At 37.7% G+C, this 106,086-nt stretch overlaps 2 protein-coding genes across 33 annotated transcripts in view; both read left to right on the top strand.

Annotated features, from left to right (window-relative positions):
• Window positions 1–12,836: 12,836 nt before the first annotated feature.
• LOC139134743 (prestin-like) lies at window positions 12,837–73,863 on the top strand. The gene is made up of 16 exons (XM_070701763.1): window positions 12,837–13,214; window positions 49,450–49,899; window positions 53,453–53,563; window positions 54,273–54,472; window positions 58,332–58,496; window positions 59,277–59,432; window positions 60,646–60,725; window positions 60,972–61,119; window positions 61,923–62,036; window positions 62,274–62,351; window positions 65,330–65,425; window positions 66,333–66,509; window positions 67,103–67,321; window positions 67,920–68,091; window positions 68,836–68,963; window positions 70,336–73,863. The coding sequence occupies exons 1-16, from the start codon at window positions 13,157–13,159 to the stop codon at window positions 70,459–70,461; spliced, it is 2,478 nt and encodes an 825-aa protein (XP_070557864.1). The 5' UTR covers window positions 12,837–13,156; the 3' UTR covers window positions 70,462–73,863.
• A 7,410-nt stretch (window positions 73,864–81,273) lies between these two features.
• The window catches only part of LOC139134737 (cadherin EGF LAG seven-pass G-type receptor 2-like), a 102,555-nt gene continuing 77,742 nt past the window's right edge, over window positions 81,274–106,086 (top strand). For all 32 annotated transcript variants that reach the window (XM_070701757.1, XM_070701754.1, XM_070701753.1 and 29 more), the window contains exons 1-2: window positions 81,274–85,079; window positions 86,979–87,740. In XM_070701757.1, coding sequence (XP_070557858.1) covers window positions 82,199–85,079; window positions 86,979–87,740 — 3,643 coding nt within the window. In that variant the 5' untranslated portion in view covers window positions 81,274–82,198. The remainder of the gene's footprint in view (window positions 85,080–86,978; window positions 87,741–106,086) is intronic.

Raw genomic sequence — 106,086 nt, 5'->3', positions numbered from 1 at the left:
CTAATATTGTGAATAAAACGTTACAATGTAAACTGAAAAGCTCACTGCAAGCTATTCGTAGTGAACTAGAATTCATTAAAACTATTGCACCTGGTCAGAAAAACTCAATTTCGAGACACGGCTTTTCAATGTTTCAGCCCTTTCTTTCTCTCATGTCATTAGTTTATCGCAATTAATATGCTGAGTAAAGGGAGAGAAGGCCACTGACAGAAACCACATGAACCATTCACTCATAAAGAGATCATCAAAACATGAATCCATGCAAACTCGGCGTGGCGGGAGTAGTAGACCTCAGGCCACCATTGCATACAGATGTGTGGACCATTCTATTCAGAGCAAACAGGTAGGATGTCTGTAACACCAGGAAATTGAAGTTTCACAGTAGTACAGTGACAGAGGCACCATGCATATATTGATTCCTTTGAATTCTAGTCCCTTAATGAATAATGAAGTCATATATTTCCTTTCATACCTGCGTGTTGATTTGTCAACACAAAAAAGTATTTTCGATGAGCTGTATAGCAGAAAATATTGGCTCTATGGGTATAATAAATGAAGAAAGAAAGAAACACCACCCCATCATGTCACTGTGTTTATGCATGGACCTCCATGGTTTGCAGGTACAGACCATCCGGGTCTTTGAAACACCTCTGGTTTCTTGACAAGGCTTCTCATGGATAAACAGTAATTAACACCTTTTAATAGTTGAATTTGTGCGTGGTTTTGACACATCGTTTTCACCGATAAAGTTACTGCATTGTCATGATTTTCACGTATTCCATGCTGTTGGAATAAACCATTGCAAAACTGAGGCCGTGTTTCTTTGAACAGATTTCAAACTTTGAATTTCTTTCACGTTTTGTGTAAGCTAGCTTATATTGCATTTACATGTAAAAATATAAGGAGTGAAATAAATCACTGCATCGTAACACCATAGAGGTAGAACAAAGTAGTAACACGGAGGGGGCTGTGATAGTAATCCCCCTACAAAGGCTGTGAAATCAAACAGGAAACGAGAATATTCAAAGATTTCTCCGTTTTGAAGGTAATATTTTACCGTGAACACTAAAGAAGTCTTCAGAACTCTAGCCACATCATACTGGTGTACTAGTGTGCACAGGACAAGCTTTGGGCTCTTTCAAACGATGAATTCCTTGCAAAAAATAGATCTCGTGAGCACAATAAAGTATATTTTCTGAAAGCCTAGATGTTGACAAATGCTCTGATCATGTTACAGTCAAGGGGAATAACCTTTGAAAAATCGTTTTTTTTCCATTCCCCAGTACAAACCTTGCAGTGTTTCCGGATGAATTTGCAAGATTAAAACCTGTTGTGCTAATCTTGCACAGTGTGTCTGCATTTTTTGTTTGGAGCTCTAGATAGTTTACTATTGCTGCGAAAATGTTCCAGCGGCGATCACTATTCTTTAAAAACCAAACTTGGCTGTATGAAAGAAATCCGAGACGCTATTCAACTTTTTTTGTCAATCGGTGGTGCTAATTTCGACCGGAAACACCCCAGGTTCTAGACTGAAAGATCCGTCAGTCGAGGACGTTCTCTATGCTCCCCTCAGAGGGAGAGCGTAGAGGGCGCCCTCGAGCGACGGATCTTTCAGTCTACCCAGGTTGGTACAGAGGAGGAAAAAGCCGAACTTCGATAGGTTATCAAATTTATGTCACACGATTCTTACGTAAAAAATCATTACAAAATACAAATCACAGCATTCGCAACACAAGGGACTGTGGTCAATATATGGGCATTCAAAAAATGTGCACTTGGCTATGGATTAATGGGGATCACCCTGTTTTTGACTTTGGTGATTGGGGTCACCATGTTTTCGAAATGTTCAGTATGGGGAGGGCTCATACTTGCCTAAAACATTATTCGGTTGAATGTTTCGGCGCGCCCTTCGGGCACATACCTTTAATATATCAGACATATAGTTTTTTTTGGTTTTTTTGCACGCCCTGCGGGAGCATACCTTTAATATATCAGAGATATCTGGATGTTTGCATATTGGAAGTTTGTTTTATAAGGCATCATACCATCCACAAATTGTACCATTCTGTCACAGTATTCGAAGCGCCCTTCGGGCGCAAATAAAAGAATAAATCAGAGATATCTGGATGTTTACAAATTGAAGGTCTGTTTTGCAAAGTGTACAAGTCATTATGAAATCAATGAAAAGCGTAACAAATTCCTGGTTCTATTCTGTTTTCTCTATGAGAATTCAGTAGAAGAAATCAACAAGCACTAATATTTCATAATACATGTGATACGGTGACATATTTTACAAAATGACAAGATATTTTCGTTGTCACTGATGCAGCTATGAGTTTTTCATGACTAAAATGATAATTAACAAAAGGCGGTTTTTGTCATGATTAGCTGTGCTTTTATGGCTTCAATGTTAAAAGAAAAAGGTCCTCTCAGACACTGTGCACATCAGATTTGGCTACACCTTATAAAATATCTACCTACGGCTTCTCAGGAGATGTAATTAGATAGCTGGTAGCTCTAAACATCCATCAAAGTTTTTGAGATACTGGGTGTTCTTTCTTTGATATTAATGATTGACATCAATTTATGTGAAACAGTTCTGGGCATCTGGTTATATTATGCATAGAAAGCATATAATGCATTCACAGCTCATTCACTGAAAATACTGTATTCAACTTTTAAATTTCTTACAACTGACATGCCAACAATTTCATTAAAACACAAATTAACTGAATGTTTAAACATAGCAAGTGTGTGTGTGTGTACACACACACACACACACACACACACACACACACACACACACACACACATACCCACACACACACACACACACACACACACACACACACACACACACACACACACACACACACACACACACAGCTCGATACAATCAAATCTACCTATCTGACGATCGCGTGTATGGGTGAAACTCGAGTAATAGGTACCAAACATACTTGATATGTTCTCATATTTATTGTATATATATATATATATATATATATATATATATATATATATATATATATAATATATATATATATATATATATATATATATATATATGAGGTAGGAGAAGGCATATAAAAATGTCCTCAAAAAGTGGTGTCACCAAGCTAGTATTGGTGATAAAAGAGCAACATGATATCTTTTTCTGCAAAATGGAGAACCCTTGGAAAGACGTACTCTACCTTCTAAAAATTGTATTTGCGTAAAAACAGAGGAACGTTTGGACAATCTTCTCGATTGTGTCCTTTTTGGTATATTTCCCGAAAACATAAACAAATTACTCAGCTATTTATTAATAATTGCAAAATGCCATTTGCATTCTATCTGCTTCATAAATGAGAAATCGTCTCTTAGTGTTTTATCGATGCTATTATTTCAGGAAAAAAGATTGCCAACAAGAATGGAAAAATCGATCATTTCTATAAAAATGGAAAGAAATTCTGCCTTTGTAAGCCTTTCTTAGTTTGTTTTATGCCCTTTCCCTTTTTGCTTTGTTGTGTTTTTGTTTCTGTTGTTTGGGGTTTTTTAGGCAGAAAGAATACAGACTTAGCATTTCATAATGAACATTCATTGCTTGGTTAGCAAAGCACTTGTTTCATCTGTAATTAGCGTTTTACAAAACTTTCCCGAAAGGAAGTGGTAATGTTTCAGTTCCATACATGTCTGATGGATTAGATTTATAATGCAGTAATGTGATCTGCATATAAAGTTAAAATATAGGCTAAAAATGTTTACTTCAAGGTGTATTTTCCTACATTTTCTTTCATAAGTTGTGCATACTGGGAAGGCGGTACTAAAATCAGGATAGGCTTAATTATAAAGCTATGTGTGCATCACAAGTCAAAGTTCTGTTAATGAACTGTGTTTGAAATATAACCATTTTTCAAAGACTAATGAAATAGGGTCAAATGATATTTACCGGCTTTTTCCGCGAGTTGTCTGACAAAAATGTATAATATTACACCCAATAGGAAAAAAGGTTGAATTGGGAAAGCAGATAACAATGCATTGACCTGTGGTGGCGCTGTCTGAACTTGATGCACCGAAAGAAAGAATAATTATATGCGTTTCGAAGATTAGCATATAATTACTATCTATTCGTTACATAAGAGAATTCCTTTGATTGACGCTTGTGTCACCAGGTGTTGAATGCGTATATATTGGTGTAAAGGTCTTTTGTCTTCAGTCTCGGTCGAAACTCCACGATGTCCACACAACAGTCAACACTGCAGAGATACTAAGGAGCTAACTTCAACGCCACCTGGCGTAGCATCATTACTTGCAATTATTGCCTCATCTCGACAGTTGAAGCTACCTCGCACAATTCAAGAGGACGACCATTAGAACAATTCAGAAACCATTATTACTCTGCCAAGAAGGGTGTACTGACAGTTACGAAGTTCCTTAAACCATGCAACAGACAGCAGTTTGAGCACGAGGGAGAGTATTTGATCACCTGGAAGTCTCTTTGTATGCAGTCTCCAAAGGGGCACACAAAAAAGCAAAGAAGTCCCTGAAGTAAGGTATTTGTCTCGTTACTTATCGCATGAAATTATCTAAATTAGCAGACGAGCGAATTCGGCTTGGGGACCGTCTACGAATAGATTTCTGGCGAATTAGCGTATGAAACCGATGTCGAGAAATGAATGCAACGCTCCGGAGGAGAGGAGAACAGAAAATTAAGAAGATGAAACTAAGTCCCATTCCAATAGGTTTTTCTCATGAGCAGCTTGTTTCAAAAACGTCAGATTCTGTGACTGTCAAAAAGTTTCTGGCAACCTTTACCGGGCAACCTGCGACCATATTTCGTTTAGTACTTCAGCTTCCACCTTCGGATCGACTCACGGTTTTCGTTGCGGACGGTGGTATTTGCAGAACAGATAGACTTTTCCAATCTCTTCTGAGCAGGCAACGACCAGTGCATCAAACTTTCTGCCCAATCAACTCGCTACTCATCCATCTAATCCTGTGTAGTATCAAAACTTTTGTCTTTGACTCTCGTCATTGTCCTAGTAGACCTGAGTGAAGCAGTTTTAAGGCATGTCTGTAGTGGGCACTTTGCGTTGGTCATTGAAATTTTAAAAAGCCAAAATTGTCTGCCATATGTTAAAGGTATTTGTCATTTGGCTTCAGCTTGCCTTTCATTCATTCTCCCATGCCATCTCCATTCTCCTCCACCTATTTCTTGAAGTAATTGCTTTTCATGCAGGAAGCATATGTTTTGTGAACAGGGGTATTTTGCAATATTGCTTGAAAACCGTTGCATACCCCGGCATTCGTCTCCTCCTTTCTGTATGGGCTCTATTGCAGAGGGGAAGAAAAAAGGTAAGATTGGTTTAGCGGACCTCGGGGCATATCAATAAATATTCAGAAAAGAAAGATTTCCGTTGTGAAGATCACAGGACTAACTCAAATGTTGAGCGATAACTCTTCTTTGTTACATGTGATTGGGAGTTCCATTATAACCACGTTGACGTTTTTACAAGCACTGTAACTTTATGAGATTTTTACTGTAAATATTTGAGGGAATTTCTTGGGATTTGCATTGTAAAATTGTGGGATTTGCTCGGGATTTGTTGTGTATGAATTTGTAGGATTTGCTTGGGTTTTTGATGAATAAGCTTAGTACAATTACTTTATATTTAATTTATTCAGTTTGCTTTACTGTCAGCACAGCTTGTTATTGTTTCTCCGAAGTTGTAAGCATTTGTCAAACATTACGTTTGCGTCCACTGTCATGTTGTATGCTTAAATCGTCTGTTGAGACAGTCTCCACAATCTGTGTCTTAGATGATGGTTTTTCTGACCATGAATCCTTGGTTTCCGCTAACGTTGGCGTCTGATTCAACGGAATGATTTACTCCAAGCAGGTTGGTTGGTGAATGTTTATTAAGTTTCATTATGTTACGCCAAGCATGGTATTTTCTATTCCTCAAAGGAAAATCGGCGTCATCAATTTCGTTTTCGCAGATCTTTTAACACTTGGTAGATGTTCGGTACGTGAACTTGCGAACAAATGTTGATTTTCTTTTTCATTGCCAGTTGCTCTGGGTAGAGTCACCAGTTTTGTTTTGTTTTGCTTTGCTTTTTCTCTGTATTTTTTTTGCGTGTTCTCAGTTTTATGGGGTGTCAAGCAAAGTTCGACTTTTCGTAAATTATAAGCGCTGCCTTTTTTTAGGCTCCCTGCTCTCATTTCTGCATCACATTCTAGTACGTTGGTTTTCTGATAATTCTAAAGTTACATTGCTTCTCTAGAGCGTCGCTGTTAATATTTTCGTTATTTACTGTCGTACTTTATTTTTCGCTTGGTTTCGGCGTGTGGGAATCCTGGCGCAGAAGCCGTAGATGCTTAATGTCAAAATTGCACGAACGAAAACAACTTGTCATGTCCTCCGTTCAAGCCTGTATTGTCAGCTATCCATCATCTTAATTATCTCCGATAAGGCCATGTTGTTTGTTCTGGAATGTCCGTTTGCAATTTTAAGCGGTTTGCAGATTTTGTGAAAGGTCTCTTTGCTACCCTAAGTGTCTTGTACATCACACAAAGAAGCACACAGCCAGTGCCCGGCGATTTTTACGAACCATCACCTTCCATTTTAGATTGTCTTACTTTCAATATGCTGGTGACAGTGTCAACCTTTCGGTCGCTCCATGGTTAGAGGCTAGTTTTCTACAATGGTAATTTGGCTTTATAGTTGTTGTAGAGTTGTAATTATCTTCCAGGCGACATCCTTCTAGTCTGTTTTTTGATTGCTGACTTTCATGTTTTGATGTTTGCCATTCGTGCAGTGCTGTTGGAATATAATTTGATATTGCATTTACATTAACGTTATCTAGACTCTTTCGAGAGTGAATGACTTTTCTGTCATGCCCATTTTCATGGCCTGTTGTTTATGGTTTTCGCCAATTATGTCTTTCATTGAGACTATTCTGGAGTGAATGACTTTTCGTCGGTCATACCCATTTCCTGGGCCTGTCAATGATTGCTTTCGCCGATTATGTCATCCATTGAGGCTATTCGAGAGTGAATGACTTTTCTGTCATGCCCATTTTCAGGGCTTGTTATTGGCTTTCGCCAATTATGTCTTTCATTGAGACTATTATGGAGTGAATGACTTTTCGTCGGTCATACCCATTTCCTGGGCCTGTCAATAATTGCTTTCGCCGATTATTTCAGATTTCAGATTTTATTTATTTCAATACAAGGCCTCGGCCCATCGTACATTTCAATTGAAAGTAATATGAGAAAGAGACTGTCAATATTACTTTCGCCGATTATGTCATCCATTGAGGCTATTCGTGAGTGAATGAATTTTCGGTCATGTTCTTTTTTCAGGGCTTGTTAATATCATATGTTATTATGGCTTTCGCCAGCGATCTCCTCCATTGAGGCAATTCATGACTTAATGATGCGAGGCAGCATACCTTGGTGACTGAGATTTCGGGATATTAGCTTGCAAACCTGGTGTGGTTTATTTGCAAAAATAGTTTTGTTCTTGCATGTAGTCTATTGGCATCACATTCGTGACTTTTGTTGATGGATCTTCTAGTTTGCCGTTTTTTGCGTTATTATTTTTTTTTCCAGATGGAGCAATGAAGAACAGAGTTCGATGGCCCAGCCTTATGTAATCTACATAAACCCTTCCAGATGTGATGTCAATATGGAAAGCAGGTTCACAGTATCAAAGTACAGAAATGGAGGGCTCCACTGGATAAATTGGTATTCAACGAGCATGACTAAGGATGCTGTATTCCCTGCCGAACCGATCTCCACATTGCAGTCCATCGCCAAGACTGGCAGTATCATTGAAAATGGTGGTCTATAACGACATCAGAGGGTTCCATACTTTATCCGGAACAGTCTATTGTATGGTACATCGTTTGGTTCATCCTCTTCAATCACATTTGAGGGCTGCAGACGCATCTTGGCCAAGCCGACGTTTCTAAAAGACGCTTTCCAGGGCAAGGTGCAGCTGATAACAGTGTGAGAGACAGGTGCTTAGCCATACACGGCGGATGGATATCCACTAGCTCCAAGGACAGTTGCATGATATCGTCGACTTGCTCAACATGGAATTAATGAGAGTAAATGTCAGAATACAATAATTAATTTTTCTGCAGTTTATAGAAATGTCGAAAATTGTCTAGGAAGGAGTCCGTAGTCCGTTGTCAGCCAATGGCTGCAAGATTAACAGATTTTCGGCGGTTCACATTTGTTTATAAATATTAATTTGTAGTTTTGCCATAAGTCCAGCAGTGCCACTAACTCTGTGCAATTCTGTTTATTTGAACCAGTTGTTTTTCACTTCGTTTCTGTATTTATTTTCAATCAGTTCTTGTTTGTTTCGATAATAAGAAATCCCGACCCATTGGCACATCTAGCATGCAATCGGGTTCAGGTTTCCAGAGGTTTTTTCCTATTTTCCATGTAGGTTTTTTATCTCTGGTTTTTCCTGAGCGGCTATGTGCATTTAGGCTTTTTCATACTTCCTGTTTTGAGTATGTTGCTTTGTATTTCACTCTCAGTATTTTTTTCAACCTGTTTACAAGTCTTTAGCTGTTGCAGTCTCCTCGTCTTCGGCCTCTATTTATTGCGGCATATTTTTTATTCATTGAGTCCAGATAGACGATTAGTAGTTCATCGATGGAGATATTTCGTACCCGTGCAATGCAGCATAACTACTAGCCTAGCTTTTTCACTCTCGTGGGGTGTGACGACCACCGCATACCGCATATTATCGCTTTTGTGTATCATTTAATTATCTATTCTCGAAGTTCAGTATAGATTGAATAATTATATGCGTTTCGAAGATTAGCATATAATTACTATCTATTCGTTACATAAGAGAATTCCTTTGATTGACGCTTGTGTCACCAGGTGTTGAATGCGTATATATTGGTGTAAAGGTCTTTTGTCTTCAGTCTCGGTCGAAACTCCACGATGTCCACACAAGTATTTTTTATGTGTATATTCTCTAAATCTTGTAAATGCAGTTTTACAGATCCTGTTTAGTCTGTTGCCTTTAGACAATGCGTTGTAAGGGGGAAATTGTGTAAATAAAAGTGGTGAGTCTTTAGAGGGTACACAGTACGCTCGTGGGGTGTGACGACCACCGCATACCGCATATTATCGCTTTTGTGTATCATTTAATTATCTATTCTCGAAGTTCAGTATAGAAAGAAGGCCAATCTAGTTTCAATGACAGAACTATTGCGCCACATCGGGACCATTTTTTTCATAAATGAAAATAACTATTTATTTATTAGGAGATGTTTTCGGTGTTTTCAATTTTCGCGGAAAGCGACTTTCTGAATGTACGGTTGTAAATGTACATGGTAAAGTACGCCAGCTACTACGAATCTCTTTTAACTGTACGTATAGAATTTTGAGTGTAAAATATTTCCGGTGCCTACTGTACAAATAATCTTTGTAATTTTAGGAAACAACCAAACTATGCATTCTCCTTTTTAATTAGAACAATTTTCAAAATTCAACTGGCATAAATCTACAAAGGTCTCGCTTATGTATCACAGGCATTGCCCTAGATTGAACACTATTCATGGCGTGACACAATTCTCATTATAATACTGATTGTATAGATACTATATTTTTTGACAGATATATGACTTTTATGAAAGTACTGTAAAACATTTTCCACGAATACTTTATTTCTGTGGAGATGTGGAGATTGCATATTTAAAAATTTACTCATCCACTCATCATTTACAGGCGATCATCGTCCGTCATACATGACATGGATGCTACTAACAATAGACTGAATGATAATTATTATACCATATTGCTATTGCTATGTGCGTTTTCGGAATAAACATCCTGGATATCGATGGACCATACCATATCGCTAACATGTTGCCTATGCAAGTCCTTGATCTTGGAAGAAGTAGGATGGAAATTCGACTACGACAGACAGCACAATTGTCATATAAGATTATGACGCAAGAGGGCGCTGTAGGATTAGTTTCCGTCTCAGGCAGGTAACGAGCAGACGGCAACTGAATGACACCCATGGTCCGTCATGCCACGTAATAGCTGTGGGAACAACACAGGTATAAAAGAAGCTTTCATATCGCACAAGCAATTATCCGACTGCTGAAGCACACAGTGGTCACTTCAGGAGCTAAGCTTTTTGTGTCACCATAAATCCCCAGAATGTACAACATTAAAAAAATATGCGCCTTTCACGTACGTACAAATCGGGGTAGTATTGAAATAAGCCTTCTCGCACTTCCCTCTTTATGGGACACCTTTGTCTTAATGTGTCAATAAAAGCATGTACTTTAAAGTGTAAGTCTCACATCAGATCACATCAGGGACCGAACAAAGCTAATGTTCCTTAGAAGATCATCAGAGATTACGTTTGGCCTTTTGTGTCAACTGGTATTGTGTGCTGTCTGTGCATTTATCATTTAACTAAATTTTATGTTCAAAATTCTTTAGTTAGTCAGTTTTTTGCTATATCAAATTTTTCTATAAATAATTCGAATTCGAATATGTTTTCGTATATAACCCATTTACTGTTTCATGATATACAAATAAAGTAAAATACAAATTTATATATAAAGAAATGAAATAATGCAAAGATTATATTTATTCAAAATCAGGCCCTTAGTATTATACGTAAACAATTGAAGCACTCTTGCACATCAGTCGCATAACTTAATAAATGAGACCTTGTTTGCAAATAATTAACAAACAAAGTGTTTTGTTAATACGGTGTGTCATCGTCGATTATTTACGTTCATGGTTTATTTTAATATCGTATGTTAACAATTCAGATGTCCGAACATATTGTACATAAGTGACATACATACTCATCTCCCTTTCTGTAAACGCAGGTCTGGACAAATTGTAAATGAATCTAAGGTGATTTTCATCACCTAAATCCAAGTGGCCATTTTTGCTCTCCCTGTCTCGTTCTCTGTGCAGGAAAAAACCAAAACCCTGAATTGGACTGACATGTTTCTTGAAACATGTTCCAGGCAAAATGGATAGGTGAGGAAGGAACACATTTTAAAGTTTGTAGTTTTATTTTACTTTCCTCGCTGCAGATTTTCATATTGCTTCAAAAATGTTTAGTGCCAGTAGGCAATATATAGGGTGATTTGTTTTTCTGGTTCCAAATTTTGCAGGATGAACCTATGCGCCTCGGGGGGTGGGGAGATATTCGGATACTCAGATTTTCCAGTGCTTTTCTGGTCTACCGCTTGTTGGGGCTCATTTTAAAGCTCTTGGATCATAAAGTTTTAACCATCTTACTTTTTTGAAAATCGAAAATCTTATTTTCCTTCATTGAAATAACAATGAGATGGCGGCCATTTTGAACTTTCAAATATCTGTAAATCTTTGGTAATTTGTTTCTGTAGTCCCAAAATTTGCAAAGTGATCCCCGATTTTTCATTTTTGACTTTGAAAGAAAATGGATGAAAGTTTTCTCACGGGAAGTTTGAGGAGAATACTACCTTAATATCAAAAAACGAATGGGTTGAAGTTCCCTTACAGTACTATAAGCAGTATTGATTTTCTTACAAGGAGACATAAGTTAAGGACGACATTTCGTCAACTGTTTGCATTGTCGTAGACTTGCTCCAAGTCTGTGGGCATATTTATATCAAAACAGAATAAATTTAAGGAATGAACCTCAGCAGACTGAAACTCTAGGTGGTATGCTGGTGCTTAGGTCGTGGAGTGAACGCCTTACCCCACAGACTTGTGAACCGTGCAGGGTTTGGGTTGCCATAAATAATTCATAATGACGTCAGTCATAAATATGCATGAGGGGCTTGCAGAGTTTCCCCTGGAGTTTGTGTTGGAATCGTGTTGCAACCACAGAATTACGTGCCATGATTCTTTATTTCACTGATTATGAAAGTTTTATTTCGAGAATGTTTCAAGTGGTAACTTTTTGACTCTTGTTTTTCAAACCGGGTAAATTATCAACTTGACTGAGTCGGACTGACAACCGTGCATGTACGGAACATGGAGGCCCATTTACCACAGCAAGTGCTATGTCGGTGTAAAGCCTAATTTCCTGATCATTTTCTGCATGCCCATGCTCATCTCTAATCGTATACCACGACAAGAAAACATCCCTCATCAAGTTTTGATAACTGTTGGATACAAATCAATAATAATAATACTTTATTGCTTGCTTGTAAATATAGGATTTACATCAAATTAGTGGTTATAAAAGTGTGATACAAAAAGAAGTTCATACTTTTCTCCGATAAAGATAAAGTAATTTAGTATAATATTAGTAGCTAATAATAAATTTAATTAGGTTTTTCTTTGTTTATATAAAGAAAAATATAATCTGCAATTAAGTTGTTCATTAAAAGATAACTCTTGTTTTGTTAGTAGAAAAATAAGCTGGTTTTCAGTTGTATCATTTTTGAAATTGATTTTACTGAAAAAGTTCTTCCTTTTGACTTTGTATTTCTGACAGACTAATAAAAAGTGTGTTTCATCTTCGATACTGTCGGTGTTACATTGATTGCAGTATCTTTCAGTAATTGGGGTTTTTGGAACAGTGTGTCTCCCTTTTTCAATTGCTAGATCATTAATCCAGCTATAACTTTTTGGTGTTTAAGTGATGGAGCTTTATCATGGAGAAATTTCATTCCATTTTCTTTAATTAAAGCACTTAAACAGTTAAACTGGTATTTATTGTCAGTGTTGTTTACTGTATTAAGATTACTTTTGGTGGTAAACAGAAGTCCGAAGTTCTTATTTACGTAATAGGCGTATGCCATCAAACGGCCAGACCGCTTGTAACACTAGAGGGCGTTTGCTTGGCCGGACAGTAACTACCTTGAAGACAAGCCAAACGACTGCGGCCAGTCTAGCATTGTCGCTATTGAAATGCCCAGAGAGAAACGGCCGTTGTATAATTGAAGCCACCGAAAACGAAATTCCTGTCCCAACTAATATGCACCTTGTACCTAGCTGTGGTTTCTTTATCAAGACATATTCGTCTTGGGTTTGTAAACAGTGGTAGACGTCTTGCAGGTCTTATCATCTTTGTACTATGGACCGAAGTATGATCGACACTATTTTAATGTAGTTTGCAGGCTTTGCCTCCAAAAAACAAAGAACGCTCCGTTTGTTCCTACCGACCTAAGAAAAATGGAAGACAAAATCGTCGACCACATCGACTCCGATAGCTTCACAATGCACCAATGCGGTAAGTATCACAATTTATATAACACGTTTTACACATAAAGAAACTTTCCATTGGCTACAATCAACATCTGCGTTCGGCGGGTCAAAACAGTGAAACGCCTATTGATATTTCTTCCACATTGAGGCCAACTATATAGTCCATACATTCCCAACGTCATGAATAATTGCCTGGAACTCATACACTTACGGATTACACTCGATACAATTTCACTTTTTCACCTTCGAGAAAATGCTCTGTACAAAATACATTCGAAAAACTTTTATTAAGTCGCCTACAAAATCTTGAGACTGTACTGGTGTGCTAAAGATTACCTCTAACAGTCGGAATAGTGGTGCTCTGTAGGCAGCATAAGCTTACATGTCAAAACATATTCATCAGCGATATGACAAGTCAAACATCGAACTGACATATTGTCGGACTGTTTGGTTAACCTGTCAACACAAGTACTTAGGGTTAACACTCCCTGTCTGTAAGAGGCGAGCGATGACATTTGCTTCACGAGGTCGGGACTAAACTGTGAAAATTTTACAGAAGTAAATTATGTAAATACAAAGCTTGAGGTGTTACCAACCTATTGCGATATGGCCTGGTAATTTGGTGATGTGGATTCGTCGAAGAAAGTCTGTAGCAGAGCGTCCAAATAGTCTGTGCTGGCTCACATGACACTTGATGCAAATATTCAAAGCTCTGATAAATGTCCCCAGCGGGTTTTATTTATAGACGCCCTTCACGGATTCGGTGTTGCAAAGACTGTCAGGAGGGGCCATACTACCGTTAAAATGTGACTAATTAACATAACAACAGCAAGCTTTTCAATTTCTTGATAATTTCTCGGTGGCATACATGCTGATTTGTCGTACAATTTACCACAACTTATAACCAAATACCAGTTCGCTCTCAATAATACATTACGAACCATTGAGAAAAACTCATTTTTATTTCAACAGTTACTATTACTCTTAATAACATTACGCATATAAATTATACGTGTGATAATGCTAATTTTGTTCTGTAAGTAAAGTTTATTCAAATCTGCCAAATTTCCCAATAAGAGCTTGAAGTTACAGCATCGATATGAAATACTGATTGCAGGACATATAAATTATCAGAAAAAGTCAAAATTTCAGCGGTAGCACATTCACTTCTCTCGTTTCTAGTGAAAGAAAGAGATCAAAGACCACTCATTATCTTCGACTTAGACTAACTGTAAGAATTTTTCCTGAAATTCTTGGGCGATATCATTCGGGGTTTTTTCAATACCATATAATACTGCCATTTAACACGTTGCAGTACAAAACAATACATTACAGTATCAAAATGAAAAAGCTTCATATTACCTTCGATGCTTAAGGCAACTCCTGTTAATCATTGCATTATATGTTCTCCTCAAATAGCGCTTACAAAATCTTCAATTTTCATGTTATTCTTTATAGCTTTGATACAAGTTAATTCTTCAATTAACAATCTCCATATATTACTTTCGTTTATGATTCTTGCTAGCTTTGTAAACACAAAATGTTGCCACAATTACTATTAAATTAAGTAGTTCAAGTCTGTCTCATTCTAGCATGTATCCCCATAAAACATGCTTCCACATCAACTTTATATTGGTATTATACATTCTGTTAATCAAGTCATTCAACTTTCTCCAAACTGTCTTATAACAGGACAATAAAACAGAAAGTGTGAACAGTCCTCAATACATTTGCATGTTTTACATTCTGGATACTCCACTTTCCTCCATTTCCAGAGATTTAATCCATGTGGAATTCTGTCATATAACAGGAAATAATTGAATCGGGCAATTTTTTTAACTAGCATGTTTGTCATTTTTAATGTCATTATTAAAGACCAGTTTAAGCCATCGATCTCACACCTATTTGCCCAAATCGTCGACACATGCGATTTTACTGCTACTTTGCGAACAAAATTCCAGTAAAAAATCTTTACATGAAAACATATTTATGTCTTTATATTTTCTCATATAGTCTTTCATCATTGTTGGCCTCTTACCCCGATATACACAGAGACAGTTTTTTGCCAACATCATACACTTCTTCCTTTCATATGGTATTAATTTTTTCAATGTTACGTAATGCATTATCCACTTTCTTTTGTTTTTTAATTTTTCAAGTAGATAATTTTGTTTGATAAAATTACCATTTTGAAACAAATCTGAGACATACAGAATATCGCTATCAATCCATTCAGGATAAAAAGACTCTGTTATTACATGTTATGTGGCGATTTCCCCAAATTATTTGCTCGCCAATGCTATATGGAGACACTTTGAATTTGTCATTGGGAGTAATTTCGTACCAGCTGCACGGTAAGTACATCTCTCTAGAATTTTGGTATGTTTTTTCGTTATGTACGTCAGGTTTCTTTTGTCGAGATTATAAGAAAAAATGTTTGAAATGCCCCCAAATTCGTTGACGGCTTTCCAAGAATCACAGCTGCTATTCCTGAGCCGTTCCACCCATCTACATTTAAGTGCTTTTACCATTGCTTTAACATCAACCATTTGAATTCCTCCATTTTCAAATTTGTTAATAACAATATCCTTCTTAATCTTTCCCTTTTTCCCTCCCCATAAAAAAATTTGAAACATACAACTTAATTTTTATCACAACTGGAAGTTGTGATATAGGGTTAGTTTCAACCGGTGTCAGACGTCGTCCATTTTCCGTAAACGACAAAAAGTCAAAAACCGCTGGACAGACTGCATTGATATTTGGTACCGATATTCAAACTGGTTCAAAGGTTCTGATTCCGAAAAATGGAGCCAAACGGAGCAGCGGTTAGATAGTTTTGGGAAATTTCTAACCCCCCCCCCCCACCTGTTAACTAATTGATTTTAGGGGTCTTTCATATATGTAGTTTTGGAATGTACACCAATCCTGCATTGTGGACTATTTAATGAGTTGTGGAACAGATATGAGGTTTAGATGAATGTTAGAAATATGCAGGATGGCTGATTCAAAGTATCAGAGATTTTCATGCGCTCTTGATAATAAAATTGATAAAAAACAACATATTTAATGTTTTAGATTTCTCACATTTGTTATGACCCTTAACATTACAGACTTGATGACATAACTAGCTGCTGGACCTGTTTACTGGCGCATTGATTTAAAGACAAAGATCGTTTTATTTTGTGATAAGGACGTGTGATTTCGTAAAACCACAGTCCCTCCACAACTGTGGTAAAACATAGTCTATTAGCCTGGAAATGTGATTTTGCGAATATTGTTTACCCCACTGACAACAGTGTGGTTTGAAAATGGCTGGAATTCGCTACTTCGGGACTTTGTTTTGTGTGTGCATTTGGATAAAAAACGTGTATGGTGTGATCAATCCGTTCAATGAGAGAACAAAGGACTCTTACAGCAGCACATAAATGAACTGCAGACCAACTTTGATAAGCCCTCCAATCTTCCAATATCCCTTGGAAAACTCCAAGGTACTTTGGTCAGAAACATACACTGTGCCTGCTGTGCTATCTCCATTCGATCTCCCTATGCAAGCTTCTGAATGGATCAAACCATTTTGCGCCAGTTTACAGCTACCTGGCTGTTTGATATCAGTGTATTCAACGAAGCTCATGGCAGCAAGCTTCTGAATGGATCAAACCATTTTGCGCCAGTTTACAGCTACCTGGCTGTTTGATATCAGTGTATTCAACGAAGCTCATTGCACACTTGTTATATATTACAAAACAATAGGACACTGGAGGTCCCGAGACAGTATGTATGTGTGTATGTATGTACTGGTATGTACGTATGTACAGTATGTCCGTCAACATCAAATACACGCAAACCGCTGCACGTTTCAGCTTGGTATTTGGTGTGTGGATGCATCCTGGGCTATAGATGGGATTTTGTTCAAATGAAGTTTGCATTGCCAAATTATGCAAATGAGCTTAAAAATGTGAAAATGGTCAAGAATTAATAACTCTAGAACCGCTGTTTTGATTGCTTTGAAAATTTGTGTGCAAGTACCTTAGGTGAACTTTATACAGTTTTATGAATATTGTGATGATATCTTTAATTTTTTTGGTGATTTTTCTCATTTTCAGTAAAAATTCTTCTCTGAAACTGCCAGCCCAATCGCTTTCAAATTTAGGTTGGATCTTTGCGCAGGTGTTACTCTTGTAATTTGTTGAAATTATGACGAAATTTGGAAAATTACTATTTTGGAGCAATTTTGTCATTTTTGGTCAAAAAATCTTAAACTGTATTTTCTTTTTAAAATCCCTGGACAGGCAGCTTTTATATTTGGTACACAGATGTACAGAGATGACAATAGTTAGATATGTAGAAATTGTCCTGAAATATACAAATTTGTATTTTTAAGACAATATTGTCATTTTTGGTCAAGAAAACTTGTTCTCAAAATAACTTGTTTGATAGCTTTGTAATTTGGGATGTTATTAGATAAATTTTCTGCTCAAAGTGATGGGAACCCCCCATATTTGTATAGTTTAGGTAATTTTCTCAGTTTGTGACCTTAAATGACCTACACCAACCCAGGATATATTATGAGACAGTTTTGAAGGCTGTGAACATAATTTTGTCATATTTGGTATCAATTTGTAGGAAAATTTGATTGAGAAAACAAAGCTGAGGTAAATTTTTCATTGCGGACCAATTTTTGCAACTTTTCTATGTAAGACATACAAGAACTGAGGAGAAATTTGGATCCAGGATAATTCCAGATGTTGTAATCATCGGCCACAGTGGAAGGCATTTCTATGGAACGCCGTAGCTGTCATAAATGCATTTTAAGCATATTATCTTTTCCAATTTCAGAACATGATTCGCATTTTCATAATATGCTAGACATTACTCCCACGTCACTATGCATTGAGATGAACATTTTGACATTTACAATAACGTTATTGGCATTCAATAAATCATGTTAGGCATTTGCAATACATTTGTACGCATCCAGTTAATCATATGCTAGGCATTACTCTTACGGCATTAAGCATTGAGATGGTCATGTAAGGCATTTGCAATGGCATTATTCGCATTCAGTTAATCATGTTAAGCATTTGCAAAAGCATCATTCGCATTTAGTTGATTATGTTTGGCATTTTAAGCAACATCATTTGCATTTAGTTAATCATGATAGGCATTCACAATAGCTTTGTAGGCATTCAGTTATTTATATTGGCATTTTCATAAATGTTACAGAAAATTTAGTTTACTGTTAAATGCATTCAGTTTGTTATTTTAGGCATTTCAAACACTGATATAACCATTTTTTTTAATTGTAAGCATTTTTATTACTGTTATATCCTTGTGACTGATTTTTAGGCATTTATTTGGTCATTTTACGAACATTTAACAATTTGATAGGCTTTTAATTAATTATTTTACCACTTTACAAACGTTGGAGTCATGTAAGTAATGATTTTAAGAATCAGCGAGATTTTTAAGGCGTTTCATCTATTATGACAGGTATTTGTAATAATGTAAAAGTTACTATAGACACTTCGCCATTTATCTTAGGCATTAGCAATACAGGCCTTGGCAATAGCTTTGCACACAAGTATGACATCATGGTTGGTATTTTTAACATTCCGTTGAAGTATCTTTTTTTCAAGGAGGGATGACCTCTAACCTCAAATGATTCTATTTTCCGAGTGACCTCTGAACCCAAATGAGTCATTCGCGAAAAATGATCAGATCAACTAACAAAACGTATGAAATATCTTCTTTTAGGCTTTCACATGGTTGACACTTTATTTTGTGACTCTCAGACAGGAATCACCACATGTAAGTCACATGAAAAGAATATAAATGATTTTCCAACAATGCATTGCTTTCACAGCAAGTGTAAGCTCACTGTACTGACCTAGAACTGAACTGATACTAATATCTATTCAAAATGAAGACGATGGCGGAGATTCTTGCCTCTCATAACCTTGGGACGTAATTGATACTTTTGAGGGACATCTTGTGGTATCTCGATCTCGATCTTGTGGTATACAAAGGTCAACGACATAACAGTGAGAAAATACTGGACATAAGAACACACACGAAAACCACAGATAAGCTTACGTTTCAATTCCTACATAGAACATCATGCCATCCAAACTCTACCTTTAAAGGCCTGATCGAAGGCGAAACACTAAGGTACATCAGAACTTGCAACAATGAGAATGACTTTAGTGCTAAAGTCAATTCATTCAATGCAAGATTAGTTGAACGTGGCTACAAACAGGATGAAATCTCTAGAATTTACATCACAAACAAAGTTCGCCACCAGAATTACGCAATTACAACACCAGCGAACAAAAAACAGAACGAAAAACACACTTGTGTTCACAACAAGATATAGCCCATACATAAAGACAAGTGTGAAAACTGGGATCACATAGAAAAGGACGAAACATTAAGGAATTTATTTCCTAAACAACCGATCATCGCTCACAAAGAAATACGAACATAAGCGACACACTGATTAAGGCTAAAAAACCATTGCATTAGAAACAAGTCAATGAACGAACGAACACATTACGATCCAAACATAAGCATTCTGGCTTCACTGCTAGAAGCACAGGAGATCAACAATATCGACATGACATAAAACAAAAAAGATATGCACATATCTTAGGCGACTGAGGAAGAGACCACTCTGGTTTCGAAACGTGGGGATAAAAAAGAGTCACCGCTGTCAAGAACACATCTGACTGCGCCCACGTCTCGCCATGGCTTATTTTAAAATTAACGACTCGTTTGTTAATTTCCACACTAACAGCCAAAACACAACTCAGACACTAAACACACCAAAGCACATACAAGACGAGGTGGCTGATGTGTGAAGCCACTTTCCCTTTATTACACGGCGGCGTCGATCACCTTCACTTTCCTGTGTTTCTGCTTGAATATACGCCTGGCATAACTGTTTAAGACGTATCTGGAGACCCATTGTGCAAACTCCCAGTCGCATGAGTTGGCCCTCACTCATATCAATCAATCAATCTTTATTTACTCGACACATACTAACAGAGAGTATGGTATGGTACATCAAGATGTGTTACAAATGTAAGTGAACAATACTCATAGATGGAACAAGCGTTGGATCGATTCGCTCAGCTTCAAAATTCGAAGCCAAAGTACTGAGAGACATTTGTTCGAGGATTCGTTTCATGGCCATGGCGAAAAGTTCGAGCTCAATGCGTACAATATCATGCGAATGCCCGTTGGAGACGATAGCAGTAAAAGTGGGTTAAAAGTGCGCGGAATTCGCGGGAGCGCTCTGTTGTTTCGGACCTATTGCGCAGACTCGGAGTTGAGAACAGCGCCCTCACAAATGGGCTCTACAATGATGAAAATGCCTAAGACGATGAGCTGAATGACTTTGACTGTATTGTGCAAGCCTACCATTGACATGGTAATGGGTTGGTCAATCTAAAATAACAGAACAGCGCCCGCACAGTACTATAACAGTATTGCAAATGCCGAAAGTGAACAATCGAGTGCCTTCAACAATCACCTTAATTGTCTATAACACTGTTTGAAATGCCTAACATGATCGTTTAAATGTCAGTAATGTTATTGCGAATGCCTAAAATGATAATTTCAATGCCTATAACATTGTTTGAAATGCCTTACACGATCAGTTGAATGTCAGTAATGTTATTGCAAATGCCTAAAATGATAATTTCAATGCCTATAACATTGTTTGAAATGCCTTACACGATCAGTTGAATGTCAGTTATGTTATTGCGAATGCCTAAAATGATAATTTCAATGCCTATAACATTGTTTGAAATGCCTTACACGATCAGTTGAATGTCAGTAATGTTATTGCAAATGCCAAAAATGATAATTTCGATGCCTATAACATTGTTTGAAATGCCTTACACGATCAGTTGAATGTCAGTAATGTTATTGCGAATCCAAATGATAATTTCAATGCCTATAACATTGTTTGAAATGCCTTACACGATCAGTTGAATGTCAGTAATGTTATTGCGAATCCCTAAAATGATAATTTCAATGCCTATAACATTGTTTGAAATGCCTTACACGATCAGTTGAATGTCAGTAATGTTATTGCGAATGCCTAAAATGATAATTTCAATGCCTATAACATTGTTTGAAATGCCTTACACGATCAGTTGAATGTCAGTAATGTTATTGCAAATGCCTAAAATGATAATCTCAATGCAGAGTGACGTAAGAGTAATGCCTAATATGTTCTAAAAATGCATACAAGTTCTGAAAATGGGAAAGAGAATATGTTTAAAATGCATTTATGATAGCTACGGCGTTCCATACATTTCACTATCTGTAACTAACTTAAGTGCTGTTTACATTAGAATGATAACGCTCATCCATTGTAATTAAAAACTACCCAAGGTTGTAAATATATTTCCTGTCATCTGGCGTTATGTAATACCAAGGGATGGAACATTTGATATTCAGGAGGGAGTAGGGTCTAGAAGATTGATGAGTTAGCATTACATTTTTACCAGATCCCTTGTACATTTTTTTACACCCACCTTTTCTTTTTATTGAGCCTTCTCTGTCTATTTTTTGTTGTTGACATTTGCTTATGCGTTTAGGATCTGCTTGTCCCATTGCTATAGAAGTCGATATGCATGTTTCCAAAGATGACCTCCAGTACCTACCTTTCAGACCTTATTTGCTTTTGTCATTCTTGTTTTTCCTGGTTTAAATATTTCTCGAATAGACCAATTCAAACTGAATGTGAGCACACTGTCCTTGACGGTATTTTTTACAAAATACTACCTGCTTGATTTTTTAATACTGTTCAGTGTTTATATATTGAATAAATTTTGTTTACCCATTCTTGTCCCATGTCACTTTTTCCCCAGCTGTCAGCTACAAATGCAAGGTGGCTATTCTTTAACATTTGAAGTGCAGGTACAATCAACAACTTCTCCTCTATGTCAGTATGTAGAGATAACCCATTCAAACTCCTATATGGCCAAGAGTATATGTGCCAGTGAAAACTCTTCTTATAGGTTTGAGATTGTCTGTCTGTAAGTTGGTCTGTATGTATATGATGTGTGGGTGTGTGTACTGACAAACTCCAAACCCACAGCACCTACCCATTCAGTATTTCATGTACAGATGTACCCAGAGATAGAGTAGTTTCACAATGTGCCAGTTGTGATCAAGTGCCATTGGCGCTATTTCTTTATTACATCATTTGGTGTGTCAATCATAGATGACAAGTATGTTATTTTCGACATGGCTAGACATTTGATAACTGTGGTCTTCCCAAAAATTGACAAAAATCTTTTTTTCCATGAGTTCAAAAGAATTTCGATATTTTTAATTTTTTGTCCCAATTTCGTTTTAGTATTTTTTCTTTACGTATGCTCGAAGTATACTCCCAGTGCTTTGATTGGTTTTGTCGGCCACGGAATCAGACCAAGATCATTTCTTGTTTTCTATCTTCCCAATGTCATAGCTTCTGTTTTATCTCTAGTTAATTTCAAGCCAGAGTGCTTCCCATACTCATCAATCAGGTTCAGTAATCACATGAGAGACCTTTCTTTGCTTATGTAAACCTACATATCCACAGCCAATTGCGTAATTTTTATTGTTCTATCTTTTACTTTGAAACCTATTTCACCATCATTCCTAATCGATTGCGCAAGAATTTCTGCCACTATTAAAAATAGTAGTACTGAAAGAGGACATCCCTGTCTGATGCCTCTTTGGAGCTTAAAAGTTGGTGATATCCAGCCATTATTTATGATGGAGCTGTTGGAGTGAAAATAAATTGTCTTAATCCAATGAATGAAGGATCGTCCCAATCCGAATTTTTCTAATGCTAGAAACATGAAATTGTGTTCCACAGTGTTGAATGCTTTGCAGAAGTCTAGAAACAATATAGTTCCTCCCTTTTTTTGCTTGTCAGAGAAGTCAATGACGTCTTGAATAAGCCTGACGTTTTGACCACTAAAACGTCCTTTAATATAACCAACTTGGTCAGGATTAATCAACTTAGGTAACACCTTTTTAAATCTATTAGCTAAAGCGCATGACAAAATTTTGTAATCGTGGTTAAGTAAAGAAATGGGCCTCCAATTTGTTAGGTTAAGCCTAGAATCTTTTTTGTGTATTAATGTTATAATACCATTACCCTGAGAACTGGCTAGCATACCCTTATTACAACCTTCATTGAATGCATCTACAACTGTCGCACTTAGAATATTCCAAAAGACCCTATAGAATTCTATTGAAATTCCATCCAGTCCTGGTGTTTTATTGTTTTTCATATTATACATGGCTGTTAGGCATTCCCCTTCTGTTATTCTTCCTTCACACAATAATGCTTCACTTTATATCATTAAAGTAATGTCTTACTGTGTTATTATCAACACCTTGTGACTTATAGAGTTCCTCAAAAAGTGACTTTTCTGCAGCCAATATTTCGTCAATCTTGGTAATAACTTTGTCATTTATCATCAATTTACTTATATGTTTTTCCCTAGATCTTTTCTTTTCCAAACTCAAAAAGTAGCGACTGTTTCTTTCACCTTCCTCATACCACTTCACTCTAGATCTAATTTGAATCCCTCGCAGTTGATTTACATATACCTGAGTTAATTCCGTCTTTTTGTCTTCATATGTTTTTAATAATTCATCCCTTGGACTGTTATCTCTGAGTAAGTTCTTGTATTATTGTTTGCCTCTTTTTTCTATTTTTTTCTCTTTCCCTTCCATATCTAATACTTGCTTCTCTAACTTTAACCTTTATTAGGTCTAATAGATTCCTCTTGTCACATATTTTTTTATCATTTATTATCGCTTGTGTTATAATCTGACTTATTATTTTTTTGTAATTTTCTTCTTTGAGAAAACTCGTATTGAGTTTCCAATACCCTGGACCATTAATACTTTTAACTGATTTTTAACGAAATGGCATTATGGTCTGTTCTAATGGCTGGACGAATATCCACTGAATTAACATTGGAAATTAATTCTTGACGAAGTAACCAATAATCAAGTCGACTGGCAAGACCGTATTTCACTTGTCTCCATGTAAACTGAGATTTTTCTGGATTTAACTCTCGCCAGACATCACATAAATTGAATGATTTCAACACTTTACAGAGTTTATTTGATTTAACTGAGTGACATTTGGTGCCAACTGTATCAGACTGAGGTTCTAACACATATTAAAGTCGCCTCGACAACATAATCATCGCTGTTTTCATGTTTTTGGATCCAACTAATTAATGGAGTGAAAAAGCACTCCCTCTCTTTAGATTGATTTGGTGCGTAAATATTTACTATGGTAAATACTTCACCATTAATTTCAAGAGATACAAGCACCTTTCTACCATATTGATCTCTTTTTGTACACTTTATCTCATAATCTAACTTATCGTCCATAATTATCGACACCCCTTTACTGTGATTTGTACCAAATGAGTGAAACATTTTTCCTTTCCATTCTTTTTCAATTTGATCCTGAATCTGCTCGTCCCAGTAAGTTTCTTGTGAAGGTAACACTTGTGGTTTTTGGTCTCTACACCATCGAAATATTTTATGCCTTTTCTCTGGTCCCCTTAGACCCCTGCAGTTCAACGACAAGAAGTGTATGCTATTTAAGCCCATAATAGGAGAAGAAAAAGAACTTCATTTAATTTACTACTTATCGCCTACGTTTAGTTTTCTTCCGCTTCCTTGTTTCTTTACGTGTTCTTTGAGAGCCACCACGACTGTCTTTAGCGCGAATTGTTGATGCTGAACTTTCATTGTCCGAATCTAACACATCTTCATCCGACACCTGGGTAGAAGTCGATAGTTCTGTCGATGTACTGATGTGTTTGCCTTTGGAGTCACTTGCAATGTCTGTGATTGGTGTCTTGCTCGTCGCCTGTGGCCCGCCGACAAAAGCTGTAATTTTCGGCTGTATGGACGGCTCTTTCTTTGCCTTATTTTCCTTATCTATACTCCTGTCATCTGCACCGTGTACCCTTGTAGCCTCTCCTTCTCTGGCTTCCGTTCCAGTTGTTTCCTCAGTCGAGTATCTACCCGCTTGCTGCATGACGGGTGACTGGGTTGGACATTGCGCTCTTATATGCCCATTTTCTTTACATAGTCTGCACACAATGGAGCTACGACATTCTGATTTTCGATGCCCGCTTTTCAAGTAGTTGTATCAGTAAGGTTCTGCCGTTGTGTCCGTTTCACCCAGGGGCTTACAACAGATTTACCAGAAAGGAACCCATTCTGATTTGCCAGTCTGATGGTATAGCCTGTTTGAGCTTCTCGACAAACACAAAGCGCTCTCCATTATCAATGCTTGTAAGCCTCCCATCTATTCTCCATTTAGCTCTTACTATCGCTTTAACTTTCATTCCAAGTTCATCAATATTTCGGTTGAATGACGGATAATGTTATTAACAGTACTAGAGTTTACAGATTCAGAAAAATTATAAGCTACATTGACGAAAATTGAGTATTATTCCTTGAATATAGCATACATTGTAAAGTGATGGCCGAGTATAGTTCCACGGTTTATGACTATAAGGTACGGACCGTTATACCTCGTTTTTAATGGTCGGAATTAAATAGGGACGTGTCAACTTTTTTTATCAGTTCAAGCCACTCTAATACATGATCTCACTTTTTTTATCAAATTTGCCGCAAGGAACGTCTTTGTTACCTTGACCTTCCATTTCCTATATCCAATGGTGCGTTCTACCTTTGCACTCATATCAGTATTATACTGGCACGCCAAATCCACCACGGCTAACTTGATGAGTACGTAATAGCGCCCTCTATGTCAGGGACACTGACAAATCAGCACATTGTAAGCTCTGTTAAAATCCTATCTGCTTGCAGTAAGTAGCAAAATGAAGCGAATTCGGATAATGTTTATTTTGAAGGCCCATGATCTGCAACTCTGCGATTTGTCTAACTTCAAGGTACCTCCAATTTACTCAGATATCCATTGCTATCTACAAATTGAACGATATGGTCATTAACTATGCCTCAACAACATTTGCTTGTGGCAGAATAGGTAAGAAATTTAAAGACTTTTGTTCAGTTTAAATTTCCCGCCATTTTCAACATTTTGCCATATTATGTGAAAAACGGAGAATTTTTTGTCAAAGTGGGATGAATCCCTTTACCGTCCTTTCAGTGGGTTGCACCATGTTGTATTTGTAAAGATTCAAATGTGTACATGCACCATTTACGCTGTATGGAGGCGGCCATATTTGGGTGCGGCACCCTTTTATTGTCTTACTGAAACCACCCCATGCAGTCCCACTCAGTGGATAATTATACTTTGGTAAAGATCTCTGAGTAAGAACATTTCTATGAACTAATTTTAATCTAAATATAAAATCATGAAAATAATGTCAAAAGTTACAGCTCATGTGCCTTTGATGTGTATAGTTGAAAAAATGATATGTGTACATATAATCATACAGGTATTATTTATTTATTTATTTATTTATTTATTTATTTATTTATTTATTTAGCACAAATAGCAACAATATAAAAGAAATAACATACCTATAAAGTACACTGACACCTACAAGGAAATATTTGTGCATGGATAACACAGAAAAGTTCGTGGACTTATTTCCACTGTGGTCCAATTAACTATTAAAGACTAGACAACCTAAAAAATAACATAGACGTCACAAAATAAAGTTAATGAAAACCATACAAAAATGAGAAATCTGAACGAAATCCCTGCTACACGGTCAAACGAATCTCACATTTAATTGCTGTAAGGTAAGAGACATCAGCGTCATCGTTACGGCATCCAAGGGTATTTTGGCTCATCGCCTATGACCAATCGGACACACTTTATGACAGTGTCTTCTTTTTACTTTACCTGCAGCAAAGGATGCGATATTACAATGAATCTTGAAATATTTAACGAAATATTTTGACACTTTTCAGCAAGATAATCAAAACCGGGAAAGGATTAAAGTGCGCATCTCTCGTACCCTGATGCTTGTGTTGATCACATACGTAATCATTGAAGCCGAGACGGATAAAGAATTTTTACAAGGTTATCTTACCAACCATGGTAATTGTGACACAATATAGTGTTTTCATCACTGATTCCTTTTGTTTATATGTAACTGAACCACGGCGTCATTTGGAATCACACTAATTTCACGGGAAGTGCCACAGCCGAGAGCACGTCTGCCTATTCATCTTAGTCTGTCTGAAACTTTCGTCTCCTCGACAATCCCCCGTCACTGCTAGATTTCTACATCAATATGAACAGTACAAATCCATAATTCAAACGTACCCTACAATCAAGCGTTGATCGGTCGACATATGAGTTGTATATCCGAAGCAGGTCAAGAAGATACGGAAGTATAGGTGGGACGAAAAAGATTACATGCATGGTGCACCAGTATTGCAAACGGCATCTGATTAAAATATGAAAAGTGAAAAGTGTATTAAAAAAACCATCTCCTTAGTGTCGGTTGTCCATAATGCTAACCTGTTGTCTCTCAAATACTATACTATGGAGCATGGGGGAAACAGGGAGTCAAGTTTGAATTAAACTGTTGAAATGGAAGTAATTTACGATCTTTCCAACAAAATGTATTTGCTGCCAAATTCCCTCCACCACTGAGGGCTTTTATCAGTCAATTGCAACCCTGAGTCACCGGACCACAAACTTTCATGATCTGCATGTAAATATTGCCTAAAAGATTGCCCACTGTGTTGATATTTTCTAGGGATTGTACCGAGATACTAACATGACAGTGAAACCCGTAGGCCACTATCTTTCCTGGCGTGTTTCTATTGATGTTACCTTCTATCGGGGAGTGCTGGCGAATCGATCATGAACAGATTAAAGGTATTATACTGTCACCTGTTCCAATTTTGCCACAGTTACCATGGAAAGAGAAAATCTAACCAATCACAGCTTTTAAGCGGGTGGCCACTTTTTAAAAACAGCGCCCTGACATGGGCATTTTGAATACCAAGGAACGCCCTTTGACCATATATGGGCATATTTCGAGTACAGGTGACTGTATACCTTTAAAGGGACATAAGCTGTAACTTGTGGCAAGGTTTCCGATTTTTGCTTCCGTACATCAACCACAATGTCTGATCGTAATCCGTTTGTCATACTGAAGTTTCGAGTATTCTTTTTGTCAACACAGCTTGTATGTGTGTAGTGATCATTCTTTATTGTTTACAAGTGAATTCTAGTCCGGACTTGAAAACAATTTTCAACAATAACCATGTGGATTATACTCGTATAGGTTGTGTTGATATGCTAAATACTTGGCATTAAATTACAGTTTAGGGATTCAATGCAGAATGTGTAGGGAAACAGCTGTATCTTTTGGCTATTTTTTCAAAAAATTTGTTTTGTGGTTTCCCTACACATATATAACCCCGTGTAATACATGACAATTTGATTTGTCTTATGATACAATCCAATATAGCCGCCGGGAGGCAATTTTGTTGCAATTTTCTTTTGTCTAGAGCTTTAACGAAGACGGCCCTGGGCTCAAGGAAACTTCACATCATTTATATGCACAACTATTTGTATTGCAATACGATCAAGTATGGCTGCCAGATATCGATGGACGGTCTCATTTCAGTTTTTCATCTCCGAAGCATGTACTCATATATTCCGAGGCCGAATTCTTTCAAAGTTTGTGAAAGGGAATAACCATCATCATACATATAGGTTGTTTGAATTTTGGTCTTAGGCTGCGTTCAGAAAAAAAAACTATTGGGGGCTGGAGGAATTCAGAAGGATTCGAAAACTATAATTTGGGGAGTAGTAGAGGGGGGACTTGAAAGTTTTGCTCTGCCTATAGGGGGACCTTAAAATTTTGGGTTTCCTATTACTTTTTACGATTCCATGGTTTGGTTGGTAATTTAATGAAAATTGAAAAACAATTTAATTTTACCAAATTGTTCTAGTGTAAGTTATAATGAAACACGACCATTTTGTCACATTTTGTCACATTTCATTACTTTTATCTCGAACAAATCTAAAAAGGTATGAATTTTTGAAAAAAAACCCCAACAAATGAGCCTAGTAACGGGGCAGAAGCTGCAACTGTTGATAATATTTTCAATATTTCAATGCAATATATCAAATATAGTTTCTTGCTGTCTCCCTACAGCATGCTCAAAGATACATTTAGTTTGACGACAACGCCAGGCCCTGTAGCGTATTTATGAATATTGGGTGATAATCGAATTAGAGTCCAGGCTGAAATTCATTTGTCAATTATACAAAATACATGGTACACATATGCTGTATTTGCAATCTGAATACTAGGGCAGTTCAGCATGCTATTGGGAGTAGAACAAGAACGCAGTTCTATAAACTGAACAAATCCATTGTCAAAATTATCAAAGTTACTGCCCTGCTACTGCCTATGGGCAGTGTCACTGTCACTGCATAGCTCTGACAATGAAGTAGCTGAAGAAGAGTTCGGGTCATGCATCATGTGACGCGCATGACAGTGAAACATACTTGTACACAAGATCAGGCCAACCAGCAATACATGGAAGAGCAGAAAACTTCAAAGCTATAAGGGATTTTTGAAAATTCTGGCATATGAAATAATTAAATATTATAGAGAAAAAGGAAGGGATCACCATTATTGATTTTCTAAATTTTCACATTCTCATCTTAAAATAACACAAAGTTAAAGCTTTGAACAGTAAAGACTTCAATTTAAATGAAAAAATGTGTGAATAAATGGAACTATATTAAATTTAACAAATTTTTCATCATTACTCCAGGTCCGAAAATTTCAGGTATTAAAACGTTTATTTGACGTAATATTTTAATATTCTAGTATTGTCAATTTTGTAAAACTTTAAGCGTCTAAGTTATATACGTCTTGTACTTTTGAAAATATGTGCAGTTTTTCGCAATTTGGCAAAATCTAGCCAGGAATTCACAATTTGCATACTCTCTCATGATTGTCATTTTGTGTGCTCTTCAGCAGGTGCCATTGACCTGGTCAGAGTTGAAATAACTCAAGTCGGCTTTGAACGATTAATCTAAATAGTCCATTGATGACTTGCCTTATAGGAATATGGCCCTACAAACTGCTAATATAACAGGTGGTGTCGGACATCTGCAAGTAGAGCTGCCCAAGATATGTTTATTTTTTCTTTGCATGCATCCCTAATAAATTTTATGCGGCTATATGATAATGGGGGGGGGGGGCTTGAAAATGTAGACGGGCCCGGGGACTTGAAAAGTTTTAAGGGTACTGAGGGGATCTGAAAAACTAAAAGATTTCAATCGCGATTCCTCAAGCCCCCATAACCGTTATTTGTGATATCAGCCATTTTGTTGTGCTTTTTCGAGCAATGTGCAGTGCCTCGGAAGGGTATATCTAATTGGTGGATTGTCAGCATTTACTGCGACTAAATGAGTCTGAAACGTGGGCTATTTAGTAACTGATTGGCTGTTTTTGAATAATTCCAGAAACAATGAGTTACAGCCGATAGCAACCTTAGGCCCTCAAGGACAGGGACTGTCATTGACAATGACTTTTTGTCATGATTTATGTGTGATGAGTAAGTGTTTTCGTTGGCAACCAGGGCAGCCGGCGGAATCGAACAGTTGTAACAGCATTTTCGCCGACTGTGATTTACGAGAAATATTATTGAATAGTTTAGAAATTGATAACAACTTCGATCAATATATCAAGGAGTAAGCATACACGGCGCGCGTGTTGGCTCAACAAACGCGGGAAGCTTCTGTTGTCGATAATGGCATTACGTGTGAGTTCAGTGAACCGTTCTAACCGTATCACATATTCTGTTATCAATACAGTCCTTTCTAAGCACCAATATCGCCGATGTATTTTGCGTGACCGAATTACATGTTCACGTTTGTGACTTTGGGAAAGTAAAAAATATTTTCCTGAAAGATTGCATATGTTGTAGGAGACAGGGAATAGACAAGAAATATGACGAGAAAAGCAATATTCCCGCACCATTCGTGCATATTATTTTATGACGAATTTCAGCCATTAAACATATAGGCGATTCATTAAGACCGAATCGTCGCTACTTCTATCATCGCACAGTTGTAAAGTCTTCCTTTATAAAAGACTTTTATGTGTCCATGCCAAGAAGGTACACCATGATACCGATAACATGGTGACACCACTTTTTGGACATATTTTTCTTTAAATGATGTCTCAGTCCGATGATACAGGGCCATCCCTGGGTCAAAGGTCACAACATCGAGATCCCGAACTTTTGAAAGATGGCGAATGGTCAACGACCACCTTATGAAGTTCGGATGCGCCAAGTACCGTCGTTAAATGGAAGTACATAAAATTTTCTTCTCTTTCATCGGATTTTGAGAAAGTAATACGTATATTTTTCCATTTTGAATGACTATATATGTTCAGCAGTGTCTGAGCGAAGCACCTACCAGCTATAGGTATTTAAATCAGCACATTGAAATGATATTTTTTGCATGAGGTTTTGCTGTTCGTATAATCAATCGTCATAATATTTGACTGAATGTTGTTTTTAAATTTTACTGGTGAAAATTAGTGCTGTTTTATTGCTTTTCAATCTCTTGTTTAACAATTACCAAAAACATCGGTTTCTTTAAACATATTAGACGGACAACTCTACTGTCTCTCTGTAAGTGTTTTAAAGGTTGATGACATTATACGCACAAATTCGACCCTCTCCTCCCTCCCCCGACCGCGGCCCTCGCCATCTTTATACCGTTGAGGCCTTAACCCCCGTATACTTGGCAGCTCTAGTAAGTTACTAGAAAATCAGGCCTGAAAGATACATTTTTCATCTGAACAAAATGTAGGGAAAATGCTGCTGGCTCATAGGGAGATGCAAGTAACGGTCCGCGAGCGTTGGCAGGGTTTTATTAAAATAATGTTAACCTGAAATAACACCCTGGCTGAGATCGATACGTAGAATCATTAATTTAAAATATTAATGTTCTTTGCATGTAACATAGACTGATTTATCAAAGGGGCGCCTGTAAATCAAGGATCATAACTGATATATAGCAGGTGCGTGTGTTTAAATCAATTTGTTAAAGATAACATAAGGCTAGAGATTTCAAATCGTCTAGGACTTTCACCAATAAGGGCGGGTGTACTTTGAGGTAGAGTGCAGAGAGAGATATTTTGACTCGAGCAGGAAAAAAATTAACCGTCTAATATTTTCTATCTGAAAAAAATGTAGCGAAAATACTGCGCTATGTCGGGTTTGTCAGAAACTGGCTTCGTGACTGAGACCACTAGACTTAATTCTTGCGAACAACGAACTCGTAGGACATCCTTGGTTATGCATGCTGGCCGTTATCAGCACGAGGAGGTTAGGAGGAATTGATTTCCGTTTCACATTGGCGAAAATTACGCTTGTCATAGTCATCGATAGATTTAGGCTATTAGGTTGGATATATCTTATTTATTGAAGAGGACAATTTGAGAGAGACAGACAGACAGACAGACAGACAGACAGACAGAGATAAGTTATCAGACACAGATACAGAGATAGTATATCTTACGTACGTATTTTGGCAAACATAATAGCCCGAGACGAGCTGGGGACGACCAGACCCCTAATAGTCAACATGTGCAAGTCATTTTTTGAGCACACTCACGGTACAAAACATCTGGATAAAAATCAAATTACAAGTTTCAAGTCTCACCTCCATTTTATGTCCTTGGATATTATATTCACCGGTAATTTTTCATAAAATATGGATAGGGTAATGTGAAAGTGGTAAGTCACAACGGTTTGCAAAATATCACTCACGGAATTGTTCCAGCGGGGTGCTGTACATATTAGCCCAGCATTTTTATACCTCTGTTGTTCGCATTCTAATAAACACGCACAACACTCCAGGAAACAGCTTTCTGTGCCCTAGAACTTGTCAGTGTGTAGTGCGCTGCGAATATTTTGCAAAATCCGGAGATTTTTTTGAAAAAGTGTCTAAACTTGGTCCACAAATGCTCCATTTTATTTTGTGTTTGATTATGATCATTTTTACAAATCACAATTTTTGTTTTAGCTGTAAAGTTAGTATTTTTACGATATTATTTATATTCACGGGCATGTAAAAAAAATACTGTATTTGTGGGCAGTCACGTGGTTTAGCTCGACCAATCAAAATGCGACGAGCAGGGCATGGTAATATAATATTACCATGCACTGTCCATCGCATTTTAATTGATCGAGCTGCACCACGTGACTGCCCACAAATACACAGTAATGGTAGTAATGGTTTGGTTACATCCTCGTGAATATGAATAATATCGTAAACATGGTAACTTGACAGCTTAAACGAAAATTGTGATTTGTACAAAGATCATAATCAATCACAAAATAAATGGAACACTTGTGGGCCAAGTTTCAACTTAGACACTTTTTTCTAAAAAATATCCACATTTGCAAAATTTTACAGCGCGCACTACTCATTGACATGTTCTGGGGCCCCGTTGTCGTTCGCATGGGAAATTTTCGTAAATTTTGACGGTTTTTTAGGGGTTCGTTGATAATATAATGGAAATAACAGACTCCGCGCTGACCATCGTTTACTAGTATTTATGGGCCCAGGCGAGAGGAAAGCCAAAATTAACGGGCTCGGGAAGCCTCGCCCGTTAATGCTTTCATCTTAACTTTGCCCATAAATAAATCTTAATGGTCAGCGCGTCGTCCCTTATTTCTATATTAGTGTTGCGTGTTATATGAAACGCGCTCTTTGCAATGTCAGATTCAGTTATGAGTCTTTCGATAACTCTATTTCATCGCAATAACTCTGTCACATCGCGTTCACAAAATAGTTTTATCGACTAACTTATACACAAGTCTACTGGTTAGTCACCACATTTTCGCACACTTTCAATCGTTTTATGAAACTTATGATGTTTCCTCCCTTGTATGACATTTGGATTTTTACGTTTACTGGCACGCTTAGCAAATATCGGTGTTCAACATAACATCATGAAGATGTGATGGTGTGCAGTGAGAATGATTTTTTTTTCAGAGACTAATTAAAAATAAATCAGGATATTCGTTGATACTTTACACGATAGAAACCAATGACTTTCATGGCAGAGAGAGACATGATCTGTCGCCTGCACACAATAACCACCTTGTGCTCGAAAGGTAATGATAAGTCTCTCTTACCGGATCATTTCGACATGAAATATTTTAACCAGATATCTTTCCGTCCAGGTCGTGAAAAGGATTTCCGACAAATATTTACACGCGCAGTCAAAAGCAACACCCCACATCCCGCTAACTCTCCAGAACGCATACTTTGCAAGCGTTGTTTGTGCTGATCTGGTTGTGTTGTTTTGACTGTCTGACCTTCCAGATTGTGTTTCAACTTTCACCGAGTCTATTTCTTTGTGATCGACTGACACCTGACAGGGTTTGCAACTCTTCAATCTAGATACTACGTCACATTCCCGTGTTGCCATAGGTTCAACGCAAACCACCGTATTTCCGCAATATAGTGTCCACCGTAACAGGGAATTTTATCTTAAAGGTCATATCTTTTCACATCGTGATCGGCGTAGTTTCATCTCGGGTGATGTTGATATATTTATGAGGCTCAAAGACAAGCCCAACATCAATACGTTAAAAGCCTGAATTCGAATTAACCACCGTACAAACAAATCCACGTGCGCTGTAACCTCCATAAATGTAATAATCTCCACAAATGTAATATCAACCATAATTGTTATAAAATCAACCACAAATGTAATAAAACAGTCAACCATCAATGTAACAACCCGCAACCACAAATGTAATAAACAAATTAACCATAAATGTAATAAAACTCAACCATAAATGTAATAAACTTGAACTTGCATATGTGATCATTTGTTTATCAATGCCCTGAGTAAATAATAACCTTAATAAGACTAGTGTAATGTTATTGCATTCCTGAAACTAGGTTTCCTTTCCGAAACACAGAATAGAATACTTTGAGAACACTATCAGAAAACGGCGAGGTACTGATCAAACCGTTAGATAATGGAAGTTGAACAGCAGTTCTAGACACTGATAATTACATAATAACGAAGCGTCAAAATAACTCGTCAACCAGTGATACCACACAAAATTTATGACAGATGACTCAGACCAAATAACAGAGAAATATAAAACCTTATAACAAAAACTTACGACACAAAACATGTTGACGAGAACATATATCTATATTTCAATCTAGTAAAAACAATACGAACACTACCTTGAACACAGTAGAACAAAATTAGACATCCTAGCATCCCCAGTGAAGGAACAAACTTCAAGTGGGACAACATAGGAATACAGACAATCTATCGATTATTTCACACAATTTATCCACTAGAGACGAATTTGAGGCGACTGACTAAGAAAGTACGGCAATCTTAAAAAAACGGCGTTAAAGGATCGTAGTGTTATAAAGTCTCCTCCACTCTGGGGTAGAGACTGCACTGACGTTCAGATTACAGCTGTGTCTCGCCATGGCCAATCAGTTCTGTACACAAAACAGGGAAACGTAAAATACACTTTCAAATATACAAAACACACTAAACGCAAACAATTAAGATATGAATAATGTGTGGAGTTGCTTTCCTTATTACATAGATCAATATTTAAGGGCTAATTCCTCAATTGCAACGACAAAATAGATTTATTACATTTATGGTTGACAGGTATTACATTTATGGGTGATTTTTTTATTACATTTATACTTTGAGAACACTATCAGAAAACGGCGAGGTACCAGTTAAAGCGATGAATTCGTTTCTTCGCTTCGATAAAGTTTGTATGTGCGATGTGTGATAGTAAGCATGCGTGTGTGAGTGCTTCACGAACTCTACAAAGGGTGGAGCGGTCTCAGTCAGAAAATGTAACAACTTAGCCGGCTATTGAACCACTCTTTTCTTGGGAGTGGAGATTTAGCCGAGCGGTTCTCTCTGTGGTCTCTCCGCTAGGCGACTGATGCCGTATGTGGTGGGTTCGAACCCGATTGAAAACTAGCCGTATTTCTGGTTACCATTTATTACAATTGTGGTTTGTGTTTTTATTACATTTATGGGTGATTTTTTTTACATTTATGGGTGATATTACATTTCTGGTTGATTTTTGTTACAATTATGGTTGATATTACATTTATGGAGATTATTACATTTATGGAGGTTACAGGCGCAAATGAGCATAGAAATACAAGTACTTCCACGCGCACTTTTACACGGGTTTGTACCGTCATCATGTGATATCTTGGGCGTACTGAGTCTGTAGAACACATCGCGTCCTTTTTCCTTTTCATTCCGGAGTAGAACCATTGCTTAGATAATTATTTGTAAGTAATTTTTAAAAGAATTCCGACAACGTATACAACTTTCCCGCGTGGTTGACAACGAAATGATCGACACAACTCTTTCGATAATGATTATTATATTATATTGAGTCGGCAGATCATTACACAATGAACTGCACCTTCTTGTGAACTTGAGATCAATGGGAGCAATTAAGATTGAAACGAAGAGAGGGATGACATCGGTCGCAAATACACATTTTATTAGGACCATCTGTGACGAAAAGCGAAGAAAAAATGAACATCATTTCCAAGGTTACTCTTCTCCTTTTCCCCATGGTGGAAAGACTCTCTCTCTCTCTCTCTCTCTCTCTCTCTCTCTCTCTCTCTCTCTCTCTCTCTCTCTCTCTCTCTCTCTCTCTCTCTCTCTCTCTCTCTCTCTCTCTCTCTCTCTCTCTCATGCGCGCAAGCCTAATGTTTTGACGCAAGAGGGCGCTGTAGCAGTGGCCGGCCTATATATATGAGCTGACGACAAGCAGATGGCATGCATTGCTCCTCACTCGATCATTGTACGACGTTGGAATCAGGGTGTGATGGTTACTTGGCAAAAGAGCCGCCGTGACTACAAAGGAAGGGTTGCAATGTAAGTTATTTGAATTACCCGATGAAGTTATGGCTTGAAATTTTATAATTAGGCCAAAAATGATGCGCTTTTGTTTCCCATCCCCATGCGAGTCGATCTACAAAAGCCGCTCAGCGTTTCAATATTTTTTTCCCCATTTGCTTCAAAAGATGAAATGCATAATAATGAAAAAACGCTACGCTGGTAGAAAATGTTAACACGAGTAGGGTTAAATATATACACAATCGACAGTTCTGAATAGTAATCGTAACTTATCCGATCGTGTCTTAACATCAGATATGAATTAATGCTGCCCATAAACATTCATGCTCTTTGTTGTGTTCACATCAGCAGTTAAATCTTGTAAGCTAAAAACATCATGAATAAATAAATGCGGGAGTAAAAAATAAAATACCGCAACACAGCATCATATTTCAAGAGATGTAGAATGAGAAATATATCTAGAATTGTATAATTCCTAGTGTCGAGATTTTTTTAATGTTATAGTCAAAGGGAACGGGTTGTGAAGACGCCTTTCCATGGGATAAATCGTTATTTGGTTTCTTGGTTCAAGAAATAGATCATGTCGTGATACGCGCAACGTATATCATTTGTGGATTTAATTAACAAAGTCAAAAACTAAGAAAACTAGTAAATGAGTAAAAAGGATCAATGAATACGCCTAAATTATAATTGCAGGAGAGAAATCTGGTTTTAAAATACAGCGAAAAGAACACAAAGTTATTCTATGTCGTGATAGCATTTCCCTGTGAGCATGTCCATGGATGGCGGGAAAGGTGGATAGGTGCACGCTATTAGCTCGCCTCAGCTTATAAAGCTTTCTGGCTTTGAAGAAATCTGCTAGATTTAAGTGATTCCATATTCGCTTTATTCTCGGACGCGTTATCAATGCCAAAAGATAAAGTGAACATTGTTATCAGATTCCCGAATCATATGAAATTTTCGACACCGTAAACATTGACGGAAAGTTATCGCTCAAAATTACGTACAGTCGACATGACCTTATAGTGACCATGAATATACCAGTCACGTGATTAATTAACTTGAACCAATGCGGAGGTACAATTTGAGAAGTGAACATGAAGAATTCCGAGAGAAAACGCAAATCCAAAATCCCTGAAGCTGACTACAACGACAAAATCTCGAAAAAATATGTTGAAATTATTAAAGCTGTAAAACATAGCTGTAAAAATCTTCATTTTAATAAACTGATGTCGAGAAAAGTAGAAAAACACGACCGAAAGTAAACTGACGAAAATTCATCATTCAGACAAAAAGAAGGCTTCAGAGCAATGAACGGGTGTCTGTATTTACTTGGAGGTGGCAAAATTTATACAGAAAATATCACGAAACAAGCAACGAAATGGCAAAATTAACAGCCCTACGAATTGAAAATATCACTATTTTAACCGAAGATTTCTCGAAAATATCGAGTGTTCGAGAATACAACGTTGTTACGCTAGTATACCCGTTGTGATGACCTGACCAAAACATATAGTCAAAAAGTGCAAAAAATTGACAAAATTGCGAATTTTTCAAACATGATTTTCGATGCCGTAAAATTTTACTTTTACAATGCATATGTTTTACATTTGAAAGCAAATATACACACTGGCAATATCTGGCTATATGAAGTCAATAAAATAAAACATATTCAAAGTCGAAGTCCCAAATAACTCTAACTACTTACACACTAATTTTCTTTGTTTTCCTTTGAAAATGTTATCAAGAGAATCAATCTTCCTTGAGATAAAGCTAAAAAAGCTCATTTCCCGTAAGACTCCGTCCAACTTTGATAATTTCGACTCCTAAATTTCTTTGTTTTCCGCCGTGATATATATCAGATACGACTAAGCTTGTCGGCAGTTTCGTCACCTCTGCAGGGGAGACCGAATCAAATTATTTGGACACACCCTCGCTTTGATAGTCGATGATGTGCATAGAATCACCGAGAAAGTATCGATATCGGGTGTTTCATCACATCTACGAGGCTATGCAAACCCGATTTTAAAACTTACGCCAACTTCGATATCAACTACATTAGGGACTGGACATAAATTACAGGGGGGGGTGGGCCGGTGTTTTTCGAAAAACCGCTGCGTAAAAAATAGTGACCCTTCAAAAGTTCATGCACAAAAATTAGTGACCCTCCCCCTTATCCGTGCATGAAAATAAGTGACCCTCCCCTGTTACTCAATACCCCCTAAAAAAACCCGCAATGTGTTAAAGACCCCTTCTGACTTGCTATACTTTTTTAAGTCGCCCTCCCGAAAGGAAGGCAAAATGTGGCCGATATAACGCGTTGTCCAAAAAATATCAAATCATATGTGTGTTATTCATGTAAATGTACTTTGCTTGAAGTGGCAGGTAAAAAGTGCATGCCTGTACAAAAAATGTAATTTTTAGATTTTATCGATAATGTTGATTCACTATACATGTAGTCGACTATAAGAAAACTACGAACGTGTATTTTCCAGTATAAAACTAGCTATATCTGTTCATATACAGATGTTTAATAACTGATATAGATATACTTGATTAGCATGGGTTGTTTACAAGTGCACATGTGAACAAGATATTTGATTTTGGAATTTCTGTCAAAATGTTGATCCACTATACATGGGAGTCTATGACAAAACTATACATGGGAGTCTATGACAAAACTGTCAAAAATTTTCAGAATTAAAAATTTTCACTATTTGTGCATATATGGACCCTAAATAATTGACATAATTGTGCTTGATTAGAAGAGGGTGGTAAAATGTGCATCTGTGTACAATAACTTTGTTTTTGGAATTTCGCATAAAATGTTGATCCACTATACATGGAGTCTATGACAAAACTGTAAAAAAAATTTTCAGAATTAAAAATATGCACTATTTGTGTATATATGACCCTGAATAATTGACATAATTGTGCTTGATTAGAAGAGGGTGGTAACACGTGCATCTGTGTACAATAACTTTGTTTTTGGAATTTTGCATGAAATGTGGATCCATTATACATTGTAGTCTATGAAGAAACTATGAATAATTTTTTTTAAATACAAAACTTGGCAAATCTGTGTATTTATGTATGCTTGATTATTGATATTTATTTTCTTGATTAGACTAGAGTGGTTACAAGTCCATGTGTGTGCAAGAAATTTGATTTTGGAATTTCACCGAAATGTTGATTCACTATACATGGCAGTCTATGGTGAAACCCTATGAATAATTTTTTTCCAATACAAAAATAGGTAAATCTGTGCATTTATGTACACTCAATTATTGGTACTAATGTTCATGATTAGACTAGAGTGGTTTCAAGTCAATGGTTGTGTAAGAAATTTGATTTTGGCATATCACTTAAATGTCGATTTACTATACATGGCAGTCTATGATGAAACTATGAATAATTTTTTTCCAATACAAAAATAGGAAAATCTGTGCATTTATGTACACTTGATTATTGGTATTAATGTTCATGATTAGACTAGAGTAGTTTCAAGTCAATGGGTGCGCAAGAAATTTGATTTTGGAATTTCACTGAAATGTCCATTCACTATACATGGCAGTCTATGATGAAACTATGAATAATTTTTTTCCAATACAAAACTTGGTAAACCTGTGCATTTATGTATACCTAATTATTAGTATTAATATTCATGATTAGACTAGAGTGGTTTCAAGTCAATGGTTGTGCAAGAAATTTGATTTTGGAATTTCACCAAAATGTTGATTCACTATACATTGTAAGCTATGAGGAAACTACAATTATATTATATCATGCTACCATGCGCCATTCTGATTGGACGAGAGCGATGCTAAAATATTGTTTTAGCACTGATAGCAGTGGTAAAACGGGCCCCTGAACCAGCATTTTTGAAAATTGCCCGGTCGGTGCATTTGAACGATGTGGCTCTGAACTTAATCCGAAACAGTCCGCTTTGTTTCAAAGACCGAGTTCGAATTTCGATACAGAGATAAAGTATGGGTCTGTAACTCACCTCTTGGTCTATGATGAAAGAAATCTCTGAAGCAACACATATATTTTGGTATAATAATGTACAAAATTGTATAGGGTAACAGCGCACTGTGTAGTTTGCTTGATCGATTCAGCAGGAGTCGAGACGCGACATACCGCTCTTTAAAACGAAGCTACTATTCGTTCATACACAAAAAAATTGAAACTTCCTCACAGTAACAGTACGTCAGATATTCCTTCCTAAAGTTTGGGCTGTAACAGACCAGGGTGTTCGTACGATGTAGTTGTAGCCCAAGAACTTGAAGAAGTTCAAAATAACAATGCGATCATTCCTGGAAACTGCGACGAAAATCGCTGTGTCAGCGTCCAGCTCTCGCTGAATCGGGCAACACACTCTGCTCGCATATTACAACTGTTCATACAGTCGCCGTAATCCATGTCTGGATTATTTCAAAACTGCACGTTTTCTGGCACAAATTATCCATCCAAAATATCCATCAAAAATAGAACCTGTAACCCCACACTGCACCACCTCCTCTGTCTGAATGTTACGACGGTTGGAGCACACCGGACTGACAGTGAATGAGACAAATCTATTTTTAGTGTACTACGCCAAAAAAAGTCAGCGCTATTGTTTTTATGTAAATTTACGAAAAAATTGTTACTTTTTCTTTTGCTTTGAACTCTTGACCCATTTCTGTGTCTGAAGCAGTTCGTGTTGCATGTAAATATTAATGAAATTTTGATGAACGTAATGCGTATGTTATCGTAGGATATTGCGTTCGTGTGTTGTCAACGTAATCCAAACTTATAAAAATGCTCGGTCTCGGGCGATGATTTTCCGACGTTCGATCTCTCAGACGTCCGTTTTCTGCATTTTGGGCTGAAACTGACGAAAATGCCGGACCAAGACGACAAAGACACACAAGTTGATATAATATAATAGCAATAACCCCCTTCGCAGTCGGGTATACACTCGATTTTGGTACAATTCGCTCCATATAGCACTCGCCTATCGGCTCGTGCTATATGTCGCGCATTGTACCAAAATCTCGTGTATACCCTCCTGCGGCGGGGGTTATTGCTTAAATAACTCATAGGTTATCTGATCCTAAATTGTTATTCAAAAGTTGTTCGACCTGAAGCTTCCAGTTGTTATTGATGACACTATGCACTATTCTGAACAGTTTGTATTCTGTCAATGTCCTCAAAAATTAAAAATGTACATACAGCGACATGAACGTTTGACACGACCTATACCCAATGTATTGTCAATGATGTCAAATAAGTGATCTCCCAAGTTGTTATTGAAAGGTAATTATAGGGGACAGTTATGCACAATAGTGTTGAATAAGTAGAAATCATGACAACTTAAATCAATGTGGCTGCTTGGATCATCAATACATTGTTTATTATACCTGAAATTTGCGCCCGAAGGGCGCGCCGAAAATGGTAATGGCAGAAAATGAAAGTGCCAGGAGGTATTTTTCTTTTTTCAGTATTCCATAACGTGCACATGCAATTTCAGCTTTGATGCATGAAAAAAGGTGACCCTCCCCCATAGGCTTGCACAAAAATTTTATGACCCTTCAAAAATGCTTGCGCGAAAAATGGCGACCCACCCCCAGAAAACACCGGTCCACCCCCCCTGTAATTTGTGTCCAGTCCTTAGAGTCTGAAAATCGCATTTGCATACATACCACACATATCTGCGATGGAGATCATCTGCATAATGTGCGATGACTCGAACTACGATGAAGACTTTGACAGATCCGTCTTTGACAGCATCACCAAAACGTACATGTGTTATAGACGACATTATAGTCTATAGAGGCTGGGGTAGCGAAAAGCGATGTGACGGCGATGACGCCTATTATGCAAACTCATATGAAGAGGTAACAGTAAGGGGCAAGCTCCCGAAAACGCGGCTTGATTGCCTTATTCTTTCGACCACAATGTCGAACTGCAGCACGCCGGTTGCTGCTACAAATATGGTTAAGATTGAAAGACATCTTTATGTTCTGAAATTAGCATAGCTTTAACCTAAGACGACAACCAAGCAAGTTTGCGATTGATGATGATTTTTCAGCGGTTTCTACATTGTAGAAGTCTTTTCATAAATTGTGTATTTCGAAAGGACACATCCAAAAGCGATGATAATGTATAAATCTCATAAGGAATTGGAACTTCATAACAATCGTATTAACATCACTGGACCTGAATGACCTCAAAAATCGACTAGAAGGACAGATGATGCAAATGATTATCGGAGCTTGTTATTGTAACTGTTGAAAAGACAGTTTCGGATTTTTCCTGTGTTGACACCGATGTAAAACATGATATGTCTTATATGTTTGGTAGAACGCGCCTTGGGGACAGATGGTCGGACTCTCCAATTACTACAATTCTTTTCTGATGTACCACTTATATGGGGGCTCATTTTAAACCTCTTGGAGAAAGAAAAAGTTTCACCGACTTAGTTTTTCGAAAATTCAAAATTTTATTTTTCTCTCATAGAGTTACACAGGGATGGCGGCCATTTTAAATTTCAAATATCGCAAAATGTTGGGTAATTTGTTTCGCTAGTTCCAAACTTTGCACGGTGGTCCCCGATTTTAATTGTTGATTTGGTAAGAGAAAGTTTCATTCAGGAGAGTTTGTGCAAAAGTTTAAGTCTTTCACTTTCGAGGCGCATACTACCTTAAATTAATCAATTGAAAAGCACGTTACCTGAAAAGTTTAAAACAAGACAGGACCAAGTACATCCTTCGCACAGAAAAATTCTCGAAGGGGAGTTGTAAAGTCGTGTTAATTTAGAGAGATTATAGAGAATTTTTGACAAACTGAGAAAGTTATGAGATACCCGAGAAATACTAGTATATGTCAGCTAAACTATGATAAAACAGTTCTCAATGCAGCCATTCAAATTTGCCCTAACATTTTAAGTTTGAAATAAGAATCGGATTTAGACAAATCGATATTGTTGGGACGGAATTTGGACGAAGTCCTTCATCAAACCTGTTTTCACGTGATGGCTGAACAGGTTTGATAAAGGACTTCGTCCCAATTCCGTCCCAACGATATCGTGTGGAATTTTGTTTTCTCAATTATAGATTTGTCTGAATCTGAGTTTTATTCGTACGGTAACATGATGACGGTGTTGCACGGTCTGTATGACGGTGGGTGTCGAGGAGTCCAGGAACGCTGTTTAGTCCTAAACAGCGATCCAAGGCTATTTGCACTGAACACATTCACAGGCTTGGTCAGGATAGCTTTCGCCGTGTTCTTCGTCCGATCTACAGGGTCTATTCATTGTAGTAATCTCAAATCGAGTAGTCTATCACAGTCTCCAGAGTCTCAAAACACCCTGGCTAGGTTGAGACTTAGAAATCAACGAGCGTCAAAACAAACTGAAACGCACAGCTGATCTAATTCTCAGACGGCAATTCTCGATTTGGTCACAGAAAGGACACTTAAACCAAGCGAACTGTTAGCGTTTACTGAATTATTATCAGTTCTTGCTTCAATCACTGACGTCACTGCGAGGCTACCTTTATTCTGCGATCGTATGCAATAGAGATGTCTGGATAGCCTAGTGTTAAACAGAAAGATCGTTGACATGCGCCCTGCTTGTAATACATTTTTGGTTGTCTATCATTTAAACGACCGCGTTCCTTCCCTTTGTGTATCAGTGAACTCTGAGAGCATGCAGAGAGGGCCTTGCCAAGTGGATGCAAGTATGCTTGGAACTCCGATAACCTTTATTTGCAGATCACGAAATGTGTCAAATCGAAGTTCTGTGGCAACATGGATGAGAACGTGACCGTTCCGGAAACTAAATTGTTCAGGGCTTGACATATCTCAATAGAATCTACAAATTGAAAAAGACAGGCAAATGAACGCCTCGCGCCTGTGATCCAGTTATATGCCCCACAAACCTAGTTAACTGAAGACAACACTCTCCAGTCTGCCCCAGTGGTGCGGTGCTGAGGGAATTTCTTGTTATTTGTTTGACATTAAAAACGTGAAAACTCAAGGGTCAAAGTGTGGAATTCGACAAAAAAGTTTAACATCCACGCCCTTTCAATTGTGTTGACACTGTCATCCCTTGGAATCTAATGAAATTATACTTTGCCAATCTTGTTTGTTCAACATTGTGTTGTCTTTTCCAGGCTGTACGGACCCATTTTATCCGAGATTGCATCTGATGTTCATTATTGTTCTCTTTCAAAATAAGATATCAGTTATATAATGTTACTTTTATGTAAGCTATGGACCTTCCTGTTATTAGAAGTGATCAAAAAGTTGTGCACACTTTTCCTGGCGTCATTACAATGCATTCCCTTACATGTAATTCTGACGTGTGAGATTTACACTTCCATTTGTAGTTCCTATAACTGCAAGAAATGTCACCCTTGCTGTCAGGTCAGTTTGTGCTGAAAATGGAACAGTCATCCACCAGTCTACAGCTCAAGATAATCGACTAACATACCATTTACTCTGGAAATGTACAGACGCATCAGAAAAATGCAAATGGTTATACACCTTGTGCAATTTACATGTAAATGACAGTAATCTCCGCAGACTGTTCTCACCTATGTCTGGCTATGACCAATTCAGTATTGGCTTACCTTGATGAATACGGCGCAAAACAAACTTTCATGAGAGGCCTCCATTTAGGCCCTCATTTAGACCCATTTGGGCTCATTTTGCAACACTAATAAGTGTCCATCACTCTCTACTTCAGATCAGAGACCCCCCGCCCCCGATTTGGCACCAACAATTTGTCTGAATCTCTGCTAGGACAGTAGATGGGGAACTATACTGCCTATGGTGTAAGCAAGTGAGCCCTTCATATATAAAATGCCTTACGCTAAGGACATTTATTACATGCATCGATGTGATTGCAAATCACTGCGTTGATTTGTATAGGAACATCCGGGATGATAGCAGGCAGGTGAACGATGTACTGGCCGGTTTCCATGGTTACCCGGTCCAGTGAAGCCCTTCGACGTTGTCGACGTCATAGTAGACGCTCAACGCTAGATGTAAAATATCCATGTGCGCACTGCTGTTTTGACTTTCGTTAAAATCTGTTTGATGCTGGTCGACAATGGTAAATTGTTTGAAAATGCCCTGCATGTAACTAAATATCATATAGCATTAACTGTGAAGAGGCATGTAATAAAAATTCATTGTCTTAATACATGGGTTTATGTGCAGGAGAAAATTTGCCCTCCTGCCGTCGGGCAAATTGTCACCTGCTCTCGGGCACATATACCGACGTATTCAGGCAATAATATATAATCTTGTAAAAAGTGTATCGCTTTGCATTCATGGTCGGCGCTATTGCTCAGTGACTCAAGTAGAACATGTAATGCTGACGTACAGTTGAACATTGCCAGCTTTCGCTGGGTTGATTGGTCACACCACTTTGACAATGGCCTCTCTGATATCTCTTACAAGAACAGAAAATGATGTCAGTGAATTGTTTTTGTGTGAGAGTGGTTTTTATTTACCTGGTAGCACAACGACAATGTAGTTACTGATCATGCGTTAGTTCCTTAAAACCAATCATCAAACTCAAATGGAAGTTGACATATAATATGATCGATGCCTATGCAACCTGGCGCTGTATTTTTACACACAGTTCTTTTCAGCATAGATATCCGCTGATCAACATATTATGTTTTGAGTAGATATCAGAAATTCTTTTATCTCTTCTATCTTTCAAAGCGGTGCTGGAGGTGTATCTAATCGATTGTTCTTCCAGTATTTTTCGAGATACTGAAAAATGTGACAATGCTATCAGATAGAACAACAAATGGCAAAACTGGTCCAGGGACACCAGCACCTTTGTACCATAATTTAGCTGTCTCCCCTTTGGAGTTGAACAAAGGAAATTGTAGATATAACAAATTTCCACTGTGCATGAAAGTAACCATATGCTGATTGGTTCGCTTGCATGTCCTACTTGTACTCAGGCGGTCGACTAACCAATGCTGTCTTTTGTATAGCAATAAAACAATTCAGTATTTATGGTCTTCAAAGTGATAAGCATGCAGCCACTACTGTGATTGGTTGACAAACATGTTGCTGCTATATACATGTATGCTCTAGGGGAAAATGTATGAACATCTTGCGGTTCATCTAGTGGTCAAAGTTGAAGTGGATTGACGGAATCTTTGTACCCGCGTACCTGGCCTGATTTAGAACACTGATGTTACATCAGAACAGATGGAACATTTTCAGGACAGGAAAGTTTAACAAATTTCTTTTTTAACCTCTGGTTGTACGGCGTGTGGACCTTCATACTGTGAAGTATTCGTGCAGTTATAACCCGTTTGTTGTTTTTCAAATCTTGCTTTATGACATATAACTTTTTTAATAAGGCATCTTTTGTTTGAATTTTTTTCTCTCGGGTTACTCGTTGATTTTTTTTCCAAAGAGAGCTGCTACTTTCACTTTATTCTGCAAATACCGCTCAAATATTTGATAGCAAGTATAAAGAAAAACCATCCTTCTTCAATCCAGGGTTTTCATAGTCTAACCAATGTCAGGGCACACACATCACACGATTTCTATATCGGATATGTGCAATCTCTTGGCAAGTTTCCCTAATTGCACTGAGCACCCGGTACCATGAACAGTATTTTAGGCACAGTATCCTCAAAATTTGTTTCATGGCATCGCTCCATCCCACACAGCGGTAAAGGGTGGCCTGTTTTCCTCTTGGCAATGCCATGGCCAACACTTACTTACAGATGCGTAAACAGCGGCCTCATCGGCTGATACGAAGGTTCAGAATGTGAGTGAAAGTATATTCTGTATTCATTCTCATCCGTTTTTATAATATTAACCAAGTCATTTTCCTATTTTTGCCGTTTGAACATCACATTGTAAATATCACATTTCTTCAAACCAACCTTCTGTTGATTCCATGGAGTACATACGTTACCAGCCATTATTTCACTTGCATGGTGAAACTTGCGTGTGGCTGTAAACTTATTTAGCATATGATGATCTCAATGATATGATGTCAGTCATATCTTTCCTTCTAGAGGACGGGAAGGGGCATTATGTCAGTTAAGAGGGGCTGGTCTTGGATGTCGGGTGTCGGTACTTTTGCAGCAGGGGCAATGAGACAGTGAGTACTTGGAAGTAAGCACTCAGGGACGAGGTTCTTGAACTTCACACTGTTCATTTATTTTCGGCTGAAGGCTGACTTAACACAACGCTTAATAAAACCAAGAGATTTGAAGGCTCTTGATGTGGAAGGCATAATTAAAATTGAAAGAAAGGAAAATGCCCAAATCCTTGACAACAGAGACCGTTGAAGAGGAGTACCATTGATGGAATAATCAAGAGAGGAAATGATTCTTTTCTTAAGTGTAAAACTGATAAATTTGCATTTACTGATATTAGGTGACAGCTTCCAGTTGTTACACCATTGAGCAAATTTGTCCAGATATTGTTGTAATATGTCACAGTCAGGGCTCTCATCAGGATATCCAAGAAGCCATATTACAGCAGCAGTTTTATTATTCATGGAGACGAAAATCCCGAGGTCGCTATACAGTTAAGCTTGAAAGATACAGTATCGTAGAATTAAATGAAATTCCATCATGTATTGACGTAAAAATTAAAAAATGTCTTACATTCTAAAAGTATCGACTGAATGAAATTACATCACTTGATGATGTATCTCTCTCTATTGTTAAGAAACCACATTGCATTTGCTGTTGATTGCAACTCAAGCTGCTAAAGTACTATACAGCACACAATGTGACCATTCTGATTCCGCAAAGAAAAAGTTACATCGAAGAGGAAATCCTGTATGGTGCAAAATGATGCCGGGAGTATTCTGGTTATCGTTTTCCAAGGTGGCACTTTTACTGAAAGTGAAAATTTTATTCACGCAGACATAGACATATAGATAGCAAAATTCTTGTGTATTGAATGACCAATACACAAAGAAAGCAATGGCGGGATCTGTGATTTGCCATCCAAAATCCATTTAAGTCAAGGAATTCGGGTATGTGTCTTAACTAGAAAGAGTCTCGGATGTAAGCAAAACATAGGTGTTTTTTGTATACAATTAAGTGACCTCACTCCATGACATGTGTATGCGGTCAAGTTCGGTCATACCATACTTTTGTTTTATGATATTTCAGTCAATATGTGTTCAATTTTTCATTTGACTCACTTGCTAGCAAAGTCAGATGTCTGGGAAAAATAGTCCTCGACCGAGTCAGACCACTGGTTTTGCTAACCAAAGATTGTTGTATTCACGTTTTCGTTACCAATGCATGATGCCTAATTCAGCTCTACATCTGGTCGACGATACAGGTAAGATGAACAGTGCCTTTGAAGATATATCCGTCTATGGTAGTTTAGATCCTCTCCAAGAACATAAAGGAAGTCAGACAGGCACCATGTTAAAGTCGGGAGAAGAAAAGGATGCACTGGTCGCATCCAAGGAGATAAGGGACGCCAACCCACTTTCTGGCGACAGCAGTCAAGATGGAGCCCCACTGAAGAGTTTCAGGATAGAGAGACCCATCTATACTCAGCAGTCTTTCCAGTCGGTTTATAAGGAATCTCCCAGTGAACACATTTCATACATTCAGAGATTCGTGAGGAAGTTCAAAAAGTGTCAGTGCAGTGGACAGTGCTGTACCGGTTGCGTGACATCGACTCTTCCAATCATAAAGTGGCTGCCAAACTATGGTGTAAGGAAGCAGCTGCCGGGTGATATCATCTCAGGCATAACTGTATGTGCCATGAATATACCACAGGGTGAGTCATGACAATATCTTCTCGTATAAGGTAGTTTTCCACCTTTATCGGGGTATTTTTTGTCGAAAACACGAACATTTGTTTTTTCCTGAAATGCATTGCTGTAATATTGATCTTCATTGCATATCAAACATATCATTATAGGTCCTATGAACACACCGCCATGCAGAGTTACTAGCTCTCCTCCACAACAATATACTTGTAGCGTTGTTCACTATCAATAAATATTCATCGTCTCTTGATTTGCAAAATTTGCGTATGTGAATTAATTAGCATAATGCTTCGTATCAAGCATGCACTAGATCTACAGGGCTACTTGAAGGCCCTAGATTGTATGGACTTCTGCTTGTCGTACAAGATGTGTCAAGTTCAATTAACTGCCAGTCTAATGAGCTGTTGTTTCGGACGTTTTAAACGACGGCAACACACTAAACTAACACATTACAATCTATAGTGTTCTGTTGCATGTAGACACAGTCACTCCACAAAAGGAGTGACCGTGATGTACAGAATGATCACAGAGCACCTTCAGCTTTCTGTACATGAAGTTTTTTTCACGATATTATTGAAAAAAGTTGGAAATCCATCAAGAAAACAAACGGAATGATAGCTACCCTTGTGGACCATCAAACGGCTAGCCTTTTCTCCAAAATTTCCATACATAACAGTCCATGGTCAGTGTTTCTTTCCCATTTCTTTGGCGGGGACTTGAACGTGGAAAATGGTCAGGATCAGCTTGTTTGAAATGAAGACAGGTCATAAGATTCTAGATATTACATGTAAAGGACTGTCCAACAGCAATAACTTCTGATGATTTTTTGTTATTTTTGTCATGCATGTCAATTGCCAATTCGTGCTCTTCCCCCAAAAGCATGTTGAAATACCAATTACTAATTCGGTCAACACAGTGTCTGTACATTTCATAATGCAATTTTGGAATTCTAGTCCGGACTAGAATTCACTTGTCAACAATGACAATGAAATCTACACACGTATACAGGCTGAGTTTACAAGCGCAATACTGTGTCTACACATGCTTTGGGGAGTTAAAGTGGAAATTCTTAAAAGCTACAGCCACTAGTACTGGTCGTACAACAATTTAATGACAGAAAAAGCATAAAATGTGTTGGAAATGTTATAACTCGGGATCATAAAACTTGTACTTGCTACTACAGGGCTCGAAATTAGCGGTAGTCCCGCGTCCACAGACTACCAACTTTTCCCTGGGGCTACCAAAACCCATAAAATGGTAGCCCACACGGACTACCAAAGCCAGGGACATGAAATTAGTGAGCGGCATGATGTTGATCGCTTTGAGATGACCGACACTCATACAGCCAACCAGCTGGACACAAAAAGACCAGACTATGACTTTGTTGTGCAAATTAAAAGGCGACAGTGCAGTCGAATTTGTTGCGACAAACTTTCAATAAAATATCATTATCTGAACTGACGTACTTAGATGACAGGCTTAGGAAATGATGGCCAACGAAAATTCATTTTCATACTTTTTTAATCACAATGTATCAATCACAATTAAACATAAAATTATTCAAACCGCGAAGAAAAAGCTGTCGGGCCATCCACAAATTACGCTTTCCGAAGTGTACGAGATCATCCCATGATGGCGTACTATGCCACGAAAGTATTAGGAGCACGACTGTACCAAGTTGTCATCCTGAAATTCATAGGCAACCTATTTTAGCCATGTTATGTTTACACGTGCTGAGTGAAAAGTTGTCGTGGTGAACAGCAAAATTTGCATATCAGCTCTGCGTATGTGTGAATAGGGCGTCAAACTTTGAGGCGTCACCGTTGTCCACTACATATGCTATACCGTTCTCCTAAGGCTATGATCTGCAGGAATTGATGTCAAATGAGTAGACAATTCACATCATAGATAGAATCATGAAAAATATATATTTTATTTTCTAGACAACAAAAAATATCCTTAAATTTTACAAAAACCTCTTCATTCATGCATGGGCTACCAGATCTTGTCACTGGGCTACCAACTTCAGAAAATTGTAGCCCAATCGGACTACCAGGGAAAAAAGTTAATTTCGAGCCCTGTACTTAATTTGCTACTAGAGGTTCGTCTTCTTCACTGAACCCTGTATACGTAACGGTAACCCTTCTATATTTGGCTACACACTTTTGTTATCAGTTAACATAAAGTACGATCACCCAACGCATATACTAGTATTTATATATCAGTTTGTAAACTACGCTAGATATTCTTTTTCACTGCGATACCATCTCGTACAATGTCGATAGATCAAAGGAGTTCTTTGATAAGATTTGAAATCTTAATCAGTGACGAATTGCTTTCAATCATTTGTATCACAATGATCTTTCAACTTTCAAACTCCCAAAAAGGGCGAGGCGACAGTTTTGATGTTATGGGTTAGCTTCGCGAGTACAAGTTTAATAACGTGCGAGCTCTTAAATCGTTCAATACAAATAGAAGTTATCAAGTGAATCAACCAATATCATCTGTTTCCTGTGTCGTAATAGCGTGAGAAACTTTGTAATTTTTGCTTCGTCAGGGCACGATGATCTACTTCCTTAGTATCTGCATGACATAGAATGCATTGATAAAGAATTCGTCTATATGTCATCTGTAATTTAGGCAGCGTCAGACACCTGGGGTCAGACAATCGACTTCGTACCTAGCTTGAGGCAGCACAAATGACGCAAATACTGATACGATACGAGAAACTGATATTGCGTAATAACTATTAATCATACACCCATGACAAGAATGGTACCAATAATCAGAAATGCCAGAAATTTTAGGACTTTCTCATAAAGATGGTAATATTTATGTAAACAGGCTTCGTTCATAAACTGTACGTCGTTGCTACCTCTACGTCTCACAGACACCACAAGTAAAAGCAACGTTCAACGACGTTCAACGTGCGTATCTCGACATTTACGATGAGATATCGCGGATGATTTTTTTACCGTGAAGGGCAGGATGGAGCGATACGGGCATGAGTGTATATAGAGTGACAGTCCAAAATGTTGATGCAGTGAGTCAAAACTTCGTTAAATGATGTAACATTTCACAAAATTTGTATCCTACAGTTACAATTTTGATCAAGAATCAAGAACAATAAATCACGATTTACAATTTGCGAAGATGGGCGTTTTCGGAGCTGAAGTCAAGTGACGTGAAACTGTCACGCATATTTGACTTCTTCAAGTGACTTTTATAAACTTGAACTCTGAGCGTGCATGTACATTAATATGAAGTTGCTGTACAATTACACAGTTACAGTATACCTAGATAACAATAAGAACAAAATGACAACCTGATAATACAAGATACTGATTGACGACATAATATCTTCAGGGAACCAACATTAATATCATTACCGAATATTTGTATCAGTTACTTTGCGATTAGCAAACACCTTAATGAAAGATCAGTCGGTCGAGGGGAGCGTAGAGAGCGCCCTCGAGCGACGGATCTTTCAGTATACAAACACCTGTGTTCAGCTATTAACGTTCAATAATAAAATACTATTTTTTCTTCCTTGTTCTTCAGGCATGGCATATGCATTACTGGCATCTGTGCCTCCAGTCTATGGTCTATACCTATCCTTCTTTGCACCTATCGTCTATGCATTGACAGGCTCCGCAAGAGAAATTGCCGTAGGTGAGTATACGGTAAAGGAATGTATGACTTTCTATCCCTTCTGTCCGGCAATTTGTCATAAACTGCATCTTCCGAGAAAATGTGACTTTGTCAAAGTTTAATCCGCTCAACAATATCAATTTCTCAAAAATGTACTATGTCATAAAATGGATCTCTCAGGTAAAGAGGAGTTTGTGAAAAATTTCATTCAGGCAATTCTTTGAAGTAATTTTTTACAGGTGTTCTCATTATGAAGGCTCTCTTTTAGCTATTGAAAAGGGTGGTTTTGCAGGAAACGTGGACAGAATCTCTCAATGTCGGATTAAAGCCCATGAACACATCGTCAGTTTTACTGGTTTTAAGCCAGACAGATCACTCATCAAAAAGCTGTCACGTAGACTTAAGTTGTATATATTGCCCTGAATCCACCACTCAAGCAACTCCCTACCAATATTTTACAGTTTAAAGCACTGAGCTGAACCACCATTTGCAATGCGGTAATGCTGTATACAAAATAAATTTCCCTGAAATGTAACATGACGGCAGAAGCTACATAAAAATGAATTCATAGATTAACGACTTCTACTGTATTATCATCCTACTGAGATTAATGTCTACATACACTTTTTTAAAACGATATCTATATTTCCGTTACTGCTTAAATCTTTTCATACTTCATATTCACTCAGAAATTCATGATGATGACTGTCTCACATGTTTCTCATGTTAGGAACATTTGCTGTAATAAGCATGATGGTGAGTTCAGCGATAGAGAGAGCTGTACCACAACAAGCATCCAGTGATTTGAATCCGTCTGACATCATGAATGGAACGTCGGGGAACACCACCGCCATTCCCGGAACTTCGGGCAGAGAGGGAGAGTTGGTACTGGCAGCAGTGTCGTTGGCATTTCTGGTTGGATTAATCCAGGTATGTGCCAGCTTTAATTACATGTAATCATCCCTATTAGGCTTTAATTATACATCCCTATTTACAGGTTCGACTTTGCCACAGATCGGGCAACATCATGAAGGTCAAGGGGTTGAAGGCCTGTATACCAGTCCTTTGCCTTGCATTCAAGGCTGCCTTTTGTCACATGTAAATGCCGCATTTTCTTATGTTGAGACATATTCTTTTACCAAAGCTTTTTTAAGGTCATACGAGAGTGAACTTTGAGTGAACTTTGACTTCGTTAAACCACGAGCTTTTTCGCCGTTCCCGATTTCATAAAATTCCCATAAATAGGTAAGGATTTCTTGCCGGAAAATTTTGATCGAACAATTACGAGATTTAAGATATTTGTGTTGTTATATGGTCCAATACCAGAAATTCAGCGACATAAACGTATAAACAAAATATCCAAACATGAGATAATAATAGTAATAATGCTACTGATAATTATCTGAAAATGTAGAGAATATGAGTTCTTTAAGAGAGGCGTATTGGATAAGATACTGCGCTTTCATCGGTAGTAACCTTTGCATACCTGATAACGTAAGCGAGATCGCTATCATTTATATATATATATATATATATATATATTATGTCATGGTATGTGTGCATTTAATAGTCTACGATTATATCAGTAAATACCATTTGACTGTTGTTTATATACAACACATACACTCCGAATAGCGCGCATTGCATGCAGTGGATAAAGTCGAAGAGGGCACAGTGTGACTTGAGATAAAACGGCTTAATTAAACTGGATAAAAAAAATATGCCAGTTTTATGCATGAAAACATACTTTTATCATTTACCAGCCCAAATCTGGTATCTATGTATCTGACGTGTCAGGCAGAACCACGTGTCCCTTTTAAAGTCACTGAGCTAATTTCGGAATTGGCCAATGTTGAAAATTAAAAAGTGGAAGAAAACTGAGTCCTCATAACAATTTCAAGAGCATAAATGATTCTAATGAGTCATTGACAAGACCTTTCGATATGAACTGTAAGTCTTTTCAATTTTCAGTTGAACTCTCACTGCACCCACATTTTACTCTAGGTGCGACATGTCCAATCCTGCCTATTTGGGAATCGTTGCAGTCCCAACCTCAACTTTAACCCCTTCGACTGAGTTAATATTTTATGCAAAGTTTGAAAAGTTACAGTGTGTGTCTGTGATCAAACTGATGTATTTTCAAATCCTTAATTAGCTCAGTGTTTAAACCTTTTAATGCATGTTATGAAATTAAGTTGAAGTACTCAACCCTTTTTGCTGAAATAATTTGAAAGCATTCCAAAAAGCAAGCTTATCTCTAGCTCTCTTTTTACTGTCTATTTGTATTATATTGGATAAACACAGGCATTATGTTACAGAGAAAACCAGTTGAGAATGGACGATGAAATTGATGTTAATGCTATCACACGTGTGTAATTGGTTTATTAATAAGAACTTGTTCCTGAAGTTGTCAAAGTAGTGACACTGACCAATCATAAATCAGACACCGGGGAGTATACTTTATTATTACACCTCACTCATTCAGCGTGCACTGCCATTGGTTAAACACGACTCACGTGACATGTAAAAGAACGTGATGATGCCCTCTGCGAACTTGATGATGCCCTCTGCATTTGATATTACATGGATGACGTCATTTTACTTACTGCACATCCTTTCTGCGCATAACAAATTGTCGTTCGCTTGTACTTGCTACTATCGCTGCGAAACGTCATGCAGAGCTGTCACCGGCACAGTTAGACGATATTTTGATGCAAGTAAACAGCAAACGAACGAAAATGGCAACAAGGAATGCAATTTCTGTGTTCAGCGACTATGTAAGCAACAAATTTGGATACGCCACCGAGGAGATCGGCAAACTTTCAGCGGCAACCCTAGACTCGGCACTGACAACATTTTACGCTGAGGTCCGGACTCAAGACGAACTGTACTCGAAGAAGTCTTTGTGTTTTTGTATCTTTGCATGTTTGCTTGTTCGGTGTAATAAAAATAATAACACATGAGAGCGAGGGCAATATCACGATTTATTGCCTGCCCTCGGGCTGGTGGTCATGATCGAAATATTGATGATGCCCTCGCCTACGGCTCGGGCATCATCAATATTTCGATCATGACCACCATCCCTTGGGCAGGCAATAAATCGTGATATTGCCCTCGCTCTCATGTGTTATTATTTTACTCATCTACTCCATTCTCAACTGGGTTTCACTGTAAAGTTAAACTTTGTCATCGATCGACCATGTGACACAGATATTTTCAATTTTGGATTGTTTATCGGAATGGCAGAAACTCCGAATTTCCTTCCCAGAATTGGGCTGATCCACAGTTCGTCCGAAGACGTAAAACCATTAGTTCAAGATGTACATGTAGTTCCAGAACTTACGCACACATTAAGCAAATTTACAGGTTGGTCTACGTATGAAACATAAAAATGTGGACCAGTCATAGGTAACCTTGTGGGAGAAATGCTGGTAGAACCGAAATTCACTCCATGCATTTGTAAATTGTTATTGTTGCTGAAAATTCGGGCTTGTGAAAAGGATACATGTGGTATGAAACTGTCAAACGTGATCTGATTTTGTTGCCCTCTGTTGAACAGGTCACGCCAGGTCAACCGAGGGTTTGGTCTTTTCCAAGACACGGTTCGACCTATTGCAAAACAAGCGATGTTTACAATACCCGCACAGCTACGGTCAGATATGCCTTCAGTCATACTTTTCTTAACATTTCAGCGTCATTGGAATATAATAGCAGCTGTGATATTGTTGTTCATCATAAAAGTTAACAGATTACATGAGAAATTATTCCTAATTCATAATGCAAAGTAAAAATTGTCCGTATCTTTTGAAAACATTTGACATTATCCATGAAAGAATATTTGCAATGGCCCTTTTTGCTTCCAAGAAAGTGTCCATTTTATGCAGATTCCAAGAAAGCACTATGTATTCAATCAAAAAACACCATTAGCAACATAGCGTTCAGCCGCCTTTGCTCACTTACCGTATTACACTCCTCAAATTTCTTTTGAGTAATTTATTCAGATCTATTCACTATGCTTGTAGTTGTGTTCGTTTACATCTGAAAAGAAACTGCAATAAAAGAATAACATGAGATCCTTGAAAGTTGGTTCACTTTTAACTGAAATGTACCGAGATCAATAAGAAGTCTTGGCATGGCCGATGAGATTTTAGTGATATGATATTTCAGTGTAGATCCGTTGTAGATGACAACTAAGATCAATCTGCTAAGACTGAGGCCACATTTTGAGACATAGGTAATGGCCCGGGTATATGGGATCCTGAGTTGTGAAGGTCCAAGTAATGTACACATGGGGAAGTTTCACTCGCCATTGTGGTGGTGCATCGAATCTCTGTTCTTTGTCAACACTATCACCAGATACACAATAGTGGTCACACATACTCACCTACTGAGTGTTTGCATGTGGGGCTTTGGCATGAAAGGTCATTGCGTGTTAAAATTATTTGAGTCGATGATAAATGCCAAGTAGAAACACTTCATAACAGTCTTAAATACATGGTATAACCTTATTGAAAGATTCACGTTAAAAATCTATAGTTGTAATGCCAACTTAAAAATTATATCGTGTTTGGTGTTGGCATTAGCTATTCTCTCTCTCTCTCTCTCTCTCTCTCTCTCTCTCTCTCTCTCTCTCTCTCTCTCTCTCTCAGTAGCATTTAATTTGCCTACAAGTATAATTCCCATTAATATAATTTGGATTGACAGTTGCATAATGCAGGAAATATGACTTGAGCATGAAGTCTTCAAAACAAGTCAGGGGTTATAATAGCGTGTTTTTTCATGGTTTCAGCTGTCGATGTATATTCTGCGTCTGGGATGGGTTACCATCTACCTGTCAGATCCCTTCATCAGGGGCTACACCACTGGTGCCGCCATTCACGTCTTCACAAGTCAGGTCGATGACTTGCTGGGCATAGATATCCCAAGATACAGTGGGGTATTCAAATTGATCTACGTAAGTGTCAGTCTGCTTTGATTTATCGTCCTGAATTGGAGATTAAAGAAACTACTGAATCAGCTTCTTATGCTTTGAATTTGGATATTTTCCTTGGATTTGAATTTAATGGTCACCTTTCTATTAGACTGAACGACAAGAGAGATGATTTCAACTTTACTAGCATCGGTTTCCCTCACCTATAGACAGCAACGTTCCACTCTCACCAGCCGTTGGAGTGTACATATCTCAGATTATCTGTGATGCAAGAGCATGTAGTTCATGTGGTGATTTTGAAAGACATGACCACCTCTCTTGCAAACGTATAAACACAGGTTACACAAGACAAGGGCTTGTCTCTACATTCAAATGTATTTTGTTAGGTGACATAGATTTGTTGACGGGTAGAATGTGTCTGTCAGACATCAGTCTGTTGACTGTGACTACCGAGTTGCTATTTTGACGTCCAGATTGGTATACAGGTGCCACGTGTTGGGCAGAATGCGCTTACCCTTTCGAAACACCTGACATCACTTCTTGGTTGCTGTACTGGAGGTCAATTTATCTTTCTATTACGACTTTGAATGTGTTGTGTGTACCAGTACTTTACTCATTGTCATGCTGTGCTGCACTATGTTTGTCACAGATACCAAAACTGTGTAATACAACTATTGACATATGATTTGTGGATAACGGAAGGGTATGGTTATTATCAATTTGTCACTGAACAATACACTATTTACATTGACATACAGCAACATCATTGTTTCTTATACTAACATTCGGTCTTTTCTATTGCAGGTGTATCGTGACATTGTATTGAATCTCAAGTATTCAAACTATGTCACGATTTTACTGTCCATAAGTTGCATCACAGTTTTGATCATCATAAAACTGATCGAGGGTAAATTTTCAAAACAGCTACGAGGATATCCACTCGGAGCAGAGCTAATAGTGGTAAGGATTTAGTAAATGATATGGTGTATATGTAAGCATTGTGTCTTGCAGTTTTCCCTCTAACACCTGACATTTATGTCACCCTTTGGCTAATTAGGGAGTCTCTGGAATATTTGTTATTCTGACACCAGTACGTGCAAAATATCCTTGGTCAAAGCGAACATTCTTAAGTCAGTGGTTTATTAATTAAGCTTTATACAAAATACCGCTTCCAATGTTTCTATGAAGTAAAAAAATGCTTTTCCTACTATATTGCCTTGATTGTTTTTGTAGTTTTGCGAGAGGTCCATACGCCTTTCTTCGATGAATTTAACTTTGTATCGTATGTTCTGTGTGAAATGTTTACCGTTGTGTTATTGTAGTTGTCTGCCTGACTGTGGAAATCTGATTTTTTGAACTATGTATTTTTGATGTGTATGAACGCAATTCCATGTTAACTCTTTAGAACTTTACATTTCTATTCTTAATAGATTTCATGTATGACAATGAGTGAAGCACTGTCGTATGTGCTTTCTTTGTTGCAAGCCAAGCATTTGATACGTTTGGTCTAACATGAATTATTTTGCAAGTGGTGTTAAAATTTCAGAACACAGTTTCTATAACCGTAACTTGAATTATACAACAACAAATACAGAATCCGAAAACAGTCAATAATTTCCATTTTCCTAATCAGACATTTATGGCACAACAATGACAATGAGCATGACAATATATTTTAATTATCTTTTTGAAGACCAATAGTTTTCGTATAGAAACTTACCAATGAAGCTTACTGTTCATAATGATATTTATCTCGCTTGGGTAGTGTAGTGAATGTTATGGAATTAGTCATTAGATTTATATCTGATGTATAGATAGCATCGGCTTCCGTATCATAATGGGGGCCGGGATGCATATGCCGTCTCTACATCTTTTTAACAAACTTGGGAAAGTATGATATCTTTGTGAGGCTGGTGTCTTCTAAGTGCACTTGTGCATAATTATGATGACTGTAAGATCCGCGGACTGAGGGCACCCCAACAGCGGCACTGTGTAAGCGTATAGTGTATGGGTATGTCTAGGAAGTATTTCGATGGTATAAGCGTTGTACGAAATGACACAAAATATGAGAGTATGAGCTGATTTTAGAAATGAGGCACAATTTCCTTGATAAGATGATCGTTTTGGTGAGATGTTGGTAAGAAATTATGCATACTTTACTGAATTTTTCCAGGTGATATTAGGGGCACTAGCTTCCCACCTCATTGGCCTGGAAGATTATGGTGTGGATATTATCGGTGACATTCCGACAGGGTAGGTAAAAACATTTTTCAATTAAATACAAGTCACATATCAATCTTATACAAATCAAATATTTACATTCCTGCAATTCGAAAGGTTTACGAGTAAAACTAAATCAACCTTCATCCAGTTTGATTGTTGAATAATGAATTTTTCCATGAGTATGTTTTCATATTATAGAACGGTATGAATCAGAATTACAAATGTGGTCGGATTGTTTCCAAAATGCATAGTACATGTACTCTTGTTTACTGGCAGGCTACCAGCTCCTAAGCTGCCCTCAACGACCTACATGGGTTCCCTCGTCACCGATGCTATAGCCATTGCAATCGTAGTGTTTGCCATATCCGTGTCAATGGCAGCACTGTTCGGACAGAAAAACAATTATAAAGTGGATGCTAACCAGGTCAGTGAAAACATACTCATTATCTTACCGACTCTATTCCTTTGAAATGTCTATGTTGAGGCCAGGTAATATCGACAAGTTATTTTTCACTTTTCTGCCTGAGCTACACCCATCTGTTTTCATGTTTTCTGCTATTTAACACACTATCTATCGTTAACTTCCGCCGAATGAGAAAATGTACTCCGGTGATCGGTCTTGCATTTGGTCAGTTCACAGTAAGTCACATTCACCAGATCTACAATACCCTACAAATAAGCTACATGTATTTTCAACAATAATCATAGAGTCTCTCGTTCATTGCTACTGATATTCAATAAGCTAACATAGTTGACTCATATCTTTTACCACCGTGATGAATATATGCGAGTTACACTTACTATGGAACTTCTAATACACCCATTTCGACAAACGTCTCTATAAGGCAAGTGAAAAATTTCATCTCGTTTGAAACATACACTGTACAAAAGAATCTTCTTTTTTCACAACCAGTAAGTTGCATGTTTACCTACTGTCGTTTTTGGCAACTGGACTGCCGTGTGTTGATTGTTCATGTTCGCCATTAGATGGCGCTGTAATGGACAAATTCAGAAAAGTGGACTTAAAAAAGCGGACTAATACTTCTCTTTTCTGATACTTTGAATCGTGAATGCTTAAGCAGAATATCAGCAGTGTGTAGGGTCACATAGGAGCCATGAAAATATACCTGATTTTGTGTGTATGATATTGCAACATGCTTAACAATTCAACAAGAATTTCCATATTTCGACCGTGCACTGGTTTTTTTCTTGTGTTGTTTTTTCCAGGAACTGGTTGCCTATGGATGTACAAATACAATCACATCTTTCTTTTCATGCTATCCTTCCAGCTGCTCTCTGTCCCGTAGTCTGGTACAAGAAAACAGTGGTGGAAGCTCGCAGGTAGGTTGACATGGAGATGATAATGTAGTTGTGATATGATGTCATTCCAGCGTAATGTATTTATATGTCCCAATATCTGGAGCAACTGTGCAGACAAAATGACAGTTATCAGTCAATAGATCAAATCCGTTTGTGTATTCTCGAATTGGGTTAAGGCAACAGTTACTACATGTATTGACGTGTTTCAATGTATCTATCTGTTTAAGAACTCATACATACATAACTATTTGTCCACAGATAGCAGGGCTTGTGAACAGTGTATTGATGTTGGTGATTTTACTGTTTTTGGCGCCACTCTTTGAACCATTGCCAAAGGTAAGATTACATTTTGCTGCATATATATGGGCACTTTGCTTCAAAATACGCATATGATTTTCTAAAGATTCGATATTTGAAATATGGACACCAACTCATTTAACCCTTTGAGCACTGTATTTTTCCCCGCTAAAATATCAGGGCAAGATTTTACCAATTTTTATGAATTTTTATGTTATTTTTTATAGTTTTGCACCAAATGGACATAACTTTTCATCAGTTTCAGTTTTTGACCAAAATTGTCTAGATTTGAAAAAAATTGTTGGTGATATATTCTATAAAGGTAACAAAAATCGACTTTGGCACTCTAAGGGTCAATCGTGAAAACTTACAAAAATTAGAAACTTGCAGCTTACATCAACAAACTGTAAAAAGGTCTGAACTGTAAATGATCACGTGTTTCACTGTATATTGCAGTTATGTGTAAATTTGAACCTTTGCCACATGTTTGCAACTTCATTGAAAGTATTATGATCAACATAATGAACAATATTCACCACAGATTAACTCTATCGGTCATTAAGTATTCAAATATGTAATTAGCTGAAATAAAAATAATTAATTTCTTTGACTGCTATTATTGTATCACCACTTTATATAGCAAGTGTAATTGCCTTTGGTCAAGTCCTTCAAACTATATATTCCAAACTTTGAAAGCTCATTAGATATGCAAACTATAAATTAGCTGACATGAAAACTTAAGTGCGAAATGACTTCCAATATTGGTATAACCTGGTATAATCATAAATGTACATAGCATGTTATGCCAACTTTGATCAAATAAATCCAAGTATATATCCCTAATTAGGAAAGTTCATTAAATACACAAATTAGGAATTGGCTGAAGCAAAAATGCTTAATGCCTTTCAATGTTAGCCTACATAATACCCAGTATCTTTAATGTACACAGCAAGTTTCATCTATTTTGGTCATGTAATTTCAAATATATACCCCAAATCTCAAAAATTCATTATATATGCAAATTAGGAGCTGGATGAAGTAAAATGGTTAATGACTTTCAATAATGTCGTATCATAGTATCTTTAATGTACATAGCAAGTTTCGTCAACTTTGGTCTAGTCAATACAGATAAATATCCCTAATTAGGAAAGTTCATAAAATATGCAAATTAGGAATTGGCTGAAGTAAAAATGCTTAATGACTTTCAATAATGTTCTATCATAGTATCTTTAATGTACATAGCAAGTTTCGTCAACTTTGGTCCAGTCAATACAGATAAATATCCCTGATTATGAAAGTTCATTAAATATGCAAATAAGGAATTGGCTAAAGTTCAAATGCTTAATGACTCTCAATAATGTTTTATCATAGTATCTTTAATGTACATAGCCAGTTTCATCAACTTTGGTCTCGTCAATTCAAATAAATACCCCTAATTAGGAAAGTTCATAAAATATGCAAATTAGGAATTGGCTGATGTAAAAATGCTTAATGACATTTAATAATGTTCTATCATAGTATCTTTAATGTACATAGCAAGTTTCATCAATTTTGGTCATGTAACTTCAAATATATATCCTTAATTTCAAAAGGTCATTAGATATGCAAATTAGGATTTGGATGAAGTAAAAATGCTTAATGACTTTCAATAATGTTAAATCATAGTATCTTCAATATGTGTACCAAGTTTCGTCAATTTTGATCGAGTAAATTCAGATATATACTCCTAATTAGGAAATTTCATTAAACATGCAAATTAGTTATTATCTTTCACGTCACCCCTTAATATCTTTCAAAGCTGATATATCTTGGTGTGATCAACATTTATAGCGAATCTCATCAAATTGTGTGCAGTCGTTGTCAATATATATCAGTTTTTTCTAAAATCATTAATTATGCAAATGAGCTGAAAGTAAGCAAGCCACACTCACCAAAAACTAATCAGTTCTTGCCATATGCAAACTGAAATCTATGTACCAGATTTGATTCTGATCTGATGAGCCGTTTTTGAGATATTGAGTACACAGACACACAGACAGACAGACAGACACACAGACACACAGACACACAGACATTGCTGCGACATATGCTCACGTGTGTCAACACGTGAGCAAAAAAAGGGGTGTTTGAACACTAAACATTACACACTCACATACACATACACACACACACACATACACACACAATGGGATATTACACACTTAAATTTGGAGGGGAAGTAAAGCCTACACGCAACTGCCTTCCCGATAATGCGTAAAAAGTTTCTCTCTCTTCAATTTCTTAATGTTATGTTATATTATGTTAGTTTGTCATAACACAATGATTTGTTCAAATGATTCAAGTTACACTTCATATAGAAGAGAGAGAGCAATCCTCAATGACAATGGTGCCTTATCTTCTTAATGTGCTCTATCTTCTTTGTGGGATGTAATTTTAGTAGTACTGCTACGTTTGATCATGGGTCCCATTTTATTTACATATAACCATATACGTTAACATCAACGACCTCCCTCTATTGGAACGCAATGACGAGCTTTATAAAATGTTGATGACCGCACAAGATCAATTACCTCAAGTAACATGTTATTGATCATTGCCCACAAATACGTTTCTCTTGTTTTTGTTTTTGTTTTGTTTTTATAGAATGTTTGTACTTTTCAACTTATTGTCTGCAAAACGAGGCAGCTGTTGACAAGAATGAAATAAAACTAATCACTCCTTGTTTTGCAGCAAGCCTAAAACCCGTTAATTTTGTTGTAATCGTAGACTTTCTTATACTTGATTTAAAGTTTCTTCATTGTTGCATCTTTTGCTTTAAATTGTCTACATTTCATGTCACTTTTTCTTCTTACTCAATTTCTATATTCTAAACCCTAGAGAAGCCTTGCTTTGTGATGTGATTTGTGCCTGTTTCAGTCCCCAATCCCCTGTAGATTCTGTATCATTTATTTTGGATAAATCTGAATAAATAAGTAATCATACATAAATAAAACGGGTTTTCACTATTTCTATTGCAGGCTGTCTTAGCTTCCGTTATCGTGGTTGCTTTGAAAGGGATGTTTAAGCAGTTTATGGATCTTAAAAAGCTGTGGAAGTATGATAAAATAGATTTTGTGAGTATCAAATCCTCTCCCCACCCCCACCCCGCCTAAAATACATTAAATACATGTCTTCGTTAGACGGTATTACCCCCTTAGAGAATAACATATTGTAAAACCACTGCAAGTATTTGTTTGTTGTTCCAAAAACGAAGCACCACCTATGAAAACCAATCATATTTTTTGTATAAGAAGGAAGACCAATCAAAACAATAGGTCAGTCATGACCAAGTTTCAAGTTGATCATTCGTAATATTTGTTAGGGACTGTTTGTACTTAAGATATTCTTATTGAACAGAGGTATTTCACAGTAATGTACATAACTTTGACTGTGATGTCTTCGCTAGGTGACTGGGTGCCGTACCTTGTGAGTTCGGATCCGAACGGAAAATCTACTGAATTTGCTGACAATGTGGAGCATATTATAGGCTACTAGCCGATCACACTAAACTAAGGGTTGCCTGTAGTCAAGTATTTAGCCAGGCGGTTTCGGCTCTGAAAAGCGAAAGTTGCCGTCTGACACCGTGGACTTGATTTTGACATTTGACTAGAAATGACAAATTTGCACGAGGAAGAACTGACAGTAATATCATTGTCACACAAAGTGTCAAAAGCATCCAAGAGATTTGGTGGTCAATCAACTTATGTAGAGATATTGATTATGATCATTAAAAAGTAAAACAGATAGATTTACAACGAATCTCAACACTGTTACGACCTGTATTTGATGTCGTGTTATTAAACCCAGTCCTTGATGTTTCGTGATGGCGTCATGTTCAGACTTCTTTCACATGGAAATTTACCATTTCATATAAGATTTTGACAGTTGATGTACTTTTTAAATTTGAAGAACGTTCAATACCCTTTCAGATTCTGGCGTTGGTTTTCTTACAAATACATCGATTATTTTGTTGATTTTCAGAATGTTTGGTGGGTAACTTGTCTTGGAGTGTTCCTCTTTGATGTTGACCTTGGTCTGATGATTGGTGTTGGCTTTTCCATCTTCGTAATGATATGGAGGACCCAAGAACCATACTGCTGCCTGCTAGGTCGTATACCAGGAACTGATATCTACAAAGATATTACCCATGTTCCTTCAGTAAGTTAAATTACTCATATTTCACGGGAACTCAACTTCGTATCCTAATTAATGGCCGTTTCAAAATTTCTGAATGAATAGAAAACAAATATTTTCTCCAGTTATTCACTTGATCATTCTGCTTTTACAGGCTGTGTAGCTCAAGGCAGCTAATGTCAGGTATATTGTTCTGTAGGGGTCTCTGCGCATGTTCCGTATGTTAACTTATATTCATTATGTCACCTTCATGAGTGTGCCAAAATTCCTTGCATATCATCTTGCTTGTTACAGTATTGCAAATTCCTTTGTCGATATTTGAGAGCGACAATTACTTTGCAACATCACGTCTTAAACGGGTGACAGTTACCGTTCATGGGATGACTTCGTTGTCATCCATCTTTTATGCCTTACTAGTTAACTTTTTGATGTGTGAATTTTCTCACAAACAATAGCTTCAATTGCTTAGATATTAGTGTAGATATTCGTAGATTAACTTAAATAGGATTCGTCTAATAGAAGATTGAGCGACAGAATAAATGTTTCATGAATTTTCATGTCTACCATGGACATGTTTACACTTAACATTTTCAATTTTTTGGTCTTTTTTCCTCAAGGCTAAAGAAATCCCTGGCATCAAGATATTCCGCATGATGTCTTCCCTGTACTATGCAAACGTAGATCATTTCAAAAAATCCCTCCACAAACTGACCAAAATCAATCCAAGAAAAATACTGCAGGCTAGAGCCCAGAGGGCGTTTTTGAAAGAAATGGAAGAGAAAAAGAGGCAGAAAGAGGATAAAGTTAATGGAAATATATGTCAGAAATCCGAACAGGTAAGACGAAAAAAGGATAGGGTGTTATAACATGAGAGTGTACATTATGACGCCATGAAATGATTGAAAATCTTTGGACAAAGGAATTATACAGGCCAGATATGTGCAGATTGATAGTTTGGGAGGAAAATTCACGACAGGGTTAAGAAAGCAATTGCAATGCAAAAGCAATTGATGGAAATATTGACGAAGGCAAAATGTACCATGGGAAATGACTTTTGGACCTGTAAAGTTTACAGTCTTCTTTCACTCTGAAAATATGAATAATGTTGTTTAATTCTACACGGACAACATAAAAGAGCGGCAGTCATTTTTAGTTCATAATATCGGCCAATACAAGTGCTTTTCCCATCCAAAAATTGCACACTAACCCCTTATTTGTATCCTCAGTCAGGTAGAATTATAAACATTTTCTTGGAGCAACGTCGCAAAGATGTAAAACCTTGATATCATAGCCAAACATTTTGTAGTTTGACAGTGCCTTTGCTACATATTGACAAATAAACACCTCAAACTATTCCTGTATAAAAAGTAATTACTGCAAGTTGCAACCAGTATAGCATATTCGCGAACACCACTGTTTTTATTTGTGTCCCAGGACAGTGATATTGACCGAAAAATTGAAGAAGAGGAATTGGGCGGTATCCATGCCATCATCCTGGACTGTAGTAGTTTAAATTTTGTCGATTCGAGCGGTTTGACAAGATTGATTCAGATAATTAATGCCTACAAGAAGATTGGTGTGAAGATACTTATGGCCCAGGTAAAAAGTAAGTATATTGATTTCATGGACTGTTTATATTGTTTGTAGTGAAATATTACTATAGTCGGTAGCGGACATTCAGGTAACTTACTTTTGCTATGTCGTCCTTTCTCTTTTTAACACCTTTCCAAATACTATAACAAGTTCCGTTTGCCAATATTACATTACTTACAATTTTCCTGTAAAAGTATTATCTTAGTATATTTATTGCACCTTTTAGAACTGGTGCAATTTCATTTATCATCGATATCTGTCATCATAATTTTACCGAAGATACCAGAATGCACCCAACGGTGTTTATTAATTCTGTCAAACTATCTAACGTTTACATTCATATCGAATAAATAGTATCATTTCATACTGGAATGTTTTATTCATTTATTTCCATTGGGGAATATACTGAAGATGGTAGTGTTTGTCATGTTTTGTGTAAGGGCATTAAGTCATTTAGCCTTTGAATAAAGACCCATCGTTTTGTCAGGTTTATGTAAAGGGAAACATATCTAGTAATAAAAAAATGTAAAGGAGGACAAAAGGTTAAAGGTATGTTCATGGAAAATCAATAAATCCACTAATAAGAGAACCAGGCATTGAGAAGTGTGCCTGAACTATAATTCGGGATTTGATCTCTCTCTCTCTCTCTCTCTCTCTCTCTCTCTCTCTCTCTCTCTCTCTCTCTCTCTCCTCTCTCTCTCTCTCTCTCTCTCTTCTCTCCTCCTCTCTCTCTCTCTCTCTCTCTCTCTCTCCGTAGAGCGTGTTCGAGACACTATTTCAAAGTCAGAATTTTACTCTCAAGTTAACCTGGATGGACAAAGTCTTTTGTTTGTCACTATCCATGATGCTGTTCTCTATGTAGTCAAGGAAAGTGATCTGAATGAGGTAAAAGATGCATTAAGTGCTAAACATTCGCACAATGATTAGAGTCTACCTTCAATATGGCATCAAAACAGGCCCAATAATCATTATCATTCTAGGTAAATAATTTACCAGATCAAAGAAACATACTGAAAATGACAATAACGATGGGGTCATAATGAAATGGTGCCCACTGGTGGAACCAGGTGTCAAGTATACACCAGTTAGGTGATATTCTCCGCGAATCTGTAGACAAATCTTTTGAACTACGTATAGACTCGGTGATGTCATACATGGCAATAATGACAGTCTGCCAAATATCGTTCATTAACCTTTTTTCCATGGCTTTCATCATTTAATGATTTACACTTTAGAGTAAGATAAGATTGCCTATGCTTTATGGTGGTGTCGGTTCTCCATAGCGTATTATATATTATTGCCTGGATACATGGGTTTATGTGCCCGAGAGCAGGTGACAATTTGCCCGACGCCAGGAGGGCAAATTGTCTCCTGCTGCGAGGGCACATAAACCCATGTATTTAGGCAATAAGCTTAATATTTGTATTACATGCCTCTTCAAAGCTAACACTATAAGACATTTAGTTACATGCAGGGCATTTTCAAACAATTTTACCATAATCAACCAGTGTATACAGAATTTAACGCATGGATATTTTACATCTAGCGTTAAGCGCCTACTTTGACATCGAAAACGTCGAAGGGCTTCACTGGACCGGGTAACCAAGGGAACCGGTCAGTACATCGTTAACTGGCCCGCTAACCCCCCGGATGTTCCTATTCAAATCAATGCACAATTTTGTACTCACATCGAGGCACGTAATAAACGTTAATTTTGTAAGTTGTAGCTGCTAATCAAATGTATATAGCAAGTACACATATACAAGTACACTCCTTATCACCTCCAACTTCATTTAAAGTAGAACGCGCCTCGGGGACAGATAGTCAGACTCTCAAATTTCTACAATTCTTTTCTGGTCTACCACTTGTGGGGGCTCATTTAAAGCTCTTGGAGAAAGGAAAACTTTCACCTATTAGTTTTTCGAAAACTCAACATTGAATTTCCACAACAGAGTTAACACAGGGATGGCACTGAGCCATTTTGAATTTCAAATACCGCAAAATGTTGGGTAATTCGTTTCGCTAGTTCCAAACTTTGCACGGTGACCCCGATTTTTATTGTTGATTTGGTAAGAGAATGGTTGAAAGTTTAATTTAGGGAAGTTTGAGCTAAAGTCTAAGTCTTTCACTTTCGAGGCGCATACTACCTTAACAAAACTGATATCCCTGAACAAAGGGTTTCTTACGGTACCACCACCAACTTCTAAAACCACACATCAATGTTAATCATGAAATCATATTTTTGAAAATCCAACAGTTGCTTGTGGATGACACTGATGGCAGAGCTCGAACGCACATCCATACTGTTATCGAGGGACAAAGAGTGCCTCCAGACGTGAATGCGATACGAGTTAACGAAACTGAACAAGACACTGCATTCTAGAAACTGAATCTTTCCTTGTGATAATGAAAATACACACAGACTTTGTGTCTTTGTCAGTGTAATTATTGGTTTCCTCGGCGTTGAAGTGACTTCCTCTCTGACGAAAATATCAAGTTTTAAAGAACGTTTTTGAAAAATATACATACTATGTCTAAACTGGTGTAAAAATTCCCATAAATGTTCTATAGGATTTAAAACTCGAAAGGTAAGATACCAACCCCACTAGCAAAAAAGCCGGAGTTTCAGTCCTCTTGAAGGCATGAATCGCCTCCTCTAAAAAGATTAGTTAATATCAAGATGTGTGACATGTCTAAAGTTTAGAGTTCAGCTGGAGTTCATTCATACACATTGAAAGAATGACATTACAAATCACAGATCTGACACAGGGTTGTGTTGGCCAGTACTATCTAGCACACTTGTCTACAAAACTTGGCGTTTTACGTGTTGAGGGTGAGATAATTCTGCAAACTGAACAAATGATAGTAAACTATTTCTCGTGAAATTTTGCCTGACTTCGTGCATTTCTTGTATTCCAAAATTCACTGGACCCCTGTATTAAATCCCATGTGTAAAACAGTTTTTAATTGGTGACATACATTTTACAGTTTTAATAACTGCAGGAATTCGAATCCAGAGTTTTTCATCACTGTTCGTCTTGCATTGACTGTATGTATTTTGATGAATAGATTTCGCAATCTCTTGAACCATGGCGGATATATAGCAACGCTTAATATTTAATGCGTGATGTGGAATCCTTTCAAGAAAATGTCCATGTATACCATTACAGACAAATAGCATCACTTGATATGTTTTTTTTGTGTATTATCAAGAACTGCCACCCCATTAAACAATGGCAGTATTTGTCCAAGTCTTTTCGTTCGTAAGGGTGTGTACTATTCGTCCATAAGTGAGATATTCATGTTTCATCTATGTCATGGAAGCATTCCTTCATACTTCTTGAGCATATTATGTATTTGGATAAATGAAACATTCGTAAAGTAATTACAAATTATAAGGATTCAGGGAAAATCAGCTCAGCCTGTATAATATGCCGACCTTTGAACTAATTATTTTCTTCATTTTCAGTGTACATTTCTTCTGTAAGTTTGTTTATAGGGTCACCCCGAAACCGTTCGCCCATGACACAAATGTGTCTATAGAAAAACAAGAAGGGTCTTGTATAGATACAACCCCATTACCATATATACATATATATATATATATACCTTGGTATGGTTTTTTTTCAAAAAGTATCAAATATCACCCAACGCACTTCATAAGCATTCGATTTACTGGTTGAAATTTCATTGTTCGCAGCATCACAGAGTAACATTGACAGAGTCGCAACACTTGCATGCCTTTTGTTCCATGGTCGTCTCGGTAGACTATTGGCTTTTCATATTAAAATGAGCTCCAAAGGTGTTAAACTTTTTGGAGGCTTTGTTTGTGGTTGATGATTACACGAGATTATGCGAAAAATACGACGAGATGGCATCGTACTGCCAGTCGCGTAGCAACCATAGTTACTTTGTGAGCTCTCAGGCCAGAAACACTGCTTCACGCCAATCAAAACATAACACGGCAGCAGTTTCATAAATATGTCCTTCCTTGACGCACGTGTAAAAGAGGGTACGACTGACCGTAAACCATTGAGTAAAACCAGACAGTATCGATAAAAGACTTTCAAATTCGGTTCAAACACACTCATTATATATTCATAAAAATATGAGAGGAATTTTTAAAACGGTAAAACTCATTTTCCTGAAGCTCAAAACACTCCCGTTTTCGCCAGCACGTCAATTCTGCTCAGCACCACACGAAAACAACAACACAAACTTTGCCGAACATACTTTCGCTTAACAATTGGCGAAAATCCGAAAATTACCGAAGGATTCATGGTCGGCACTCTTCGGAAAAGAGAGGCGAGAGCAAACTGAGGCGAGGCGAACATGGATGGGTTACATAACCGCTTCACCCCTTAAACAATACCGTTGCCACTCTGTCTATGTTTCTCTATGGCAGCATCAAAGGCCTTTTCAACCTTGTCTAAGGCCTATTTTCATCCTTAGATATAATTTTAGACTAAAACTACGACAGTAATATTTAATGCTGTCTGATTTCTGGACCTCCTTATTTCATTCTTCGTATGTTATGAAATGTACCGAGTATTTCTCGACATGAACAACAGCATAAAATGTCGCCTCAAAACACTGGCTATATATACTGGTCGTCAAATGGTAAAATTTTAATGCAGAATAAGTTTGTTTTGTTCATATGACCAGGAGACTGTTTTTTCAATTTTCTAAATGATACATGGGCAAATATGCAGTCCAATTTAACAACAACAATGACGACGACAAAACAACAACAACAACAACAACAACAATAATAATAATTATAATAACAGTAATACATTTGCTGTTTATTGATAAATTATTTTGATCTGCAAAAAAATTAAAAATATTTTAGCTTGCTCCTATCATTTAGCTCTATTTTAGGTTTTCGTGTATTTCATCGATAGTTGTTTGATCTTATATGTCAGATGAAAAAACTTAAAACTTTTTTTCTTTAGTGAAGACGTGACTTCTTGGTTTTACTTGAAAAGAGTAGACAGTGCTCAGACTTTGGAATATTATTTTCAGACCGTACATCACTTTGATTCAGAGTGGTAATACGCGTTGCTGTCATAAATTTATATGCTATAATTCATATGCAGTATTTCGCTGTCATAGCTCGTTTGTTTTTCGGATCAAACAAGATTTTTCTGCATCGATATTTCTAATGTAGGGTCCGAATGTGCAGTACAGTGACCACATGATTTATGCATGCAGTTGGATGCTTTAACGTATTAGCATGATAGTGTTGTTGACCGCGCAGTGCAAAAGTGCAAAGTAATAACTGGAGTAGTTTAATTAGAACGGGAAAATGGTCGAATAAACATCTCACTTCAGGGGTATTGAATCAATTCACTACATACAGATATTGACACGGCATACTGCAAATCTTAGCGAATGCGGCACTGATAAAATTTCGTTCAATATAGAACATATATACAGATACACAAATACATTTTTTCAGCGACGAATACCATATCCTAGTTGAATGTTATGACCATTCACTGCTTGAAGTTTTTATTCTAAAATGTTAACTACTCAAATATTTGTTTTTTATGAATGGTAGATGTTTTATTCTGTAGTTTTTTAAGATATTATCGTTTTAGGTAACCCGTTTTCTCATCTATCAGTCAAAAGATTTTTTTAACGTTTTGTGCAGATCATTACAAATCTGTCTTTAGCGTCAATGATCATTTTGTAAGTGTCCATTATTTGTGTTTGAAATAAAACTTACTGAAAGTATATACCCGGAAAAAATGTGAGCAATAAACGGACTGTCTTTCAAAGAGTTGATGCAATGGTCTCTCTCTGTTTATATGTGCATTGTAGTAAATTTATTGGACGTATTTATGATGGTATTTTGAACAAAAAGAACAAAATCCGCGATTTGGGGACGACACAGAACGAGCGGGATTTCCCCGCCAGGCCTAGCACCAGTTAGTACGGCTTGCAGTGGCGGACCACACTGCGTGCACAGCAGAGGGTAGTGGACCATTTCATAATTAAAGAAGGGATGGCAGACTATAAACAAAACTGGAAATCGGTTCTTCCAAAACAAGCATTTTACAAACACTTTACGTCAAACTCACATAATGATGATTAACACGATTGGAACTAATTTAGGATAATTGGATGGTGAAGTAGTGTCGATTTAATCTGCAAATGTAACCTCATCCACTTTTCTTTTTAAGTTACACACTTGTTTTTATGAGTAATTTGTAATATTGCAACATTCAGCTGTAGGGCACCAAATACTTTTGATAAATTTGAAAAATATGAAGATCCAATTATCCCAAATTAGTTCCAATCGTGTTCGTTATATGTAATCAACATACGTCACCAAGACGCTCATTATTAAGGTGAGTTGTTCGGATCATTTTGACTTTTTTATTGTGCTTTCACTATTAATTTTTCCAACTCCAATGAAAACTGAAATAAAAGCCACAGACAGAAAAGGAAGAATGTATCAGCATAGTTTATTTACTGTTTCACACAGTTTCACACAGTTAAGCTTCTGTGACAAAATTAACTGTCATACATTAGGGGAAACCCCGGAGAAAAGCCTCCACGGACGCAGTGTGATGATATATTTCCTAGAGATTTCACCAAATAAAAATCCCTAGGCTACAAGTAATATGTTTTTATCAGGTAACGTATTGTTGTTGTCAGATAACTCGCCTTACACAATGTCGGTGACGGCTACATTCGGGAGAAACGGAGTGTAAGTTAGAGGGCGCTGTCTGGATTATGTTTCGCATTGTGAGCGAGCGACACGACAAACGGTAACGTTACTACACCCTTTCAAAAGATAACTTGTGTTGATGGAACAGCAACAACGGCATGTCTGATTGGCCGGAGATGCGTGAGTATTTATTTCCCGGAACAACTATAAAAAGCTCAGTTGAAAAAGATAGCAATATCACAATGTCAATTCCGCAAGAAATGGTCGGGGGGGGGGGGGGGGGGAGGAAATTAGGATAGGACAACATCGATGGAAAAGATACAAGGAGAAGGAATCTCTCCATAAATGAGATTGATAAATGTTTTGAGTATACAAATCAATATGGTTACACTTTGACCGCAAAAATACTGAGAAACGGTGACGCTTCTATAGAGCGTACGTAACACCGCATATATGAACATTTTCGGCAACCGTTTATACCAACTATGAAAAATGCCGTCGGTTGCTTCGCTGATCACAATTTACAGCTACAGACATAGGCCTACATCTACAATAAACGCCATCAGACATGATATGTCTGAAATTTTGCCATAAATCATATCTGGTATTCATTACTTTTCTATATGATTAAGAACCTGTGAGGTGTCTTGATATAATTAAGAGTGCACTGCAGACTCCATATGGGTTCTAAAATCAAAGGATATCCGCTTTAATATTTGAGAGAAACCAATGAAATTTGACGTCGACGAAACTTCTGCCAAAGTATCGGCAGGATCCATCCTTGCCTGAAAACCATAGTAACCTATGTCTAATGAAGGCCAAGCAGAGAAGAACAACTTACAGTTTATGAAAGTCTTAAGCTTCCACGCTAAAATGTTTTTTATATGCAATCACCTTTGCTTCATTTTTCTGGTGACAAACTGGAAGCCTATCATTATCGTATACAAGACGGAGGATTTGAAATGAATTAATGAGCTCAGCTACACAGTCTACGTAACTTTGATTATGCTTTCATCAGAGTCACAATATGTTTAGTTTGTATTTTCATGATTTAAAACATAAGTTTTTCTTCTAAACACGTAAGTCGCTGTCGCTACATACCATCAGAATATTACTACTTTGATTGGTGCCCCACGCCATGGTGTACTTTTGTTTTTATCAAAGCGTGAGAACGCACTGCATATTACCATTTTAGAGCATTTTTGTTAGCATAGATTGTGAAAACTGTAGCTATCTCGTATCTACTTTGTATCAGAATGCACGGTGCACTATAGTAATTTAATCTGTTCGATATGGCATTCATGATCCCTCCAATTACTATAATTACGTGGAAAACGTATTATTGAACATATCGTTTCCTAACAAGAGTAATTTGCAATTTCCACGATCTTGAAGCTAACTAAACAAGGGACCATAACTATAACCCTACATCTAACTACGGATTCTCCTCAAAAGATCGCGCTTGATGAGACATTTTGTTATGCTGAGATGCTCTCCTTTATCCAAGAAACGACTGTCTCCTTATGTCATTGTAGGCCTTGTAGTTTAAACACATGCTTCTATCCCTCAACCACTGGATTCGTTCTGGAGTCCCACTTTAGGATATATGTGCTCATCGAGCGATACTAAATAGGCATTCTCATTGATGGCACTAATGGCCTTTCCTTTCGACAAATGTGTGTCTTTCGTGGCTTGGAAGAAATTCTCATGGCAGTTTTCACAAGGTACGAAACTTTAACTCTGTAAGATATTTTTCCCATATTAAAATAAAAACAAAGAAATTTTGGCATACATTTAGATTTATCATGGACAGTTGATTTTCGATACCATGTGAAAAAATTTAGCAAAACATTCGTACACTTTGACAGCTTGGGATTATAAAATATATGAAGATTGATACCTGAAGAATGGACAAAAGACGGACACATTACATTAGACCTTAAAACATAATTATTGAATACATCCAAACTCCTGGATTTAATCTTTGCATCACTGCTATTGACTTTATTTGGGCCTGGGAATCCTACGGTCCACACTACAGAGTACGTGACGCCTTTTTGGAGATCAACTCTATGGCAAGACGGTACAAGCGGAAAGTTTCTAGTCGGATACGGGCTTTTCATGAACGGTGATTTGATAGACTTCAATCACTGCGATTGACAGTTAAAAGGACAGCGCCCTTTGTACCGTGTCACCATTGATTGTTACATGTACGTCATGGAGTTAAAATGCCTCCATATTGCATCAACTAGTATGGTGATATTTGATAAAATATGAACATCGGTTAAATTGTCCAACGTTAAGAGTACAACCACTTTCCGTTTAAGGTTAAAGTGCGTCAAAGATGGAGACTCGGGTCGGTTGAAAAACATTGACTTTGACACATTGCCGTAAATGTCGATCATTTCATAAACAGATCTGAATGCCTCTATTTATTGCCACAGTCACAGTCACTGGAAAAACCAGAGTAACAGTATAAGGTATCATTTTCATTCAAAAAAAATTCTCTCTGCGAACGTATCCTTGCAATATGATGCTCGCTTTCCTCGATAAAATATATTCATTTATGCAAAGTGTATTAACAAGCATTGTTGGAGTATGCAAATCAACTTATTATGAGTCATTATTGACCAGCCTAACATTTATATGTCGTTCTTACATACTTTTAGATACTGGTAAAAATAGCAATGTCTGTTTTTCCGATTTCCACTGACAAACAAAAAAATAGCACCAATGGCACTTGATCACAAATGGCACATTATGAAACTACTCTATCTCTGGGTACACCTGTACATAAAATACTGAATGGGTAGGTGCTGCGGGTTTGGAGTTTGTCAGTAAATGCACACAGAAAACAAAGTCCCGAAGTAGCGAATTCCAGCCATTTTCAAACCACACTGTTTATCAGTGGGGTAAGCAATATTCGCAAAAATCACATTTCCAGGCTAATAGACTATGTTTTACGAAATCACACGTCCTTATTACAAAATAAAACGATCTTTGTCTTTAAATCAATGCGCCAGTAAACAGGTCCAGCAGCTAGTTATGTCATCAAGTCTGTAATGTTAAGGGTCATAACAAATGTGAGAAATCTAAAACATTAAATATGTTGTTTTTTATCAATTTTATTACCAAAAGCGCATGAAAATCTCTGATACTTTGAATCAGCCATCCTGCATATTTGTAACATTCATCAAAACCTCATTTCTGTTCCATAACTCATTAAATAGTCCACAATGCAGGATTGGTGTACATTCCAAAACTACATATACGAAAGACCCCTAAAATCAATTAGTTAAAGGGGGATTAGAAATATTCCCAAAACTATCTAACCGCTGCTCCGTTTGGCTCCATTTTTCGGAATCGGAACCTTGGAATTAGTCTGAATATCTCTACCAAATATCAATGCAGTCTGTTTAGCGGTTTTTGACTTTTTGTCGTTTACGGAAAATGGACACTGTCCACCACCGGTTGAAGCTAACCCTATATCACAACTTCCAGATGTGATAATGACCTATGGTCATTATGTTTAAAAATACCGCCAATGGCGCTTGGACATAATGACCGCCTAGTATTATCGGCATTTATCAACAACCACACTCACTGTGAATTAGACAGACCACGAAGTCAATGAGCAACATATAGCTGAAAGACTATTTTTCACATTGCGATTTTAAGCTCATTTTTATGAGAAAAGAGACATGTATATGTATATGGAGAAAAAGCAGAAGACATATTTGTAAATTGTTTGTTAAGTGACAATCATATATGCATCTCTTGAAATTTTGTGGTTATAAGGTATAACAGTAGTGTAAGAATAATGAGGCATGAATAAGTTAGTAAAGCTAAGTTGACAGTAATTAAGATTACAAAATTATACACTAAGCTGGGGAAATCTGATTGAAATAAATGTTGAAAAGTAGCAAAGTCATGGTCATCTTTTGTCTAATACCTTGTGTAAGTTCATGAACTTTACATAAATCTTGCTATAGATTTGTTGCTAATGCAGTAATGGGCAATTACTGTGTTTCAGATCATTTGAGAGCAATCTATCCATGGCAGGTTTAAATTGTAATATACTTCTATTTAAAGGACAGAAACTTCTCAAATAATTTTTTTCCCCTGTAATTTGCTGTGAGAACACATGGACAGATGCTCAGGACTCTATGCTGGTGCTACCTTGATAACTAACCTACAACTTGTAACGTCATTGTCTAACCTGTTCACCCCAATTTCCCGTAGACAGGTCCACACTCTCCATTGATAACGATGGGTTTGGGCCATACCATTGTAGTGAAAGACTGTAACATGTGAGGTTGTGGATACTTAATCTCTGGAATGTCAAAGTCTGTATATTGACTCAAGGATGTTTACAAATGCCTAGGGTCATCTCAAAAGTGAGAATCTAAACTATGAAATATGTTTTTTTTAATGCTTTTGATGCCAAAAGACCATAGAAATCTCTTATACTTCGAATCAGCCATCCTGCATATTTCTAACATTCATCAAAACCTCATTTCTGTTCAACAACTCATAAACAGTCCACAATGCAGGATTGGTGTACATTCCAAAACTACATATATGAAAGACCCCTAAAATCAATTAGATAAAAAGGGGGGTTAGAAATTTCCCAAAACTATCTAACCGGCGCTCCGTTTGGCTCCATTTTTCGGAATTGGAACCTTGGAACCAGTCTATGTATCGGTATCAAATATCAACGCAGTCTGTTCAGCAGTTTTGACTTTTTGTCGTTTACGGAAATGGACGACATCAAACACCGGTTGAAACCACCTCTATATCACAACTTCCAGTTGTGATAAAATGCGAGGTGATGAGATTACATGTATTATCAATAATAATACAACGGACATTTAATTGTGATCAATTTTCGCCTATGGTTCACTGGCAGAACAAGGTCAGATTTGGCCATTTTTTCACATACTTGATCAGATCCAAAATATCGAAAACATGAAACGAATACGATTTCAGTAACTGGACGGCACAGAACATCCTAAACCAAATACGTGTGGAAACATATTCGAAAATAATGTTATTATTATTTATAATAAATCATGTTTATGTTCTAGCTATTAGGTTGGTTTTGGTAATCACATAAGCTAAACTAAACACTTATTAATGTTCGAATATTCATCTGACAAGAAAGTAACATTTTAAAAATGGCCGTTCTCCATTTTTGTGCCCTTTATTGCAGTAAAACAGAGAAACTTTGTAGTGTCTCAACGAAGCGTGTTCAACTTGACAACGGAGGACGGATATCGCAACAGAAGTTACCAAGAGTCTCCCATATTCATAAAGTTTTAATAACAAATGAAAATTATAATTTATGAAATGTAAGTTTGTAAATTAACACGTTCTGAGGAAATAAAAACTAAGAAATGTGCCATTATGAATTATATACGTTTATGTAAATTTCATGAAATATATCTTCAAGCATGCAAAACGTTGAATTATCCTGTAGTGAACTGTACAAGTTCAGGTTTACTTAACATTTGGAGGTTTTGCCAATCTTTCCTGGTCATGTGTCAGTCAGTGCCTATAATACATGAAGTGTGGTGGACTAGAGACAGTAGAGCGGAAGAAACGCTGTCTATAGGTTTACAAAACAGACGGCTTGGGTTGGCACGGTCCCGCTTATCGTGACAGAACAGACGCCAGGGGACGCGATAAGATGATTTATAGTTAGTAGTAGTAGAAATAAAGGCATAAAACATTCAAGCATACACAGTGATATCGTGTATGATCCACATTGATAAAATTCATGTTTGATAATTTTGCGAAGACACATCAGGAAAACTTCAACAAGAGGGCAAAGATTTAGAAATTTACCATCGGTATAAAATATCTATAGCGTTCGTGTTTTTTACTTTATTTGGAAGTAACGATACATTTAGCAAATTGGAATGTATTTTAGCTTATGTTTTTGTGATACAAAACTACAAATTTTTCCCCTTTTTTCGGGTTCAGAGGTTAATTTGTGTTATTGCGTTAAGGCCACTTAAAGAAAACTCTTTGTTTTCCGTTCTTGGATATTTGAAAACCCTACCAGCCAGCCAGGGAGAAAAACAAAAACAGAAAAAATACACAAGTGTATTAACATAAGCTCAACTTTTATTTGGGTTCCTTTGGAAAAATAATATTTCTATTTGTAATAGTGTTAAAGTTGTGTTTGTTTTCTTAATTTTCTCTGAAAACCTACCAGCACGCGGAAGGTAAACAAAAAAAATATTTAAAGCGCCTATTAGCGATGACACACTCAAGCTATGCGCCACGCCACATCTTGCTTTTGTTTTTTATCGATGCCCGAGGGCGCACGTCAGAATAACTTGCTCTACATATAAACTGTGGTGTTGTTGGTGTCTGCGCAGATAGCATGATTCATTATAGCGATTCCATACCCATACGGCCTTTTATGACGTCCACTCACTATGTCGATGCTATAAAAGTATTATTGAAATTTTCTTTTCTTTCAGAACGATTTGATTTTTCTTTGTAAATTCGACGGAATTATCCCTTCGAGGTTCAAGGGGTATCACATGCTCACCGTGTATCCATTTGTCGAGGTCAGTTTATGTACGCTTCACTTCTCAGCTTTGTGCCCGATCCATGGTGTTTCTTGACGTAGGATGACCGAAGTAAAAATCGACAGGAAATGAGATGCAACCACCTTGAGAAGAATGTGTCGTTAAAGTCGTCACAGTCTTCGTGCTCAGGTTCATTAATTTATGGAACTCATTTTATCCTATAACGGATATTTTTGCCAATGTGCAATAAAAACAAAGAACTTTAGATGAACCGCATATTCCCGATTCAAAATATAAATACTGGGAACAGCTGACCTCAACCCAGACAGTTGTAAAGTTGAAAATACTTACCTGACGTCATTACTTTGGGCGGGGCGTTCTGTTGTTCAACGATGTTCCGCAGGATTTTTGCGTTTTGTTAAATTCGTCACGTGACAGGGTAGCCTGTTAATGGTTGGTATTGTGCGCCGTGCACACTGCGTGGAGAAATTCTGGTCAACGTCCATGGATATCGAACTTTTCGGTGTTTAGAACCGATTTAAAACTACAACACGGACAAATTTTGGACTATTTAAAGTAGGTAAACTCTTAACGGAACAGCTGAAAACGGTCGCATCGTGTGGGAGTAAACTGGAAGAGCCGATGTGATTTAAATTGGCTGTCAATCAAAACATCACAGGCAAGCCGCGCAGCCATTTTGAAACCTACAAAGCTGGAAGCCACCGTCTATCACTTCGTGTGTCCATTTTCAAGTTGGTTGGATGAACTAAAGTAGGAAAAATGTCTCGACTCCGCCGGTAACGTAAAATGGATGGTAGGATTCCAATAATTTTCTTCGCTAACGAAATTTGGCGGTGTTTGCCGTGATAGTATTGTTTAATGACGGCGACGACTTCAGAATGGAATGTTCATTAGCATACTGGCTGTTATACTGTTGTTTTGTCCTGTGCCATCGGGGTCTGGCTTCGGCCTATAATGTCCACCTTGGAAACACTGTTCCATCAGGAGCTGTTATAGTGAACTCTAGTATAGGGAGAGATTGGAACTATTCAATTCACAAATCGTTAAGCTCAAACCAGGGTCGACACCTGCTGAAAGTAAACGAACATGGAGTGGTCACTACCCGCAAAGCCATGAATTGTACTCGCCTGGCGAGAAACCCTTTCCAAGTATATATCCAAATCTCCGCAAGGACTCGTAGCAGTAATATTACTGCGCAAGTTTCAAATTATACTTTAATCCCACTTACTGTAACTTTTCATGGCACAAACTGCTACGCCAAAAATCATGTCAAACACACCAAGCGAAAATCGCTGGGAATTCGTCCAGTCTCGTTCAAGCGGCGGGATACTAATGACTTACAGCTTGTTATTGTCAACGATTTCCCTATCAGTCCCTGTTTCGAACAAGGACAATCGTTATTGACGCTACTGAATTTCCTACCAAAGCCACTGATCAGTTGCGACTTGATATATACACTAGTTGACTCGAATTCGTGGGATTCGTTTTATGTGGACATCACGACGGGTGATTTGGTCACTCTCAAGCCGACATGTGTTGAGAATAAACCGGGTCACGAAATCGACTTACAAATATCGGTGTTCGTTGAGGAGTCGTGTTTCAAGGAGAACATCGGGGAGCTGGCATACACATCCTCGATCCCTGTCGAGGTTGTCCTGCAGAGACGAGTGGACCCCGCTGCTGGTGTAGTTAATATGCCACCGCTACAGGAATCGGAGGCAACCTTACATCGAAGGTACCGCAGAGCGGTCCGGTCTAATATCAATCACGCACCAAGCTTCTCTTTCCCCGAATACATCGTCCGTGTCCCAGAGAGCGAAGACCGTGGTTACGTAGTGACCACCATGACAGCAATCGACGCTGACAGCGGAGCTGCAGGCACGCTCACCTATTTTATGCTTGCCGTTCGTGATGGCCGAAGTCAAATTATGTTCAACATCGATCCGCAAAGTGGTCTCGTCACGACCACCACCGTTCTGGACAGGGAGACAATGGACGAACACTTCTTCCGAGTCACTGCCACTGATGGAGGAATCCCTGCTCGTACGGCGACAACCACTTTACAGATTGATGTCATAGACGTTAATGACCACAAACCGGTGTTTGAAATGTCCGAATACCAAGTTCCTGTCCGAGAAAACGTTGACCCGGGTACCACTATCATCGCAGTCAGGGCCACTGACAATGACATTGGCAGTAACGCTGAAATTCGGTATAGTATAGTGAACTCGGATGGACCAAATAGCGTCTTCAGAATGGATGCGCGCGGGGGTGTCATCACCACCAGGAGTAGATTGGACAGAGAGACAATAGACCAATACAGCCTTGAAGTTATTGCTGTAGATCGTGGAACTGAGCCCGGCCCAAAGACGGCCACTGCCACAGTGACAGTGGACGTCCTGGACGAGAACGACAACTATCCACAGTTTAGCCAGCGCTCCTACGAAGTCAACATTCCAGAAGGCATTAGCCCCAATAGTATGATCGAGAGTATAATCGCAACAGACAGAGATCAAGGCACAAATGCAGACATTAGATATAGCATGATAGGTGGTAATTCGCAAGGTCATTTTGCCATCGACAGTTTCAATGGACAAATAACTGTCATATCAAGTCTTGATTATGAGAATATTAATAGTTATAGACTTGTTATTCGTGCACAGGACAGTGGGAGGCCACCAAAATCAAACTCGACACATGTGGTGGTCAACATTCAAGATGTCAATGATAATGAACCAAGATTTCCAAGTACATTGTATCAGACATCAGTAAGGGAGGATACTCGCCTTGATACATCAGTTATAAATCTTCAGGCTTTCGATGCTGATTCTGGAGCTTTTTCCAGGCTAACCTACAGTATCTTGAATCCACCGGAAGACATTCCATTTGCCGTTGATGAAGACCGAGGGATGATCACCACAATTGCTGAACTTGATCGTGAAACAGTGGCCCGTTATGACTTTGTGGTGGTTGCAAGCGATCAGGGCGATCCACCGAAAACTGCCACCACACAGCTGAGCATCACTATTCAGGATGTTAACGACAATCCACCAACTTTCCAACAGCCTGAATATCACACCGTGGTTGATGAAGATGCCAGGCCGGGCACCAGTGTTGTGACTGTCACGGCGACAGACGCCGATGAAGAGAGCAGTATTTCATACCAGATTACGGCTGGCAACACTCGTAACCGTTTCAGCATCATCAGTCAAATGGGCCAGGGTCTCATCTCCGTGGCATCACGCCTAGACTACAAGCAGGAACAGCGTTTCGTACTGACTGTCACCGCTTTAGACAATCTCCTATCCGATACCTGCCTGGTGTACATAAACGTGTCAGACGCAAACACATACAGACCTGTTTTTGAACAGTCCCCATACGCTGCAAGCGTAAATGAAGATGTCCCTGTTGGTACCACAGTAGTGGTTGTCCATGCAACAGACGGTGATGCTGGGGAGAACGCTCGCATCACATACTCCATGGACAACATTCCCGAATTCGAAATCAACCCAGACACCGGCGCCATCACCACCAGGATGGAGTTAGATCGAGAGACCAAACTCAGCTACACAATACACGTCACTGCCCAGGACAATGGCTTGAAGCCTCAACTTGACACCACTGATGTAGAAATCACAGTCAATGATGTCAATGATAATTTCCCAGAGTTTACTGAGCAAAGTTACCGTGGTGAGGTGGGTGAAGGCTCCAGCATTGGAACCAGTGTCCTCACGATACAGGCAGAAGATAAAGATGAAGGTGGGCATATACTATAAGTATTTTGTTTGTTTTGTTGTACCTCCCATAAACATATAATCCCGTGTAATAATTACAGATGACAGAAATAATTTTACTCCAGAAATAGTAACTACCTTGAACCATATGTGTATGTGTGACTTAAGAGAGTACATACGTTCAGAGGAATTTATAACAGACAATGAATACAGTTACAAAATCAGGCCTTGTTTGAGCTGAGCATCTTTTGTACTAAAATTATAAACAGTATATAATTCAGATCAAATATAACATAAATTTGATGTTGTTCTGTGGCTTTTAAAAACACCAAATCAAGGCAGAGTGCTCAGGTAAATTTGAAAAGTTTCGGTGTGTGGTTCCTCAAGTAGTAGTCCATGGGAGGCCTTGCAGGCGTGTTAACTCTTGGTTGATTTTTCAAAGTGAAGGTCATCCAAGGGATAGCACTTAATCTCATGCAGTTTTGTTTGCCGGATTGTCGTACATGATAGAGTGTGTAGGTGTTTAGTAAGCGGAGCTTTTGATTTTTGCTGTCTGGAAAGTATGTGTAAAATGATATTGAGAAAGCCGGCAGTGACAGAAAAAGTTAACTTGCCTGCTACTGAATTGGTTGAGATTTTGAACTTTTTCAGAAGCTGTGAGCAGTTGGGTATTTCCGTTATGATCATGCACACACACATGCACTCACTGGCTGTGGTGTATAAATTACAGATTCAACAAGGTCACAGTGTCAATATATTAATAGCCATCAATGAAATCCTTATCAAGGGATCGGGGACAGAAACGGTCGATAATGGGCCTGGTCAGTTCTTGTTGAAAAGTTGTAAATTTGAATACCACCAATGGAAATTATACTTGTCTGATTCAGTGATTTTTATTTTCACAACTGAAAATGCCTGCTTCAAGGCGCTCAGATTTTGAGTCAAAATTTTGCATAAATAAGCTACTTAAAATAGCTGATGGCCTAAGTGATCTTGGTGGTATTTGTGTAATGCGTTGCTGGCCCAGTGTTGCAAAAACACAACTTATTCAATGAAGCATTCAGGAGATTTGTCCAAGTGTAGCCATTTGACAAGTCTTGGCCTTTTGTGCACCCTGTAACAACAAATGTTGGTTAAATACAGTCGCTTTTTTGATTTCGAACAATGCTCTTAAATGAAAGGCAAGGTCAGTGTGTCTGTTTGGCTGTTAGCTCACGTCTGATTCAACATTCAGCCCAAGTGAAATGCGCTCATCTTTTCATTTGCATAGTTAATGAGGTAACCTCGGGTTAGCCGCATATTGTTTTCAAGACCGATATTGAGAAATAGTTGATTAGGAAATTCTGAGATTGATTTTAAAAAAAAGAAATTGAAGGATGGAATAAAAAACTGGATTGTGTAACTTGTAAGATTTACCCAAAGTGAATAAAATGGGAATTTATGTCTATTTTCCTTTGGCCAGCCGCATGACAGAATTCTTTGGAGTTCAGGTTACCTGATGGTACAAAGTAAAACACAGGTTCCTCCACCTACTGACCTATCAATGAAATAGTGATATGTCAATAATTGCTACAGACTGTAGCACATTGCATGCATTGGTAATTCAATCGGTGCTGTATCAAAGGGCGACTCCATGGTTTCCCAATGCATGGCATGTGTTACCAACCAGTGTAGGTTCAAACAGCCAAGTGAAGCCGTATATATCTTCCGTAACAAGCAACTAAAATGCATGCACATATTTTTATGTGGTTTCAAAATTCTGAAAAGATCTTAGAATTTACACAGGGAGGAGTGTGTGTCAGAATATGATGCTATTGTTGTATTGTTACATTTTGGTGACATGTTTCTAAACATGAGAGTTTGCATTTTCATGTAATTCTTTCAAACATAATAACTTCTTTTTGTTTTTAACAAATATTTTCAGGTGTAAACAAACAAATCAGGTACACCTTCAAGGGTGGAAATGACGGCAATGGAGCCTTCATTATCGATGGCTCATCTGGCGTAATCCGAACAGCTACGCGACTTGATCGTGAAGAGACTCCCGTGTACAATCTACTGGCATATGCAGCCGATCGTGGAAATCCGATAAAACGCACTTCTGTAGAAATTGAGGTCATCGTAAAAGACGTCAACGACAACGCACCAAAATTTGCAACGCATGAAATTATCGTGAGTATTGAGGAAAATAGCCCTATCGGCTCACTAATTGATACCATTTCGGCAACTGACCCGGACGAGGGTTCGAATGCAGTGATCACTTACTCAATCGTCAGTGGGGATGATCAGTTCTTTTCGCTGGACTACCAGACTGGTCAGCTGACCACATTAGCCGAAATGAACTACGAAGAAAGAACGCAGTACCAGATTGAGATTCGGGCAACTTCCACCCCACTCTTCAGTAATGCCATCGTCATTATAAACGTTGAGGACCAAAATGATAATGTTCCGGTGATCAACGATTTCGCCATCGTTTTCAATAACTTCAAAGATCATTTCCCAACCACGGCGATAGGATCTGTTCCAGCCTACGACCCGGACGTGACAGATCGTCTGTTGTACAGTGTCACAAAAGGTAATGGAGCTAAACTCATCAACATCAATGAAACCACTGGCAGCATCACACTCAACCCAGTGCTGGATACAACGGTCCCTACAAATGCAGAGATGGAAGTCAGTGTTTCAGGTCAGTTGGCTTTCACTAGATAAGTTTTTGTCTTGCTACTGTTGTATTGTCATTGTGACTATGCCCATCAAGGATATGGTACACTGCCGTCAGGACTCTGGCGGTCCTTGTGATCCATTCTTTTGTCCTTGTTCTCACACCAGTGTTGACTTCATAGTTAGGGATCCATTGTCTAGCCGACCCCAGCATAAATGTATTTTTTCACTTCAATGTTTTGCTATGCTGGTCAGTCACTGTGAAATTTACCACACGGTATGCAGAACGATTCAACATTTGACTTTGGAATCTGGAATGTTTTGGCAGGGCAAGGGGGTGGGAGGGAGTGAGGGGTTTAGTATATCTTTAGTTAAGTGTCATCACATCAAAGTAAAAATGTCGTTAATTTGTTTTGAAATGACTGAGAATGGCTTTGTCAGGTTGGTTAAAATTCAAAGTAAATTCTCTGTGCAAGGCCATGCATGTAATTGAATATTTATAGATTGGTGTTTTACATTTATATTGACTGCTACAATTACAAATATTACAAATAGAGAAATCTACAAATACCATTTATGATATATTTTCATAATATTTGTTTGACAGTTTTCCCACTTTCACAGTGTTATCGCCACTACTTTCATATCTCCTAACATATCAATAAGCTTGATTAGGCACTGTATGCTTTTTATTTGTCTGTGTTTGGCCATCTTCCCCCAGATGGTTCTGATGTCCAGTGACTGTACAAATATTTTCAATTTACAGTTTTCGTTTTATTCCATAAAACGCCAGTGCTGTCTTCATTTGAGGGGGAGGGTAGGAGGGAGATTCCTCGTTATTCCCCGTGCTCTCAGTGTTGGTACAATGGTTCATTTTTCCATTCTGCTGAGATTGAGTTGAACAGGACACTTTTCCGACTGAACTGCACAATGTCAGAAGAGTTGATGGACGCAGACAGTCCATTTCACAAAGCACATACAGCTCACCTCCCACTCCAGCTAATTTTTCGCTTGGTTGACTTTATTCAGTCTTTTGGACTTGCTTTCTGCGTCCTCCAAAAATACCAGCGTTTAGTCAGCATGGTGATTGATACCCAAATTTTGTGAGTTCACACAGTTACTGATCGCCGAGAGACAGTTAGCTCCAGAAGTGCGCACATGCACTTACATTTCAAATCTGATAATGTTTCAACCACACAATTTGTACAACTTACAAAGTTTCACATGATTGACTGGGGCACTAGTCTGATTTTTTTCAAATGAAAAGGAATGGATGAGTTTAAATAAAGTTTTGTCGTTTTATAGTTTCAAATACCATGCAGCAGTAACTTGTCAGTGCACAGATACATATACATGTACGATGCTATAGTCCACAAAGGGAAACACGTCTTTCTGAAATTAATTAATGAAATATTATACATACTGTATTGAAGCCAAGGTGCTGATTGAAATGCCATGCAGAAATGTTGCCACTCACATCTTTCCTACTCATTATCAAACTGCGCTTACATACATGTACATACACTCCTGCAAATGTTGGACTATAGTATGTTTTTGTACCACAGCCCCATCAGGTTTAAGTTTTCCCTGTGTACGCTTTGTTTTGATTCGTAAACTTATTCAGTCTCTCTGACAAGAATTTGGACTACTTCAGGACAGTTGACAGCTGTCGAGTGATTTCTCAGGTCATTCCTTCTTCTCTGGGTCAAAGGTCATCTTCAAATTGGTAATTTGTGTGCTTTGGAATTTCAGAGTTTATACACAGTACACACATGCTGTACAAACTAGATGCTTTCCCTCTGTAGTGGTAACATCATATGTTGCAAGATTTTTTTTTCCTTGAACCTAATAATCCTGCCAGACACTGACAATATCACTTCCCTATCTGCTGAATCAGTGAACAGCTTGCTGGTAGTATTGAGCCGAATCTGTACCTATGATTTTTCAACCATGGGCGTATGAAAACTCTCTGGTACCACATTTTTTGCGTAATAACTGTGCTACATGTACGTAGTATTCAGATAATCAAACATGTTGTGCAGTTGTTTTTCTTGAAGAGGCGTGAATTCATTGAAGAACCATGCAAACGTTTGGGTGATTGGCATTATTGGGTTTGTAATCCGTCGAGCACTTTCATCGCCATTGAGAGACAAAATCAACTCTGCTGTGGAAAGAGAATACGCGTGTTGACAGAAAAGGAGTACACACATTCTCTCGGACTGTCTTTGGAAACCGTCAGGCATACCACTCGCATTTGTCAAAATCTACCGGTACATCTTACACACTTGGCAAGGCTTCTTTTAAGCGATATTGACAAGACTGAGAGAGTATATGTACCTTTTTTTAAATAAAACCTGTGCTTTGGGACAACCAAACCAAACAATGCAAGAGAGAACAAACGACATGCAGACAGATACTGTTTATTTACACGCTTCAAAAGATTTTTTGTTTCCCCATCATCTCCAAACAAAAGCAGCCATCAAAGGGCCTCTGGGAAGGTACGTTTCAGACTTTCTAAAGAATTAGTCTTTTCGGCATTCCCCTAATGCACCCGTTCAGTCACGTTCAAGTTAGTACTAAGCTGGCGTGAAATACCAGACAGCCTGAAAGGTTTGTTGTGAGATTTCAGCAAATTAATTAGGCAGATCTTATTTGTCTGAGTACAGTTTGTTTTGTTTGGTTTTTAAAAGAGTTTGTAAGGTATCCTGTTAAACTTACACCCATGGCATTCCACAAGCCACGTTCCTATGGATCTGTACTTTCTGTTGGCATAAGGCACCACAGTTGAAAATTTGTCATGCAAGTACAATACTCAAAAATGAAATTGAATCGGAAAAAATGGTAGCCATAAATTTGGAGCACAACGTTACTTGTGGCTCCATAAATTCTCGACGATTTTAATAGTTCTGTGGCTGTTCTCATCCTGTGGGGTACATTTTCTCCCAATTGACTAATTACATCTTGAATTTCATAATCAGAAAACAAAGCAGTTTGGTTGAATGTAGAACTACCCTTTCACTGTCTGCATGAAACCGTACTTGTGAGTCTGCCATTACGCTAACATCTCTGTTTTGTCTCCCAAGGCTAGAAAGGATCACTGAAGCAGCACGTTGTTTACCCAACACTTCCAGTTCAATCTTGTGCGCAGTTAGATCGTGAATAAAAAGAATGGTGACAAGGATGTCACATTTGGAATTTTAGGACGGCATATTTAGCAACTCCTACCATGAACCTCCGAGTTAGATAAATAATATAGACTCAAATGTATGGTGACCATACAGTGAAGAAATTTTAATTGAAGGCAATATGAGCTCAAAGCAGCATCTGAGAAAGTAAATTTTGTCTTGTGTGACTGCAAAGAATTAATGTTTATTTTTCTGGCTGTTTTGCCTGAAGGCTGTCATTTAGGAAAGACTTCACTCTTGCTTTGACAGTTACCGCCAGAGGGGAGAGAGACAAATTCAATTTTGTGACAACAAATGCTCTTTTTTCTGGATTTTTGGTCGAAGTATTTTGCCCAGTGAAGTAGTGAGTACGTGATTGTGATTCAAAGACCTAAACTATTCACTAATATTTTCATGGTTAAAGCAAAATTTCTGTTATCCATGGAATACCTTCATTTGAATGGAAATATTATTTGAAGTTAAAAAATAGGTTTTAGCAGATGGCCTAAAAATTGCTGATCATGTGTGGGAAGCGTTGGAGTTCTAATCTTAAAGCTTGAACGTTGATGTACAAATTTTTTACTGTCCGCAATATGAATGTTGTTAGTATTTGTTTCAATGTTTGCATCCTGTTATCATTAGAAATAGAATATTATTGTAAACATATTTTCCCTGGAAAATGAAAAATTACTGTCACGGAGGGGAAATATAATTAGCCTCTGAAAACAGACTTCTTTCAAATTTGTATTTGCTTTTGATGGGTGTACTTTATGTATTAGATCGATCAAATACGAGAAGTCAATTTTCCTGCCAACATCTAAAGATTGTTGCTTCATCCAGCAAAAAACGTCAACTCTAGTCGTGCGCAGTTGTTCAAACAAGCAGGCAGGGTCATAGCATAAAAGCCATGGTGTCATACACAGACCAATAGGCAAATCCCACACTCTCTTTCCACTCTGAAGTGTCCAGCATTCCGTCATGTAATTTGCCTGATCAAAGGATCTTGGTTGCCCTTTGATTGTTTGCTCAAAATTTCTTTCCTTTTGAAACTTTCTCTAATCCTCTTAGTCTGGCTAGTTGTTTCCATTTTCTTTTTCCATGTCGCCTCTTTTGTCCTGGTAAATAGCCTCCGACGATGAAAGGGGATGCCAGGAATGGCGGAACACGCAAGGGAAATGCATGGATGAAATAAAAAGGAATACCTGTGTTTCCTGGCCGCCTTGCACGGTTCAATTTGATTTCGTAATTGATCAGTTGCTGAGAACACTGCGAAGGCTAGCGATTTCTAAGCTGTGTATGACACCATTTGTAATATCCACACTCATTTAATTGAACAGTGTTTCACGCAGCAGAGTCCAGGAGGCATACAGTAAGTTTGTTAAGGCTGACATGCTCACAAATCAATATTTGCATGCCTAGACTGTTTTATTCTGGATTATACAATCTTTGAGCTTACAATTTTCAGACGTACTGGTACTCTGTTTGGAAATGAAAATAGGGAAAACAAGCAAATGAATATAGTGCATAGTGACCCATCAAGCTATAGTGTCCTTTGCATTTGCAAGTTAGATATTCCAGTATCCCACCTCTTGACTACGTCATGAGGAGTGGGGGACACAAATGCTGTTTTCTCTGTACAGTCTGTCTTTGTTGTTACATGGATATAGCACTTACTGCACGGAGCAACCTTGAACGGCCCCCTCCCCCACCCAACCTTTACTCTGTGTATTTCAATCACAACTGCCTATTACAGAAAGTGTACTCGAATAATTATTTTATGGCCAAATGAATGGGATACAAGCATGATTGATGGACTCTTTTTACATCGTACACTTTGTCGTCAGCCATGTCGGTAACATTCCGGCAAGCATAGTAAACATGTACCATGTTCCTATTATCAGACTAGTCCACAGTGTATACTTCAACTGTCATCTCAAAATTTGCTGCACAGCAGCCAAAATCTTTTCAGTGAAAGTTGTTTTTCTTACATTTAAAAAAGCCGACTTTATCTGGAAGCTTCGACTTATCAGGCTTGTCTGTCCTGTGTTGTTACAATGTTGTCACAGTTTCATAGGGAAGGTCCGTTAATAAGGCAACAATTCTCTGCTCATATCATATTTTGACCCAGGAGCTTGTCCAGAAGAACCACTCCACAGTAAATGAAGTCACACCAAATTCTGCATGTATCACACACAGGTTTTATCATGAAATATATGAATCCGTCCTGCTTCTCTACAGATGTTTTCTGATTGCTCTAAAGCACTGTGAATATTTTATCATTTTTTATGGCATTCTTAGATATGTTCAGCCACACGTATCGTAATATAAGTAAATCCCTGCAGTAAGCACTCTGATTTTCACATAGTGGCCCTTCAGGTTAATAGAATAAACGCTGGAATGCGCACATACCAAGTCAGCAGTGCCGTCTCCAATTTGACAAATTATCAAATTAATTCTATTAAGATAGTGATCGCATTAGGCCGACATTTATTTATTAATACTGAGCAAAATGTAGTGGAGAAAATTGTTGATTAAACACAGTCGTTGTAAATGCGTCATGCTCTTTTACCGGCCTATCATCATGCCTACTACCCGGCTTTTAATTTTGTCACAAGTCAGATTTCAGTCTTTAGTGAAGTTTAGTGAAGAGTCGTAGCCTTTGAAAAATATGGAACTGAAAATGAGCAATATGTTTCAATGTGGGTTATTTCACTTCAGTTGTGGCTTGATCTTTAACAGTAAGCATGCCAGATGTTTTCAATTTTTGTATGTTCATATAACTTTTATTCAATCAAAAATCAGATTATGTTGTTTCATAGCCATCTGTTTAGGACTTATGATAAAGTTGAAATTGTACAAGGTGTTTTTTTTTTCAGAGAGTTAAATATTGAATAGCCTCAAATGAAAAGTTTGTAAATGAGAAGGGATAGCTTGCCTGCAGTGTTACTGGTATTGCGACATACTGGTTTAAAAATGGGATTTTTCTGTGAGTTGGTTAAAAACACCAGCTTTGGTAAATGTGGTATGCCCCACCTGTGAATGTAAAGTTTGTGTTCGTATGTGCAGTTGTTTATGGGTGTGTGTGTGTGTCTGTCTGTCTGTCTGTGTATATATGTATATGTGTCTGTCTGTGTGACAGTGTTCATGCATGTTTACATGTATGATATATATCATAATGTGTAATACCGGTGATAGTATCATAATGCCACTCCATGCTAAACTTATTTACTCTAGAATAATAACTAGTTTGACAAGGTTATCAAGTGTGTTTTTTTATCTTCTAATCTTGGAAATGAAGCCTTGTTTGTGTGGATGTGAGTCACAAGCAAACTCTGTGCAGGAATGTATTGTACATTGGTATGTTGGCCTGAGTGTCAGGTGTGATGTCTCCCTTGCTGCAGAGACACAGAAATAACAGAAAAGGGACCAAGATGTAGATCCATGTAGAACAGATTAATAGTTGCGTGCAAACCTATTTGTCATTATCATGGCACTGAGTCCACCAGGGAGTTCGATGACAGAAATATAATTTGCATGTAATTTACTATTAATTCCAATCTAACCCAACAATTCCTGCCCTATCCGTTTCTCTTTTCGATCACATTAATTAAATATATGTTTTTCTGTGAAGGAATTCTGTACTTGTGTTTAAAAAGGTATCTAATAATGATATAAATATGATATGCCAAAAATGTTAATGTTTTTATTATGAAAGGAGCTAGCATCGATTCTGAGTGAGGTTTGGCATTGACTTTATACACAAGGGTCTCTTATTGGCTGATGTTGACCTCATATGCATAAATTGGACATTATGTTTGTGTGCAAGGATTGACAATGGTCTTCATAAAAAACAGATCAGAAATTTATGATCGCAATGATGTGACTTCTCTTCTGAAAATTTGTCAAGATTTTTTCACTTGCAGTATAAATTACTCGGTATGTCAGTGTCTTACAAAAAAAATTTTTTCTAAAATATTGGAAAATCTTGATAGTATTATCCTCCATATCTGCCAATATCACTCTCTATGCAGTACATGTATGAAAAAAACCAGTATTACCATGGATTTGAGTTTTCTTCTACGATTAAAACATAGCGCCATGATGTTGCTCCGACTTAATGGCTCTTACTTTAGCAATAAGACTGATTACGGTAATGGACAAAAACAGCTGTGCGAAACAGGATTCTGAAGGTTTATCTCTTTTGAGAGCAGTGATCATGTTGAATATAGTGGTTGTAGTTGACAAAAAAATGCCGTCTTGTAGGAAAGGAGGAATTTGAGACTTGGTGTAAGACATTAAAGCAGTCATTGTGAGAGAATTCTGAAACGTGAGTTGACAGTTGTATTAGGTCTTTGTGAAAGGCGAGGAATATTTTACAGCTATGAGTGATGTATTTAGCCATGGATTTGTAAGGTACGAAAAATTTTCAAAATTTTTCATTCGTAGGAAGATGAAATGTGGTGTCTTTTATTTCCTTTAATCAGTAGCACTGAAAAAGCATGTTGGGCAGATCATGGAATTGACTCACGACAACGCAGGCTGTCTCTCCTTGGGATGAATTGTGATGGCCCATAGTTCAATTGGCCATGTTGCGTGCAAACTACCCTACGGAGACTCATATGTCACCATTGTGTGAATTTCAAATAAGTCTTCATCTGGCTTCCTGCCATCCTGACAAGAAATTAGAACTGATTTATCTCTTGCTGCTTCCTCGTAGTCTCCTGTTTCTGCAGGATGAATGGGGAGGGTGGGGGGCTCATTCAGGGCAGCAGGTAGTGCGCACTCGTAAGGTTTGCAGGGCAGGTAGCTGAATGGTTGCCTAATTCAAAGATCTGAATGACAAAATCGTATTAGTACAAAGCGTTTGACTTTCTAATATGCAGAAAATGATGAAACGTTATTATTCAACACTGTATCACCTTAATTAGAATTGGGGGCTGTCAGATAACTAGCAAATATCTTAAAATTTTACCTGCTGACTACTGTTTAGGACAAGGTAAAACCCCCAAAATGTAACCTTCTGCTATGTGATGCACTATATTTTGCCCTGAGCATAGGGGAATACAATATTTTGAGACTACGCTTTATTTTTGCGTTTTTTCATGACTCTATATGAAAGTGGTATTGTCTGGGATAGCCTATCATGTTGGGTTCCAATTGTAGACTTTGTAGAGAAGCAGTCATTAATCACCAAGCATTAGGATGTGTCACCTTCTGATGGCCGCTATAAACCTTAGTTACTGCGCTCTGACCTTCATTTCTTTCACTGTGGTTTCCATTTCACAGACAGAGATGTGTCATTATCGCACATTCAAAAAGCGTATTCCTGCTGTATAGGTTTTGAATTTCACATTTCATTTCAAATTTTTTTTTTTCATCAAACACTGATGCAGAATATGCACTCACTGTCACATTTTCCATATTTTTCTAGAGAGTAAAATTATCCGAACCTGTGATTGTAACAAGGGTTTCAACTCTTTTGAAGTGATATTTTTCATCAGTATGCACGACTTAATGTTTAACTTCTGTGTAATAATTTATGCGTTTTCGTATCTGTTGTTACCAAGGAAACATTAACAGACTGGGTCCATCTTACTTGAGAATGTTTCAGATTTAAATTGAACATAGAAAAGGAAAGAACCCTGATATGAAATTGCGATTTACTGTAGTCTGATTGTTCACTCCAAGAGGCCCCTTTACCACTCACAAAGACAAGCCACTTTGACTGTTTCATCAACACCTACAGACTTCATCACTGAACCAAATCAAGAGAGTTACCAGTGTTTAGTCGTTACATAAGATTCATGAATATCTTTTCCTGTTTTGATCTTCTTGCACATTTCAATTAATTGTGGGAAAACGCTATTTATATTAAACAGCTTTAGAGTTTTTCAGTGAATTTTTGGCATACTTTTATGTTTTTCAACCAAAATATTGTTTCCCATAAATTTTCATGACAGTGAAATACACTCTGAGGAAAAAAATTCTCTGACTTTTGTCAATAAATCATTAAGCTTCTTATAAAAATATCATATCAGTTAAAAAATGTGAGTTAATTTTCTGTACTTTATTGGTATCATTGATACGACCAGTGCAGTCAATACAGTTTGTTAATAAATTGTTTAGGAAGTGATCCTGAGAAAAAAAAAGACCAGAAGCATAGTTAATGTCCATGAAAAAGTAAATAATGATACCTAAAATTTTCACTGAAATGTACATGACATATTTTGAGTTGCAAAAGACTGGGAGCCAGGTTTTAAAGTCAGATTTCTGCCAAGTTTAAAAATTTTTGCCTCACAGCCAGGACAGAGGTCTTTTTTTGCATGCCCCGTCATGCCCAAAAAAATCAGTGGCTTTTAATTTCAGCGTCAATATTGCAATATTAACACGTTTCTAGGTGAGGAGGTTATCTGTTTCAGTCACCATGGTGATGGGAAAGGGGTTCACATACATTTGTACATGCTTTCTTAAACTGCTGGGGAATATATGATGAGTCATTGTGTTTTTGCATAACTGTCTGCCACTGTCTCCCAGAAATAACAGGTTTGGATGGTGCTGTACTGTTTTATTTTGTCACCCTGTATGTGCCTAATAAAAGCAGAAGCTTTGGGGAAGAGAACCAGCAAAACTGATGTGTCTGAAAGCTATGCCAACATTGCCTCATTACTCATACCGTAATAATATGATTAAATGAGAGAAGATAATGTAAAAATATTGATTTCAAACAGTGGTTAGAAAGAACACACAGTCATCAATAGTCTACCAGTATAAAACTTATATAAGATGTCAGAAATATTTCAAGTTTACATTCAGTGCTGAGATAATCGGCAGACATCTATACAACTGTAGAGCTCATAGGCATGGCATTGTCAAGCTAGCTTATCATATTTAGATAGGGTTTGTTTTTTTTTCTGGCCTCAAGCCCCTCCCAGTGGTATTTTTTGCTTGTAGTGCTAATCAGTTAAACCCTGGAGTATGTGAAACTTGGACTCCTTTACCCTTGACCCTTGAGGCTGTCAGGCTGTTTGTTTTGACTCCATTTTGTGAGTTAACATTGCAATCTGATGAAGTGAACTTCAAAGTGGACTGGTAAAGGGATAGCCGCCTGCTGAGTCGACTGTTTGTGTCCGGTGTCAATGTCAGCTAGTTTCTCATCCACTGCTACTGTTTGTGTACATTACTGGAGTCCGCGTAGTACCGTATGTCCACCATCCAGTTTGATGTTGTCATTTACTGGGCTGTTGAATCTGCTGTGAAATTGGACTTCATGATGTAAATGACATGCACTTTCTATGTGCATGACGGTGTGCATCAAATGATTTGATCAAATGACTTACCCACAAAGAATGCACAGGAAATACTCATGTTAGCCAATGGTCAGTTTTGCAACTCCTTGACCTGTCGGACAATTCACTTCTCAGGTGGAGCACAGGTCAGTCTGGCTTTGATAATGGCATCTTATCAATTGTGTTGGAGGGATGAGCATATTGTTGGACAAATGTCCTTTGTTCATTGTGTCCTATTGCCCTCTTTCAGCCTGATACTGCTAGACATGGAATAAACAAAAGCAAACATGAATAGATAAACTTTGAAACCTCAACAGGGAATAAAAATGTCTAATATTTAGAAAAATGTTCCGTACCAATCTACCGGTAGTACCGGCAGCCATCATTGGATAAATGAACATATTTTGACATAAAATAGCATAGCTGCAAGCCACAATCTATAATTTATCGAAATAACCACAACCATACGCTTGTTCCTGATCTTGTCTGAATTGCATCAACACCACTGTAAGAGGGAGACTTTCATGGACAGTACCTGTAGTAGTAGAAACACAATCCAAAGGCTTCAAAAATGTCAAAGATGTCAGTGTAACTATTTTCTGCTGTCTCTTGCTGAGGATAAGTACTCCATAGTACTCTGTCCCACTGTAGCAAAAATGCTATTAATCCAAAAACAGTTGCCTGAAGACCTAATATGTAGCGAGCGTGATGAAGGAGTGCTAGACATCGTTGCTCACAACAAACTTTGGGATTGGAAGCAAGGCCAACTTTAGAACTTAACATCTTCCAGGCCTCATGATTTGTTCATTAATATGAAAATAATAATATAAATTTTTTCAAGCACTGTTATTTTCCATGAGGACATTTGTATACACACATACACAATTTTTGAGTTTTGTTCAAAATTTTAGTGGGCAGCAAAACTAATCAGACTTTTTGTACCTGGTACCATCACACCTCAAAACCTTGTAAAGTAAGTTGGGTTGAGTTTTAAAAAGTGGCCCAAATTTGAAATCACTCATTAAAATACTGGAGACTTGTAAACACAATATGTGAATGGGAATTTCTGTCAGTGATTTTGAACACTGAACAGCCCTTGGTAAACAAAATAAGAACATCTCTTCATGTTCACTGTTCTGATGTATATTTCATCTTGATCGTGATCGGATTAGGAATGTAAAACATCTAGAATCAGATTACAGCAATCTAACGCATGCTGTCAATCAGTAGGTCAAAGTTACTGTCAGGATTATCAAGAACTTGTCCAGAATTTCCTTGAATATGCCGGAAATCTTTATTAGCATGTACATGGTATGCTGTTGACTCATCGTCATGGCCATCGGCAAAGTTGAGAGCGACTCATTGTCTTCCTAGCTGTAGGATTTCATATGACCTCCGAAAAATTCCAAAGCACAGTGTCTTGACTAGCTGATTTCAGAATACTTCTCTTTAATAACTAAAAGACTGTAAATTCTTGACTTGTTCTGCATAATCTAGCAGATTTACCAGAATTCCGTTTATTCTCTGTTGTCAAAATAGATGCTGTACTCTGATTCTGCCAGCACTGGTTTCTTCCCATGATTCCTTGCAAGTTACATGTACGCACAGATTAAAATTTGGCCAGCAAGGTCAGATAAACAATCATGCCATGTCCTTGCCTTGAATAAATCCATCTCTCTGTTGAAATACGCTGTAGTGGTCAAAATGTCCCCACTTTCTTCACTTCTTTAATTTAACCAGGGAAAATAGATAGGGTGTATTCCTTTTATAGCAGTTGACCAATTTTTCAAAAAATAGGGGGAAAATTATAAAAAGTGGTGTCACAAATTCAGCGCAAAAACAAAATGGCTGCAGCGTCTCAGCACTGTCATTATTATCCGAGTGCATTAGTATGTTCGCGTTGTATGTGTGTGTATGCGTTGCCGTTGTCGGCTGAGATTTGCTTTGAATTGACAATTCACTGAAAGTGGAAATTAATGTAATTCACAAGGTCATTGTTGCCCTGTGAGTCATAGCAATAGATTAGTGAGTATTACAAACACCGAACAATTGGTTTACAGACGCCTCTTCATCTTTCATACATTGTTGGACTTAATAACAACACTTCTCCATTGAGTTTCTTTTCTCTACAATGTATGTGCTTTAAAAAACTTGAAATGGAAAAAATAAAATGGGCAAAATATCTCTTTTCAATAGGCGTCTGCAATTTTGCATTCCATATATAATGGAGACAGCGTTTTCATTGAATTCAAAAGAAAAATGATTGTACAAGATAGAGACCGCAGGACTGCAGAAAATCAATCTTATGTTTATACAGAAAATTCTCCATATCATGATTAAAGCTATTTGTTATTTACATAGTAAAATATCTGGTTACGTCAAATATTTAATGCAGACGTCAACATCTTGAAAATTTATGTAAATGGCAGTAATGGGAAATTAACTCTGTGGGTACTGTATGAATTCCAGGGTAGTCTTTCAGCATAAGTTAAGTGCAAAATTTATGACCCAGAAATTATTTTTTTCTTCATTCAAGAGGAGTATTCGACAAAGTAATAAATTTCGAGCTGCTGATATTGCAGGATCTTTTTCAAAATGGCTGCCTGTCAGACTGGCATCCCAGAATGCTTAGCAAAAGTGGCGAGGATTGATGTTTGATTGGCTTATCATCGAAGTCCTTTGATGGCAAAAGAGAAGTACAATGTTTGTATCATTTTACATCTCTTCTTTGTGGACCATTGTTCAAGAATTGAATTGGTGGCCTTTGTTTCGTACAAAAAGGCAACCGTTCAATGGGGATTTGGCTGGAATAGTCCTTGTGCTTTAGTTACTTCAATATTGAATTATAGAATATGACAGAATGATCAAGTGGGTATTTTCTGTTGGATATAACTGACATTGGCTCATCCAAGTCATTTCCTTTGTTTCAGTCCATTTCAGATGATTGTAGTATTTTCTGAATATTTTTGTACTTGATTTGCATGCAAAGGCAACTTGGCACTTACTATGATATCGCTTAATGTTGAAGTTCCTTTCTTTTGAACTACTGTCTTTAGCAATCATTCATGGAAATAAGAAGACAGTGGAGTTTATTCTACTCACCCCTATTCTCCAAGTGTAGAGGTCCAATGTTGTCATAGAAATGTAGTTTGCTCCAAATGTCATGGCAAAAAGGGTTAATGTTGTTATATATTCTTTGTCTGCTGTACCTGCATAATGTAGAAGTGCCAAGGTTGAGAGCTGTAAATTTTATGAACTATTTTGTCTGTCTACAGATTGTAAATGTGAACTGGTATTTTTATAAAAAAGTCTTTCACTTTACGATTTTGATGGCAAAAAAGCAAAGCAACAATCACATGGGCCTTCACTTTCCACTGTGATATCTATAAATACCCTTAGCATCTCCTCAAGTAGTGGAACTGCAGTAAGTCTTTGTTTTGGGGTCACAGATCGACAAAGCCTTTACGGAGTCTCTGGACCTTGAAAATAAAGCAGCAGCAAAAACCAGCATTGATAGATGCTGTGTCGCGTTCTGGTGAAAAAACAGCTAAGCAGCAAATCTAGGCCTAGGCCAGTCCTCTGACCTGATACACCAGAAGCCTTTGTTAGCCATTAGTGGCTCTAGTATATTGACATGTTTTAGATCAATCGCATGTACTAGATTTTAAAATGCATAACTAGTCCCTGAGGTTGTGTGAAAATGCCCACCCATTTCTTTACTCTTTCAGGCAGTAATTACTCTGCCCTGGTTGGTACATTACACATATGTATTCCTGTCAGCCAGTAAAATGGGGTGCTAAATGTAAATAGGGAGTTTTACAAAGGATTTTTTGGCTCATTTTTCCACAGGTTCAGGCAAGAAATGAAAATGTTTAGAACACAAATAATGTTACCGTTTAGAATCAGTGAAAACTATAAAATAACAAGATTCTAGGGACAGTGTTTACCAGTTAATCCAGAATCAAAATCTGTATGTAGTCAGTTTCATTTCCCTCGTTTTGTGACAAGCCAGTGTATCAAAGCTTATGGCACAGGTTTCATGTATGCCCTGCATATTTATCAGCTCAAAATTAGCTCTTTCTGTTGGTCAAAAGGAGAGTATTTCACAAGGACATACCACATAGAAAGGTACATGGATGTCTAAAACAAGCACTATCTGTAGTTTAGTTTGTTCACTAATGAATCTTTTTCTTGAAATTTTTTTAATCCTCATCAGTATGTAAACCCTGTTCAGAGTCAATGAAGAAGTGATTGCAAACAAAATGGCCGACTTAAAAGCAGCCCATTTCACTGTTACCATGGCAACACAAAAGCTGAGGACAATTATTACAATATTAATATTTGCTCTAGAGCAAATGGTTGCATTATCAGTCTTAGCATAGCTGTACAAAAGTTAGGAAATTGTCCATGTGAGTATTTCATATAAACGGCAAACTATGGAAAACGACAACTTTACAGTGAGCAAAGTTAATATTACTTTCAGGACTATCGCCATCTAGCATTAATTTTAGAGAAAGTTTGGTTTATTTACAACAGTGTCTTATCAGTTAACAAAAGTGCTATTTATCAATGTGGAAAATATCAAAGCACATGACAAGGAGACCAATGTGATGCATGTTACGGTTATCTTCCATGTATGGAAAATTCTTCAAAGCAAATGGTATCCCGAACAATACTTTATGGTATACTGTTACTTTTTCCTAACTAACCTGAAAATTGTAATCAGTGGATGAGTCCTATTGTCATAGTTCCTCACCTGGGTCATACCATCGGGAACTTGGGGATGACTAGGTAAAGTGGGATGTTGTGAATCCTTCTGACTGTCTTTTGACACAAATGCGAGTGGAATCATACACCTGCAGAGCTATGTGTTTTCAGAGCAAAGGAGTATGGGGAAAGTGCAAGTGGTAGAATATGTAGAAAAGAATTTGAATTTATGGATGAGTGTATTCGTACAATATTCGTACATATCAGTCTGTCTTAGGACCTCACTCATCCTCATAAAAGACAGAGACAAAAAAGATGAGTAAACGCTGGTCATGTAGATGTGTGTACCATACATAACATGTACATGTGTACATTGCCAAGATTTATTGTCTGGCCAGGAACTGTTTGTGGACAAGATCTGACAAGATTCATGACAGAGTAGCAGATCAGACACCAGTACCTTGACCAAGTAGTCTGCTGTCTTCACTCTGAAAAGGTTAAATGATCTATCGGAGCCCTGCTTCTCAACTCAGTGGAATTCTCGACAATTCAACCTTTAAAAGTCTCTTCTGAAATATGACAACCCAATCCCAATTGTGAAATATTCTCATCAATGTCAATAGGAATTGTATATGTCTGGATTATTGGATCACAAGGGTTCAAAACATATGGTAATTGTATCCAGTCCTGATCCGTCTTGACTAATTACGTTTGTCCTTTGAAGAAAAATCTAATTATTTCTCATCGAAAAATTAATTACTTGTAATTACTTTGCAAGGAACAGCTAATTATTATCTTTAAGTCCAAATCCAGTTTTATCTAGTCGTCCGATTAAGTTTGCAATTCAGTTTTCTTGTAGAATACATGTATTTGACAGTCATCTTTGTCATGCAGGGGACAGGTTTGTGAGAAAATATTTGTGTGGAGTCACGGTCTATATCCCCTATTCTCGCGGGGCATTTTTCGAAAGGGCTTGGTGTGGTCCTTATCGGGGGTTATCTGTCTTCATGCTCATATATTCAGTTGTGTGTGTCAGTTGTAAATTGACGGCATTCTGCCATCCAGCCAAGTACATCAACTCATTTAAAAAACCCTAAACGCAAGCAGGCGTCAGCGAACAAGATACAGCAGTGGCGGGACAATGGTTTGAACATGAATAATGTGTCGTATATAAACAAAACTACATGCAACACAAGTGAATCGGTCTTCTGTTTGACTCAACAGGGAACACAGCACACCTTCATGTACATGGCCCCATACCCGGTACATGACTGAGAATTATTTTTGGGGGGTGGAGACACGGTGTTTATGGCAAATTCCCGCTACCCTCCAAACTCACAGTCTTGTCAGCAACTCAGAACACCCTGCGCCGGTGTGGTTTTCAGTCTCAGAAAATAACTGACCTTTAACATGTTTTGAGGACATTTGACCAGACATGTTGAAACCACTGTCAAAAAAAAAGAGAAAAACAGCAACATATTTCAAAATAATTAAGGCAATACAACAGAGTACTGTATGAAAATTGATTCATTCTCAGTAACGGTATGTCTGGCTGCACGCATAGAAAAGCTGACATCAGCTCATAAGAGACAAAGAATTTCCAGTAGTGAATATTTTGTGAAGCCCAGTTGAACAGTTAGAAAGTCCTGGTATTCAGTGTTGGTGACCCCAAGCGTCTTAATTGACTCCCAGCGTGTGACAGAGAAACTGTGTCCAGCTCCCAAGACAGACTGCATGAAATAACTAGTCTGTGACAGATATGTCAGACTATGATATTCGCCTTGTCTTTTTCCAATATGGAAATATTTGAGATACATTATACATTATTATATTTCATTTGGCATTTGCGGCACCATCTGGGTCACCCAGTATTTTTTTGTTCGCTGTGCGGGCGTCATAGTATCTGCAGGTGTATCCATTTCGCGTATGTTAAATACATGGATATATAGGTATTCCATTTCAAACTTCCAGATCGTTTTCCTAATTGAAAATATTAGTCCTTTGATTAGCCTTTTGAAGGTAAGAGGTGGTGGAGCTGACGGAGCTGTCAAGAATGCCTTCTGTGGCTGCCCGACTGGGCAGTCTTAAACAATAAGTGTATCTCTTTTTCGCATGATATCGATACTCATAATAAATTGAAATGCCTATGTGCATGGCATTAACAGGAAAAGATAACTTTAAAAAAATATCATCCATTGTGACAAATCCACTGCAAGTCGGAGAACGTGTTGGTTTCATATTGATAATGGAGATTTATACCAATGTTTTAAAGTAAGCTTTTGATGTACATATTGATGACAGATCAAATTCACTCGGAGTGTATATGCACATCAAAACCAAAAATAGACCTGATAAATGTAACATTGGCTCGATAAATGTAACGTTAGAGAGAAATTTGGCCTGATTTGAAGTCACGGTCTTATCAAACAGAAGCAGTCAATACTCAGTTAAAGCTTTGTGCCGTCGCAGCGTAATCGTGAAACTCCCCTTTTTGAAATCAAATTATGCCGCATCAAGGCTGATGGTGACCTCACAAAATTGTGTCATAAAAGGGAGCTCTGAACTCTAGTAATTGCCTTGGATGCAAGGTTGTTGAATTTGGTGACTAGCGAAAGCAAACGTGCTGCAAAAGAGAGGTAAATTGCTGAAATCAGCGGGAACACCCGTGACGGTACAAGTGCATTTCCATGTTGTTCTGTTCACCAATTAGCCACTGAAATCGCAGGAATTTTAAAAGGAATTTTTAAGGCTGGACAAATCACTCACTTGATGTAGTAGCTGATATGCGAGGTATAGAGGAAGCTGCTTTCTCGTTTTCATCGACTTACACGCACTCTATGTCACGGAGCAGGTTGAGAGCACATTGTGTCTGCTGTACAACTTTCAGTCTTGCTGACATGGCTATGGGATAAAAATTATAAAAAATAGCCACAAGAAGTGAAATTCATAGCTCTCCAATTATGATGAGTAAAAGTTGTGGCTCTCCTCAGAAAATACTCATTGGAAGAATCATGGCGTCTTGTGTTTCACTGCATTGCATTGATAATGTGTATATACCAATATTGACCTGTGACACACACAAGGCTACTGTCAAGTTCAATAAAGTAAGAAAGAATGGAAATCTACTGATGCAAGGTTATCTGGTGATGTACATGTACATACACTCATGGAAATAGGAGGTACAGGAATCTCAAACAGATGTGTTGCATGGTGT

Source organism: Ptychodera flava, chromosome 6 (assembly GCF_041260155.1).
Source record: "Ptychodera flava strain L36383 chromosome 6, AS_Pfla_20210202, whole genome shotgun sequence".
Classification (NCBI taxonomy): Eukaryota; Metazoa; Hemichordata; class Enteropneusta; family Ptychoderidae; genus Ptychodera; species Ptychodera flava.
Note: the sequence above shows the minus strand (reverse complement) of the source record. Positions and strands in the feature narration are given on the sequence as shown.

Bases quoted from the DNA above. Each gene is read 5' to 3' on its own strand.
- LOC139134743 (XM_070701763.1), top strand. From the start codon at position 13,157: ATGGAAGACAAAATCGTCGACCACATCGACTCCGATAGCTTCACAATG. The intron at 58,497-59,276 runs GTAAGTGTCAGT...TTTCTATTGCAG, and splicing joins GGGTATTCAAATTGATCTAC to GTGTATCGTGACATTGTATT. The intron at 66,510-67,102 runs GTAAGTTAAATT...TTTTTCCTCAAG, and splicing joins ATATTACCCATGTTCCTTCA to GCTAAAGAAATCCCTGGCAT.